At 39.0% G+C, this 121,896-nt stretch overlaps 7 protein-coding genes across 9 annotated transcripts; 3 read left to right on the plus strand and 4 right to left on the minus strand.

Moving 5' to 3' along the window:
* Positions 1-2,788: 2,788 nt before the first annotated feature.
* RFX6 (regulatory factor X6) lies at positions 2,789-37,383 on the minus strand. Its single transcript, XM_059469071.1, has 19 exons — positions 37,215-37,383; positions 36,893-37,049; positions 35,226-35,349; positions 33,914-33,975; positions 27,089-27,166; positions 24,477-24,504; positions 20,871-20,978; positions 18,486-18,563; positions 18,279-18,392; positions 16,217-16,266; positions 15,608-15,767; positions 13,979-14,123; positions 12,628-12,737; positions 8,610-8,727; positions 7,423-7,545; positions 5,978-6,187; positions 4,900-5,409; positions 3,692-3,910; positions 2,789-2,955 (listed from the first exon to the last, which is right to left on the minus strand). The coding sequence occupies exons 1-19, from the start codon at positions 37,381-37,383 to the stop codon at positions 2,789-2,791; spliced, it is 2,730 nt and encodes a 909-aa protein (XP_059325054.1).
* Positions 37,384-54,086: 16,703 nt separating this feature from the next.
* GPRC6A (G protein-coupled receptor class C group 6 member A) lies at positions 54,087-65,370 on the plus strand. The gene is made up of 6 exons (XM_059469334.1): positions 54,087-54,280; positions 55,909-56,212; positions 58,077-58,904; positions 61,190-61,402; positions 62,801-62,924; positions 64,250-65,370. The coding sequence occupies exons 1-6, from the start codon at positions 54,087-54,089 to the stop codon at positions 65,368-65,370; spliced, it is 2,784 nt and encodes a 927-aa protein (XP_059325317.1).
* A 4,623-nt stretch (positions 65,371-69,993) lies between these two features.
* Positions 69,994-77,496, plus strand: FAM162B (family with sequence similarity 162 member B). Of its 2 annotated transcripts, none has more exons than XM_059468998.1 (4): positions 69,994-70,174; positions 70,593-70,704; positions 73,667-73,775; positions 73,969-77,496. In XM_059468998.1, exons 1-4 carry the CDS (start codon positions 70,057-70,059, stop codon positions 74,065-74,067), a joined length of 438 nt encoding a protein of 145 aa, XP_059324981.1. In that variant the 5' UTR covers positions 69,994-70,056; the 3' UTR covers positions 74,068-77,496. The 2 variants fall into 2 exon arrangements, with proteins under 2 accessions (XP_059324981.1, XP_059324982.1); XM_059468999.1 differs by lacking the exon at positions 69,994-70,174 and adding an exon at positions 70,420-70,500.
* On the minus strand, positions 74,523-94,761 carry KPNA5 (karyopherin subunit alpha 5). Its single transcript, XM_059468997.1, has 14 exons — positions 94,656-94,761; positions 92,459-92,592; positions 90,099-90,200; positions 89,916-90,015; positions 89,054-89,148; positions 88,132-88,263; positions 87,774-87,862; positions 86,538-86,637; positions 84,772-84,935; positions 83,623-83,701; positions 82,537-82,662; positions 81,551-81,678; positions 79,741-79,919; positions 74,523-78,167 (listed from the first exon to the last, which is right to left on the minus strand). Exons 1-14 carry the CDS (start codon positions 94,657-94,659, stop codon positions 77,980-77,982), a joined length of 1,620 nt encoding a protein of 539 aa, XP_059324980.1. The 5' UTR covers positions 94,660-94,761; the 3' UTR covers positions 74,523-77,979.
* Positions 94,762-94,951: 190 nt separating this feature from the next.
* On the plus strand, positions 94,952-104,047 carry ZUP1 (zinc finger containing ubiquitin peptidase 1). Its single transcript, XM_059467879.1, has 9 exons — positions 94,952-95,246; positions 96,773-96,889; positions 97,821-97,930; positions 98,678-98,846; positions 100,328-100,516; positions 100,829-100,997; positions 101,628-101,779; positions 102,117-102,337; positions 103,339-104,047. Exons 1-9 carry the CDS (start codon positions 94,952-94,954, stop codon positions 103,384-103,386), a joined length of 1,470 nt encoding a protein of 489 aa, XP_059323862.1. The 3' UTR covers positions 103,387-104,047.
* Positions 104,048-105,209: 1,162 nt separating this feature from the next.
* On the minus strand, positions 105,210-115,949 carry RWDD1 (RWD domain containing 1). Of its 2 annotated transcripts, none has more exons than XM_059467880.1 (7): positions 115,809-115,949; positions 114,075-114,140; positions 112,740-112,870; positions 111,646-111,789; positions 110,519-110,651; positions 109,351-109,413; positions 105,210-107,626 (listed from the first exon to the last, which is right to left on the minus strand). In XM_059467880.1, exons 1-7 carry the CDS (start codon positions 115,879-115,881, stop codon positions 107,514-107,516), a joined length of 723 nt encoding a protein of 240 aa, XP_059323863.1. In that variant the 5' UTR covers positions 115,882-115,949; the 3' UTR covers positions 105,210-107,513. The 2 variants fall into 2 exon arrangements, with proteins under 2 accessions (XP_059323863.1, XP_059323864.1); XM_059467881.1 differs by lacking the exon at positions 115,809-115,949 and adding an exon at positions 115,001-115,123.
* A 2,853-nt stretch (positions 115,950-118,802) lies between these two features.
* On the minus strand, positions 118,803-121,598 carry CALHM4 (calcium homeostasis modulator family member 4). Its single transcript, XM_059468478.1, has 2 exons — positions 120,874-121,598; positions 118,803-120,116 (listed from the first exon to the last, which is right to left on the minus strand). Exons 1-2 carry the CDS (start codon positions 121,429-121,431, stop codon positions 119,712-119,714), a joined length of 963 nt encoding a protein of 320 aa, XP_059324461.1. The 5' UTR covers positions 121,432-121,598; the 3' UTR covers positions 118,803-119,711.
* Between the last annotated feature and the right edge of the window lie 298 nt (positions 121,599-121,896).

Here is a 121,896-nt window from a genome sequence, read left to right on the forward strand (position 1 = left end):
TTTTACTTTAGAAGTGGAAGCAAAATTGACTTGCTTACCCACCTCTTTTGCCTTTCCTAGCACTAGTTCAGAGTAATTGCTACTGACAAATAGATCAAAAGGATTTAATTTTTCATGTTTCTTTCTCAAAAAAAAAAAAAAAAAAAAAAAAGGGCTTTGTTTTTTCCTTTAGGCAAGATTCATTTGACACTGATTGTGCTCAATAAGTACAATCTTTAACAGAGATTTCCAGGCATGTATATATTAAAACCAATGTATTAATCCATCCACAGAAATGCAACTAACTTACTAATACAAAACCACCAAACAGTGACTCCATTAATTCTTCATATAATTTACTGTAATGCTGTTACAACACAAAAGATAATAATCTTCCCATGGGCTATTCACAAAAGCTATGAGTTATTTCATTTTATACAGACAAAATGTACTGAATTCATCAAATAATTTATTTGATTGAACTAATGGGTCATAAAATGGAAATTTCTCATTTGGTTTTGCTAGTTACAATTGTGATGGGTTTGTTTTGTTCTGCAGCACAATGAGACAATTCTCTCAACTGGCTCTTTGAATATTACAATATTCTTATTGCTCTTTGCTCTTGACAATGAACTGCAATTTCCAACAGTGTGATACTTTATGCAACTTTGTGTTCTGCAGACTTCTGGAGAATCTGTACATTTAATGACATACGATCATATCTTATCTCAGGTGATGCGCAGACACAGTAATTTATGGGTGGTGGGGGGGGGAACCCAAAAAAATCCAACAAACCCCAGTGCAAAAGGGTTCACATAACAAGAAAATTACTGGAAATGGTGCATATAAATACCATATCCCATTTGAGAAATTATGTACACAGAGTTCTTTTTATGTAGAGCCTAATGGACTAAGACCCTGTCTGCTAGCGATTGCCTACTTTCTCTAAATTCTACATATTCCCCTCACGTACATTCAACAACCTGGAAGTTTTGACCTTAAATCAATTATTTGTGCCATGTCCCTGGTTAGCTGAGGGAGCCAAGGATCTCAGGATAGTGGCATATCCCTAGTGGCTATCCCTTACCTTTGTATCCCCTTGCCATCTTAACTCCTTGGAACAGGAGGTATCTCCTCGCCTGTCACTGACCATGGAAGTGACCTGCATACATAGGGAGGGAACCTGACTTTTATAGGACTAATTTTAGGACAAAATACATCCTGAACAGTCATGAAGAAAGAACTCTTTTGCAGTACTTACTTAATTTGCTGCAAAGCTTTGTCCAGTAAATATTGAACAATCTGTGTTACCACTACGTCTCATTGTGAATTTGTATAGAAACCAAAGCTTTCTTGCACCATTATGGTACTTTTGGTCACAGCCTAAGTCTTCATCCTGAATTAGGAAGCAATTGAGCTGAAGTCTTCCACTTCTCAATTACTGAACTATGGTGTCTTTTTTCTACATAAAGTGTTTCATATCCAAAGTTATCCACAACCTAGTCCAGTCAATGTTTTTGATTGCTTTTTTGCAGATTTCTCGTGATAGAAAGATACTGAAGGAAGTTTTACAGAATTAGAAAGAAAAGCTGCATCCTGATATCATCCATTTTCCTCCACCAAAAATGCACTTTTCTTCAATTCCATAATATTCCAGCATATATTTAATGGACTGAATGGGAGTGGATTTAAATCCAAACCTGAATCTGGTGTTGGGATAATCTGAGCATAAAATAACACCTGCTATTTCATTAATGAATAGCAATAAATTTGTTTTGTGTGTTCTCTGTCCTCTCTAACTCCACCAGCGAATATTCTTGGCTTGTCCAGAAACATGAACAAATGTGTGTTTCTGCACAGATTATCATGGCATCTATAAAACACTTTTAAAAATTAAAATATCTATTGAAGGGTTGAAAAATTTTATAATAATCTTTATTACTTTCAGTTTCAGTTTACATAGTTTTCCTAAATCAGTGAAAGCTGATGAACCCATTTTTATGGATTTCCATCAGAAAAAAATTTGGGCTCATACCAGAGGTAATTCTGAAATCTCATGACATTTAGTGGCATAGTTTCATTTCCTTCAGTTATCCAGCTGCAGTAGCAGGCTACTGCAGTTACTCAGCTTATGATATTTGCATATTTTGTTGGTTTTATTATAAGAGGAAAAGAAAAAAAATTTCCATAATATGTTTTATTTATTTCCTGAGGACTTTCACTTACACAAGTAGGCACTAAACATTTGAAATTGACTTTCCAAAGCACAACAGTAAAAAAACTTTAGAGTTTGGCTTAGTTTCATTTAAAACAGTAAAAACTGACCTTGTAAACATTTCCATAGGAGGTAGGATACATACATTTGACAATCTGTCAAATATGAGAAAGTAAACAGTTACTCTGTGGTCCTAATAAATAATGAGCAACACAGGCATTAAATAAACATTTTATATATATAAAAAAGATAAAAGTGAAAGACTAAAATAGCATTTTTAATAAATTAGGAATAGATGTAATAATTTCTTTACAACTTATTCTTGCATGCAAGAATCGCTGTCTCTTTCTGCTTACCCTGAATTTCTGACTGAAAAGCTGTTATGGTGAGAACAATCCTGAGAGATTCATAAGCAGGACTCAATCTAAATATAGTTATTTTCTGTGTGTGGAGGGTTGATAACATTGCTAAAATGGCTTCTTTAACACTATATGTACTACTTTTATCTTCCACCAACTTGGGAGGGGATTATCATCATAGCCTTAATGTCTGGCATTGGAAAGTAAGCTTAGGGCACAGACATGTCTCTCTCAGTCAGGTTCCTCCAGCAGCTGCTCCCATGAAGACAGTGTTGATTGGTGGTAAAGATGGTACCATATCTCTATTTGGTGGGGCACGGACCTCCAGAGTTTCCTGGGAAGGGAACTGACCAGATGTCCCATACATACACTGCGAGGAAGATGTGGTATGCAAGTTTGAAGCTGTGGGGAAAAAAGGTCACCATCACTGCAAGTTTTCAATTTATTCGATTTAACAGAAATCACAATCCAGTTTCATTTGATGGAAACTCCTATCTACTAGGCACAACATCTGAAGGACAGAAATGTCTGATGTTCTGTGCAGGATTAACAGGTAAGCAGTAGGAAGATGTAATCTTGTGTAGAAATAAAGTGCTCTAGTTCATATCATCCATGCAACCCTTTTTGGAATGTGAGACCAAACTTGGCTGCTATTTGTTTAAAGCATATACTAAAAAACCCCCTTTGGGATTAGATATTTCTGCCTAAAATTCACTGTCAGTGGGAGCTTTGCCTATTACACAGTTGTTGAAGCATAGAATGGAGGACCAGAGCACAGGCAGTATATACTGAGACACCCCTGACCCAGGATTCAATTGATCTGTTTGACAGTGAGCATCTCCAAGAGACCCTAGAAAAGCCCAGTCTATTTTTAGTTTACTAAACAATCAGAAAGCGCTTCCTAATACAAGTTTTTGTGCAACCCAGGCCAATCATTCCACTGCTCCTGGACAATGGATTATAAACCTCAAAGCAAATTTATTAAACTCAGTTTTAAGGAAAACACATCCTAAGTACCAAGCTGCTTCATCTCTATGTTGCATTTCATATATTGTGTATGTGAGCTGCAATTAAACACTCAGCATTTGATAGGATACTGAAAGTTCACAGCTGCTCCTCAGTTGTTGGCTGTACTTACGCATAGGGGTCCGGCAGGCAATAGAAGGTGAGGACTCTGAGTAGTAGGAGCCTGTTTGTTTTCTTCTGCTGTCATCCAAGATATTCAGTGGATCATGTACATCACTGTAGGATGGCAGAGGCCGAATGCTGCTGACACTGCTGATTACAGAAACGTGTTGGTCCACCATTGTTCCAAGTCTGTGAGATTCTGAATAGTTTATGCTGTTTCCATAATATCCTAATTGAAGATTAAAAAAAAAAGAAAATGAATGAAACTAATGGGTAATGTATGAGCCTGTGATAACCTTGGAAAAACAGTACTTGTTACTGGATGAAGCTCTTCACAATAAGATTATTTATATACACACATATATGCATATATACAGATATATACACACACAGCTCAGGAAAATAAGCAGCATATGTAAAGATGACCCAAAAGAGAGGTGGTAACAAGGAAACCAAAATATTATAAGGGTTCAGTCATGCCTTCAGTTTCTTTCCTTCTAAGTTCAGAATCTAACATAGTCTGCAATCTTTGGCTTTAAGAGACACCACGGGGAGTCATAAGCACAGTTCAGTGCTTCCTTCTGAAGCTTACGATGAAGGAAAGCATACATGGAAAGAAAATCTGCAGGGTAATATGTACTCCCTGCATAGACAAATCCATATGAAAGTGACATTTCCACTGTGCCTTTCCTCCAGAAGAGGGAGGTGTTTTGCCGACTATACCTCTGAAGGAGTAATTTTACATTTGAAGTATGAGAAATGAGAGGGACAAAGTCCCAAACTATTGCTAGTGCACATTTTTATACTTCTTTCCACCCTGCAACTCAAATGATCCATTATGCTGATCCCTGAGGTAAGCTATCTTGCGTCTGCTCTGTTTCACAGCAAATGTTTTGGGGGCTTTTCAAGGGATTGTTAAACAATAAGATCATCCTGGTTTTGCTTCCTTTGTGCAAGATTTGGTGATGATACCAAAGGAAGATTGCATAGGGCAGTAGATGCATTTGAGGTCAACTGAGGATTCACCAGAGGAAAATAAACCCTTAAGTAGCTTATTAAGATGCTTTACAATCTCTGTGTGTTATCAGAGAAGTGGAAAACAGGAATGTAAAAATAAAAGCCAAAATACATCTTCCACAGAAAAAAAAGGCAGAGAAAAAGTGTTTTACTCCAGCAATGAAAGAGAAACAAAAGGAAAAAGAAAATATGTATTAATACCATTGGAAGCGTTAGCAGGATAATCTGCTCCTGGACATGTAGACACTGAGTTGTTCAAGAAATTGAAACTCCCGCTATTCAGAAACTGCATATTGTGTGTGTCCTGAGACATGTTGGAGGGACCATAGCTGGAAGGGGATCTGGCATTGTAGGGAGACACAGCACAACTGTTGCTGAAGTAGTCTCTGGAGAACTGCTGTTCACTCAAGGCATTGAATCGGCTGGGCTCTGCTCTGTGGTCATAAACTCCTGAAGTGGAATGGGCCTGTGTCCTGAACATAGCCTGGTAATTGGAATTGTTTCCATAGTAATTCTGATTGGTCTGTGACAGAGTCTGATAAAGGGGTTCTGAGTAGGAAGAGCACTGTGAATGTGTCGATAGCATGGGGCCTACACTGGGAGGTCTCACAGCCATTGGCCCCTGGTTGATCACACTTCCTCGGCTGGCCATGGCTGGTGAAATGGGGGGAGTCATGAGGTGACCAGCGCTCTGAGACAGCTCCATTTGATCTGGAATAAATAAACATTAACTGTGATTAGTGTCCATTCCTCAGTACTGCTGTTAAAACACAAACCATCTAATGAAGTGCAGATTATAATTTGAAACCTTTACAGAAAATATGCACTGCCCCTCACCTATATAATTCATAACTTTTATTTAATGGCTTCAGGATATAAAACTTCTCCCTTTCATTCTCCAGCTTCGAGATCAGCTGGAGAATATATGTATAATATATGTATAATGAAGGCATAATTTATACATTCAGTGGGAATTCCCAACATTATGTGCTCCTTATGTGCTCCAGGTTTACTGCTCATTCTCTATTCACAAGAACCTCACCAAGCCAAGAGTTCTAAGATAGTTTTACCATTTTTCCAAGAGGAACTATTACTGGCAGGGTAATTACAGTTGCTGACTTCTGTAAATCACCACACAAGGTCAGTTCATGAAATGCTGTTTACTGGAGGTTTTCATAAATGCATGTGGTCACTGTTCCTCCTACAGCAACATGTTATCACTGACTGATAGACTAACAATCAAATTAGGGAAGGAGAAGCTGGAAGAGTTGATACACACCTGTCAGCTGCATACTCTCCCCATCTCCTGTGGTGAAGGGGTTGAGGCCAGAAGGTGCACTGCTGGGCTGGCCAGCTGACAAGGACACGTAGGTTTGCTCTCCTAGGCACTCGTTTTTGACTGAGGTGTCACTGGGCAGAGGAGTGGCTTTGTTGCGATTTGCTAGGAAGCAGGAGCTTGGTGATGCAGTGAAGGTGGCTTTGCTTGCATCTGGAAGGGTAAATGAAAACCCTCGTTGGTTGTTACATATCCTCACTCCACACAAGTTCTGTTTGTATCATTTTCCCTGACCACAGATCTACATCACACAGTTTCAGCTCCTTACTGAAGCCATCGTATCGAAAGTATGAATCAGATTTACTCCCTTGAAGTAAATGTTAACAACGAGGTCAAATAAAATGCATTAGGAGTGAATCAGGATGGACATTTCATCCTGAAGAACTAACAATGGCAACTTTAGAATGCCTGAACTCTCTTTTCATATTGATATCTAGAGAAAAGCAATTGTTATACTCAAGAGTTCTTCAGCTTTTTGCAGACTATTGATAAAGTCAGTTTTACTGTTCTTCAGAGGAAACCATGATTCTACCTTATGGTTTCAAGTACTTCACCTAAACACACAAGGATAAGGCAACTGTCACACAGGCCAAGTTTTTCTTCTGGAGGCTGAATTGAAAGAAGTACAGCACTTACTGTCAGACAAATTCTATGCATGTTTGCTGTAGCAAAGTGCAGATTTAGAGTAGCAACAACCAAAAAGTTAAGGATTGACTGCCAGTGCTAATGCCAATAAAAAACAATTCTGCAAGTTTCTGAAGTTTCAATGGATTTTTAATGATTAACTTGGACCAAAACTTGATTCAAATCAATCATCATTCTTTTTATAGCAAAGGACCTGGAACATATAATTTCAAACTGCCTAACTTTGAAGAAGCCTGGTAGATGGAAAATGTTAAGTATACTGTTTTCAAATAATTTTATTTCTCTTCCATGTAGTAATACTTCAATTACATGGTAAATAAGGCTTCAAACTTGTGTTTCAACGTTGAAAGGATATTTGCACTCTGGTAACATTTAATAGATCCCTGGTTCAAGTTGTAATTACATATTTAAGCTTTGGGGAAAAACTGAACTAGGAATTCCTGTCCTTTCTGCTACTTATCCTTCTTTTCACACTTCAGTTCATGGTCCTTTGGATGTAAGTCTTTGCTGTATCCAAGATAACTTCAGTGATCATTAGTATTGACATTCCAATTGAAAGTGAATTGTGGTAGGAAGGTGGGAATGAATTGCTGAGTGAATGATCACAAAATTTTCAGGTGAATTTGACAATGTTGCACATAACCACACCTTCAGGAGAACACAGTAAACTTGCTTCTGCTTAAACAAATACATCAGTTTCTAAACATACCAGAGTACATGCAGAAGAAGCAAGCTCTAGTTACCTAAATTCTTCATGTATTTGTCCAGTAGATTCTGGAGCTCTTGTTCTTTGTCATTATTGAACTGTGTCTCCATGGCAAGCAGGATGTACTCATCTAGTAACATGCGGATCAAATGAAAAGAACCTTTTGGAGGAGAAAGAGAGAGAGTAGCTGAGTTATCTTTGTGACCATCTCTCACCACTCCACAAGAAGCCAGTGAAACAAACAAATAATTGTGGACTTTAAATGACCTGGCAAGACCAACAAGGAATAGTGCCTAACTTCTAGCTCTAATCTCTCTTTGCACTGGCCCACCTAGCTCAATTGTTTACTGTCCTGTAGGCTATTTGATCACTAATTACATCAAAGAAAAATACTGATGAAAGTGAGACATGCTTTATACTTGAAGAGAGCACACAGTGGAACTAGATAAGGCTGAAGTCTGCTAGAATGCCTCTGCTCTATTTCTGTTTGCCTTGTGTTAAATAACCAGACAATAACTGGTAAAGTCTTTGACCTTATTTCAAGGATATATCACATTTTAAAAATGTATGTGGCCATCCAGTAATTTCAAATACTCTCTGAATTTTAGATAACAATGTACCTATGACTAAACATACTAGAGTTTGTTTCACTTGCTCTGCCATCTTCTCTCTTATATAAGGTTCTTTCTGAGTGTTTCCAAAAATTCCTAAAGATGCATGTGTGACCCTTAATTTTTAAAAGCCACAAATTCTTAAATCGATCATCTGGTGATTCCAGATTAAGTGTGTGGTGACTTTCCAAATTTCTTTCACTTTTATTAAAACATATCATGCACAAGAACTTACATACAACAGAATTTTTTTTTACCAAACTGATCTACAGGTGAAAACAATAATTTAAATCTTTTGTCTCTTATACTGAGATATGCAGTCATTGCCATATTAAAACAAAGCTTCTAGCACTTAACTATCAAGGAGTATCAAAACAGCAAGTCAAAAGAAAAGTACAATTTATAAACAACCTCATGACACAGGTTACCAGCAAAAAATATTGCTAGCATTACTGTGAAATATTAGTTTGAAAAATACATCAAACAGTATTTGTGGCTTTGATCAAAGAATTTTTAGATTAGGATGTGTTCCTCAGAATAGGAAACAGTGGAAAGCTGGTAAGTGCTTAAAATATATGTACAAAATATGAGTGTTTTTATAAAGCTCAGGTACCAAAACTTGATGCATTGTTTAGAGTTAGGTTATGCATGACTCGAGCACCGAAAAAGCTCCATTTCAGAAGGAAGTCCTGAGCTCTCTTCTTGAGAGACCTCCCATTTTGCTTGCTTGCCTGAAAGAGAACAGTAAAATACTGTTAGGTATGCTTACTGGCTTTCTGCCAAGAGGAGAGAAGAATTGAACATCCTCAAGGACTCCTTAACTCAGGGTGATGTGGCAGAGTGAATCAAGCTGCCTGATTCAAACTCTCTCCCTGCTCTGTGACCTAACTTGGTAAAACAGCAGCCTTCTCTCCTTCCAGGGCAATCACAGAGTGGTGCCTGTCAATGTCAGATGAAGCAAACTGCTTACTGCTTGGGCCCTGATGGGACATAAATTACTCCATAGTCTAGTACTAAAGGTGCCAAGTTGTTCTGTAACTACACAGGGAGGGAGGGAGGGAGGGAGGGAGGGAGGGAGGGAGGGAGGGAGGGAGGGAGGGAGGGAGGGAGGGAGGGAGGGAGGGAGGGAGAGGAAGTGTCGGAAGGAAGGAAGTGTCGGAAGGAAGTGTCGGAAGGAAGTGTCGGAAGGAAGTGTCGGAAGGAAGGAAGGAAGGAAGGAAGGAAGGAAGGAAGGAAGGAAGGAAGGAAGGAAGGAAGGAAGGAAGGAAGGAAGGAAGGAAGGAAGGAAGGAAGGAAGGAAGGAAGGAAGGAAGGAAGGAAGGAAGGAAGGAAGGAAGGAAGTGTCGGAAGGAAGTGTCGGAAGGAAGTGTCGGAAGGAAGTGTCGGAAGGAAGTGTCGGAAGGAAGGAAGGAAGGAAGGAAGGAAGGAAGGAAGGAAGGAAGGAAGGAAGGAAGGAAGGAAGGAAGGAAGGAAGGAAGGAAGGAAGGAAGTGTCGGAAGGAAGGAAGGAAGGAAGTGTCGGAAGGAAGTGTCGGAAGGAAGTGTCGGAAGGAAGGAAGGAAGGAAGGAAGGAAGGAAGGAAGGAAGGAAGGAAGGAAGGAAGGAAGGAAGGAAGGAAGGAAGGAAGGAAGTGTCGGAAGGAAGTGTCGGAAGGAAGTGTCGGAAGGAAGTGTCGGAAGGAAGTGTCGGAAGGAAGGAAGGAAGGAAGGAAGGAAGGAAGGAAGGAAGGAAGGAAGGAAGGAAGGAAGGAAGGAAGTGTCGGAAGGAAGGAAGGAAGGAAGGAAGGAAGGAAGTGTCGGAAGGAAGGAAGGAAGGAAGGAAGTGTCGGAAGGAAGGAAGTGTCGGAAGGAAGGAAGTGTCGGAAGGAAGGAAGTGTCGGAAGGAAGGAAGGAAGGAAGGAAGGAAGGAAGGAAGGAAGGAAGGAAGGAAGGAAGGAAGGAAGGAAGGAAGTATCGGAAGGAAGTGTCGGAAGGAAGTGTCGGAAGGAAGGAAGGAAGTGTCGGAAGGAAGTGTCGGAAGGAAGTGTCGGAAGGAAGGAAGGAAGGAAGGAAGGAAGGAAGGAAGGAAGGAAGGAAGGAAGGAAGGAAGTGTCGGAAGGAAGGAAGGAAGTATCGGAAGGAAGTGTCGGAAGGAAGTGTCGGAAGGAAGGAAGTGTCGGAAGGAAGGAAGGAAGGAAGTGTCGGAAGGAAGTGTCGGAAGGAAGGAAGTGTCGGAAGTGTCGGAAGGAAGGAAGGAAGGAAGTGTCGGAAGGAAGGAAGGAAGGAAGGAAGTGTCGGAAGGAAGGAAGTGTCGGAAGGAAGGAAGTGTCGGAAGGAAGGAAGTGTCGGAAGGAAGTGTCGGAAGGAAGTGTCGGAAGGAAGGAAGGAAGGAAGGAAGGAAGGAAGGAAGGAAGGAAGTGTCGGAAGGAAGGAAGGAAGGAAGGAAGGAAGGAAGGAAGGAAGGAAGGAAGGAAGTGTCGGAAGGAAGTGTCGGAAGGAAGGAAGGAAGTGTCGGAAGGAAGTGTCGGAAGGAAGTGTCGGAAGGAAGTGTCGGAAGGAAGGAAGGAAGTGTCGGAAGGAAGGAAGGAAGGAAGGAAGGAAGGAAGGAAGGAAGGAAGGAAGGAAGGAAGGAAGGAAGGAAGTATCGGAAGGAAGTGTCGGAAGGAAGTGTCGGAAGGAAGGAAGGAAGTGTCGGAAGGAAGGAAGTGTCGGAAGGAAGGAAGTGTCGGAAGGAAGGAAGGAAGGAAGTGTCGGAAGGAAGGAAGGAAGGAAGGAAGGAAGGAAGGAAGGAAGGAAGGAAGGAAGGAAGGAAGTGTCGGAAGGAAGTGTCGGAAGGAAGGAAGGAAGTGTCGGAAGGAAGGAAGGAAGGAAGTGTCGGAAGGAAGGAAGTGTCGGAAGGAAGTGTCGGAAGGAAGTGTCGGAAGGAAGTGTCGGAAGGAAGTGTCGGAAGGAAGGAAGGAAGGAAGGAAGGAAGGAAGGAAGGAAGGAAGGAAGGAAGGAAGGAAGGAAGGAAGGAAGGAAGGTTCGTTCCACCCTCTAGCACTGCTATTCCATAAAAAAAGGGAATGGAAATTAGTCTTTGTACTTTAATTTAATCTGTGTAATACTGGTCAGAATTTCTCTTACAGAATGGTATGATACCATCATGATGATCAAAGTGGTGCTTTTAATGCTGCTTGTTTCATACAGTCACTTTGCTCTGACAGTGATTTGTTCATGTGGCAACATGAATGCCCTGTTACTTTCTCAAACAGCAAGCAGAAAGAAGCTGTTGTGTGAGTTTGACAGTAGCCACACTTTAGCATGAACAGAAGGCAAACAGCAGTGGAAGGATTATGTTTTCTGTAAATTATTAGCTTCTGCTCAAGTTGACCTAGCTTCATATCAAAACTTGTTGGTACTTCTTCCCTTAAGTACATGAAAACAATGCTAGGAAGCATGCCCATTACCTTTAATAATATGGTATCACATAGTAGATGCTGAATGGAAAATTGCTTCACCTTTTCTGCCTGATTTGTTTATCAGAAATTGTATTCTACATTGTGGAATGAAATTTAGACTCCAGTCTAAAATTAATTGAGATTACTCAGCTTCAATGGGATTTCTTTTGCCTAGGGAGATTTCTCTGTGTGTGAAGACTTTGGATCTGCTGCCCTGAGTAATCCAAAGCTCCTCACTGTGCTGCTCAAGTGTCAGCAATTGTTAGGAAACTCAGAGTACTGTAAAAAGAAAGAAATTATCACTGCCTCCCCTGAAATCTGGGAAAACAGGCAAAGAAAGGAAAAAGGGCATGCCTATGGTTTTCCTATAAGTGGCAGTCTCTCTTCTGCCAGCCAGTTGATGCTAACTGCACTGTCTCATCCTTTTGCACCCATCCATATCAAGATCCTACCTTAAACAATGAATGAGTGATTGCATTTTCTGTTTAAAAAAGTCTGATGAGAAGACCAGTGTTCAGCTATTAGCCAACAATATGTAACGTTATATTCTACTAGATTACAGTAATTAGAGTCACAAATTGGGTAAATATATTTTACTTAACTGTAAGAAAAAATCCTTTCTCTTGTTCTGAGCTGCAGTTTATTAATCCCTACATAACTACATGCATATAAAATACTTGTGGTGAAAATGCATCTTGGTAATTGGAGATGGGAAGGGGAATCCCATCAAAACCATCAATTACTGAGTTAAGCACCTTACAAAGCTACAAAACTGTATCTTCCATCCTGAAATGTAGAAATCCTTCAGGAGGCTAGCAGTAACTTATACCACACACAGTACCACCCAAATGCCATGGGAGAGAGAATTGCTTCTCTAAGGAACAACTTTTGCTCACCTTACTCAGAGCAATCCCCCTGCGATTCTGCAGGCACACATAAGGTCACAGGATTTCTGTCACATACAGTTTGTGAAAGTGCTGACTTTAGTGTCTTAGCTACAATGCCTCCTAGTTTGTCACACATGTAACACTGCTCAGCATGATTAATTTGGACTAATATCACAGGAACCTCTGACACCAAATTACAAACTTCCCTGTCACAGTAAAGGAGATAGGAGAAAAGATGAAAAATCCTTGTGGAAAGTCAGTGGGACTGCATAAGGAGTTAGGGGAGTAGGATTTGGTCTGGAGTCAGGCAGAACATTTGAAAGGTACCTTGATAACCCTTTGCTCAACCACAGTATCCAACCATTCAATAAATGATTCCACAGTGGCATTCTTCTTTAGGAGGTCCTTCAGTTCTTGGAACACTGTAATAGAGTCATCTACCATGTAAAAAGGAGAACATATCATTGCACTCTATTCTGAACATGAGAAAAAGCCACTCACCAGCCATATGACAATATTGTAGCATGGAAAGGAAAATCAAAGAATTAGAGCAGTGAAGAGATAAGTAAAGTAACTCCCCAGCAAAGCAAGCACACACACATCCACCACACACATGCATTTTAATTACTTAAGCATTACAATGACACAGGTTGTAAGACAATAAAGTTTCATAAGAAAATAAAAGCAAAAAAAGATTATTGTATTTTCCATTCCTTCGAGGATTCAATCTTGCAAACCTTTCTAGTACTACATTTGTTAATAAAGTTTTCTCTGCAATATTACAGATCTGCAGTTTCCTTCATATTTTACAAGTTTCTCACTGTAGGATATAAATTTATTTTCCTCAATTCCCATTTTCACAAAAGTGCGTGAAGGACCAGCTATTTCTCTTATTTTCTTTTTTAACCAATGTGAAAGAAGACAAAGAGTAAAATATAAAAATAACTACACAAAACTTGGTAAAGGGGCAACTCAAATGAAAATGTGAATAGGATTGTGAATTATTAAAGAGAACAAACTTTCATAATCAAAGTAATAATAGTTACAGGACAACACATTGCTATTCCTTTCAGCTCTTGAAACTCTGATCAACATGACTCATATGACAAAGTTCTCTTTTTAACAGAGAAAATTACTATATTTATTTTTCAAAAATGTATATGAAAATTAACTACCTCAGAATTTATGCTTCTCTCTATAATGTGTATGAAAATAGCTGCTACACTAAATAGAAGATTACATATATTTTTAAAGCTCAACTTTCAGAAGAAAATATGATTAATTTTAAAAAATTAACTAGCTCAATTATTCATTATGCTAGGCCATAATGAAATGGAATTTCAGACAAAACTTTCAAGAACTGATTTGTTCAATATTCCCACATAGGATAGGGCCAAGTTTCAAAAGAGGTTTGCAACTGACATGTAAATGAATTTTTCAGCAACCATTTAGAGTCATCTAGCTGTGACTTGAAAACTTTCCAGCACAAGCTTCTGTTCTTGTAGGACATGTCAGGGCAATCAATTGGTTTTCTTAACCTACTGTTAAGTTTATGGTGAACTAGATTAGAGAAAGCAGAGTCTATGAGTGCCCTGTCTCAGTCAGTCCAAGTAGACTGGTGTGGCATGGAATGAAAGAATTTACTTTTAATGGTAAAAATATATCACCATAGACTTACATTCACTGTAAACTTCCCCATCAGAGTCTGTGCTCCCTGACACTGCAAGGAGGGCCTGAGAACCAATACTATTCAAATCAACTTTTTCAATATCCGACACCATGGAATTCACCACGTGCTGATCAAAAAGAGCTGGCCGAGCAATCTGCAAGAGAAAGCAAGGTAAAATGCTGAGACCTTGTTGTGGTTCTGCCCCAGCTGGCAGCTAGGCACCACACAGCCACTCACTCACTCACTCACTCCCTAACCTGCCAAGGGATGGGGAAGAGAATTAAAGAATAAAAGTAAGAAAATTTGTTGGTTATGTTAAAAACAGTTTGATATTTTTAAAAAGCAATCATGAAAATAACAACAATAATAATTTAAAAGTTTAAAAGAAACACCAAAGAATAACAATTAAAACAATTTCTCACCACCAACTGACCAATGCCCAGTCAGGTCCCTGAGTAGAGGTTCCCTGCCAAACTTCCCCCCAGTTTTATTGCTGATTTGTGGTAAGGAATATCCCTGTAATCAGCTGGGGCCAGCTGTCCCAACTGTGTCCCCTGCTAAATTTTTGTGCACCTCCAAATTACTTGCTTACTTGCAACTTACTTGAGGGCAGTGTGGTGTAAGAAGCAGAAAAGACCTTGGCTGCGTGTAAACACTGCTCAGTAGTAACTAAAATAGCCCTGAATTGTCAATAGTTTCCTGTACAAATCCAAAATATGGACCCATACCATGATGAACAAAATTAGTTCTATTGCAGCCCAAACCAGTATAGACCCACACCTGGGGAGCACCCAAAAACTGCTCAGAGAAGAATCTTATTATGTTTAGTTTTATTGTCATGGCTGGGTTTTATTCCCATGGCTGGGCATGATCATCACATATCACAAGATGTTTCCCTTTCATTAGACTCCTGATGCTCTTCTAATGTGCCTTCCTATCAGATTATCTTCACAAGGTCACCTATATACTCTTTTTGTATTTATGAAAGACAAAACCAGGTCAAGATGAATCTCTGGTGTGCCTACAGTTATTCATGAGGACTACCACCTCGAAGCCCAAGATGCCAGCACAGAAGGAAGTTTCTTGAAAGGCATTGCATCCTTTTGGATAATCTACAAAACCATCACATGGAGGTGACTCTTAATTGCAGATACCTGTATCCTGACAACAAAGCCTTGGAGTCTCCAACTACCTGTCATTCCCATTTCTTCTTTCCACTCAAAACTCAAATAGAAATAGAAATAGAAATAGAAATAGAAATAGAAATAGAAATAGAAATAGAAATAGAAATAGAACACCATGGACAAGGCAGCGAATGTTTGCTAGGCAAGAAGGATCATCCGGTATTTTTCCAATTTGGTACTAAACAAAATACACAAATATTCCACTTGATCGTTTTATTGAAAATAGTTCCTGTGGTGGCAGTTCATTATAACCATGCTCCTTGCTCTCTTTTCTGGTACAAAACTTTGAAGTTCTGGTCAGATCTATTTATGGTCACTTTCTAATTTCATGGTTAAAACTACAAGATTTAAGTCTTCCATGGCCTTGAAAAAATAATGCATTGTATCTCATAGCCAGAAAGGTACAATGACTACAACTGACACATTTTTGAATGTATAATCTTATTCTGTTTACCTGTGCTAGGTGTAGGAATGATGTCTGTCGTTTCAGGGAGGAAACAAATCTTCGTGCAATAGGCAATTTCTTATCTATCAGGCTTTCTGGTAGATTTTCCAAAGAGGAAGCAACCCACTGTTCCCAGTTTTTTGCAAAACTTCTTATATCTGCCAGTAAACTATAAGGGAAACAAAAAGTGATTTAGAGAATCACCAATAAAAATTGTGTGGCATTAGTTTAAATAATTGGGTTTCAATCTAGGGCTAACAGACTTCTGAACATACCTGGAAATTCCTCCTCAGGTGTTACCAAAAGAAACAGGAAATGACCAATCCCTGATCTATATATTGACTACATATTGATACATACCTCCTCTGGGAAAAAACTGTGGGCCAATTGGGACAATAAAATGCTATACAATATTTGAAGCTGCTCTAGAGCTGCCCTCAGAGCTGACACTATTTTGCCATACATGCTCTAGTGTTCTAAAAATGAGCAGTGTTGCCATACATACTCTAGTGTTCTAAAAATAGAGTGAGAAAATTTCTCTAGAATATAGAATTACTGGTATTTATCTGGAATATGCCTAAAAATCAGAATGTACTGTGATTATTTTCAAATACCTACCTTTCTGGCATTTCTTGCATTGTTGCAGGGATGAGTACATCTGTAAGAACCTTCAAAAAGTTAACAGAAAATGACATCATGCTTCCACTGGCCATTCATTTATTCATTCATTCATTCATTCATGTCTGTCTTGTCTACTTAGATTGCAGAAAATTTACACAGAATAAAGCCATTCAACCTACTGTCTAGATATTTATATGCCTGGATTTTTCCAATCACTATTAGACAGGAACATATGAGACATTCATATACTTATTGTGTATCTTCATAGCAGTAAAATGAGAAAGAAATCAAACAAGACATGCTATCCCCCATGTCTTAAAGAAGGGAAACCAGCAGAAGTGAGATCATAAACACTTTGTCTTTTCTAGCATGACCATGTCTCTATAAAGCAGATACTCAAAAATCTCCCAAGTCTTTGACTGCTGTTGACTCTTCCTTCTACCAAACTGGACATGGCACTGCAGGCATTCAGAGTTCAGCCATAGAGTTCTCTGCAGCCAAGTGTTCTGTAGAACAGTTTTGGCAAAAAACTGTGCCATCTGGCATACCCCCTAGGAAATCTTACTGTGGAGGACAAAGTTGTTAGACAATATTCAAGAAATCTCCTTTCTCTGTTAATGTAAATAGTTTGATAACAATCCAATGTAATTCCTTATTCCTTCTGTCAGATGCAAAGAATATCTAACATGATTATAGATAAGAAATAGTGAGGGACAAAGAAGAGGCAAATAGCAAATGTATGAACATCTGAGAAATTTGGTCTTATTCAATTTATAATTTAATGATCCTCTAGTATTTCTTCTTCTGTCATGTTAAATCTATCATAAATAAAGTTAATATTGAATCTATTGAGACAACACATTTAGAGCAGGAAAAACCTCATAAACTCGAGGTACATTATAACCTCTACAAGTAAATGAGGCTTAATGACCCATCTCCTGGGTAGTAATTATGATTCTTGATGTGAATTACCTTTACTTTACTATGCTAACTAAAACACTTCTTACTTTACAGCTTTTTATGCTTCTAGGAAATATATATTTTCATCTTTTCTGAATCTTCCCCCATATTTTTGTGCAGTAAAGAAAGACATTACAATAAGGTATCAGAGCTAAAAAACTTCAAGTCTTTTGCTTTGACTGGTTGGTGTTTACTATTAAACCAATACTTATTTCTTCTCATCAATATGTGATATGAAATCTGCTAGAGACACACTTACATGAGAATCCTTCCCTATTTCTATGGCATGTCCTATCAAAGAAATGTAAAGTACTTTGCATCAACTAAATAATCATCTGATCTGACTTTCCAAATGGGAAACTCAAGAAACTTTGGTGGCATCATTTTCTTTTTTCCCCAGCACTCTATAATTTATTCCTGACCTTGCAACACTCCTGAGGGTCACTTAGTTTGAACTTTTTATGTGGTCATGCCATGAGTTAGATCAAAGAACTCATATGGTACAAAAGCTCCACGAAACAAGTATTCCTTGATTTTTTTTTATTTAAACCCAGAGCAGTTTAGAGTGTAGCAGTTTTGCTGGTACATGTAGCAGCAAGAGAACAGAAATGAAAGGTAGCTGGCAGGAGGGGCAAGAATGTCTTTACCAAGTATTGTTCTAGCTTGGTAGCATGAAACCTTGGCCTGATATAACCTGTGAGCAGCAGACTGGCATGTGGAATCACCCTATGGATCTGCCACAGACTCTCTTTTCTGGTAGAAATTGCAATAATATTTTCAGTGAAAACAAGGCTTCAGTTTTCATCCAGGATTACCTTAGCCTTGTCAGTGAGCACATGAGCATTTCTTTTAGCTATACTCAAGCAAGTAGGTCAAGGTTTCACTGTTGTTGTGCTGTCCTTGGTCAAACACCAGGTGTTCAGCTGAGCTGAGACTGGAGTTCAGCTCTTACAGGTGCCCATTTTATTCCTTGATTTCAATTATTTCCTTGCTGATTTACAGCAGAAAGCAGTCAGGTCACCCTGTCATTCTATCTTTTTACAGATGCAGAAGCTGTGCTGTGGGTGAGATTATTCATGTAACTAAATGCTTAACTTACCTTATACAGTATTGAGTCACAGACACAGAAAATGTCAATGATGATGGGATTTTCAAGCAGAGGAAGAAGATGGTCAGGCATTCCTTGCCAAAAATGTAATAGGAAATGCTGGATCTAAAGGAATAGGAACCATATTCATAGACATAAATCATGCTTTCTTGGCTTCCCATGCATATGTATCAAGAGTGTGTGTTCAAACAACCTTACCTCTTCAAAGTTCCCATTAATTGCATTGTCAAGGACACACTGACAGTGTGTTTTGTACATCATGATAAGAGTATCTACCTGTTTTGGAAGAAAGAAATATTAAACAGAGAGTTTCTTTAAGAGAGTTTCTTAAATCTTTACTGCTACGGTGATCTAAGTTTCTGCTTTGTGTAGCTAGTATTTAAACACATAATATAAACTGTATTGCAATGCATATTTACAAATAGACAGCCTCTATATCCAGAAGTGATGAGAACATCACTCATCTATAGCTTTATCAACAGCTTTATATCATTATTATTCAAGCACTGTTTAGGTTGTTATTTAAGTTAAGCACTGATGCTGTGGTCAGACATGTAGCATCTGAACCTGCATAGACTGTGAAAATGTGGATAATAAAGTAAGGCAATAGCCAGATTAGTCAGTCAGATGGTAAAGTAAATTCACCTTTCTGAAGCTAAGATTAATCCCAAAGAGCAGTGCAAGTTAATCATTAGGCTACTATAGGCGTCTATGAGTGTTCTGAAACATCATCTAGCTGGACAAATGAGAAAATAGCTGCCAGTCATTTGGTCAAAGTTTAATCACTGCCTCACATGAACTCAACTTTTAAAAGCAGAACTCCCTTTCATCTCATCAAGCTACTTTATCTGAATGGAGTGTTTCCATATTAAAAAAAAAAAAAAAGTAGTAATTTTTTTAAATTGTAGCAAATTATAAGAAATATGCAAACTCATTTAAGGAAGGAAAAGGGCTAGCGAAACCATTCTTTGGTCCTGAGTCACAGAAGGTTTGTTACAGTTTATGAACTTCTCCAGCAAACCACTATCAGATTTCAAATGAACCTGGTTGCATCATATTGCAATAGGTTCAGGATGCAGATTTTTTTGAAACCAGACCTTTCTGACTTTCAGAGCTGCTTCCTTAACTATGTATCTTTGAAAAGCAATAGCAAAGTGCGAGACTCAAGAGCATTTTAAAGAATTGTTTTTGAAAGGAGTTGATGGAAGTATAACGGTTGGGTAAGTTCTCTCCAGAAATATTAAATGCAGGAATTATCCATCTATTTTAGTGCAGACTGCTGTATTTATGGGCTCTCCAGGCATCTGAGTTGCAAGAAACTCCTTAAGAGTTTAATGCAGGAGTCAAACTTCATGGATGGGCTGTCTTCAACAGAGTAGCCAAATATCTTAGTTTCAATAACCTTTGGTCAGATAAGCTGAAGGAGGCAAAAGGCAGTATGAAAAGAAAACAGGAAATAAGAAAACAAGAAATGAGAAAAGAGCAGCAAGGAAAGAGAATGCAGGATACACAGAAATTCATCTTTCCCACAGTCTCCTCATAACTCGGCAAGTCTGCCCCTAGACATTCATGCACAATGCTGCTGAGCCAAAAATGAAGAGAGAATGAATTGCCAGTTTTTCTCCATTGTTGGAGCAGTAAAAATCAGTTTGTTTATACTGCTGTGTTGGGTCTCTAAGGAACCTCAAACATTTGTCAGATTTAAATTCAATGAGAATGCTGTCTATATGAGAGATGTCACTTCACTGATGGAGACTATAGCAGCAGATGGTGCACACTGCTAAGTATACCAGTTCTTGGGCTTTCTTTATGAATTATAAGATTTCCAACTAAGATGGAAATCCTTTTGTTTAGCTTCTCCCTACAGGAATGCTAGGCTTCACTACTTTCTCAGAACAAGCTTAGGAGGAGAGGCTCTCAAAATAACGTCTCACCAGTCACCATTATCACCAGCACTGAAGACTAAATTGAAAAGTTCAAAATGTCTGTCAAAGGATTTCTAGCACAACATAAACTTCTAGGGGGACAAGAAACAGCACAGATGTAACACACAGTAAAAAAGTCAAAGACATAAAACATAGAGGTATTTCCAACTGAGGAGTTATCCTTAGGGTAAGTAATACCTAGTATTGATCGAATTATTTAAATAATTTAAAAACAAACACAAACATGTTCAGGTTTTCAGCTGCTTTTCAAATAATTAATGAAAGACAGTAAAATTCATCTATTTGTTGTGAATTATTTGTTCTGTTCTAATCAGACGAAAATTTACCTTAAATCCAAAGGCATTTGTAAAGAATACAACTCTCAGTTATTTGTTTGTTTTGCTCTCCCCGTCTTACATACCATCAGTTTGTAAAATACTGGGTCAGTTAATAGGTAAATAATTCAACCACCTTTCCATTGGAAAGCCAGTTAATCGGTGTTAGTAAAGGTTTGCCCCCTCTATAAATCAGTCACCTCTGTTTGATTATGGACATTTCTGGCTCTTTCATGTCAATACCTCAAAGGCTAAGATATGAAGAAACATTCTGTGGCAAATTTTTGATCTCTTAGACAGAGGAGAAGGAGCTCACTTTTTACCTTGTCTTTAGAAATGCACCCTTGAAGCAAAAGATGTTGAGCACTTGGAAACTCTGGGAGGAGTGTTCCAGTTTTGGAACTCAGAGAATATTTACGAGTAAAACCACCCTGAAAAGGAAGGGAAAAAGCAGGAACATTGAAATAGCTAATACTGTTACATCTGAAACCAAAAATTCATGCTAAACTTGCATATTATTTAATGAGTCTCTCAAGGTTCCACAATACTTGCATTCAGATAATCCTTCAAAAATATTGATGCTTATCCAGATCTGGACCCCAACTCAGGAAGGTTATTAAATATATGTCTATATATAACCTCCACAGAACATTCTTCAGGTCTCAAATGCTATGATTAAGGTGAAACCCTCATCCTCAAGAGAAGAAAATACAATCTGTGCTGCAGTTCTGCTCTTACTGGCTGAACTGTAGTTATGCTCATAGGACTGCATTCAAATCTAAAGACCATTTGGCTTAAACCCTTCATTCTATTTTAGCCTAACCAGTCCTTATGTAAAGTTAGTGTGCAGAGCTACAAGCTGGCCTTCTATGTATTCCTGTGGAAAATCTTACTGCTTCTATACAGACTCCTTCTGTACTAATGCATGAAATTTATCATCTTGCATAAGGCATTTGAATGGAACTGGAAGTGACCTTTTCCTGCCCCTTTACCTACAGGCAAATTTCACTGAAGTGGGAATGGTATATAGTGCAACATATAGTGTAAAAGTGTGCAAATGTGACTATTTTTCTGTAAATGTTGACTTATAAATTGGAGGCTAGTTTCAAGTGAAATTCTCTCAAATACTAAATTCAGAAAACCATACCTGTAACTGTCTTATGCAACATAAATATAGCCCTATTTTTATAGGGTGATATGTCTGACAAAACATGCAGTAAAAAACCAAAAGCATACATCATGTAAACTAATTTTGCCTGTGCTATCTACTATTCAAATACACATAAAGCTCTAAGTAAAAGAAATTGCATAAATTTAGAAACATTAGTACTTCTTCATGTCAATGCTTCTATAGTGTTATAATTGCCTATCACGCAATAAGGAGGGTATTTTTTTTTTTTTACAGGAGTAATTTTAATTATTTTATTACGCAATTACCCATGAAATATATTAAAAGCTCTGATTAAAAGGGATTTGTTCATTTAAAAAAAAGGCAGTGATTGTGGTGGGAGGTTTTAGAGAAGATAACCAGCAATGTTTTTTACCTTGCTAATGGACTTATTTAACTGTGCCTCAGTTCTAGGCTTAATATTTTAACCTGCTGCCACTTGCCCTTTCAATTTAATGCCATCTGTTTCTAATGGCCATTTAACATTAAGATAATGACAGTAATATTATCTGCCTAATTAACCATGCAGACTCTAATGGTGCACTAACTGGTTTAGATAAAAGAATTTGCTGATATCTCCCCCTACGGAGAGAATACTAGAAAATGTGATAAAACATACCAGAAGTAAACAGTGTCCCTGGCACTTAATAAGTGTTCATTCAAATGCCATTTACTCAGTATATTTAGACAATCAGTGCTTTAACATCTTTTCAATGTCTTTAAGTTCCCACTGAGAATTACACCTTATGCAATTGTTGTAAATCTTTTTGGAATACCTAATTGCATGTTCTTTCAAGCAAATGAAAAAGGACGTATCTATTGCCTGTTCACACTAATGAAAATATAATGCCAAAATTTCAGTACACTGAGATTATTATAATTCAGTTTTGACCATTAAAGACTTTTTTTCTCTTAAGACCTGCCTGAATAATTTCAGACAATATTGAGCTAGACAATCAAGAACTCACAATGATGCGCCCTTTCTCATTTATTTCCACCAACTTATCTGTGAACATTTTTTTCTGGGAGAACAGAGGAACTTTGGGTCAGAAACAAGACAGATTACAAGACAGATTTGTGGGATTGTCAATTCCAAGGCAGACTGCCAATGCCACATCAGAGATGGAAGAAAATATGCATCCATTTATGCCAAAGAAACCCAATATATTCCATCTCAAAACTCTGAACAAATGAATGCTTCAGTAGTGTTCATGAATATGTTGGGGCATAGCACTATCTTTTTTTTGATAAGATAGTCAATTATTTGAGCAGGAAAAACGCAACAGATCTAATCTATCTGAACCTCACTAAAATACTTGACATGGTGTCACCATGGGAAATGATCAGTTATGCTGGTGAGAGTGGGGATTAGTAAAAGAATGTGAAAATATTTAAGAAACTGACTCTGGCTGAAATGCTAACAAGTTCTGTTGACAAGGAAACTACTGGGTTGAAAAGGGATTGAAGTGAAAATTCCCAAAGATCAGACTTGGGGCTGATGTGACTGACCATTTCATAGATCAAATTGGTTGACATGAGCTGATGAAATCATCAACAGAGAAAGACCAAGAGGTCATGTAGAAAGACATAGATGGCTTTGAGATAATGGTAATAAGGGGGATGAAAATCAATAGAGCAAAACTACACTCTCAGGGGCAAATAAAGATGCCTGCTATCAGCTAGGAGTTGCTTATCTGGAAATTAAAAAGGTGAAAGGCTTGCTGTGTATCAGTTGATCACAGAAGGTATATTTAGTCTAGTAAATTAAATGGTGTCAGGAAACATTCCCAGGCAATACTGGAAGAGTATCACTCAGAATGGCTTCTGGCATTCTTTTGGCCTGTGCCAATTAGCAGTATCTCAAACACCTCCAGTCATATTTCAGCATGTACTGCACATTAGAGACATTTTTTTGTGGCAATGTAGCAGAGATGTCCCTATGTCCTTTTGCAAATTCAGGAGATAATAATATGGATGCAGGATATTCCATGCCAATTGAACTCAGCACCAAATAAAAATACTGTGAGCAACCCTTAACCTTTAATGTACAATAATCCATAATTTTCTACTATTAATATGACCAGAATGACAGAGACTATACCATAGTATACAGTAATAAAAATGTAGACTACTTGAGGGGGGCTGGAGAACCAAAACCAACAAAGCAGGGTTCATCAGAAGGGATATTTCCAATAGTAATTGGAAACATACCATTTACAACACTTTATGATTTATTTTGCTCTAAAGATAGTAAAATCAAAACAAGTACAGTGGAAGGCTATAAGGCTGATATGAAGTTACTCAAAGCTGCTGTTTGTCCCATCCAGCAAGCAAAAGGCATAAGAACAAAATGTCATGAAGAGCAAAAACTAGAAGAAGGCAATACTGACTAGGAGGCATAAATTTCAGTTTATTTAAAAAAAACATTCTTTTCAGCTTTCAGTCAGACATACGAGATTCTGAAAAAGGCCTCCTGCAAAAGTAACATGTAAAAACAATAAAGCTAGAGCTTGATCCTTTGCTTAAATACAGTTATGGGTAACTGGATTGCAATGGGAGCCCTAAAAGGTCTTTTCCAACCTTATTTTTCTTTGAATATTTAGAGGAAAAAATACTCAGTTTTGTTAAAAAAGGTTATGCAGTCTAAAATTTAATGAAAAGTAATGTTGCAATTTTCAAAGAAAGAAATGTGAAGGAAACCACAGGTCACATAATACTTGTATTATAACAGAAGTAAAAGGAAACAGATTGCAGCACTTACCTCATTCTTTAGCTTGCTTCCAGAGAACCTTTGAAAGTAAGCACATTTGATTATTTTTTCCTAGGCAGAACATTTGTAGAGATTATATAGATGTATGATCTATTAGAAAAATGATCACATTTTTCTAAATGTAATTACAGTTTTTTATGGGTTTTCTAATAGTTTTTTTTCCTTAACTTCTTCCACTGATTTTCAAATGCCTAGGGATAACAGGAAACCTACTAATGTCTTATAAAACATGAAGATTAAGACCACTGACTAAACACTAAAGTATAAAATCCAGTTTCATGGTTTTGTTTGTATCTTTGCCACTTCACAAACAGCTAAAAAGGTAGCATAGGTGCAAGTCCGTAGTGTCTTTATAAGGAAATACATGCAGTTTTTAATGGAGCTTAATAATTCAGAGTAGAAAAAGTATACATACACACACACACACACACATATATATATATAAATAAAAAATTTACATTTCTTGGAAAAATTAAGAAATCATAGTGATTTCCCATTCTTTTTCACTACAGTACTATTTTGATCTAATGACATACATTTCTGAGATAAAAGATTCCTTAACTGGCAAACATATGTTGCTGTATAGTGAACGTCCTATTAGGAGTCCAATTGAGAGATTGCCAATGAAGTCATTGGACTATCAGACAACCCTTTGTTGCAGAAACCAGAAAGAGCATTTTAAATTATAACTATGAAAGTAGAGAATGTGCAATAATAGTGATTCTGATGGATCAGTATAATGATAAATGTTGTTTGATTATTGCTATTTCCTGTACCACTAGCTGCCAACTGATAAGATACTGTGGGCAATATGAAGTCTCATAATTATTAGTGGCAATATCATTGTTTCCTGCTGTTGAGATGCTCCCTGGCTATTTCCTGCTCTCTGAGATGCTCTCAGAAATCCAGAGGCTGAGCAGTTGTGGAATTCCTCCTGCCCAGGCCTGGCACAGGTGCCTGACAGTTCCTACCACATGACAATCCAGCATATGTTACCTAGACAGTTCCCTTGCATGTTGAGAGTTAAGTATAAATGAAGGCATCACTCAGCTGATTACAATGTGAATCTAATTAACTTCAAGGACAGATGTATTTGTTTTGGGCCCTGGATTTCCACATGTTCAGCAAAATGTACTGCATGTATAGCAAAAATGAGAGTCAGCATCTGCTCGCACTGCTCTTCCAGAGCCTCAAGGACTAGAACAGATTCAAAGGAGAGATTTATGGATCACTATATGCAGCAGCCAGGAATTGGGGGTTTGAATCCCTACACTGCCTCATTCTTTCATTATTCAGAAGCTTGTTCTTAACCCCAAGCAACTGTAACATTCTCTTCACACAGAAAAACCCAGCTACTGTGGTGGGCCAGACTGTGAAAAATGAGAATCTGAGCTTCTGCTTTAATTCAGATAGGGAGGCACTTGAACTGCTGGACCCTGAAAATTCAACATCTCATACAGGTCCTAACACAAATAAAAGGTTCCTAATTAGTGAATCTAGTGAGTCCTGAAAATCTTAGAGAGTATCTATGCCATCTTCATGTGACTATATACCTTCAGAACTCCAGCCTTGGGGAATTTTGCAGAGCTCCACTTTCTTTGCACTCATTGCTACTAGACTGTACCTGCCTGACATAAAGCTGAGGAGTAAGAATTATTATATCCTTTTAAATTAAAATAGCTGTCTTTGAGTCAACAAAATGAACAATTTGTTCAAGATAATTTTGTATTATGAAAGAAAAATACACTGTGTACCAGCAACACCTCCACAGCTCTGCATACATATTGGACAAATAAATAGAATATTCTAATCTATTTCACCCTAAGTACTGCTGTGGAGAGAACCCTCCCCTTTAAAGCATTATTGGCAGTATTATCCTCAAATTGTACACTTGTCTTATTGCCTGGAAAAGGTCTCTTTGGATATGACCTAAATCTGCCACCAGTCGAATTTTCTATGTGTGATTATAAACTCATTTATTCCTTTCCTTTCTCAGAGCCCCACTTATCCCAGGTATACTGCCACAGACAATGAAAGCCGTCATTCAAGCCATATGTGAACAGAGACATTTGTTTTACGAACTATTAATCTTTGGCAAACCAACAGGCAGCTATCGTAACGTATTGATCCTGCTAGCTGTCCCTTGAATAAATATAATTAGAGCTTCCTGGGTTAGGTTTAAACTGATATTAGCCAGTCAAAGGACCTGTAAATATTAATCTACACTGACCCCTCCCTCCTGCCCCACAGGTGCCTGCTTCACACCATTCTCCAGACGTTTCATAATGGAAAGCTGTCCTGGGGAAAGAACTCACAGGGTGACACACAGGCAAACAAAATTAGGCAAGTGTTCTGGAAATGGGATTTTGCTCCCTCATATAAACTTGAACAAATGTTCTGCTGTTAAAAGGTGACAGCTCTACAAAGACTGTGGTGGGGTCAAACTGGAAGACTCTATCAAAATATAGAGATCAACCTTTTAAGCACTAAGATAACCAGCAATTCTAGTTCTGGTAGAAACAAAAACTAGAGTCCTACATATACCTTCCTAAGGGAAGATTACAGCTAGACCTTCACTGATTAAGTCTCAGAAATTATTTTACCTGGTTAAGCCCTTTCCAGAATACACAGAGTGGTAATATGCACTGCTTTCTTTAATGCCAATTCCATAATAGTGATATCTGCAGAAAAAAAAAAAAAAGAAAAAGAAAAAAAAAAGAAAAAAAAAAGAGAGAGCATTTATGAGTGACAAGTAAACCAATCTGCCAAATTGAAAGTAAAGGGAACTGTCAGACTGATTTTAAATGCTTTCTGAAAACTTTTCTAAACAGGGTCTAACAATTCCTTTCATAGACATGGAACAAAATCTAGTCATATAGAAAAGAGTACTGTCATGATTTGATCCAAATTCCATGGTTAAAATTAAAATATTTTCTCTCTTACTAGAAGAATGTAGCTAGAACAGAAAACCCAGATACATGTTACATTTTTTTTCCCTAACCTGCCTTCTGTTACACTTTACTTCATTTGTTTGAAAGGGTGCTGGGTTTGATCCATTAGGTTCATTTTATCTCGCTTGCCACCATTGCATTTAGACAGTCCCTCAGAGCCTTTCTCAATTGAAAATAGCTTGCAAGTGCACCTTACAACTTAGTGTTCAGTCACTTATGGCTAATAATGATAATATGTCATTCATCCATTCTTCTGTCAGGTTGTAGGCTAACTCTAAATTATTAAGCCATTTAGGTACTTCTCATCCACATTTGTCTCCCTTGTTGCTCTCCTGGAGATTGCTGCTCCCAAATAGAGACTGAGAAAGGAAACATGCCTATTGCTCAGGCTTTGCAGTGCTCACACCCAACACCTTAACCAAAGACATCAAAGAGGCAAAAAATGTTGGGTTGGTGCTAAGAAAACTGGCTGTGCAGTAGCTACTTACTGCTTTCCACTGATTTTGCTACAAAATAAGTGACCTCTGAGAAAAGGGCAGGAGAGCAAGCTGGGGGCAGCTCTTTCCTTAGCGGTCATAGCAAAGTTTGCTTGAGTTCATCTATCAAAGTTGATAGGCCTTGTCTTATAAATTCCACTCAATAGATTTAAAAACTGATTGTGTTAAACCAAATTTGTCTAAGAATGTTATGGATGGAATAGAAAGGTTCATTTGCTTTTTACTAATATTAGCTTGAAAGTACCATGGCAGCTGGTTTAGCTGAGCTGCTTCAAAGTACCACTTTGCAACACATTGCACCAATTTCACTCAAACTCCCCAAAAGCTTGAAGAAATACATTCTTAAGACACAAAGCCCCAGCAAACAGTTCATAGAACACATCAACAAAACAGTTAATCTCATCTCATCTCTGCTCCTCCTGGTGAAGACCATTAAAAAAAAAAAAAACCACAATATTTTGTTTGTTCCTGTATGGAACTGTCACAGGTAAGACCAAAACCCTCACGTGCTTTATATTTACAAAGCTGGTTAAAGGCATTAGATACAAATCATGCCTAAGAAAATGTTCATTAGGATGATATATTTGCCTAGCCTAGGTAGCTGCAACAATCTCAGCTGAAATAATTTTTCTGTTTCTGGACAGTCTGTTGTGTGCATTCGGGATTTTACAGCCAAGAAACATGACAGAATATGGCACCATTGCTTTTACTGCTTTCCTGAGCCTGGTGAGTCTACATAACACTACTAGATCACTGTGGCACCTGTTAACCCCTAGGAAAGCTAAAAGTGTCTCCCCTGTTTCCATACTGTGACAAGAGGTATTGAAAATATACAGGTATGGATTCTTTGAAATGACAGCATTTACGTACTCTTTATATGGCAAAGGGTGTCCATTGAACAGGACGAAAAACAGAATAGAGTTGTGACTGCTTCTTTAACAATGTTATCTGCCCATTTGTCACTGGCCATTTGAGCAAGCAGCTGCCCACGTCTCATTCCAACAGTTTAAATCTCCCAGCTTCAATCACATGCCATTTTTAAAATTCTAAAATAAAGACTTTCACACTTTCACCACAAATTTAGCATTCCCTCCAGTTGAGGCTGGAGTGGGCCAGAGGCAAGGAGAAGCATTACTTCTTTACAAATTTATGATTCAATACCTAGATTATTCCACATCTAATTTAATATTAATATATTTGGGCAAGGAACAGGAACTGTTGTATGAATTAGATTCTCAAGTATCCAATGGTAGGCAATATACTTGATATACTTGTTCCTGCTGCAATGTCCCAGGATATCAGAATTTTTCACTGAGACATCTTGCTATGTAGAGAATAGATATTTTCAGTACATATTCTGTGTGTATTAAAGGCACAGCAGGTATTATTCTGTTTTTCTTCGATAATGTGCAGCTGAATTTTTACTGCTAAAAACCAGAGCTTTCCATTCACAACAGAGAAACTATTAAAAATAATATCATTTTACTTTTCAAGCTCTGTCTGTCATCCTCCACAGAGTAATAGGGTATAAAGACTATTATTCTCTTACAAGCCATTAGTTGAATAGCTTATTTTGGGCACCCTGCTGAGAGTGGTATACCCATACCAGACACGTTGACAACATCTTGAACCTACATCTTCAAATGCCTTCCCTCTCTTTATGTGCATATTTTTATGTGTATGTTCAGTATATTTTTACTTTACTATTTATTATTTCTATTGTGTAATTAACAAAGGAATTTGTTAATTCTACAAGGAATTTACTCTCAATTTTTGAAACAAACATTTTATAAAACAAACTGAACTACTTTTCTCTTTTAATTTCAGTGGTTTGTTGTAACATATGTTCCTACCCAACTTGTAGCTCTGATTTTAGCATACACTGACACAAATGATAGCTGATAAGGAAATGATAGGCTTAAGCTGTTCAGGGACTTGCAATAACTTCTTATCACAGGGCCAGCTGCCATATCAGTTTTATTAACCCACTAAATCACTCTTAATAAATAAGATAATAGTTTTCAGACATGATGGATAAAAGTTAAGATTCATCATTGATCAAAGTCTACAAAGAAATTAAATTGTAACTTGAGCTCAAACAGTCTTCCCGTGTGTATGGACTGAGCAGTTTGTATGTTTTCCCAAATAGCTGCTTCAGGTGATTTGTGTACTGTGAAAGTCACAGCTGAGTTCTAGCATTGACCACGGTATGTTCAAAATTACCCATGCAAAAAGGTGGATTCAGAACAGAGAACTGTTGCTGATGAAACACTAATCTAAGAGAGCAGCTTGCAGTATTTATAGTGCTGCATCTTCTTTCACTCAGCAGAGTGAAAACAGAAAATTTCCCTTACTTTCAGCTATGTAGAGTGATTAGCATGGGCACGAGAGACTAACATATTTTGTTAACAAAATTGTGTCCAATGTGTTGGACCTTCTTGGCCAAACATTTAAATGAATTTAAGTACTGACACTTTTGCACAAATGGGTTGTTGGATGTAAACACAGAGAAAGAGATTCTGACTTGAATTCTAGGAATCACCAGACTCAGTTTTAAGTTTATCCTTTGCCCTGAATTAGAGATGACAAATGCTGTTTGGGAACAGAGGAAGAACTAATATTTGTGTATCTCGTGCCTTACAACAGCAACTGTATTCCATATGTTAGTGCAGGAGCTTTCCCTCAAATCCAATTCAAGCTCATGAGGATGTCAGAAACAGCTTGTTTCAGAGTGGGAGAAAAACCATTTCCACCACCTTGAAGATGATGGGAAAAGGAAATTATTTTCTTTGCTTTCTTCTGATCACAGATAGGCCCTAACAATAGATTGCTGTGTATGCTTGCAGCATCCAGGAAGGCACTTTTTTTCGCAGGGCATTAACTTTTCTCTAAATTTAAAAACAATTATTCTATTGGAGAAGAATTGTCTTCTTCCTTTTTATGCTTTTGCAGCATCTGGAGTCCTGGACAATGATCAGAGCTCCAGGGCAATATTGCTATATAAAACATCACTGCTGGGAATACTGAGTGCTAATAGTGCTCTTGCTAGCATTATATGGTAATAAAGATAGCAGTGCCAGAAATAATACCACGTCACTACACTACTGTGCTTTGAAAATATTACTTAATTGCTAATAACAACTCTCCTACTAGTCCCAGTGACTCAGAAACAGCTTGTAACATTTGGAGTCCATGCTAACATAAAAAGAGAAGAACTAGTAATTTATTGAAACTGATGAACAGTCTCTTAACTTTAATATTAATTTAATGGAAATACTTCTGTAAATAATATTTGTGTGACTAACTGCTACCTGGTGAAATCAGAATTTCATTTGCTCCTCAGCAAGTCTGTAGTTCTGAGAGGGACACAGCCCACAACACCACAGATAGAAAAATTGATTATCAGAGATCATTAAACTAAAAAGGGTAGGTTTGGATTAGATATTAGGAAAGAATTCTTTCCAGTGGGGGTGTTGAGGTGCTGGCAAAGTTTGCTCAGAGCAGCTGGGGATCTCTCATCCCTGGAAGTGTTCAAGGCTGGATTGGATGGGACTTTGAGCAACCTGGCTGAGTATAAAGTGGCACAGGGGTTACACTAGATGATCTTTAAGGCCCCTTCCAACCCCAACCATTCTATCGTTCTATGCCTCTATAATTCTAAGATTCATACTGACACTTCTATATGACTACTTGCTGCTATATTTGGTCTCTGAACTGGAAATATTGTCATTTGTGTCTTTTGTGAGGTCCTTTTTAGCACAGCAAGATCAAGATAAGTGCATCTTAGCAGAAATGAGAACTGAATAAGAAAAGCCTCTGAGGAAAACTGATGAAAAAATACAGAACAACAAGTGCCAGATGTTCAAACAAAACCTGATGATGCCTCAGTTCTTTGAGGAAATTGTTCAAGAACAGTTAATCCATATGAAAATATGGCACATAATACCTACAAGGTCAACAGGGATAGGGAATCTGCCAAAGAAATGTTGGGCATGTGTTATTTCTATATTAATATTGTTTCATGTCTTTGAGAAAAGAGGACTACAGTGACACATGTTCCAATACTATCAATTTTGTAGCTATATACACATTTGAAACATACTCATTTACTTAATAAATGTTGACTTATTGTGCTTAAACTATGCAGGCACAGGACATGTCTGGAAGTTTGGATCCTCATTGGATCCTGTCTGTCAATCTGTTAGTTATGTCAGAACAAGTATATAATGAGCATGTGGGAGACTTCTCCCTTGCATTATCTCATTCACTGTAACTAAGTAGTTCACCAAATATGTTGGGTTATGTACCTGACTAAGAATTCACCACAGCAATGATGAACTAGCACATTGTCAAATATTCCTGCACAGATTGTGAATGCCAGATCTCTTAAAATCTTAAGCAGAAAACCAGCAGCCAAGCTATGTCTACATCATCTTATGCCTGTAATCACAGCTTAAGTTCACCACAGCAGACATTACACAAAATCCCTCTTTTCCCTAATAAATAACCTTTCTAATAGCTGCTCTCCTAAAAACACCTCTACTCAGCATCTATAGGTCACCTACAAAAAGAGATATGAACCTCAGTTCCAGTTTTCCTCTATACATTGCAGGCTTTGTACTGTCTCCTAAAAGAGGTGAAATGATTACAAAGTTGTAAGACTGCGAGAGACACTACACAAGAACTATCCTCTGTTAAAACCAACAAAAGAAATCAAAAAAAGTAATAATGTTCTACAAAGACAGTATTTCCTTTAGATTTTATTTTTTATTAGTGGTTATTTAAAATAAATGCTTGAGGCATGCTCAAGAAACAGAATGTCTTTGCAAAAATTTTGAATTTAAATTCTTCCCCGCCTTCATTTTTTCTGCAACAAAACCTAAAGTTCACAAATGGCATCTCATTTATTCTTCAGCTAAACTAAGGTGGAATAACTAGCTATTTCTTGTATTTCTAAGGCAGGAAGAAAACCAAGTATAACAACATTTAATAACTACCCAAAACTATGACCATAAAAAAATTATCTTTCAGACATTTCTAGAATATTGCAAAGCACTTAGGAAAACGAGTCTTGTAGATGTTTTACTTTTCAGTCTCCTTTTGTTTTGAGTTTTGCTTATAAACTACTGAAAGACAAGAGTAACTTTGTCTTTCAAGGCTAAGTAGATCAAAATAAAGAGTTTTCCCAAACAAACAGAATGTTTTGAGTTTCTCCTATTTCTATCATTACTCTGGTTTTCTATCTTATTCATTAGCAAAATGGATGTGATGGAATATGTTATTACCACTCTTCACAACAGTTTTACACTAAATTATTCATGGCCAAAAGCATAATTTCAGAACCAGAACTAATAAAAATTTTAGCACCAGGTGATATAGAGTTGTCTATGATCTATTGCTACAACCTAATGTTTTACAGATCAAATATACAAATTAATAGGATACATTATTTATGAAACGACTGCACTATAGATGGTGTATTTTTCAGAGTTTTATAAAATACCCACAACAAAAAGCAGAAGTATACTTTAACTTCAATTTAAAACAACTCTTTTTCTGGTGGTGTATTTAGGTGAACCCATATTGTTACATAGAGAACACAATGAAAGTTGTTAGGCTTGCAAAGGAGAAATAAAATCACTATTTATGGAAAGATGAGAAGCTATAAAAAAACATGTATTATAAATGATTTTTATATCTAATATTTTGACATATATTTGCAACATATGCATGGGTCTATAAATGCAATGACAAGACTTAGAATCTTAATAATTTTAATTTTAAAAATTATGCAGCAGTGTTTTCAAACTTTAATGCTTGAGTTTGAGCATCAGTTTCAACATGTACATGAAAGTTATCACGTGCAGTGTACCATCTGAATAAACTCCCCTGCCAATTAGCACATATTAAGGAGACATGGAAACACAGATGATCCCTAAAATGTGTTCTATAAGCAGATACACAGGTAATGGTGCCTTACTTTGAATGGCCCCTTGTTCCGAGCCGCCTTGTGGTAAGGAGAGGGAATTTCTGGCGAATGGTCTGAAGAGAAAATAACGGCATTAATTTCTAACACTGGCAAACTTTCTTAGCAATCTGTTTATAGAAAAATCGTAGTGTAAATATATGGTCTAAGGTCGCTAATGAATTGTCATTTTTCAATTTGAGTTGTGGCACAACATAAATGATTAGGCCGTGTTTCACACTGTAGGCTTTCTTCCATCCTTGTCCACCTTGTTGCCTATCTCCAGCCTTCCCACCTGTTTTCCCTTTCTGATTTCACTTTTACATTTTAAAATCTAGTTTTCTTCACCAGAATCCTATTATGTTCAAGTTCCTTAAGTACAACTGTATTTTTTCTTCAGAGATTCAAACAAAACCAGGGGAAACTCTGCCCTCTAGCTATTCTGTTTTCAAAGACAAACAACAAGAATGAAAATTATTTTTTTTATGTGAAAGTGTGATCTGAAAAATTAACTCCGTAATAGAGGTAGATCTAATAGATATATCCAATAGACTGATCACTGTCAAAATAATGTTTAAATGAAACCTATTGTCTTTCTCATTTATACTGAAACTGTATATGAAAATTAGATATCCACTTTTTTCATATATCCAGTTCAAGAGAAATAAAATAGGAAATTAACATTTTATGAACCAGAAAATCCATTAAATCCATTTTTTAATTAAATTAATGCATTTTGCTATGTATAAACCATTACTAGATCAGTACTGCTTTAAAAAGATGAACCTTGCAGCATTTTTGGTTTCCTGTTTCACTAAACACTCAGGATTTAATTTGGAGAGTTCACATCTCTCTTACATTAAATCACTTCAGGATTAATTGTAGAGAAGGGTAGAAAAGAGAACGAATCAACAATTTTTCATTTGGAAGCTCTTTGTGTTATTAACTTCTTTTCCCCCTTCTACTAGTATTGCCTGTGTCACATCTCACCTTACACTGCCTTTAGTATAATTATAAGTGTTCTCCATGTCACATCTGGTGGAAAGAACGTGAACAAAAAGGGAAAGAAAAGAAGCACTCAGAAAGAATGCCTTTTTTTTTTTTTTTTTAAAACAATAATAAATCAAAGGGAATTTCAGCTTCAATCTCCTAAAGGTGATGTTAAGAAATGCCTTCACAGGAGACAGTGTAGTTATGGTTAGTCTGATTCCATGTACATTAGCAGTAGAAAACATGTTACTTTCAGAAGAATTCTTACACAGGTGTACTGAACTGTGACTCTTCCAAACAACAGATCTAACAAATTATTAAGGCATTTGCTTATTACCTTCCCAAAAGTTGCAGCACAGGCAGGTTCCAGCTTCTCTTTTCTGCAGAAGTCTAAATAATGTGCATAAAGGATGCATCTTGGTAAACAAACTCCTTCACATACAATGTAGTTTTCTTCCAGCCTGTGTAGAGAAAGAAACTGCCGGAGTAAGAAGCAACATGCCATTTCTCCTGATTGCTCTTTTTTTTTTTTTTTTTTTTTTTTTTTTTTTTTTTTTTTTTGCTTGTACCTCTTTTTTTAATTTTACTGAAGAGTTCCTTCAGAGCACACAGGTGAGTTTCTCCTGAGCATGACAGGCACTACAGACAGACTCCACACTTGGTACTTAGGCTAGCTGCAGAATATGGAAAATCTGGAGCCAGACGCCTGTTGTTAATGAGTCTTTTTCAATGTCTGGACTTTTTTCCTTTATTATCATCACCTAAGAGCCAGCCTTAGTTTGAAAATAAGACATGAAAGATCGCAGTTTAAGTCAGTCCTTTGAAAGGATTTAAGACCAGTGACCTGGACTTGCATCTTCTGTCCCACAGTATCCTCAACACCTGAGCTAATGTCTCTTTTCTTCATTGTATTGCTTTTTAATTTCCGCTCTGGACCTGGAAATGCTTCAAACCACAGTGGGAAAAACAAAGAACAGTATTTTTTAAAGAAGGTGAATTTCTATGTAGCTTCCCAATCAGTTTGCAGAATACAAGTGCTGAGTGATGGTCATTAAAGTAAAATTTTTAAAACCGAAGCAAAAACCAGACTGTTTTCACTTGAAGAGAACCCTTGGTAGCAGCTGGGTATTTCTCTGTCCTGTTGTTTTTGTTTTTTTTCTTTATCATTTTACATTTTTCACTACTCCTGGGATGATGTGCAATAAATTTGTTTCTCCAATTACACAAATTTGTAAGAAAATACTGTGTAGTAAGAGCTGCATATTGAATAATTTTGCAGTGACTCACCAGACTTAAATCCTTAACTATTTACACTCAGAAGTAAACTAGAATAAGAAACGGAATAATTTGGATTAGTCTAATTTTTCATCTAGAAGGAAAAAATATTGACAGTGTGCATTTTGTAATTAAGTTCCCATTTAATTCAACAGAATTTCTCCCTAATTTCAAGTGTATTTTAATATAAACATTTATCAATTAATGTCTGCAGAATTTGACCTCTTATTTGTTTAACTTTTTTCCCCAGACAAAACAAACCAAAGTTACGGCCTCAGTGGATGGGAGAACATAATGAAAAAGAAATGCATTATAAGACTGTGAAAATCTAACTGTCACTGCCTTAAAGGATAATTAAAGCAGTCGTTCACAAATGCAATTCTTAAATAATGTTTCCCTTCTACATTTTGATGATACATTTCATTGATAGCCACACAGCGTGAGAATCTGACCAAGACTTCTATTAAGTGACAAACCTCCGATAATTTCAAAACTCAGAAATTTGGGGATGGGTGTCCTTATTTGTAGATGAGGCTCATTCAAAAGAAACCCGCAAAAGAAAAACAGAAAACAAAAACCAACAAACGAAACACCCCAAAAATACAAATTCTCTCTAAAAGAGATGTCGCCCTCCTCGCCGGCTCAGCTGTTAGAGAAGGGTCCCTCCGAATGTGGCGGCTCGGTCCCGGAGCCCCCAGGGCGGGCAGCGGGGTCTCTCTGGAGCCCTACCATTGCAGGGTGAGCTGCGTCTGCTTCTTCTTGTCCTTCATGATCTGCGTGATGCTCCTCTGCGAGCACGGGCTTTGGTCGGCGGCTGTCAGCGCGCCGTCGCGGGCACCCGCATCCTCTTCTTCCGAGGAGAGGGTTTCGCTGCCGAGCCGTGTTTCTGGGCGCCGCGGGGACAAGAAGAGAGGCCCGAGGGCATCGTTACGGTCCCGCCACAAGCCGCCCCTCCCGCCCGCCGCCCTGCCCGCCGCGGGCTGAGGGACGGACCGACAGCCGCGTCCCCGCGGAGCCCGAGCAGGACACCGTGCCGGCCCCCCGCCTTTACCTGCCTTGACGCCGGCGGGCAGCGGCGGCTCGGGCAGCGCCTCCCGGGCGCAGGGCAGCAAGCTCGGCCCCAGCAGCCCCGCGTAGCGCTCCTCCTGCGCCTCGGCGGGCGCCGCCTGCGCGGCCGGGAGGTGCAGGAAGGCGTCCCCCTGCTCGGGTCCCTTGGCCATGCTCTCAGAGGCGCCGGCTCTGCCCCGGCGCGGCGCGGGCGGCGCCCATGGGCGGCGGGAGAGGACGGGAGCGGCCGGGCGGGGGCTGAGGTGTGGGCCGGGGCTCTGCGCCGCGGCCGGAGACCGTGTCGGCCAAGCGCCGCCGTGAAGGGCAGGAGAGGCGATGCGGGAGCGGCAGGTGTGCCCTAGGGCGCCGTCCAGGGAGGCGACGCGGCTCCGAGCGGGCACGGACGGCCCGCCCGCCCCGGGGCTCCGCCTGCACCGGGCCCGCAGGCGGCGGCGGCGGCAGGGAGGTGTCTCCGTCCCTGCCTTCGCTTCCCCTCCCTGCCTTCTCTTCCCCTGCCGCCGCCGTGCTCGGTCAGGCCAGAAGGGGACAGGGCACGGCTGAAAGCCGAGGAGGTTCGGGGGAGCGGGCCGGGAGCGGATCTGCCGGGATTTAATGATTAACTCCCGGCGGCGGTGGCCGCGGCCGGTGTGGGAGCAGCTCCCGGCCCGCCGAGGCCGAGGCAGGGGGCCGCCGCAGCGTCCCCTCGTCCCACCAGGGCAGAAGGCTCTCCCTGTTCTCCCTCCGACGGGCGCTCTGCGCTTCGCAGCTGCCTCTGACAGCCGCAGGGTGGGACCCTTCTGGGCACTATCTGTCACTATTTGTATTTCCTTAATTCTCGGAGTAATTTTGTAGGTGATGGAGCAAAACATCTTCATTTGATACATTCATCTGGCAGACGTGGCTTTGCTTTGCTCTGTTTCAGCATGCTGACTGACAGATGGCAGGAGAGAATCACAGAAAGTGGTCTTTGGTTTTTCCAGAGAACAAAATTGTCAGTAGGATGGAAATCCAGTCTGATCATTGCAACATCTACTGTTTTAATAAATTCTCATTAAAACAAAATGTTCGGTGTTGTGCTGTTCCAGATAAGGACTGGGAAATTGTACTATGACTTGTGGTAGCAAGCAGCCCTGAAATGTTATATTGGATGAATTGTGAAGCATTCTTTGAGCCAACAAGTACTGCCGGGCTGTCACAAACACAAAGCTTGTGAACAGCTGTTTCCTTTCTACTCCCTTCCAGTCTTCTGTTGCACCTCAAGTCATTGACACCACCAGCACTACAAAGCAGCAGAATATGACCACTCCCACTCCTGCAGAGATGCATTGTCAGACCAGCTATCATCTATCAAATCCATATTTAACAAATATGGTGTGCCCATATCTGCTGAAAGGTCAAAAACCTCATCATAAGAATAAATGATGGACGTCAGACCCAAGGCAGACCTGTGAGGGGTCCCACGATCAAAAATGGCATTTAGCCCAAACTTTCTGCTGTTCTGCTTACACCTCTTCCCTCCACTGTGTAAAATTTATTTCTTTCATTACTGGTTGCTCCAGTCAACATTTCTTCATTGTTTCCATGTTCCCTTTTCCCTTCATTAAGCAATGCTATGTATGGCTTTGACCACACGTGCCTGTGACAATTCTTACTGTAACTCACTGGGACAGTTCAGCATCTGGTTCCAATGGCTTTGTTTGAGACTGCAGTAAAATCTCATTTGACCCTCTGACTTTTGGCTGGCCTGAGCACTGGCACAAGTGATGACAATTTGGTCCACCATGACCAGGATTTCCATTGTATGATAAAACTTCTCAGCTGCATATTGTTGTGTTGAATCTTTAGTGATCAAAATCCAGCGTGACATTGAACAAGGATACTTTGGAATTATGGAGCTATATGTAGTTATTTGTTCTTAAAGGGCAGGATTCCTCTGGTGGCAGAATATTCTCAGTGACACTAATGAATTCTATCCATCATCATCAACACAGGGATTAACTGAGTTAGGGGTCCAGACTAGGGACCAGCTAGTTTCCACCCTGCAGCAAGCATTTGTAATCCTGCTGAAGCAAAGCACAGACCCCAAAAGCTATGGCAGGTGGAGAATCCTTCCCCACTTCCTCTTGTGGGAGTCAGCAATCCACCTGAATGTATGATTTAAGCCTTTGGGAGACAGAAAGGATGGGGCAGGTATAGAACTGGGCTAGCTGAAACCACAAGTACCAAGGATGTTACAGCATTGCTTGTGCCTAGAAATTTTTAATGTTGTTCTGGGTTATATCTGTTGAGAATCATGGTCCTAACCATATTGCTTATTACTGAATAAAATCTGATTATGAAGTAGAACTGTTAAAACATATATCCCTGTATATTTGGCTTTTTAGAATTTTTAGAATTTTCCACACACAGACACACACACACACACAGACACACACACACACATATATATATAATCCCTGGAAGCATTCAAAGTGAGGCTGGATGGGATAGGGCTCTGAGCAGCCTGATGCAGTTAGAGATGCCCCTGCACATTGCAGGAGGATTGACCTACATGAGTTTCAAAGGTCCCTTCCAACCCAAACTAATCCATGGTTCTATAACTTGTACTTGAAGCGTGCAGCACCTCTTGCCTAACTTTGTCTCAGAGTTAGTGTTCTTAGTCTAATCTGTTCACCTCAGTCTCCCTTTAGAGCCAGTGGAGAAGAAAAGGTGTCTCTCAGAGCTAATTCGTACCAGGCACATTACCCAGTGAACAGATAATCTTCTCATAAATCTGTTTCCCTTCTAGGTCTCTACTGAGAGCCTAGGGAGCCTTGCTTAGTTTTAGGTAAATTTTGTAATGCTGTAATCCCACCAAAATTCAACAGTCTGTTGTATAGCCTGGAGTAAATGATCAGATAGATACATGTGTTCTGTAGGACAACAGAATTATTTGTTTCTATAACTTACATGTAAAATATCTTTTCTATCAGCACTCAGGTATTGCACCATTTCATCTTGCTGCAGTGTTTTCTTTTCCTTGTTGCCAACACAGCACATGAAAACAAAACATTTTTCAACTTTATTCATATCAGCGTGACTTGCCATTAACAGCAATCTGCCTGAGGGGTTCTCTGTTTTGAACTGCAAAATGTTTGGAAGATAACTGCAGCAATAGAAATACAATTTGTTATTGATCTGTTCCTGTGTAATCCTGCATGATGTTTACTTAAGTGTTGGAAACTGTTTCACCTCATATCCTCCCCAGACAAATAAATTACACAGGAGCCCTGATACGGTGTTGATGCCAGGACTCTTTGGTAGACTCTAACACCTCTTTCTTTCCAAATATGCTGATAGTACCATAAAAGTAAAGTATGGCACCTACCAGTATTCCACAAGGATATAATAAATTAGTTTGTCATAATTGTCAGTGTTTGTCATTCTCTTTGCTTTCACATAGCATGAATCTATATAGCTCTTCCTGAAACTCCATTTCTGGTTTTCTGTGAGTCCTTGCAAAAAACAGTTTTAATCAGCATCAATTCAAACAAGATAGATGTCCCATTTATTTTGGTCCTTTCCACATCTCAGTGTTTACTTTTTGAGAGTTATTTTCATCTTGAAAATTAAAAAAAAAAAATTAAAAATCGATGCATTAAGCTAAGAGCTCCTGCATTTGATGCTGTCACTGGCAACACCTTTTGAAAGCATATATCCAAGAATAGATTTTTATCATAAAAATTTCTTTAGCTAAGACTCTATATTAATTAAAGGGTCAAATTTGAAACAAATTGAAACATCCTCCAAAATCTTAGCTTTATTGTTTCCAATAATTATTGAATCATTTCTTTTGATAAATTAACTGTAATGATGGCTTGAGAACATCATTCAGTGATAAGGGAATTTTTTTTTTGTCTGAGCCCTTCTCAAGGTTGTTAAATGTCAGCAATAAGTGATTTCTCTAAAGAATTTGCTTCTTTCTGGTATCTTGGGTCACCAGTTTTATGCATGCAACAAGAAAAAGCAAAGGGAAAGAAAGAGGAGGGTCCTCAAAGCACTTTTCCATTCAGTCTCTCTTCTGCCGCAGAGGAGGATACTTGTATCACCCACTGCTGCCACTTTATGCTGTGGCTTCTCTGGTGCTTGTAGAGGAAGGTGGACAAAGATGTGGAAGTGAAAGGAGGGCACCAGGCAAGGGAAGTGGCATCCTTCAGTGTGGGGCTGGAGACTTCTGCTCTCAGTGGGGAGGGAAGGAGGATCTTTCATTGCCCACCTAGTCCAGCTCAACAGCTTGAGCAGAGCTGCACTGGTGCCTTTTGACCTCAGCAAGCTCTGTGAACTGCCAGTCCTGGTGCTGTAAAATCACACAAATATGGTTGAACTTTATCTGTGCAGCCAACAGAGTGAAAAGTTAATATGGAACTGCAATAAGCACAAACTACCCAGGAGGAGAATCATTCAACTCCATCAGGAACGTGTGTGTGTGTGTGTATCTACACAAAATTCCACAAGAAGATAAATGAATGACCCAAAGGATGCTATTGCCTCCATGCCTGATTATTCCCACCTTCTTTTTGTAGGTGCTCATTCTGCCTTATTAGCCATTTCATAGCTTTTGTTATATCACCCTAAACTTTCTGAGTTTCTGTAATTTTGAAAATCTTTTCCCAGCTTGGTATGGAAAAGATGCACAAACTTTACAAAGTTGATGCTTTCACAGAGCCAGGTCTGTGAAAGCATCAACTTGTCTGACAAGTTAATTCAGCATACAAGCTTACAGTTTCCTTTAAAAGGCATCCAGTAGATGGTGATGTTTAATAAGGTATTTCCTGGTCTGTCTCCAGCTGATAAAGCCAGCCCTGTCTCTCTGTCTCTTTATGTTTGGATATTTTACTCACTGCCTCTTCCTATGATCTTCAAATGAAAACCCATTCTGTCTTATATAGAAGTGGGCCCTTCTATTTTTCTTCCCAAAGAACAAACTTCAAAATAAATAAACCATACCTTACGCTAACCCCTTTCACAGTTCACGTGTCCTCTACAAATCCGGGGAGACTCTATGCTCTGTAGGTTAGTTGAGGTGAACTGTATAGTTCTGACCTTATGTGCCTACATGTAAGCAAAAAATCTCAATGCCTACCTCTCTCTTAATCTCTCTTCAGATAATGTTAAACAGTTGTCTCAGGTTAGTTATCTTGATTTTGAAAAGCCATTTTTGCCAAGTATGTATTCTTTTTTCCTGTGCCAAATTGGGAGAAAATGTTTGTATTCATATAAGTACATGCTCCTACAAGCTTACAGACTGAACAGCCACTTCACCATTCATGTATTTGCACTGTGCTTTAGTGGGCACATTCAGGAAAAAAAATACTAAGGAGGCCAGCAGAGTTTTTCACTCAGCAGCTATTCAAACATCTTGTGTTCTTCTATGAATGATCCAAGAATAGAGCTGAGCTTAGAGGATATGTTCACCCTTAAAGAAATGATTCTGAGAGTTTCTGCAGATACTCCAAAGAGGTCTATGAGCAGCACTTCTTGTATAACTAGCCTATCTGCAAACAACTTCTAAATAGGTGTTAACAGAAGCAAACCACTAAAGTCAAGGCACCATTCTCTCTATGCAAAGCTGAGTCCTGAAGGTTCTACCACCAGCTGGGTGCAGCTCACTAAACTGCTACATTCACAGAGAGCTCACCACTTCTCAAAACAAGTTTTGTGTCCCCCTCTGTGTCTGCCTGTCCTTCCTGATCCTAGCCACACACTCCTTCTGCTAGCATTCAGCACTTGTCAATGCTGCTGTATCCGTTTAATTTACTGAAGCAGCAGGAAACAGAGCCAAGAGAAAACAATGAAGGGGTTTCTGATATTTCAAATTGTTAGATGAGCCCAGAAGTGGGATCAGAGCCAGAATGTGGGTGGGATAGTACCACTAGGACTGAGGGAAAGGGAAGGAGGGTGGTCACGATAGAGGATATATAAGAATGGAGGGGAGAAAGATTTCCTCACTTTTGCAGCAATAAAACCTGCTGAACTGCCTGTGAAACCACAGACCTATTAATGGGTGATGTGCAAATTGTGCTTTTTAGATTAATGAAGCTACCTTTGAACAAATAATCTCACATAGTTTCTGTGCAACTTAACAATTCTTTCATCTCTTCCTTTTTCCTTTCCTTCTTTCCTTTCCTTGCCTTGCTTTGCCTTTCTATTTTTAAGGAATATTATCAATGCTTTTCCAGCTAGGCATGAACAGAAACATGCTGCACTAGGAATCTACTAAGTGCTATGTATCTGAATGTAGTGTTCTATTACTCTGAATAATTCTGGTTTTCACTCCAGAATTTTTTTTCTTGAGATCTATTAGCCATACTACACAAAGGCACAGGGACAAACAGTGCCTTCACCTGGAAGTTGCTCAGGCCCTCAATTAATCTGGAAACAAAAGCTGCTCTTTTGCATATTCCCATTTCTAGCATATGCTGTGCTTTGAAATGGAGGAATGAGGCTTTGAATGATGAGGAGGAGAGGCTGTTTCCTGGATGAAGAGACACTCGTGCACTGATAGCCTCTGACTTACTTCAGGCAAGTGTTTTCTAAGGTCAGAAACCAAGTGTTTGATGTTACTATCCCCTGTTTTTCACTGATGAAATGGTGTTTCCCAGTAATAAAGAAGTTATAGCCAATTATTTTAAAATTTGGGACAGAAGAAAAAATTATTTTTCCCTTCATTATATATTTGGACAATATTTTAAAAAGCATTTAATATATACATTATATTTAATGACAATGTGAGAGCAATTCCATGCCTGATGCAAAAGCAATAGTATCCTTCCCACTGACTTCAATGGGCTCTTGATTATGTTCTTATTTGCTAAGCAAACACTTGATGAAAGTTCACATAGTCACATGTACACAGTCAGAGGTATTGTGCTCTAAGAAAAATCACAACTTCTTGCTGTAACAGATTCTGGAATCTGATCTGGAGGAAAATTAACTCAAATATCTGCCTAAGTGGAGTTCTGTTGCTTGCTGTCAAAGATCTAACTTCAATCACAAAGCAGTCATACTGTTTTCAGCAGTCCTGAGCATAAATCCTGGCCAAGGACAAGATCCCTGGGTAGCTGGGATAGTGGACAGAAAGCCAGGCATGCCCTGGGGAGGGCACAGTATGAAACCTTGCATGATGCAGAGGATCTAAATTGATAAGGATTTTCTGATAAAGGGATACTGGATGTGCTCAGTAGCAGCCAGGTTCCTGGTGGTCAGGGTGCCTCCCAAATCCCTGACATTAAATGAGCCACCTTGCCTGTTTCCTGCTCTGTTTAACACACCAAGCTGAAGGAGGCTGAGTATCTCCTCAGCTCCAGCCAGCCTGAGCTAGTCCTTTCCTTCACCCAGAACACCTTCAACACCACCTGTTCCACCTGCTACATGTTTTGAAAACACCAGAAAGGTCTTTGCTGTGTCTCTTATCAACAGATGGACTCTGTGATTAAGGCCAGAGAGCATTTGTGCAGGATTTAGCAGTACATCCCACTGCAATCTGAACTAACTCGAGTTAAGGGCATCCTGAAGTGATGCCTGGGTTACTGTGATGGTAGTAAAGGGTGCTCCAAGAAACAGGTTTATTCCATGCTTTTACCAGGTTGAATTCACCCTTCTCCAGTTCTGTTGCCCTTGTTTGAATTATAGGATCATTTTTGTGGAATTATAGAATCATTAAGGTTGAAAAAGTCCTCCAAGATTATCAAGTCCAACCTTTGACTGAATACCACCATGGCCACTGTACCGTATCACATTATTTCAACAGCCAGGGGAATTCCACAGAGAAACTTTGTAGATATCATAATTCATTCTATTTTGGGGTGAAAAATGGTAATAATGGCAACAGAGACCAGCCCTTGGTCTTTATCTAGCTACATTTTATTTTTTCTTATATTTGCATATAAGCTTGCAGAATTATGCATGGATATATGTGCACATTTATCAAAATTCCAATCAAATACTACTGCTACACGCCATTAAAAACAAGGCACTTGGAAATGCTCAGTTTAGGAATCGGAAATAACATAAATAAACCAGACTGAATAAGGGTTAGACCTTTGGAGAAAGAGAAAGCTCTCATGGGAATTAAATTCCTGATGAGAAATTCTGGTGACTATTGGTTTTTTTTCAAAATATTTGTGTGGGATATATGGGATAAGAGACACAGCAAATTCTGACCCTAAAATTCACTTTCCATTTCTTTTCTTTCATGTTTCCATTAACATTTATCTCCTAATAATGCAATGCACATGCTACATTGCCACATATTAAAACTTGTGTCTTCAAAGACCTTGGTAGTTTATAGATCACGTTGTGATCTGTTATTGTGATCTTTGAATTGGAAGGCTTATTGGAGCATTTCTGAACATGATAGTCTCACACCTTATCTGGAGAGCTATCATGTTTCAGTCCTGGGGGGTACAGATGAGTGTAGCTTAAACACCTCTGCAGAATTAGGCTGTAAATTACTCTGGTGTAATGCAGAAAATAATTTAGTTTTCTGTTTTCTAATTTCTCACTAATGAGATAGGACTAAATGTGACACCTGTGCAGAGATCTTTTTTCACTGCCTCACTTCTTATAATCATGATATTATGAATAATTTTTCATTAACCTACAGATATACTCACAGACTCTAATGAGAACTACCATCATCATCATCATTATTATTATCATCATCAGGTTTTGATTGTGCCTTGTTGATGATTTGTGAATGCATTTGTGTGGAAATAATGGCATTACCTTTTTTAACCAAGATATTATCTCAGGAACAATAAGAAAATATTTGCAGTCTTTCAGTACGTAAAAGTGTCTTACAAGAAAGATGAAGAAAGACTTTTAAGCAAGTCCTGTAGTGACAGGACAGGTGGCAATGACTTAAAAGTGATAGAGGATGGATTTACACTGTTTATAAGGAAGACATTTTTACAGTGAGGGTGGAGAGGCACTGGAACAGGTTGCCCAGGAAGTTGTGGATGCCCCATATCTGCAAGTGTTCAAGGCCAGGTTGGATGGGGCCAGTTTGGTCTAGTGCAAAGTGTCCCTGCCCATGGCAGGAGGTTTGGAACTAGATGATCTTTAATGGTCCTTTTCAGTTCAAACCATTTTATATGTCTCGAGACTCTGCTGCCCTTATTAATCTGCTTAGACATATGAATGTCAAAGGATTCTGCATCCACATAAGCAAATTTATTCTACAGATTTAGAAGAAGCAGTATCTGCATTTCAGCGTATTAAAGATTTTAAAAATTTAGACATTAGATGCCACACAAATATTATTTTTATTGTCACTAGGAGTGACATTAAAACAGAGCTCCCCCAGTTGGTGGTGGAAATTTACATAAAAAAAATTGATGTGTGAAAAGAAGGAAACCATTCTAATTTAAAATCAAACCAAACCAAACCAAAAAAAAACCCCAAAACAACAGATGGAAAAACACTTCATGAATTGACCTCAAACTCCTTAAGTTCTTTTTCTTGCTGCCCCTCTGGATTATTTCTAAATGATAGAAACCCCTTTTTCTATTGAAAGAAGGGGAATCCTTAGAACAACCTGCTTTTTACTTATCTTTTCAAACTTTGGAGTGGCCCCATCTAACAGAAAAGACTGGTAAATATTTCTATCTTTTAAACATAGAAATATTTAAGTATCCCTCTAGGAAAATACTAATTTTTTTTTCTTTTTTTTTTTTTTCCAGATGAAACTTCCTTACTTTTCTATGAAATCATGAAATTTCTGTCTGGCAGTATGACAATAGCCATTTCATTTGTGTAGGCCATGGTGGAAGTACCTGAAAATTGCAGAAAATTGAATGCCTGAAAATCTACTGGAGAAAATATCAACAAATCTCTGGCAACAAGTAAAAGAAAAATTCACATAGCTAATGTAACTTTGCTCTGTTATTGGTTGATCCTAATAATTTTTTTCTCTCTTTTGGATAGCTGCTGACATAACTTGTTTCTTCTTCCAGTTAATAGAGGTCATGGTAATTGTTCTATCACCCTCAGCTTTAAAAGCTGCATGATTGCAAAGAGATTTAATACCAAACTTAAGATCAAATTCATTTGTGTGCTGGTAGCCATTTCATATTGTATTTCTAAAATAATGTGTATAGGCAGAATGCTTGTGAGAATAAGTGCAGATTAATGGGTTTATTCATCCTTGAGGTATTTCTTCGAAGATAATTTCTTGTCAGGGAACAGAAATTACAGCAAAATCTTTTTGCTCTTTTCTTGTTAGTCAAAGTCGGCAATGCAGTATTTTTGTATATGTAAGTTGTCCTTAAACAATAGTGCACAATATTCTGTAGGAAATGTGTAGAATGTTAAATTACTCTACAATATTGTAACTGTGAACTTTTTGGAAATAAACATTCCCAATGGTGTTAATGTGTGACACTTTTTTTCTTTTTTCCTCAGTCTTTCAATATGAAGGTTGAAGTCAACCTCCAGAGTGATTCATGGATTTACTATTTTGGGTTCTTTTCCTTATCTGAAAGGAATTTTTATGAGCGTCACCTGTTCTGCCTGCACTCTCTTTGCAGGTGTATGTTTACTTTTGTAACACAATCAGTTAAATCTTGTAAGGTGAACGGAAATCTTTTAAGACCTCAAAAGATCTTAGCCGAAGTAAATTAAAAATCCAGAATAAGGGTGGCAATGACAACCTTGAATCAATAAGCATCAAGCCTGGACTAAGGCATAAAACCTCTCTGCTTTCGGGAATCTTGTTCCTTGCCTCCAGAGCTCCTCACAGCTGGGAAAGGACCTCTTAACAGCTTATCTCCTGTACAAACAGAAGGAGATATAAACTCTCAGAAACAGAGTTCCCCAAGACCTGCTGGCTGAGCTCAGGACTCCCTACAGTAGTTTGTCCTGAGAGGAGCCTCAAGTCCCATTTGCATCTTCTACAATTTGGCATCTATTCCCAGATGCTGTTGAGTGTGGCATTATCACAGAGCTACACAATAGATGATGTTGGAAGGGACATCTGGAAATTCTCCAACCCAATCCCAAAGCATCTTTCTCTGTGTCAGATAACTAAGTATTCAGGGAAAAGACACATGGTTTTGAGACAGTGACAAGATAAACGTTTATGGAATGGAAAAGGGAAGACCTTCTCTTTTCCTGGTGTGCCATTCTGGGTCCTGTCAGCCAGCACATTTGGGAGACATGGACTTCATTCTCTTTTCTATCTGAAGAGTTTTAAATCCTTGTTTTCCAAATGTGTTCATGTTAAAGTATACTGAGGGACAGAAGCAAATTAATTCTCTCTTCTTATTATTGCTGATATTTGCATAGATATCTGCTGACAAATTTGAATAGACTTGAACATTTGGGTGAGTATTTTCGTGATACATTTTAGTAATTAAGGCATTCCCTTGAAATTAGGGTCCACCTGACTTTCAGTCCCTGCTTCCAAAACCTATTTTCATTTCTCTTATTCAAGTTACTGTTTAATATTAGCAGTTCTCTTTTATCTCCAAAATGCCTGAAGAAAAATGTGAATATTTTTAAGGAACTTAGGTGGGACAAGAAGTGCCAGAGTTAAAAAATCACTAAATGCTCTTTGCAAAGTGATTTAATGAGAATAAGTACAAGGTCACCAAGATGACTATATGGATTTATGTGGTTACCTGTCCCTTTGGCAGAATGTATTCAAAACCACTCTCTCAGATCCTCCACAATCAATACCCTTGGAGATGTCTAAAATGTGTAACCATTTACATTTTAAAACTCCTATAAGCCTAATTTTATTTTGAACTCTATTCCTTATTAATAATACTGAGAGTTGCTTGGCACAAACTTCATACTTTCTTGCCATTGGCATTTCTGTGTGACGTGATCTCCAGCCCAACTTTCCTACTGACAGGCATTTCCAAAACATGCTAGATATACTAGGCAATACAACCCCAGGCTTTTCTGCATTTGCTGAGTCTCTTAGGGAGGTACTTACTGCTCTGGCAAGAAGGGCTTTCTCAAACAAATTTTCAATGACATTCTAGTAAGTATGGGACACCGGAAGAAGAAAGATGTGAGTCCCCTCCTTTTAGGTAGCAAAGATGTTACTCTAGGATTGAGAGCAGTCACTGGCAGAAGGACCCTTGGCTTCCAGCCTCTCAGGAGAAAGCCCAAATTCCTAAGTTAGAGGTTTTCTTTCCCTGTAGTGACCCTTTCACTACAGGCTGGAACCAAATATTTGCATTGTCAACAGATGAATGACATTTTTGCTCTCTTGTGTTTCAATTAAAAGAGGGGGAGATGGAACAAAGGAGAGACATAAAACCTGAAAAATTCTGAAAATGTCATCTCGATAAGTTGGGTCATGCCTACCATGCTGGCTTTTATGAAAAATTGTCCTGCATCCAACCTATGTCGCTGACTATCTTGGGTGGGTGGGATAGGATTAGGTTTGCTGGATTATTTTAAAAGAACAACCAGGTCCTTTACAAGTAAATTCAATTTTGTAATGGCTAAAAATATATTCTGTCAACATCAGAAAATTCAAATCCCCTTGATTTTTTCACAATAAAATTGTGTTTGACTTGAAATTTAATCTAAGTATATTAAAATATCAGAGAAAAGCTAAGTGAAACAAACATATCTGACCAGAACTAAAAAAACCAAATGTAGGCTTTAGTTCAAATGTAGGCCCTTTCACAACTCTGTTTTAATTTCTTGTACCCTTTTCCTAGCATAAACAGCAGAAGGTGCACTGAATGTGTACAACATGGACTCATTACTAAAACACTCTGTAAAAGAAATTGTGAGACTGCCCAGGATGTCCCTGACAGTCCAGGGAGGAGGTTGAAGGCAGTTCCATGCCCCAGCATCTCAGTTTTCAACCAGAAAGGTAATTTGCATCAGGGGAAATTCAACTTTCAAGGAACATCAGGAGACACGTTACAACATTGTGACCTGATAAAGAAAAACAGGATTTGTCCTTCCCACCATGCAGCTCAGCTGACATCCTCTAGAGGACAAACTCAATGAACTTGAAAATTGAGTTCGTTTGTTTCTCAGGAATTAATGTGAGCTGTTGGCTTCCATCCAAATTCCGTTTCACTTCATGCATTTTTTTATTTTTATCTTTGTTTTTTATAACAGACCACAAATCAGAATAATGAGTATTTATCTTCCCATTTTTAATTTTCATATTTAATATTAATCTATATAGGTCCAAATAAATTGGAGAATTTTTTTAATGCACTTGAAATTAAATCATTAAATGCCTCCTTCTTTTTTTCCTCTCATTATTTGAACTTCCTTAAAAGAAATTTAGTAAATCAAAATCACTGTGTTAAACACTATGGTTCTCTTGATCAAGAAAGCTGGCAATCCTAACCAATATTTAATCTTTTTAGTGCAAATGATGGGATTTTATTTGGATGTTGCTGGCTTCTTCAAAAAGGACAATTGCCGCTGGGTCAGTGTAAGTTGTGGCTGAGTGAGGGGGGCTACCCTACTCAAATGAAATTCAAATGTTATTCAAATGAATAACAGTGAGAATATCCAATTTTTTTCTTTCTTCCGTTAGCTATAGTGGACGTCTGGCTGAGGATTTTGCTATCTGATGTATGTTTGGAAACACCACAATTAAAACCAGTTTAAAATAGAAAGTCATGAAAAAATGTCTTTCTCCTTTAACAGTACCTGACTGGATGGGCTTCAGATAAAAGATATTCCTGTTGGAATCTAAGCCATTATCATCTCCATGAGAAACAACAGCTAGGACAAAGAAGTTCAGCCAAAATGTTGGTCTTTGTTTCATGTAACAGTGTAGAGCCCCTCTTTGCTGGACAAAGCAACTGAGAGTTGCAAAACTTCCTTCTGCACAAAAGCAGAGAGACGTGTCTGGCCAGGTCTAGAGGCTGCAAAGACAGGAGGAGCAGGTGATCCATTCCCAGGTGTCCACTGATGTGAGGCTACACCCTGTTGGTCTCACACTCAAGTCATACCCAGCTTCTCTTGTACATTGTTAATTGTGGGTCTTTTCAACACTTCGCCAAAAAATTTACTAGGCATAAATTTACAAGAGGTCACCTGAAGGATTAATGCTGAGGGCTTGCAAGAGCCATCCTCCAAACCCCACCAATTCTGGTCTTTCTCAAAGTCCAGGTGGGAGTAACCACTTTGTCATGGCAACAGGTAACTCTGGGGCACACAGAGACACTGACAGGACCTCTTTGTCTCCTGCAAGATCCTCTAAAGCCTCTTAGAATTCACCCATGGTTCTCACAGTAGCTTTGGGATTGTTGGGTCCTGTTTTCCATCTTTGCACAGTCCATTAGAGGCAGATTTTGAGAGATGATGGTACTTCACCAAATTTCCCCAACCCTTATGCTTCAATCTACCTGACAGGAAATACTCCTGTGCTGACAACTGTGAAAGTCTGGTGTTGTGTCCATGATATGTCACTACATTTGAAACAAGGAACACTTTGTACTGTACAATTATTTCTATTGCACCCAAGTGCTAAAGAAAGGATATTTGCAAATGGTTCAAGTCAATTCTGCAATACTAGATTAGGCTGAGGTATATAAGTAAAACTATTACATACCTCTTATTGCTAGTAGTAATTATGAGATATAAATATTGAAAATAAACAAAACCAATAAACCCTCTTTCTTTTGAAAATAACACTGTGACCTAAAATCCGCGAAGTTGACTTGAAAGCACATCTCTTTTTACGGTGTTTTTATAAATAACATGAAATTATGCATCAATTATATGTGATGTTTATTCTGTCAACTTCCACTTTCCAAAGTGATCAAGTAAGGATTTTCTATTTGTAGGTAAAATCCTCTTCTATAGAAATTAATATGCTTTTAGAGACTGGCCAGAGTAAAGTTCCTTTTTTGCTTCTAATCATAAACCATAACAAATTTGAAGTTTAAAATTATCAGTACTGTGTTTCCATTGAGTCCTTATAATAATATTTAGTGGTAAGCCCTTAAAAGCTACATTTTATACTGATATTTCTTATGACTTGTTTAAGGAAATGGCTAGCTCCAGTCTTATGCCTTACTTACATCTAAGTACACACAAGTTTTATATACAGAATCATATGCAAGGTACAGGAAATACTAGAGTATGTGGAACCAGGCTTTAGGTTGCATTACATGGCTGGAAAGCAGCAAGCACATGAATATTTGCAGGTGAATGTCTCATAACTCAGGGCCAGCATCTGACTACAGTTAATGCTGTTATAAGTCAAGAGGAAAACCTTTGGAATAGCTGGAATTTTTGTGAGTCAGAGCAGAAGCAGAATAAACTGGTATCAACATCTGCCCATAAATAAGTGTGGTCATATATATTAAAGAAAAGGCAGGCAGCTTTTTACTATCTGCACTGACCCAGCAGTGAGAATCCCACATGGAAAGAAAGAAGGCAGATGAAAGAAATACAAACTGTTTCATTAAAATGAAAAGACCAAATGTTAACTTAACTAGAGATTAACATTTGCGCTGGCAAGTATTTTGTCTATTGCATTTGCATTTACAAGAAGTATCTTGGTTGTAAATGGATATTTTACTACAAAGAGACTATTGAGAAAATAAGAAAAATATAGTAATTTGAATAATTTATACAATATGCTTATCAAAAATAATGCATAACAAACAACACATTTCTAATTTTCTTTGCCGGTAAATAAACCTTGGTTGAAATTTTCTGTGTAAACCTAGATTTAATACAATCACAGACAATATATGCTATGACTGAACCCATTCTTTTGGGAGAGTTTTGGCATACTGCCAAAAGAAGCAAAATCTGAAGAAGCCATTAAAAGAAAACAGGAAATAAACCAATGTCAGAAGCAGAGATCAGATCAGACCGGAGATCAGATTTGTGTCCCTCGCACAAATGGACTTATTAGCATAAGTCACGTTTCTGTCCTAAGGAGGTTCACTTTGATGTTTAAGATTGGGGTTTATGAAAACTGAGAGTCCAGTTTCTGCTTCTCTTTTCCCTGGGTTTCCTTCTGGCACAGCATCTGATTCCTGCGGATCTGAGGGGAGCAGTGTTGGTGAGAACAGCCACTTCCCATCCCTCCCACAGCACAGGAGCTGCTGTTCCTGCCCTGGTGTGCTCAGTCAGAAGGGGAGGAAAGCAAAAACTGGGACTAATGTTATTGATTCCCACTGTTCTGTGTTTATCACATTAACCAGCAGCAGACTTGGCCTGGTTTGTTAATATGGAACCTGATCCAAAACCCACTGAAGTCCTTAAGACATGTACCTCAGAACCATTAAGGAAAAGATTAGCTAATCCAAATGATTTTTGTACAAGGATTTTAAAACATATAAGGGTTTGAGAGAAAAGCAGTCTTTTGGTAGTTTGGGGTTGGGATTTTTGAACCAGAGTCTGATATAAAGCACACTGTGACAGGGGTGTTTTTTTATATATTTTAGCATTTTCAGACCAGGCTCTTAAAACATGGTCACAGCAGTATCACTACTACCATATTATATAATTACTTCTTTGCACACTGCACTCAGCTGGAAGGAATTCAAAACAAGCCCAAATTTATACCAAAATATTTGCCACGTGTTTTAGATAAGGTATCAGAAACTTTGAACACAACATGAGAGATTTAATGTCCAGCATTTCCTTTTAAACTCATTTATCTTTCTCCCTCCCTCTGCACTCTCACACCACCGCACCCTCACATTTTATTTGACAGCACTGCTTTAGTGCCTTCAATAAAAAAGCCTTGTCCAGTGAGGCAAATACAAGCACCTTATGAGGTGTCACCAGCTTTTGAGTGCAGCCTTTGTCCTTTGCTGCTCTTTACAGATGACACAGGAGCCCTTGTTGTTGCTGCAGCTTGATTGACTCAAAGCTGGGACACATGGCATTTGTTATCTTTTTGATCCCCTGCTTCATGGTCGGAAGCGACGTCGCTCTCTCCTGCCAGAATGCTGACGACTTTGTGGGTGCCAGTGCTCCGGGGGACATCGTTATTGGAGGCTTGTTTTCAGTTCACAGCGAAATGCTGCATCCAGAAGAAGATCCCATCAAGCCAGTAATTCAGAATTGTGCTGGGTGAGTAATACTGGAAATTAAACATACAGCAAAGAAGAGAGCGCTGACAACTGGGCATGTAACTCTTACGTTAAGGTCAACAAATTCTGGGGGTTTTTTTCGCTTAGACTTAAAAATTCCTTGGACATCACATAAATTTCACGTAAATTAACAGATAAATTTCACGTAAATTAACAGAGGATGACAAAATATGGGCAAGTTACAATAAAAAATACTGCAGTTTACTGAGGAAGGGAATGAGCATTTGATCCTATTTCAATCTTCACAGATAATCAAATAGCCGTGGATGTTTGTGTTATCATCTGATTTCCATGTATACATTTCATATTGCTAATTTGCCATAGATCTGAAGGACTCAGCTGGGCATCTATTCATTATTTGTTATGAAGCTGAACCTACATGATCTGGACACAGGCAGACTATTCAATTTTTCCCAAGCCCATAGTAAAATCTGCCTCCCATCTCTTGGGCAGCTCAGTTATAATCTATGATAGTACCTTGATGGTGACACTGTAGTTATTTTTTAAATTACCATCATTATTACACTTGGAAGTATAATTGTGGCTTTATGTTATATGATAGCCTACATATAAACACCTTGCCATGCATGCATTCTTTGCATCAGAATATTTATTCTGTTGGCTCCAAGTCCTACTGTGCTTGAAATGTCCATTTTTCTGGAATACCTGAAAAGGAAACCTGGTGAAGAATTTTATTTTAATTACAAAATAAATATTTCCTAAGACCAGGAATTCCAAACATGTATTTTTTAAAATTTAAATATAGGTGCAAATCCACAATTTTATTTCAATTTTACAACTTAATCCCACATCTGAATCTAATAATTAGCTAGGTATGCAGGTATCCATCTGGATTTATGTCAAAATGTTGAGTAGGTTGATAATTCTGTCTGTCTTCCATTATTTTTCTATGGAGACATAAATTATCTCCAGTCCATCTGAAATTTAATTTAGATCACAAGATTTGTAATCTTTAGAGAAATTTGCCCAAGAGGAGAGTTTGTTGTATTGTACACATTTTGTGCTATCTCAGTTTTGATTAATCACCTGTTACAGCATCCACTGGAGATGAGAGGAAATATCTGCGCTAACTTCATCAGGTCAGAAGAGTATTTTAGAAACATCAATGCAACCTCCAAAGACTTTGACCTCTGAAATATTTTCTTCTATTCTGAAACATTTAGTACTTCCTTTTCTTTGCTTCATGCCTTTGGTGAAAATAAATACATTTTTTAAAAACTTAGTGGGCAGGTGTAGTAAACTAGAATATCTTCACTGACTTTGACAGATGCTTCGAAGATATCACTTGCAAATGTTTCATGTATCATGAAAATTAAACTTTTAGTACATTTTTCTTTTTCAGAAAAACACTTTTATTCAAGTATATTTTTGACTCTGTGTTTATTTTACTTAGTCTCCTGTTAAATGAGAAAAAAATGGCTTTTAATCTTTTGTACACTAAACCCAAGAAAAGCACAAAAAACTTACTACCCATCAGTTCTTTTCAGCAGTTGTAAAATTCTAAGGGATATGCTCAAAACAGACTTTGCTTCACCCTTGCTTCCAGCGAAGTTTTTCTAAAAAACACCACCTATATTTCTCTGACAGCTTTGAAATTCAAGTTTTTCTTCAGACACTTGCAATGATACATGCTATTGAAACCATCAACAACTCAACGCTGTTGTCTGGAGTTACCCTGGGCTATGAAATCTACGACACGTGTGCAGAAGTTACAAAAGCCATGGCGTCTGCCCTGAGATTTCTGTCTAAATTCAACTCTTCTGAGGATGCTGTGGAGTTCAAGTGCAACTACTCAGACTACATCCCGAGAGTCAAGGCAGTCATTGGAGCCAGCTACTCAGAGGTGTCCATGGCAGTGTCAAGGCTGTTGGCTTTGCAATTAATCCCACAGGTAGGCTTGAGGCAACTATATTATTTTGGACAGAGGGTCAGATTTACCATGCTAACAATTAAGGCTCTAATCACAGGACTTGCAAAAGCCACGTATTTACTACAGGGCAGGATTTGGTTTATCCTAAGGACATCAGGACGGGTGGGTTTCAGCTCCAAGTGGAGGCCTTGATTCATTTACGCAAACAAAGGCAGTAAGGGATTCTTTATATACCCAAGGCACATTTATCCAAGTGTTTTTCCAGGCTCATGCTGGGCTCTTGTCAGCCTGGTAGTGCCTTTGGTCAGTCCTGGCTACTCCAGTGTACCTTGGACGACACTCAAGGACTTTGTTCAGGCAGCAAAGTTACAGCTGACATGAACACTTTGCCTGGTGGTGAATATGACAATACTCAATCTCAAGCTAAAAAAAAAAAAAAAAATAGAGACCAGATCAGATCTGATCTATCCAGAAATTCAGGAATTCTCTCCAGCCCAAGAGAAATTAAATGTTGGAATCAGTAAAAATTATGGACAGGGAAGTGAGGAAGATTGCTCTAAAACAAATATTTTCTCCTAGTACTCTTCAAACAATTGTAGAAATGAAAGAGTACAACAGTTTAGATCCACACTAGTCCTTCCCAAAACATTCTTTTCTATTTCTGACCTCTCTAGGACTAGTACAGTCCCACATTTGTGCTTAGGCTGTGCTAAGCTTCCTGCTGTCACCTTTGTGAAAGAATTGGGGTCAAGGCCAGGACTAAGAAGGATGAAAGAGATCCACTTCCATACCATCCTGTCTTGCACTTTGGTTTTGGCAATAGATATAAATTAACCAAATAAGTGGAAAAGACATAAAATCTGAACTAAAGATAACTTCTAACTGAATCTTCTCCTCTGCAATGGTAGGAAGTAATTCTGACCTCCAACGCCACCACAGGAACTGTAGTAAGTATGAAAACCAAAGTGCCACACTTGAACATAATCAAAAGGCAAGTGACTAAAAAAATCTGCAGTAGGGTGTAGATGGAAAATGGGAATCAACAGATTTTTCTTATCAATAGCATCTGCAGTGTTCTGACCCAGTAAGATTTTGGTATCCCCTCCAGACGGGCGACTCTTGTTTTGGAAAGCTTAAATTTACTTTTTAAGAACTGTCAAGAAATATAGGGGAAAAAAAAGTTCCAACAAAAAAATAAGAAAGGATTAAAACTGGAGAGATTTAAATAGCAATGTTCTTTTTATGCTTTTCCAGCTACATTTGCAAGAAAAAGATAATAAATCTTTTGTATGAAAAAAGTATAACACTTTGTATTATTGGATACTGTTTGTTTGTCTGTGAAGTTCTTCCAACCAATTTAATGATGCTTTTGAAATATAATAATTAAATATATGTTGGGGAGAAAATATGTGTGTGTGTGTGTGTGTGTGTGTGTGTGTGTGTGTGTGTGTGTGTGTTGAACCACACTAAAGCACTCAGTGATAGGAAAATACTACAAAATATAAGAGTACTAGCCATTTGAATAGAGACTCAAAAATAGCCAATATTTTAATTATTGTTTTGAAGAGCATATTGATGGTATCTGAACAGAGTAAAACAAAATCTTTATATCATCATTACTGTCGTATCTATTTTGAAAGATTTTGCTCTCAGCCTTCACTGAATTATGTGGAAGGGAAAAAGTGTAACTGGCACTGGGCACAAGTCTGCATCCTAAGAGCAGGGAGAGAGAACCTGCCCCATTTAGCTGCAGCTTGTGGATGCTCATTCACAGGAGGAGGGAATCTGGGTCAGGTGGGAAGAAAGAGCAATCATGGCAGCTTTGGAACTCTTGGCATCCTTTGGTGGAGAACACATCTGTAACTGAATTGTTCATTCTTCCTAGGTCAGTCCTGCATCATCAGCTGAAATCCTCAGTGACAAAATCAGGTTTCCTTCTTTCTTCAGGACTATCCCCAGTGATTTTCACCAGACAAGAGCAATGACTCGCTTGATCTGTGAATCTGGGTGGAACTGGATTGGAGTAATAGCCACTGATGATGACAATGGGCGGTTCGCTCTGGAGAGCTTTGGCGTCCAGGCCATGGCAAACAACGTTTGCATAGCCTTTAAAGAGATGCTGCCAGCCTATCTCTCTGACAGCACCTTTCACACCAAAGTTGATCAAGCAATTGAGAATATTGTCAAAGAAAAAAGAGTAAACGTTATTGTTGTCTTTATGAGACAATTTCATGTGCTCAAACTATTCAAGAAGGCAATTGAGAGGAACGTTAATAAAATCTGGATTGCGAGTGATAACTGGTCAGCTGCAGTCAAGATCAGTACAATGCCCAATATCAGACAGCTGGGAACAGTTGTGGGATTTGGATTTAAAAATGGAGACATCTCCTCATTCCAAGAGTTTTTGAGAAACCTTCATAAAAAGCCGACTGAAAACAACAAGTTTTTACGGGAATATATTATGCTTTTGTCAGTCTGTGCACACCTGGAATATCATGACTTTCAAAGGTGCATTGCAAACCAGTCCCAGGATAATCTATTGGAAAATGATGGGAGTAAGCCTCATATCTGGAGAGATGATTTTTTGAATGCTAATGTTGAACCAGGATTTATCCATAGTACTATGCTTGCAGTCTATGCTATAGCTCAGGCCATTAAAGGGCTGTGCAAAGACAGAGACTGCAAGGATCCATCTGCCTTCACTCCCTGGGAGGTATGATGCTAATTCTTACAGGTCTCATTCTGCCTAACTTTCATTGCATTTTTGCCACCCTATTCCTGGAGATAAAAGCTTGGTCCTTTTACCAAATTACTCCTTATCAGCTACTTGACTATAGTGGTCGGTCCCATTGCTGCAAACCACTGTAATGCACATCGTGAGTGCTCTTGAGTGTTGGGGACACTGCAGGACAGGAGCATTCACCAAAGAGTTACAATTTTCCTCTCTCCTTTCTCTCACCATTGTATCTGTTTTGTCTTAATTCAAGTATTATCCTCCATAATGAGCCTCTACCTGAAACTGAAAAGGCAATACATTGTACCTGTGTCTGATCTTGACTTATAAAGACATAATCTTTAAGATGGGTGAGGCACTTGTTATCACACTACTGGGTGGGAAAAGAAAAGGAAAAATCAGACAAGTAAACCTGACCTGACCTTTTACCCAAGAACATACTCAGGACTATTCACTTTTACACACTTTTACTCAGAAGATTAAACAAATATTCACTTAAAAGTCAAACAACCTCTGAAGCACTCTGATTTGCTCTGACCTCTTATCCTAGGTCAGGGCAGGTCAAACCAAGATATGGGATTTGAAATAAAAAACAACTAATCAATAACTCAGTAACAATCAGACTAATTACATGAATTAGTAAACACTAATGGCACAAATTCAGGACTGTTTAGCAGGAATGCAGCTTTATGGAGCTATATTTACACCATAAATTGATAAATGCCAAGCCATGCAAATTAACTCCTTTTAAGATGTTAAGCACTCATGGAGAGAACTGAGAGATAATTATTTTCCCTATGATGTTTTCATAACATGTTTCTCCTACATGAAAATTCAACCCTCTAGGAAGGAAGATATATATGTACAGAAAACTCTTAGGATCTAAGTAATCCATATCATATATCTCCAAATACAGGGAAACAATAGAGTGATTGTTGTTACAGACTTTGCAAAAAATGCCAAAAACCAGTTGCACTGAGGGGTTGCTAAATATTAGCCCCTTCTGTCTGAAGCTCAACACGCATTCAAAAAGCTCTCGTGTTCTCATATTGTTAGACAAATTGAAAAAGTGGAGAACAGAAAAATTAAATTACTAATCTGAGTATATACAATGAAAAAACCCTATTCATTCCACACAACTATGCAGCATCCAAATAAAATGCACCAATCAATTTGGTTAGAAACACACCAATTCTTCATAAACTGTATAAATGCCCAAAAAAATTACATTATACATGACAAGTTGGCATATTATATATACTAGATGTGTATGTGTTACTAGATGTGTTACATACATTTGACAAAGCCTATTGAGGTAGTATACACCTCAGTATGTTTGTTAAATGCTATGAATATCACAAATGGACCCATGTAACAGCATGATTTTCAAATGCAGTTGAGTTCAGCCTTTCAGCAAACATTGAATTTTTTTCTTGTCAGTTAATTATTGATGCCAAAAAAATCATTAGGCCTGCAAAATAATAAAGCTTTTTCTTCAATTAAGAGCCATGGCAGCTAAATGGGAGTACTTCAGTGATCTCCTCATGCACTGGGAGTGGGGATATATAATGTGCCTTAACCTGTCCTTTTCTAGATTCACACAGACCTGTTTCATCTGTCTGCTTGTGATGAGGGAGGCAGAAGTTTTTCCCTCTTGAACAGAATGGATTGCAATACGGAGCTGGACAGTTGCCTTGACAAAGCATATATATTGTTCATTGATTATTAACAGTTCTGAGTCTCACCTTGCCATACAAAATTTCAGGCTGAGTTGCAGCTGGGAACAGTACTAGTTACTCCCAGACGTGCTGGGAGAATTTACTCTGGAAGCAAATGTTGCCTAGATTGATTCTGCTGACAGTAAAGTAACAGGAGCGCTGCTCACCACCAGTCTTTACAAGAAGGAGAGGGCCAAAAGATTCTTAGAGGGCCAAAAGGTTCTTAGCTTATGCCATCAAAAATATTTGCTCTGAATATCACACCAAAATTTTCAAGGCTGGAAAATATACTATGATTATGATTTTATGAAATTATGATTCTTTTTAGTGATAGATTTTTACGGCCAGCATGATTGTCTGTATAATGTAATTCCGTAAACAAAATGAATTAGAATTTTAATATTTTTCTTTGTCCTAAAAGCATTTCTTTTTAACTTTATACTATCATACATATGTTAAACTACTCAGGTTGTCACACTGACATGATACTGGTGTATGTTATCTTAAACTTAAAACCTTAAACTTAAACCTTAAACTTATGTGCAGCTCCTTGAAGAACTTAAAAGAGTTGTAGTCATTGATGGTGATAAGGAAGTCAAATTTGACTCCCATGGCGATATGAGCACCAGTTATGATGTTCTTCTTTGGAAAGAAATTGATGGCCACATGGAAATCACCACTATGGCAGAATATGATGCTGAGAAAGGTGGCTTTATCTTTGAGGATGAAGAGAAAAAAAAAGACTTTCTGGCTCTAAAGGTAACTTTTAATTTGTTGACATAATGTGTGAAGTTTATTTTAAGACAGTTTTTTTCTACCTGCAGCACTTGGTACTGGAACATGTGCCAGCTAGAAATCTCTTGTGTGATTTAATGTTCTCCTCTTAGAGCAAAGAATCTTTTCTGAATTTATCCAACCCCTTTCATGCACCCTGAGATCCATGTTAGCCTATGAGCAGGCTCAGTGATACAAAATCTATTTATTTCTCCAGAATGCCCCTAGAATGTTATGTCTGTCCTAAGGATACTATTACAGAATCTTACAAAGGCATTTTAAAAGAAAAAATTATGGTGTATAAAAAAGCCCTCACTTATGTACCACATTTTTTAACATGAAGATTCAGATGTGATGATTTCATTGTTAAAAAAAAAAAAAAAAAAAAAAAGTTTTGTTGTTTATTTGCCCCTGTTAGAGCTGGGGTCAGCAGCATGAGTAGGTGGTGCCACCAGGAGCCCCAGCACCGGTGTAGACAGGACTAGTGGGTGGCCCTGGCCAGCTCCAGCTGGACAATCTGTCCTCTGTGCATGGGTGGATGTCTGAGTTCATGGCACAGCTCTGTGCTGCAAGGCATTCCCCACTAACGGGGCAGGGAGAGGCTGCTTGCTAGGTGGGCTGAATCCTGGTCCCCACATGTGAACTTAGCTGAGTAGAGAAGGAAACCTCAAACCTTGTCCCTCTTTGTGGTGCAAGGAATGTCTCCACCTCCTTATAAACACCAACTTGGAAGGAGATGAGGTTGCAGTGTGCCTCAGGACAGGTGATTTGACAAAAAAAATGTCTTTGGAAGGAGGACATGAAGGGAGACCTCAAGAGAAGGCCCTGATCACACACCCAGAGTGGAGCTTCATGACTCAGGGACAAGCTGGTGAGGGTCAGGAGTTTCAGAGCTGCAGTACAGAGCATCCCCAAAGCATCTCCTTCTGGCCAAGGTGAACCCCCTGGGCTCTGAGCAGCTGAGCAGAGCTTCAGGATCTCATTTTTGAAGCAGTTCACTCAAATTCCCCTTCAGATGCTTCTGTGCATTTTTTGAAGGTGATCCTCTGTAGCATAAATGCAAGTTCAAAGCTGAAAGAAAGACTTTGATCTTGATTTTAAAGGTGTACACAAATCCAGAAATTAGCATTCAGGGCCCAAAAATAAAATTATCAGGTAAATAATGCCCCATTCTATTACTCATTGACTGTGTGGAGAAAATACAACAAACATGGACCCTACAATGTCTGTTTTTCAACATAATTTTCAGATTTTCAGATTTCCTTAAAATATGTATGATTTAAAAAAATTGCAAAAATCCTGGAGGTTTCTATTAATGTTCCCTTATAATTAGCTGTACCTAAGATGATGATCTCTTTTTTTTTTGCCCTCTGCACACTGCAGAAGGTTCAGTCAACATGCTCCCAGCCCTGCAGTCCAGGCCAGGTGAAAAAGGTTACAGAAAGTCCACACACATGCTGCTATGAGTGTATTTACTGCCCAGAAAACCATTACAGCAACCAAACAGGTAAAAAATTAGTGTCCAAATAAAGGTTTATTTCTACATCAATGTAATTGTTTTCCTTGGATATAATGTGCCTTGAGAACCTTGGGTTAAATTTTTGAATGGGATTTAAATATTTATTTATAATCACTTTCCTGTAAAACTTGGTATAAATGCTTTTTAAAAGGCCAAGTTTAAAGTAAACAGATTGTCCAGCTGACTAGCATTATCCTTTGCTAGGATGGAAATTCTGTCTGATTTATCAGTGAGATTTACTCTCATTAAATAGAGCCTTTCCTCCCTGTCTTTCCTTAGTACCTTCAGTCCAGTCAGGAGCAATTTCTTGTCTTTGAGGGTGGTGAGGCACTGGTTGCCCAGAGAAGTTGTGGTGGTTGCCCCATTCTTGGAAGTGTTCAAGGCCAGGTTGGACAGAGCTCTGAGCAACCTGGTGTGGTGGAAGGTGTCCCTGCCCCCGGTGCAGGAATTGGAACTAGATGGTCTTTGAAAGTCCCTTCCAACCAAGAGGATTGGAAGCCTATGAATCTATGAAGTTCAAGGGTTATGTAATTTACTTAGCAGCACATTTTGTGTCTTACCACAGAGTACTGTGTTATTTGATATAACAGTATATTTTTGTATAATATATTTTGGTATCAAATCTTTTAAAGGTGAAAATATACTGTACAGTATATTTTTGTATCAGATCTAATGTATACTTTACCACTGGTTTAAGCAAAATCTTTTAAAGGTGAAAATTAAATATGGGGAAGCAAGATGGAATCAAGAAAATTAAGGTAGCATGTACTTTTTAATACCCTGAGAGCAGAAGAAAAGTAAATTTTATCTGCTTATTCAATTAATTGTGAAATTTCTCCATATCAGAAAATAGGAATTGCACAGCAAAAGTACCTTTCAAATCCTTATCTAAAGCAATGTTTGTTCTTGCTGTTGTGTTTTAAAAGCTATCTGTAAAGAGAATATTATGGTGTTTTGTTGTTAAAATAGACAAATGAAAGAAAAGCAATTCAAATTTTTGCTAGAGAACTGGTTTCAATTAAAGCTTCACTGGTCACATTTCACTGGTCGTTTTCCCTGCTCGCCCCTGGCTGCAGGCAGGGCTTGCCCCAGCTGGCAGGGAGCTGCGGGCACTTGTCCTCAGCTCTTTGTGCCACCGCAGCCCTGCAGCTCCTCCCCCTGGGCAGCGACAGCCGGACTCGGAGCCAGCCAGACCCATCCTTTCCCTTCAGCATCCTTTCCCACATTGCTCCTGTGTCTCAAATCCCTACAATCCGCTTTGCAGCTCATTAACTTTAGGGTTCTGAGGTATCTTCCCTTTTTTATGCTTCCAGATATGGATTACTGCTACCGATGCAACAACAAAACCTACTGGGCTCCCATCAACAGCAGCACGTGCTACAGGAAGACAATCTATTTCCTTGCCTGGACTGACTGGTTTGCTATCTTCCTCCTCCTCCTCTCTGCTTTTGGGGTTGTGTTGGTCTTGTCCATTTGTGTAATATTTACCAAAAACTTGGACACACCAGTAGTAAAGGCATCTGGTGGTCTGACTGTCTGCTACATTATTCTCTTCAGCCACTTCTTAATTTTTTTAAGCACTGTCTTCTTCATAGATATACCCACAGAATTCAAATGTAAAACTAGGCAAACACTCTTTGGTATAAGTTTTACACTCTGCATTTCATGTATTTTAATAAAGTCACTAAAAATTTTACTAGCTTTCAGCTTTGATCCCAAGCTTCAAAATTTCCTGAAATGCATGTATAAACCTATTCCAACTGTGGTCACTTGCACTGGAATTCAAGTTATCATTTGCACCTTCTGGCTTATATTTAGAACACCTTTTGTAAATCAAAATTTCTCAATCCCAAGAGCAATAATTCTAGAATGCAATGAGGGATCTATTGTAGCTTTTGGGATTATGTTAGGCTACATCGCTGCCCTAGCATTTATTTGCTTCATATTTGCCTTCAAAGGTAGGAAATTGCCAGAGAATTACAATGAAGCTAAATTCATCACTTTTGGCATGCTAATTTACTTTATAGCATGGATTGTATTTATCCCTGTCTACGCAACCACATTTGGCAAATACTTGCCAGCAGTGGAAATCATTGTTGTTTTAATATCTAATTATGGAATCCTCTGCTGCACTTTTCTACCAAAATGCTATATCATCATTTACAAGCAAGAAACAAACACAAAATCTGCCTTTCTCAAAATGGTTTACACGTACTCCTCTAAGAGTGCAGGCAGCGTTGCTGTTAGTCAGGCTTCTCTAGATTCAAAATCTTCCAGCTTCCGAGCCATTGTCACAGACTCGTGTAAAACTGAGAATGACTCTGTGAATGGAAACTGCCATTTCCAAGTGCCTGGGCAGTCGCTAATAAAAGGAAAAGTTCTTCCTCAAAATGCTGCAAGGACTATGGTCAGGAAGAGAGTCTCCAGCATATGACTGGCCAATGTTAAAATACCAGAAGTTAAAAAGCCATTTTAGGGAGCCATTTGTCTTTCAGATCTCTTTCCTTTTGCTGTCTGCAAGGAGGGCAGGCCATGTTAAACACCTTTTCCTGTACTTAGGCAGTTATCCATTACCAGATTTGAAAGGCTTTCCTGACTCACAGAGTCCATCCCTTGCTCCTGCAAACTCGCTGATGTGCAGTCCCTTTCAGCAGCTCCCTTCCTTCCCCACCCAGCCTGCTTAGACCTGTGGGAACCTATTCTGCAACCTCCCTTCCTCAAGTGAGGCAGAAGCATCACAAAAATATTATTTCTCACAGTCATGTAAGTGGGACCACATGAGTTTCCCCACTTCTTTCGCCTCTTTGATGCTCAGTTGTTTAAGGAGCTCTTCTTCTCATCTTGGCCCCATTTTACAGATCAAAGAGAACCTTGTCCCCAGCCTTTGTTTGCCGAGATAAACAAGTCCAGTCCTTTAGTCTCCACTTTTAAGATAGGCTTTCAAGTCTTCTGAACTTCCAAAAGTAACTCTTTTCATCTGGTATAAATGAATCTTTTTTTTTCCTCCCCAAAATTGCACGACTTATTCCAGATGAGTGCTGTAGTAACATTTAAGTTTTCTTGTGTTTACCTTCATGGTAATGAACTAGAGACAGAGCTATAAAGAAATTAGAGAGTTCTGCTGGAGCTCTGTAGTTATACATATGTTCATCTGCCTTTTTTCCCCATACTCAGGAGAGACACATTGATTCACCTCATGCACATCCTCTGATGCACGAGGAGAGTGAGCCCCAGGTGTCCTTTTATTTGAGAGTGTAAAGTCAATGTGTAATGTCAGAACTTAAAACCACCAATTGATTCCTCTCATTAGCATAAATAATGTAATGACCAGTATCAGCATGAGGGCATCCTGGAAAATTTATGGGAGTTGACATATATTTTAATAAATGTGATTTTCAATAAGAACATGACAATGCACTGTTAGGATACACAGCAATACCACAAGGATGACCTGGCATGATCTGCACTGAATGAGACTCTGCTCTGTAGCTCCTTGAGCACAGTTGTGCTGTGCCTTCTGTATGACAGGGAAAGGGCACACTCAGAGGAGGAAGAATTTTTCTGTCAGGATAATGGTACCACAGAGCTTTTTCAGACAGAGCTTAAACAGCAGAACTACATTGTTGATACAGGAACAGGAAAATACTTTTCCATATTCATAAAGCCCAGAACATAGAAACTTTGCTACTTAAGCTCTGTGCCATGTTGCTATAAAATAATACTAAATCCTTTTTATTGTGTATCTATTAAGGTATTTTAAAGACATTTGAAAGGCAAGAGTGCAATTCACATACGGACTTGTGTAAATACCTATGTTCTGTTGCTAATTGTAGGAATGAAGGTTTATGTGTATATATTTGTATGCTGAATGCTATTTATACTTCAGTTGTTGCAAATACTTTTCTGCATATGAGGTTATGTATGATAAGGTTAAAATGCCTGCAGTGTGAAGTCTTCCCCTAAAAGAGAGAAGCAAAGCTTACAGTGCACAACTGTCAGCAAATAGCTGGTTAGAAAAGTTAATTTGGCTGGAATGTTGTACCTGTATTTACTGTTTTCAAAAGTGTTGAGTGTAGCATGCCTTGAAGCTGTATGAAAGGGAATGATTAAAGCCATATTGATGTTTAAAATTGAGTTTGCTTACTTAATTTCCTTACCTCACCCCATGAGCTTCTGTTTGGCCTTGAACAACAGCAAAACACACATTTGTAAGGTTGTTTCCACTGTTGACCTCAGCCTGCTTAGAAATATCCTTTAGATTGAATGCTGTGTGTGGTCAGGGGTTCCTCCTGCAGGACGAGGAGAATGTGTTGATGAACAGGGCCTGGTGACAGCAGTGTGAAGGTCTCTACCAAGGTGTCTCTAAGAAAGGACATTGCATATGGCAGAATTTCAAGGGGCCTTACATGCTCCTTCTAATTCTCCAGGTCTTCTGTACAAAGCACTGTCCATGGTGGAGCAGAGAGGATGTAACAGGTTTGGGAGCTTGGCTTGACAGCAAAAAAGAGACTTTATACCAAGATGTGCTACATGGTTTTAAATGCCTTGCAAGTGATCATAAATGTAGCTAGAACATAAAGGGATTGTGCTACCCTACACAGAGGATATGAAAAAGCTTAAAATAGGAGTTTATTATGCCAAAGTAGCCTTTGTGCACATTCTCCTGCCCAGGGCAGTAAGTATTCCAGCAATCTAACTATTCCTCTTGTCAGTCATGGGGACATTAAATGAGCCTGAAACAGATTTTCATCCCCAGAGCCCAGAACAGGAATCACCTTCCAGAGTCATAGCCAAGTCTTACCGTGGTGCTCCCAGAGCCATAGCCCATAGGTCAGGCCAAGTGAGGCCAAAGGGACCAGCTCTTTTTTTCTGGCCCCAAGAGCACTCTGCTTGCTTACTTTGGAAAGATTTGAAACCTTTGAGAGGTTTCAGGGTCTTTCCAAAAACTTCTCAAAGCACTAACATCCCACAGGCACATTTCCCATCTCTGAGAGCAATAGAGAGAACAAATGTCTCCAAACACAGTGCTGTTCACAAAGAAATCAAATGGGAAAATCCAGTTTGTTAAGGTCAGCAGGAGGCTGCTCTGGATGAAAACATTATTTAACCTTTCTAGGGCTTATGTCATCCATTGTTAATAATGCTAAATGCGGCATTCTGAAGCCACTATCATACAATGTAGAATATCTTCAGGGAGAATGAAGACCATGAAGGCCACCAAGCGTTGGATGTCCGCTTCTCCAGAGCATAATTCCCTCAAGATTTCAGTAGCTCTGGCTGTGTAGATGCCTTTCATCTGCCCACATTCTTTAGAGCATTCTTTGATGATTGCTGGAAACTATATGAGCTCCAGGCTCTCTCCCAGCAGCTCTGCTGATGGCCATTGGAACTCTAAATGTGTAGGTGACTGTCAGGAGGGTCTGATAGCTGTGTCTGGGATGCTGCTCGTAATGAATGACACTGAGCCCAGCCCAGATGTGCTGACTCTTCCTACCCTTCCCAGCTGTGTCTTCAGGGACAAGGAGCACTGCTTGACATAGTCACACTATGCCATACTCCTTGAGCAAAGGTAAAGTATCATCCTCTAGGTCATTTCTGTTGATGCATCTTCATCTCCTTGACAACATTCTGAAAGAGGGCACAGCTGCTCAAGGAGTGTGTGTGCATGTAAAGAGGTGCATCTCCTCCTTTTTCTTTTTTTTTTTTTTTTCTTCTTTCTTGCTCCTGAAGAAAAGATAGCTGGAGGTTTTGGCTACAAATAGCTCAAAACTCTTCTTTTGGGCCGTAACACTGAGCACAGAACTTAGCAGTTGCCAGACAGTGATCTCTCCCTGGGGAGTGGGACTTCCTCTGTTCATCTGCAGCTATTCTGGCTTTGGCTGATGCATGTAAAATTTTCCGCTGCTTGGTGCATCAGACACAACTGTGTTGAGACAGTCCTAACCTGTCATGAATATCACGCTGACACAGGCTGTTACTTAGTAAATGTCTATTCTGTGCTGGTTTGTCTGAATTTTTTTTTATGGCTTGTTTCTTTGTTTTATTTTGGAGGGGTTTTTTGGTTTTTTTTGTTTTTGTTTTTGTTTTGTTTTGTTTTTTAATCAAACTCTGTCTAGGATGTGAAAAGAAAACCAACAATTTTTATTTTTTTCAGTTGAAGTAGATGGAAAAGCCTGTGATGAGAATCAGTATATTTAAGCGTGAAAGCAGTAAAATGACAGAAACACAGATGTGAGCAGGTTTGTGTTGCAGAACTTATACTCTACCTAGTATCATAAAATGGCTTGTGTTGGAAGGGACCTTAAAGATCATCTAGTTGCCATGGGCAGAAACACCTTCCACTAGACCAGGTTGCTCAAAGCCCCATCAAACCCTCCAGGGATGCGGCATCCACAACCTCTCTGAGCAACCTGTGCCAGTGTCTCATCAACCTCACAGGAAAGAATTCCTTCCTATTCTAAACCCATTCTGACTCAGTTTAAAGCCATTACTCCTTGTAATGGGAATATAGGAATCACTACATGCCCTCGTAAAACGCCCTTCTCCATCTTTCTTGTGGGACACTGCTCTGGAAGGTGTTTTAAGGTCTCCCTGGAATCTTCTCTTCTTCAGGCTGAACAACCCCAGCTCTCCCAGCCTGTCTTCCCGGAAGAGGTGCTCCTGGTCTCTTGTTCTTGTGGCCCTCCTCAGGACTCGCTCCTGCAGGTGAACGTCCTAACACGAAGCTGAACTACCGCGTCTGTTTCCTTAGCTGAGTTTTGTCTCGAACGGTGACTTTCTTCACTTGAGCTGCAATCCGTGGGTGTAGTAAGTGAACACGATGCCTTTTCGGGAGGACCGATCTCGCCGGGTGTCGGCGGTCAAGGAAGGGTTGGCTGGAAGGGTTCGCGGGGCGGGGTGGGGCGGGGCGGGGGCCGGGCGGGGCTGGGGTTGCTCCCGCCGCGGCAGGGTCCGGCTGCAGCAGAGGCTCCTGCCGCAGCAGAGGCTCCTGCCGAGGCAGAGGGTCCGGCTGCAGCACAGGGTCCGGCCGAGGCAGAGGGTCCGGCCGAGGCAGAGGGTACGGCCGAGGCAGAGGGTCCCGCTGAGGCAGAGGGTGCCGCCGCTCCTCGCCACCCTGGCCATGCTGCCGGCGCGCCTCCGCCCCGGGCGGCTGCTGTCCGCCGCGCCGCTCCGCCCGCCCGCGCCGCGGGGAGCCGCGACCGCCGGGGATCCCGCCCGGAGCCCGGGCACCACGCGCGGTAAGGGGCTGCCCGCCGGGCCGGGGGAAGAGGCTGCGTCCCGGGGCTGACGGGGAGATGCGCGGGCGGGCGGCTCGGGACCGGGACCGGGAGGGAGCAGGGCTGTGCTGCCCGGTGGGGCGGCCCTATGGTGGCAGCACAGCTCGGGTAGTCCCGAGCGCTCTCCTGCTCCTTTGGGTGGCCACAGCTGCGGGCGGAGGGGAGGCCGAATCAGACCCGCAGAAATGCTGCGTGCGGGGATATTCCAGAGACGGCGCGGAGGTGACTCTGCGTAGCCGAAAGGCGGAGATCTAATCCCTAAATTACTCTTACAACAACCAAAATGGGTAGGTTTTTTCCCTTCTACACCTTACTGTCAGTCACAATTCTCTCTTAGTGCACGGTTTACAAAGTGGGGGTTTTTTTCTTACTCTTTAAGCTGAGCAGGCTCACAGGGTGGTTGCAAGTTGCAAACCTTCGAAGTTTGACAAGAAAATCCTCCTCTGGACTGGACGTTTCAAGACAGAAGAAGAGATTCCTCAGAGGATCCCGTAAGTGTGCTGGCCTTGTCCAAGGGTAACATGGAGCTGAGGGGAAAGCAGTGCTGTGATCCTGATTCTGTGGAAAATTTAAGGCTTTTCCACAGAGCTTAAAACGATCGGTTTTACAACACTGAGACTTGGAAACAAATTAGAGGGCAAGAGAATTTCCTGTCCTGGTTAGAGGTTAAGATGAGAAAATGTTCCTTGCTAGAGTCCCTAGAGCCTGGGATTAAGAATGGATCCATCTGAGTAGACAGCCTTGGTTACATTTATGTACTGGCTTGTTTGTTTTGCTTAGTCCTAATGTGCAATCAGAGAAGGATGTTATTGGTAAACAATATTTTTGTTTATATTTCGCATAAACTGTTCTAAGGGAGCTGTCACTGAATGACTACATACAATAAATAATTTTTTATTGTAGAATTTGAGGAAAAATAGGGAAGGAGGTAATGAGAGAAGAAGCCCTCATCAAGGAAAACTGAGCACTTGACATGGCCTCAGTCTCCTATTCTTGCTGACCCACTGGACTAGCTGATCCTAGATGATGAAGGTCCCTTCCCACCCAAACCACACAGACTCTACAGTTCTCTGACTTGCTGAAAATTAGCAACCCCTAAGGGAGTCAGGCACTAAACACCTGAAACCCCTCTAATGTTTAAGGCTCCCTTTTCATAGGTTAGCATGTTAGACATCCCTCCAGGATGTTACTTTTTATCATCACAGTATGTCTGTGCCTTGGGTGATATGTGGAGAATAAACAGTGTGCAGAGCTGTGTAAAGCAACAGGTACATCCTCTGCCTATTCTTGCTGGTTCCTGACAGTTTCACTGGAGTTTGCTGAGCTGGACAGTGGCTTTCTGGACAGTTTAGCCTATCTATCTTGTGCAGTTAGTTTCACCATCTTCCTCTAGAGGAAGGTTCAGACATGTCTCAGGAGCTGTAAACGCTATTCAAGTTGTCAGGAGATGTTTATAAAGACATGGCATTTGTCAGTCATACAGACACATGCACAAAAATCACTCCTTTCTGGCCTGGCGGGTGAGTGTTACCACTGTGCTTTCTGGGTAAGCAAAGTATTTTTAGAACTGTAAGACTATACTACACTATACAATACTGTAAATAGTAATATACTAGAAGTAGTTGATTGTTAGTAATTGAGGCTCAACTGTGGCACTGTTTTAACTCGTCAAACAAAGAATTTCAAGGTGTGAACACAACCTAACTGCTGAAGATTGTTTGTACAATGAAACAAATCTGCAGGCTTTTTTCAAGGCTGTTGTGGTTTCTTTGGGATTTTTTTTTAAAGCCCCAGCTGTTGCTCACTTCAGCAGAGGTTTGCCTGGAGTCTCGATTAAGGACTGAATAGCAAAGACCCTAATATGCAATTAGGGAAGAACATTGTCTGTTTTCCTTAAAGTAGATGCAGAAAGCAGGGAGAAAGTGAAAATCTGCCTCAGAGGAGTTTCAATTAGTGCACTGTGAAATATAATTAGGCTAATACATCAGACTAATAACATTTACGGTTTTGCTTTTGTTGCCACAAATGGATTATTGGATTAACGATCCTACGTGCCAGTCTGATGTGCAGTTTGTTTAGAAGATGATTTTTATCATTGTACAAACCAGAAGCAGCTCCTTAGAACTGCAGGCATTGTTAGTCACCTGCAAGAAACAGAGTGTGCTCAACGTGCCCCTCGGGTGTGCACGGGCAAGGAGGGGCTGGTTCAGCACTGCCACCCATGGGACCCGTCCTCTTCCACCACACCGACCCTTAGAGCAAAGCACTGCAGCACCCAGCCTTGCTCCAGGCTCTCACAGGCACTGTCAAATCCCCAGCTCTGCCCCATGTTACTCTTTAAAGTAAATCTAAAGATTTTTTGAAGGAAAGAGAGCATTACAACATGTTTACTTAGAATACAAAATCAATTCTTTATGCAACTACTCTTTTTACACACATAGTTCTGGGTTTATACATACGTATAAAACATGTACTTATATCTTACAAATATATCTATTTATCTATATATAAAGCATTCCCATGACAAATTATGAAAGGAAAATGGTGCACAGCCAGTATTATTATGAATATCTTAAAAACTGTACTCCAAAGTATAATGTTTGACTGGGAAAAACTTAGCTGAAGGTTTTGGGACAATTTTCATTATTTCCTCTACTGCTGGTTCCCCAGGGCCACGCTGCTGGCTCAGAAGAGAGGAGGGTGGAAATGGGAGCTGTACCAAAGCAGATTGCTGGGATGTAAAATGCCTCCTTTGCACTGACTACTGCCAAACAGAGGACAGCAGTTTTCACTATTTTTGCCTTTGATGACCAGAAAAAACAATCCTGTAGATTGTTCTTGTTTAGGTGTGCGTTCCTGAAATAGCGAGGTGGCTGACATCAGCTGCCCACTTTCTGTCAAGCTGCTGCTTTAATAAAGAACTAAAACCTTTAACTTGTAGTACAAATGCTGCTTTAATCAACAATCCAAGGATGTAAAGTCCTTAGCCTACAGAACACCATCTGAACAGGTTAGATATAGCAGTAATTGATTTCTAAAGCTAACTTTGAATAAAGGGAACTTACTTTTACTTCATCCAACACCACATATACATAGTAAACTCCCATCTGTTTTAAACAGATAACCCCACTCAATTTTCACTATGTTTATAGAGTTTAGGGTGTGATTTCTGGTGTATTTATCCCAAGCATTAAAAGCAAACATTTATTGCCTGAGCAATTTTTTCCCAGCTTAAAAAAACCCCAAAAACAGTCTAAATCCACTAAATGTTGCTTTGCCATGGGAAACGGATTAGGATCCAAAAATGGCTGATACATAACTAACCGCAGCAAGCTGAAGATGCTTGTTTCAGAAGCTAATTCTGTATTTTTTAAATTGTGATGCTATGTCTGCAATGCTTTGAAGAGATACTTTGCCTTTTTTAATGACTCAATTCAACTACTTTAATTGCAGGCCAGAGATGCTAGACAAGGCAAGAAACAAAGCCCGAGTGAAAGCCTGTTACATCATGATTGGGCTCTCAATTATTGCCTGCTTTGCGGTGATTGTCTCAGCTAAGAAGGTGAGGTATGACCATGTAGCATACTTTAAAATAATGGAATTCTGTGAAAACCAAGAGCAGGAGCTGAGAGCTGCTCAAGCTTTAGCTAATGTAGTCTCTGTCACCCCCAGCACTCTAAGTGGCTGTTGCCCATTCCTGAGGCTGGGCAGCTTTCCCTGGGTGCACCCTTACTCCTACGCTGTTACTTCCTCAGGCTGCCGCACGCCATGAGTCCTTAACGAGCCTGAACCTGGCAAAGAAGGCCAAGTGGCGGGAGGAGGCTGCGCTGGCCGCAGAGGCGAAGACCAAGTAACTTCACCTGAAATCTGAATGTCCTTGGAAGAGCAAAATTAACTGCTGCTGAGAGCTATTAGTGAGTTTTACCCCTAAATGGACAACTGTAGTATGCACACCCTAGAGCCAGTAAGGGCAGCTACAGCATCACAAAAAGAAAGCGAATGGCTCTTTCATTAGGAAGATATTCAGGATATTTGTTGCATATAATTAAAAATATTTAGAATGTTTTGCATATGATTAAAAGCAGTAATTAGTTTTAAAGGGGATGAGGTAGTTTCCTAAGAATGTCAGATACCTTTGGTTAGATAACCACAAAATATTTACACCCAAGAAGTTTTCTGTCGCAGTTTTTCAGTGCACAAATTGCCACTTGGAACTCATTGGCATCAATGCTGTATTCAAAATGGTATTTGCATTTTTTAGCTTTAAGAAGCAACACTTACTGAAATCACTAAATAAATACAGTAAACATCTGTAAAATAGGTTTTATTGGTTTCTGTATGGTATTTGGAGATTTAACATTCCATAATATTGCATACTACTTATATGTGTTCTGTTACAGTAATGGGCCTTTGGCCTGGACTTAAAGATGCACTATTACTGTCTGAAGTTAATACAGGTAATTTAGATTTCTGACATTATATATGTAAGACATTGTGCCATAAGTATCTAGAATTTCTCATTCCAGATTTCAGTGAAATCTTGAGGTCACAGTTTAAGTCCACATATCAATTTGCAGACTTATAACAAAAATCCTCAGCTGTACAATTTAATAAATTCAAACCTACTGAGATTAACCATGGAGGAAAGACAATAGTGCATCTTTACTATTTTTTTAAAGACAGGCCCAACAATAAATAGTTTCCAGTTGCAAACTTGTTCTACAGCAAACATTTCTGTTCCAACATTATTACTATTTTCTGATTGCTGCTATGAACAGTGTGTAAAGCAAATACTAGAAAATTAAAAAGCTGTATGAACCAATCCTCAGACGAAAGTGCAATGATGAAAAAATTAGATATGATTCAGTGTAACAAGAGTAGGGAACTAATAAAAAAAAATCTTATGTTCTGCATAATTGCATAGATTAGCTAGTTAGTATTCACATTTAAGCAGAACAAATGGTACCCTTTTAATTAAACCCAAACCCCTGTATTTTTAAAAACTTTGTAACTGATGGGGCACTTCAGATTGCATATAAAATGCCAAACTTAGAGATTTTCATATCACAGTTTTGTTTCCCTCTCCATACTAGTTTCATCTCTTTAGGTATCATCATAATCATGCCCCTACCTGCAAATAAGTACACCGGAGCTGACCTTAAGTCATAATCTCTGGTTTTATTTTGCTCATTTATGTGCTTCTAACAAAGCATGATATAAACCCAGCGATAAAATAGGACAGACCATCCTTTAAACAATTTTCATTATTATTTTTTAACAATATCAGGGTAAACCAAATGTTGAGTTTAAATAAAGATTTTCATCATCCTAAGTCCATCAATTTTAGTCCCCTTTCAAACTATTCCATTTAAATCTATCAGAGGCATGAAATATAGTTTGTCTAAATGTGTAAAGTGCAGTCACTAACCGTCCACAAGATAGAATATATATCCACACAACTGAAAACATTCTTTCAAAACAAATGTAACACTTTAAATCTCCTCTCTTTTCTTAATTTTCAAGTCTTTCAATTAAGATTTTCATAGTTGATATTTGGTTTAAATAAGAGAGGTTTATAAATCTAGTTTTACAGGGTTCTCCAAATAAAAAGCAGGCACAGCTGGCTGTTATCAAAACAAGGTTCTTAGAAACAAAGGAATACCCTGTTACCTGAATATTTCTCTTACACTAGAACACTGAAATTCAGCATTTGCTAGTAACCTTGGTAGATTTCCATGATTGTTACCCTGTTCTGTGATAGATGTGCAGTTGGGAGATCATGAGAAAGAATGAGGGTTGGTGTATGAAAACCTAAAACTATGAGAGTAAAAAGGGCGTAAGTACAATCACCTAACATTATATGAAAATTTGGCAGCTGTACTCAATATTATCACACTATTCAAAACTGTTGTATGCTGTACAAATCTAGGTTTAAAGTGTCATTTGCTAAAATATCTCATTATTCAGAGTTCATAAAGTAACAGCACTCCTATATACACTTCTTACACTTCTATCTTCCACTAAAAAGACCTCAAAGGGAGGTTGCTTCCCTCCCATTTCTATCTTAGTCAAAACTGACCATTAATTTAGAAAATCCACTTCAAGTCCCACATTCAATTACAATATAGAATATATTGCTGTAACATCAAAGTGAAACATCTTAGAATCTTAACTTGCATGTAAAAAAAATTCTAAATATAAAATGGTACTGTAAATGATACCACCTTTAACCTGTATTTTTCAGTGCATTAAAATATTATTTAGTGACAAGCACAGTGCCATGGGTAAGTGACTTGAAGTTAGAATTGCAGCCTTTTATGAAGCATGAAATGCTCTCATATGTCACAGATTTCACTTAGCCCAGGAGTTTGATGTTAATACATTAATTACAGGTAATAAAAAATAGCAATACTTCAGAGTTAACCCAAAGTATTAATTTCTCCAAATGAGATATACTACTAATACACCAGAAACACTACCTATATGCAAGTCAAAGCAGAGCATACATTTTTCTGTACTCAAAACTGTTAACGTAAATATTAGAATTCTGTATCTTTTAGTGTTTAACAGCAAACACTGTATATTGTAGAACCTAAATATTTAATGACAGTAACTTCTAGTTAGTTTTGGTGTCCAAATACTTAATGCTATTTACAGTACAACAAACTTTTCCTTCAACTGGTGTGATTCACTATTCATTTTTCACTGCAGTATTTCCATTGTCTTACCAAAAGCAAACCAAATTCATTAACCTAAGGAACAATTCAAGTGGCAGTAGCATACTTGGTCAAAAAACAACACCTACTGTCTAAACTTTTAAGAAGCTATTGTACTAAAAGGCAAACATTGCAATGTTTCTCAAACTAAAGTGGTGTTACCACATCTTGACAGAAGACAGCTCTAAAACATCAGCTTGGTGATTGGTGCACATCACCCTTCTGTCAGTCCTAATTGCAGCTTTCTTGTGGTAACTGCTTCCACTGCAAAGTACTGCAGTTGTGGCTGACTTGTAATGCCATTTAGCAGCTTTCACTACAGAGCCAACATCTAATACCAGCAAGGTCTCTGCTGATTCCAATTTGAAAACCTCTGAAATAGTCCTCTTCCCACGTAACTCAGAAAGTACTTTTTCATATATTCAATATTATATTAGGTAATTAGTATTATATATGTATATCTATTATGTCTTTAAATACATTTTATAAATAAATTCCAACAGTGTGTTGTAAAGTAAGTAATGCATAAAAGTTTCACAATTTAAATAAATATTTTTCACATTCCAATTCAGCTTCTTACAAGCTCATCTTTATTTCATGCCTTAGTTCTGAAGCAATGTTTCTGCTTCAATACAAGAGGTAGATTTGATAGAAACTGGGCAAGTCAAGCCTACTGCCAAAAATTCAACTGTCAGTAACTGTATTGCTGATATGAAGTTTGAGACTACATGAAAAATTCAGAACTACTACCTAAAATCCTACCAAGTCTTACCTACACAGTTCTTGTGAAATCACATTTAATGCTCTTAGACATGATTACTCACAGTTTTTTTCTGTACATAAGAGATAATGAAGAAAACAAATACAAAACAGAGAACAGTTGTCTCTAACACAATATATAAAAGTGCATGAGCTGTTTCTTCATCTATTTCTGTAAAACATATTCTGCTTTTCCTCTAACTTTGGCCATAAAGAAAAGACCTCTGAGAAAAAAAAAAAACCCAAACCATACAAGTGTTTAAATTTTATGCTTATATTCACTTCAGTAGTTTAGAGCTGAAACCCCTCCATTGGAGCCTCCTGCTGTTGAAACACAAACTGCTGCTGACTTTCATCCACCTGAGGTGCAATACTGGAGTCCTCTTCTTCGACACCAAAATAATGTTCTATGAGTTCAAAAGCCTTTTGGTAGATCTCTTGGTTTTCATGCCTCTGAAGAAATTCGATTTTATCAAGTCCTAAATTCAAAATAGAAAATTTTCAAAAATATAGTTGCTTAAATGAATGATGAATTCAAATGGAAAAAGCTTATAGTATAACAGTACTTCTTAAAACAAAAGATGCAATCCCAAGTCACCTCAATTAATTTGATATCACTGGTTCTTAATTTCCTAACTGATGTATTTCTAGTCTTCATTTTCTGCTGTCCAAACTCATTTTAAAACTAAGCTAGAAGCATTTCAATTAAACAAATATCCCAATTTCTGTTCTTCTACTTTTAAATCTCCCCCAACTCTAAATTCTATCTCCACTCATGGAGCAATCACTAGGCACAGTCTGGTATCTTTTTTTGAATTAATTGTAAGATTTAAAGATACTACCTTTTGGAAAGCTTATAATTTTGCAAGTAGAGGACATAATTCAGCCAAAGGAGTAGAGGTTAAGTGCTAGTGCTTAGGCAGTTAGTTAGATTAATATAAAATTTCTGTTTGGGTTTTTAAGGTAATGTAGTTTCCACTTAGGTTGGATTAGAAAGAGCTCAAATGAACCCTTCTAGTGACTGCAGAGGCCAAAGCAATGATGGTGATATAATCAGCTGATTTCCTTACTTGAACTTATACTCTACAGCTTCAGCAGCCTATGCTTAAGTGCTAAAGAAAAGAAGAGAGCCTAGAGAGTCAATACTTAAAATTATGAATGGACAGAAAATCTGTAATACAATAAATTCCATTAAAGTCTTCAGTACTTACTCCTCTTATACGTTTAATTGTTAAGTTCTTCAAGCATGCATTTGATTTAAAAAAGTGAACTCAGTAACAGGGAATTCAGATGTAAAGACAACTTTACTGTAAAGTTAGTACCACCTAAACAGATGCAATGTGGTCAAGTAGGACTACAGTTCTATTAGTTACTAGCAGTTTCTGAAATACAAATGTCTGACAATTTTGTTTTGTCAGAGCTACAAAAAAGGCAATTCTCCAAAAAGAATGCCAGTTTCATTATAAGCCAATTGTGAAAGAATCCAGTCATGAGATTCCACAAATTAGAATGCCTTTATATAGAGGTTTAATTCAAGAACTTGTATAAGAGACTAAACAAAATACTTGCAAAAGTAAAAACTTATTTTGTTTTATGACCTGAAGTTGATTTTGCTGTTACTATATTTACTATATTAAAAAGTAATCCAACTTTAGTATCAATTAAATAAACCCTGATCTTACATCCCTGCTGGTAATGAAACTGTAGCAGACAGGACTATGTATCAAAAACTGCATTTAGGAATGGGTGATAAATGTATGCAAAGCATGGTTCCAATAGACTGGGACACCTGTGTCAAACCCTTCTGAGAATGTTTCTCTAGAGGGACATTTCCACTGTCTGCAGACAAACACCCAGATGTTTTCTGCATTTAACTGCTTTCCCCTAAATGTAACATTACTTACTTTGTGATATTTTATGTCTACTTCTGCTTGGAGTAATTCTTGTATTAAAACTTACCTGCAAATTTCAAAATGACTCACAGTGGTCTTGATTTTACAGCCTGGAATAAGGAAGTTCAGGTATGCAGTTTTACAAGAAGTGTGTTCTTACCATAGGCTTCCTCTATGAGGGCACAGTAAGGATTAACGCCGATTCCATTTTGCTTTGACTCTTGCTCTCCAAGACGCAGAATATTTTCAAGTCCATTTAAAGCCACCTGTACTATTTTTGAATCCATCACAGTCAGGAGGTCACAAAGAGGCTTGGTACAACCTAGTGCTACCAAATACCTTTATAACAGAAACGAAACAGAGGAAGGGGAAAAGAACTGATAATCCAGAACATCTATTCTGACATACCAGTCTACTGCTATAAACACTTACTTTTGCTAAAAAAAGTGGCTGAAACAACAGAATTTCTAAAACATGCAAGAATACAAAGAGAAGCTTAGCTTCTCTTTGAAATAAATATTACAACTTATCTTAATAAAACAACATGAATGTGTGTATTCCTAATCGAAGTGTGAAATCTGTACTCTTTTAAAATTCTTTTTACTACAATCTTCAGGTGGGTTTAATTTAATATAAAAGAAAAAAACTTATCATGAATTTCTTTTCTCAGGCAGTTGAGATTTTCTAGTGCTAAAAATATCAGGTAAACACATTAAGATACATGTAAGAACACTGGGCATTGTTCTGTGCTAACACAGACCACACTAGCAATCCATTAAGATTTTGGCATCACCTACTATAAAGAGAAGGATGCAACTGTAAATACAAAGACAAAAATATTTGGATTCTGAGTATCCCACTCCTTTTCACAATTTTGAAAAAAAATTGTGTATGAACTTCCACAAGTCATAACCTGTGTCCCTGCTTCTCTAGCATGTAAGTAAAATGATGATAGCAATGTTTGCCTAAAATACAGTTTAATCCAGAGGTTTAAAACTGTCCTGCAGTTAGGCAGTAGTATCCTGAGAAATTAGGAGGACTAAAACTTCATGACACTAGTAATATAAACGCATTTTTGATGAAGAGCCATTGCTATGGTATTATATGCATATCTACCATTTGCAGATCCTGAATTAAAATTTATTTTTAAAATGTTAGATTTTGAAATGTTACATTATAAGCAAATGTTACATAACAAGAAATTAAAAGAGATTCAAAAAAAACAAGACACTCTGTTATCCCAGTTATCCCTCTGATAACACTTAGTGGTTATAAGAAAATCAGGATTAGTTACATTATAAATAAGAACATACTCCTTGCAACAGATGTCCCAAATATGCTGGAAAAGTTGTCACATCACTTTCAGTTCTGGCTTTCATATAATACAGTAACTTTTAAATCAAATTATCAGCTACTGATTCAAAGTGATCATTATTCCACAGTATTCAGAGAAACCAGAGAGTATTTTATTCTATCTTTGCAGCACATAAATAGCTACTGACAAAAAAAGTTTAATCAAACTCAGTTCTGAGCACGTTTAGATACCTGCTTTAAAATAATGGTGATAGTGAAGTTAAAATACATGAAGAAACTACTAAAATCCCTGAAGTCTGTCCCCAAATATACAATCCCACTGCACAAGTTTTCTAAAGAACCCCCCCAGTTTTCCATTTTCAAACACTGAAACTGTTCATTAGCTATTCCAATTGTGTTTGACAATGTAATACCAGCTGTAGAAGATAAGCCTGTTGCACCCTTAGGTGCAACACTCCTGAAAAAAAGTAGTATTAATGATGAAGTTTGTTGCATGGACTTCGATTTTTCTGAATTTCTACATTTTCAAGTTGGAGTTTCAAGGAAATGAGGCTATGTTTACAATTTTGTTGCTATGATTGTCAAGATTCAAATGCAGAAATCCATATGCCCTATAGATCCTTAAGCAGAAAAACTAGTAACACACACAAACTCACCTGATTTGTTCAGGGGTTCCTCCTGACGTTGCATTAGTTATGGCCCACGCTGCCTCTTTTCTGGTGCGAAATTCAGCTTTTTGGAGAATTTCAATCAATATTGGAAAAATATTTGCATCTATAACAGCCTAAGAGATGAAATTGTAACATTTTACAACCATTAATAAAGATTTCAGAACACTTACAAGCCTCAAGTACAAGAATTAGTGATGCCTGCTGATATTAAAGCAAAGATTATTTTGTTTAGATGATGCCATACAAACTATAAATGCTAAAGTGAAGTTCAGAACTATTCCAACATTGCACAGCAGTGGCCATCAGAAAACCTTGGGTTTTTTATTTCTCTGTTTCTGGTGGGCAGAGCCCAGCTTACTGGATTGGCCCATTTTAAAATCATACAATGCATCCTGAGTTTTTGAACTGAAGATCAAGCCTCAGAACAAAATTTTCCATTTTACTGAGGTCCTGTGTACTCCATTGAGAGACTATGTCTGTAATTGGAGATTTTATTACATGTTTTAAGTTACATCAGGAAGTAACATTTTCATTTCTGATTGAAGCAGAAGGGGAAAAAATCATTTTGGAATATGTATTCTGATTCAGGATTCTCATTTTTATTGATCAGAACCTTCTGTCAGATAGCTCCAGTCACCTGGAACAATACTCAGGATGCAGTAGTTTCCACAACAATACAATTCAGTGCTGGTGACATCATGTCGGGCTTTTATCCAAGCAAAATATTCACCATTTATAAACTAATTCACTTTTCACTGGACAAATTCGTAGTAGAAATTGTGACAGCTATTTCTATTTAAAATAATATCTCAAAGTTTAGAAGAAACCATTTAGGTTAGGTAAAATTATAAACAGTTAGGACTAAAACAAATAATACAGAGTCAGTGCACTATCCATTTACATCTTGTGCAGGAAAATCAAGTAGTAAAATGAAAACAAAGCCAACCAAGTAACAAATTCCCAGGCTTTACCTGAATCTGAGCTCTGTTTCCTGCAGTTATATTAGAAACAGTCCAGCATGCTTCTTTTCTGATAGATTCCTTGGGACTACTAAGCAAGTGCAAGAGACACGGTAATGCAGAGCAGTTTAGAATCACCTAAAATAATTTAAAAATTGAAAACTGGGTTGTACTATATATAGCCTTGTGCAATATACATATATAAATATAAAAACATTTTACAGAGGACTTCAAAAGACCTTGCAACACATTTATATTATACAAAGTGCCATATCCTGCAAAATTAAAGTGTTCAATGCTGTAGTGTGTGATCAGACAACCCAGCAATTTGAAAGAATCTGCCTTCATTAAATTCAGACCCAAAGACTGACAATAGCAAAACTAAGTAAGGCTGCTTAATGCTAAAATATGAGTAAGTGAAAATGACTGACAAATGCACATTTAATTTGTATAGCTATTTGTTAATTTTTTAAGAGATAAGGTTTTTCATTTAATTACTTAGCAAAATCCTTTTCTCTAGGGCTCACAAATCATGCAGGTTACATTTTTCCTTATGGTCTGTTTACACTAGTACTGCCAGCCTCTTAGAGACAATTATCTTTAAAGTAGGACCTATCTTCCTATTTCCTCCATTACTTCAAAATCAATGCCATTGTCTAAAGTTAATAAAATAGATCTTTAGAATAAATTACATCAGTATACTATCACGTACAAATTCATGGACAATTAAGTATAAGCACAGCTTAGAAGTGAAAACCTTGACTGCTTAAAGACTTGAAAAAGGGGAACCATAATAAGTAACTGAACCCCCTGAAAGGAAGGGGAAAAATTCAAAAAACGCAACAGTCAAAGTACCATACAGAAACTAGGCAATCCTTTATACACAATGCTGTAAAAAAAAAAAAAAAAAAGAGGTGTTCATTCTTGTATTAACTTGATGCTTAAAACAGGAGCTTAAACTATCAAATCAACAACACAGATTTCTAGAAAGCCTCTTTCAGTGACATATGCAGATACCTGTACTGGACATGTATTTTGTTAAAGTTTTCACAAAATTCTGTCTTGCCAAATAACTTTTCTTAAATCAACTAGTCTTACCTGTGTTTGGATATCATCCCCAGTAACAATATTTCCAACTGCTCTTAATGCAGGGGATACCACCTTGTAATCATTATGCCTGGAGACAAATATTATATTGCTTGATATTACCAAGTGTTAAAACAATAATTTTGCATTTTCAGCAAACAAGGGTTTACTTCAGATGCTAAGTATTTAGTTATCAAAAACACTGTATTACTAATTGCACTTTCCCTGTTTAGCCAAATTTGACTACTACAACCCCACAACTGAATTGCTGATTCAAAGACTGAGCACCTCTATGGAACAACACAACTTAGAGCAATCTGCTCAGCAGATCCATTTCACCCAGCTCAAGTATTATTAAATATGATACTGGAACATGTGTCGTTAAATAGGCACAGAAATAGAGGGGGTGTTATGAGGTGTATACCGAAGTTTACTGTGTTTTGTAAGCAAAATTACCCCTTTTGTGAGTCAATAATCCTAGAAGCCAGCACATGAAGTCCATATTCAACTGCCTGATGTGTGGGGGAAGGAAATGACACAGTTGTCCTAGAGCTTCTATGGAAGAGAAAGCAATCTTCCCTGTACTGACAGCTACTAAAGCGAGCTTTTCACGGGGAAGTGTGCTGAGCTGTCTGTGCTGGGAACTACTATCCCAGACCTACTCTGCAGTCCCATGTGAACACAGGGATTTAGTCTCCCTTTCCAGGAAAATAATGAACCAAAACCCAAATATACTGGAACAGTTTAAAAATGGCTCCAGCCAGCCTCTGGACTTCACTGAGTCCAAGAACTGTCTGTAAAGCAATTATACATCCTAGAGAGGAAAGTACAACAGTGAAATAAATATAAAAAAAAAGATAAATTAATTTACAATTCAACATTGGTCTTCAGTCTTTGCCCTTGTATTCCTTCATGTATATGAATTCCCACATTAAATTTTAAGGAATATAAGGAAATACTTTGGAGAAAACTTTTTTCACTGTCAATGTCAGGAATAATTGCAGGAGCCAAGCAAGCTAGCAAGCAGCTTAAAAGATTTCAGACTGAATTCATGTTCATCACTTTCCATAAAAGTAAATTAAGACATCAGGTGAGAAAACACAGCTTAATTTTAACATTAACAGTACTATAAGACATTTATTTGGTGAGAAGAAGACTTACATAAGCAGCTCTACCAATCTTCGACACACTCCAGAATCAATAACAGCCTGAATTTTATCATTGGGACCATCTGAAAGGTAAGAGAGGGCCCAGCAAGCATCTGCTAATACATCCGGGTCACTGCTAAACAACAGTCTTGACAAAACATTTAAGCAAGGAGCAACCTAGGTTAAAGAAAAATATTGCATAAAATTAGGTGTTCCATACTTTTCAAGTTTCAGAGAACACTCTGCAAAGACATAAATGTGCAAAACCATTTGCTGCTCAGGTACACAAGGTCATTAATGAATGAGGACCCAAGTGGAACACTTTCTAATTAAACCAGATATCCAATTCAAACCAGCAAATTGGATAAATTCTGAATCACAGCCTATTTATTGAGAGGTACTGTATTAAGTAAATAATTGTTCAGCTTAAATAAAAAATCATCTGCTTTTACAGGAATCGCTGATGCTTTTTAATCATTCAGGGAGCAGAAAAGTTTGGGTTGTTGGGGTTTTTTTGGTTGGTTTTTTTTTCTTTTTCTTTTTTTTTTTTTTTTTGCTGGCTTTGCAGAAGTAGTGGCAGTTATTTGTAATAACCAACCTAGAGTAACTCACACAGCACCCAACATTCACTGTACTGGTGAAACAAACAATGTCTCATTTCAGTTCTCACTGCCACTGTACCCTCTAGCCTTCATCTCTGTAACTTTTACGCAGAGCCGAGTGAATTAGACTATCTTAGCACCATTTGGAACCTGACAGATGTCTGCTGCACAGCCTGGGAATTTCATATTCTTTGTAGAAATTGATTCTTTACCCTACATGCGTTATGCAAATTCAGTCTCTATTATGTGTCCAACTGCTGCTATTGCAAAGGGCAAAAAGCAGAAGACTTGGTCTTATTAACAGCTGCCTACAGGGCATCCTTTTCCTGTGAGGTTTTGTATTCAGGCAGCAAAAAATCTTGGTTTTTCACTACCAGAACAAAACACTAGTAAAGGATATAGGTTAGGCAGAGTCATTGTGAGGTGAACAATTAAGAAACATAAGAAATCCCCCCTTTTTGTTAATATTTTTTTAAGAATTAATAAGTAGCAATAAATACTAGTTAGTAATTACTAACTCATGAGGTAAAACTCTCTCTAGATTAACTTTAATGATCATTTAAACTCAGTCTCTTCTACTAGATTATCCAGTGTTAATCTTTTTTAAAGTCATTAACCTTACCGAAATTAATTTCATACTGAAAAAAACCTAGAAGTCCTACTAGTCTCTAGAGTCTTTATAGCCACATAACTAGAGAAAAGAAAAAAAAGGGGAGAGCATATAGGCTCTCTCTGTCATCATAGTCTGATTTAACTGCATCTGACAGAGCAGGAAACGCAACATTTTATTCATGCAGCATGCACTCACAATCATAGAACAACAAAAAAAAATTGAGGAAGCTTCAACTATAACTCACATTCTCTACAACAGTTCTGGAGAAAATACAGTCCCACATGGTTTAGTGCTGAATGTATAATTTGTCCATCACTTCACACCAGTGTATGACTATTTGCACCAGATTACAGTCTCAAGTTTCTAAGTGATATGATTTTATTGCTGATCAGTGCCAAAGTAGATGATTTTTCACAGATACAACAGATGGGCAAGACTGTGTGATGACATTAAAAACATAAAAAGTATGTCTATATTCAGATTCAAAGATTCTGTTTTATAAAATATTACAAACATAAATATTCTTTAGCTTTCTGATTTCTCAAAATTACTACTTTATTATACCTTACTGAAGTCTGGAGGTGGGTTCTTTCCTCTACAAAGATTTGAGAGTGCCCAGACTGCATTTCTAGTCGTTGTAAGACGATTCGAATTTGTTAACAATCTGTGTGAAACAACAAGCAAAAAAGTAATGTCTTATTAAAAAATAGTTAATTTTCTGGGTATTGTTACCAAAAGAACATCACATAAAGAAGTGAAATTCTATTATTGATCACTAGTTTAAATTTATTTATCTTCATATCTTACATGCTGCAACTATTTTCTTAAAATCAACTGAACCTGAGATTATTTTGCATAATTTTGGGAGGTCTCATTCCCAAATCACATACATGCATATAAAGTAAGCAATTGCTTATATCAAAGATCATTCAACCAAACCTTTCTGAGGGTCTTTAGAAGGGGCTAGGAGATGCAACCCTGCATGAAATGAACTTTGATGTTTTCATTCAGAAAATGCAATTAATAATAATAAAAATACTTCCATTAAAAGCTGAAACTTGGAAGTTCTTGTAAAAAAATTAACACATTACTTCTAGAACATGAAAGATTCAGCACCTGAAAAATCAGGTACATAACAAAATGTCTAAAATGTTATTCTTTAAGCCCTTGGTGAAGGTAATCATATTCTCCCCTGCTATTTTAAGCTATTTTACAAATGTTTCATTTTATTACTTTAGGTGGTAACAAACTGAGTAACATTTGTCTTGTGCAAACTTTTCCCTGTGATAAAAATACAATGGTAAGCACATAGTAAATGCTGGAATGATATTCCTAGTGAAGATAAATCTTGTGGAATACAGCTCATGTAACAACTATTCTGTCAGCTCATCTCAGCAAGCAAATAGATAAATAGGAAGACTAGAGGTTGGAACTACTGAACAATAGTGGAGAAAACAGCCCATTCCTAGGCAGATGGAAACCTACAAGAGGGAATCAAATTATGTCTCGCACCCCATACATTCAGAAATCTGACAACACCGAGTTGGCACAATACAGAAATTTCATACCTGTGAAGTAACACTTCCCTCCTTTTGAAAACATAGAAAAGCTTCCAGTCATGAACTAATTAAACATATGCATGAAGCTCGTGTAATCCAAAACATCAAATTGCTTCTTATTATATTGTTATGATTCCCAAATTAGACAAAAACTTATATTCTTTGCAAGTAAATTCTAAGCTGAAGTTTTCATTTATCGATACACATACAATAAATTATAGTATTAGTTTACAATACTTACTCTAAGAGAGGTGGCAATATTCCACAGTTCAAAACAAAGTCTCTGCATTCTGCATTATCACCAGCAATGTTCCCAAGAGCCCACACTGCCTTAAAAAGCAAAGCATCCAAGTGAATTTATACATACTTGCAAATCAACTTTTACAAATATTCTATACCTTTTACAGCAAATATTACAGAACAGAAAAAAAATCCATGATGGGAAAAAATAGTGACAGTAAATTTTTATCTTCTTGCAAGCAGATCAACTAGCTAGTAGGCAAATGGGGGTCAAAGCCTCTGTAATCCCACACATCCCAAAAGAGATATTCATAACTGAATTTTAAATAGTTAGAAAAACCCCTCAAGAAGACAGTTACCTGCTCCTGTACATCTTCATGTTCTGAACTAAGCAACTTAATAAAAATGGGAACAGCTCCAGTTTCAATTACAACTTTGGTGTGTAAGAAAGTTCCAGATGCTATGTTTGTCAAAGCCCAAGCTGCTTCAAACTGTTGAGGAACACAAACAATCATGTTGAACCACTCAACAGTAAAACTCAAAATCATGACACGAAGTTTGACATAAGAGTTTCAGAGGTTCATTTTCCAAGTTTTTTTCCTTTCCATTGACATGCAGTTATTTTTATAGTACTCTACACAATAAAAAACCTGGCATTGACAACATCTCGATTTAGTAAGAACTTTCATTAACTACATTGTTTTTAGGTTTTGGCTTACAGAACTAAGAAAGATTTTGAGTCACTATTAACTTTTATTTATTCAATACTAATTTAATTCTTCTAGAACAAATGTCCACAAGGCCTAAGTGCTACTCCCACAGAGGAGCAGACAGAACTAGTTACTCCTACCATTAATTAGATATTTTCTCAAAGATTTTCTAAAAGAATTTCAAACAAGCCTGTCAGTTTCCTGTATTTTTTCCTAAGATTTTAGCTGAAAAGTACTACAATATATTCAACACTTTGTCAGACAGATTCTGCTCACACATCATTGCTGATAATCTTAATATACCATTCTGTAAATCCTCTTGAACACCTTTTGTTTCAACACCCAAGTTTTTGTCCAGTTGAATATATGACCCTAAAGACTACTATGAAATTCACAAAATCAAATCACATTTTTAGCAGCAATAAGGAAAACATATGGCTTCAGTGGTGAAAAATAATTATATTTGGTTATTCAAAACCCCCACCAAACAAAACAACATGTGCCTTCCAAAGCTCTTTTGGAGCGTTTCTAATCCCATTCAAAACCCCCAATCAGTACAAGCTGAACTCACTTGTAGAGTGTAATTTTCACTCCTCTCTAGAAATTTCACAAATCTCTGTACTACTCCCGGTTTTTGAATGACTTCATCTATAGGTGGATTAGGCTCTAGGGAATAAAAATAAACATATTTGTGTTAAAAGACCAAATAAATTCCTTTTTCAGTATGACAAGGACCATGAATATGATTTGTAGATCTCATCGAAATTTCATTCAATCCTTTCCTTTCCAGAAGGAGTTACAAACTTTTCACTTGCAGGATCTTATCTATGAAGTGGTACAATGTAGTAAACACCCTGTTACATATAATAACAGTAACACATACTATTACCATTTGCATGTTAGTAACATCACAAAACACTCTTCCTTCACACTGAACAACAGTTCAGGTTGGTGGAAGAGCAATTATGGCTACTGGATGCCATTTTAAAAAGACCAAGCACACCCTTACCCATCATGCTGTAAACATACCAGCATCACCTTAAGACTGCATGTTTTACAGCCCCAACAAAAACAAGTTACAACTCTTCTTTGCCAGCCATGTAATTTTTTTTTTTCCCATGAGGAGAGAATGGGAGGAGAAGCTGAATCACTGCAACAATTATTCTAAGTATGTTAGTGTGCAGTGAGTTACTGTCCTGGACACCTTAATCAAAAACATTTGTTTTTTACTTTGAAAGACTTAACATTGACATAATGAAGATTTCTGTATTTAGCCATTAGGTCAGAAGAGAATTGGCAGTTTATAAACAGAACTACAAATTTCTGCAAAATTTATTTCAAAATAAAACATAACAAAATATTAACTGACACTAAGTATAATTCATAACAACACAGAAGGAAACAACTAGAAAAAACAGGCAATGTTTACCTACCTTTAGAGAGCAATTTTCTGAATTTCTGAGTTGCTGTGAGTTGCTGATCAGGGTCATCTGAAAAAATCATCTGTACCATATCTACAGTAATAACTTCTTCCTAAAAATGCAAGGAAGATTTCTTAAAGTGTAGTACTATGCACACTAATAGATAACATTCTAAACACACTCTGAAGTATTTACCTCTGGAATAGGAACAGTAGAGCTGACATCAGGATCCTGAATTGGGCTTTCTACCATGGATTCTTCATTTCCCGGGAGAGACACGTTTCTGCGTTTAAACAGCTGAACAAAGGGGACATTTTTGGGAGATGTTAAGGGTAACCAAAGTGTGGGTACAGATGACATACACGCCAAGAAATGCTTTCACCAATACCAGTCAAAGAATTTTACCTATTCACCTTCCTATTCACCCACGCAAGGGAAATTTTATACAAAAATTTAGATAACATAAAGGAGAAAAACTATCATATCTGTATCTTGAGAAACTGCACAGCAACACTTCAAAATAGACATTCAGAATAGATTCTTACTAGTTATAAAGATCCATAATATTTTCACAAGAAAAGAAGATACAGATCTTTTTGCTTTTAGTCTTTTATCCCTTATAATTACCATCCATTTTAAACAAGAACTAGTATTCTACAAGCTACTTTCCCCTCCCTTAGTCCATAGGCTAAAATCACCAACACAGAGGCAATGTTTGTGTTTCAGCACACTGCATTCCACCCTTCTACAGAAGACTACTAAGCAGCACCTGTATTTTATACCCAGCTGAGGAAAGATTAAACTAGAAAGATAATTTTCATATAGAAGAGAAAAAAATAGTGTAGCTACAAGGTGAACTTCTGAACCATGCACCATTAAACATTCACTATGTCCAAAAATTGCTCTACAATTAGCTGCACACACTGTCTATGCTCAGAATACATACCAGCACTGTAGTATTTAATAAAATATATTAAATGAGTGCCTCTTCATTTTCTGGCATATAAGCAAAACATTCACATTGACCTGTTCTCTTCTAGAAACCAAACCTAAATTTTTATCTTTATTCCAGTACTACACTTACAACAAGTGTAACCACCAAATTTAAGAATATTTACATTTCTACCTTTAGAAAGAAATTATAGGCTCTCAGTCCATTGACTAAGATTTTACCTGTAAGCATAATAATGAAACAACCTATAAATCCTGATGTTCTGTCCCTCTAGGCATCTACAGACCTAGGCTTCTGTTGTTCTACACGTCCAAAACTGCAGAACAACTCCATGTTTACATCCAGCTCTATTTCAACAGGAACCTAAACCTGTTTGATGAAATTATGGGTTGGGTGTAATTCTGGACACAAAGCAACTACAGAATACTGAGTGCAAATGAGGCTTAATTCCATTTAAACCCACAAAGGAACAAGAAACAATACTGCACATTTGGAAGACGAGCCATTCTTTCTCAACGCTCAAAGAACACAGAAGTTCTTGGTTGAAAAGTATAAACTTGCTTGGTCTTTCTACCAGTCACAATTTCTTCTGGAGCACAAGCAGTCTCATCTCCCTGCATACTCATTCTCAGGTCAGAAAAAGCTGAAAACCACCAGTCTAACAAACTAAGATCAAGCAGACCATAACAGTAGTCTCATAGTTACAATAGTCAGCATGGGAGAGGAAACACCCATTATTTTCACTATTTATCTAGGGAGCATTTACTACAAAATGTGTAAATAAAACTTTCAGCAGGAACTGCAATGCATTACCCATTCAGAGATAAGTGCTCTAGTACCACACCACTTCTGACTCTTATCCCTCTGGCCCAAATAATTGAAATTCTTTTTCCATGCACCACTTTCCCAGTAGAAGGGTAAGCATTCCACCTCATAGGAGACTGCAGACCAGAGCCTGGGACACTCTCGAGGTTGTGGGAGACAAAGTCATCCACTTTAGACCAAACAGAAAAACAAACTACCTTCCTTACCTTCCTGGCAAGAAACTACTAAACATTCTGTGAAGAGGAATTATGACAAACTATTAAACAATACAATGTTCAACACACTTGGTCACTAAAAATTCAATGAGAACAGAAGTTTGTATAATAGTTCAGAGACACTAACTGGTAGCCACTTTTTTAAGCTGGTGTAGAAGAGCTCTTAGGCAATTTGAAGCATGATATCAAAGATGAAAATAATCTTCTCCCTTCACACACCAAATTTGACCCCAGCTCTAGCAGAGAATGCAAGGTTTCAAATTCTTACTGGAAATATGCGTGTTCTTCTGGTCTAGTCCCACATGTATAAACCTAGACTATGGACTGATGTTAAAAGTCACAGCTCTCTCTGTGTGCCCTAGTAACTTAAAAGGGCTTCTATTCATCTTTTTATTATTCTATTGAGAACTGTGCCTGGTGCTTCCCACAAATGCAAAGAAAACAGACATTAAACCTGGCACTCCTGGATTCCACTCTAGAGGATGAGTCTGTTCAAGTCCTTTCAGGCCCCTGAATATAGTTTCACAGGCACTGAACAGTGAACAGCTCCCCAGGATGCTTACCTGCTCTTCTCTTTTCTGTTTCCGAAGCTGGATTCCTTCCTCCTCTCTTCTCCTGCGCATTTCTTGGGGATTAAGGGCATTATTCTTGTAGCTTTTCATTCTGAAGTTATCTTTACCTGGGCTTGCCATGTTGTCTATTGAAAAAATACAAAATTACTCCAAAAGGTCACACCTGTCATCTCTTGTACAATGAAAATACCCACAGCACTTGCTATATATTCCTGCATCTGTTTGCAATATCGAGTTCATCAACAAAAATCTTTAATGCGGAAACCACAGAAAACCTATGCCTAGACAGGCATGTCCAAACTGCAGATTAAACTACAGCTCAAGTCAAAAAGCAGATACAGCATTATAGGACATAAGCTACTGTAAAAAGAAACTATGCATCTTACAAGCCAACTGAAAAACAAAAAGCTGCTAAAAAGACATTATGCTGCTAAATTTTGATTCTGTCAGCAAGCAAGCAAAAAAAATTCCTTCCTCCTCTCATAAAGATGACATTTGAATGTATTACAAATAAACACAAACCCAAGAAGAAAACCTGCAGCAGTTACTGCTTCATTTAATACCTTATGGCATTGTTTCTTTACTTTCACTATCTCACAAACATAACAGGATCTAAGGGCTGTGCTTTTCCTTCTAAACTGTGTGCAGGAAAGTAATTTAAGGGTCAGTAACACACAGACAAGCATACTCTTTTTCATTTTAAATTAACAAGATTATTGTCTCACTCCAATTACCAGTTGTTTTAATGGATTTAGAAGATTAGAATCTAACTGTCATTTCAGGTGTATCAGCTGGGGAAAGATCAGTGATAGTTCACCATTCTGTCACCAGCACGATCAAACGGAGTGGAAAAGGTTGCTAATAGCACAGTGCCTTTTTATAAAGCTAGAACTGAAGCCTTCATCTGAGAAACAACTGTTAAAAACAACACTCTACACAAACTATCACTCCTCTGGAATTCTACAAGGAGAAAACATGTAAACTACATACAGCTCCTGAGCTATGCACAATTCTCTGGCAACTTCCATGCTGAGACAATTTGTTTTGAGGTTTTTGTTTGGCTTTTTTTTTTTTTTTTTTACCATGACTACCAAGGACCACTAAGCTATGAGAGGACAAGCTATGAGAGGAAATCAGACTGCACACTTAGGCTGATATTAAGGCACCATCGCAAGGACTCGGCAGCCTGTTTCACCCAAGTATCTGCTTCACAAGAACCTAAGTAAACTACTGACATCTCTGCACAACAAGGCTAAATGTGCCACTGTCTAAGGCAAATTTCTAACAACAGCCATGTAGCTTTATTTTCCCAACAATGCCACTGGATTATCTAGTCCTAGAACACCATCCCTTTCTTAATCATTCAAGCCTTGCTAGTTTAGTTGTGCCAGTGAAACTGTCGGGCCGAGAAATGGACTGAACAAGAGAAACGCACGTTCAAAGTAACCCAGTCACCACCTCTCTGAAAAGTTACAGAAGGTCAACTAGAAGGAACGTCCCATCGAAATTGTTTTTAAAAAGAAAAACTGGGACATTTATGGCTTCCATCCTACCACAAGGCTTTGAATATAGACATCATAAGGGCAAGAAGACTGGCAGTCCTTGGTTTCACATCGTCTGCGTCTAGATCCACGCGAGCCTTCACTTCTGTGCCACAAAACTACACCCGCTTTAACACTGAATCCCTCCACCCACCACACCCTGCACTGCACCCACTTGTTGTGCATAGTCTAACACCTATCATACTACTTTTTCTTTTCCCCCTCCTTCTTGTCTACCTGGGGCTCACTAAACACGGCGGCTCGCTGTCCCTCCGACCCCTCTCCGGCCGAACGCTGCCCACAGGCTTCGCACCGGCCCGGCCGGGACCGCCTGACCTGTCAGCCCGACAGGCCGGACACCCGCCTGCCCGCCCGGGCTACACACAGCGACGAGAGGCGCTCTTCATCCGTCCCCAGCAGAAAGGGTGAAAAGCCCCCTCCACCAGCAGCAAGGCAGGGAAGGGGGAGGACGGCAGAGCCCTCCTGCCTGAGGAAGAGGATACCCCGTCCCAGCCCCGACCGAGCTGCCATGCGGGCAGTGCCGCCGGAGCCAGCGGCAGACCGGCCTGCACTGGGCACCCCGTCCCCCAAGCGGTGCAGCCTCTGCTACCCCTACCCGCCGGCTCTCAGCGCCTTTCCTTCCTTACCCATCGCGGCGGACACGCCCGGCGCCCGGCGCCGTGCAAACGCGAGCTCGCCGCTCCGGAGCGCTCCGCACCGGCAGCACACCCCGATGCAAGATGGCGGACGCCGCCCCGCCGCGCGCCGCACTGGTCGGGGGGCGGGGCCCGCCGCTCCCAGCAGCCTCCGCGCGGCTCGCGCCCGCCCCGGGCCGGGGAACGGCGCTTCCCAGCGGGAGGCGCGCGCGCGGGAAGGAAGGCGGTGAGGCAGGGCGGTGACGGGGCCCGGTGCCCGCGGCGCCGCCGCCGCCGCTGCCGCCGCCATGGTGCTGTGCGACGTGTGCGGCCGGGCCGTGCCCTCCGAGGCGGCGGCCGGGCGGCACCCGCGGCGCCCGTCCCTGTGCCGCCGCCAGCCCCGCTGCCCGCTCTGCGCCGCCGCCGTGGGCTGCGAGGAGCTCCGGCGGCACATGGACACGGCCCACCCGGAGCCGGGCCCGCCGGGCTCCCGCCGCCCCGGGGCGCCGGCCCAGTGCCCGTTCTGCGGGGAGGCGGCGGGGCGGGAGCTGGAAGAGCACGTCAGGGCGCGGCACGGGCACCTGCTGGGCGCCCCCGGCGCGGGTGAGCGGCGCTGGGCAGGGACGGGACTCTCCGGGGGATCGGGGACGGGGAACCGGCCGGGGGATAAAGCTGGAGCAAAGGAAGTAGTTATGTGTTTAGGTAGTGTAGTTTAATGGACTAATTTAATTAGTTCGTTCTGGGCGTGATCAGAATTTTATTTTGACTACCTGGCCGAATGCTGGTAGTTAATTCAGAAACTTAAAGGTGGCATCTCTGCAGGTGGGTAATACCCTTAGAAGACTAACATTTGTGATGTAACAAGCTACATATACTGACTAGATAAATGATGGTTAGGATGCAAAATGTGCCTGTACAGTCAAGCACACTGCATCATCTGTGATTAAAGTGTTTTTCGTAACAACCCCCCCCCCCCCCGCCAAGAACACACCCACCCCACCCCCAGGTCTTAGCATTGAACAACATTTTACTTCCATGTGTGCAAATAATGCAGAGCTTGAGTAATTTACTTGCCTGCATGCCAGTTTCTGCTTTAAAAATAGTTGTATTAAGGTGTTTTGGTTTTTTATGTATTTAACAGGTCTCAGAAAACTATTTTGCAGGGTTACATTAAGTGCTTCTGGTGAATTTAGATGATTATACCACCAAGTTTCCTCCAGCCAATCATAAACATTTAGCTTGGACAAATGCCTTCCAGAAACTGCTAACACAGGTTATCAATTCTTGTGTTTTGTGAACCGAGGAAGGTGCGGATAAATCCTAGGGACTCGAGGAGAGCTGTAAAAATGGAGTCAGGCACTTGTCTGTGGTTCCCAGTGACAGAGCAACAGGCAGTGGGAACAAGTCAAAATATGAAGAATGCTATTTAAATGCAAGAACACTTCTTTCTACTGTGAAAGTGGTTAAACACTAGAATATGTTCCTGTGGGGAGTTTGTGAAGAGTCTATAGTTGGAATTATTAAAAAAATGACTGGGAAAAGCTGTGTGTAACTTAACCTATTTAATGTGACCATTCTACCAGGTACTATATAATCTCCAGAAATCTTTTTGAATTTTACCTACACTACGTGGTACCCTCAATAATAGTCCTAAAACTGCAGAAAGAACATTTATTTGAGGAGATGTGTGAAGACCAACAAAATAAGAATGACAGCATGTTTTATTCTTTCAGGCCAACAACTGCTGTGTTATTACGTGAATGTTAAATTTTTCTGTTAGCAGAATTCTGTTAGCAGAACACATCTTCTTACTAATGGTTTGATATTTCAGACTAAGCATTTCTTGATACAAATGTTGTCATAGGAAATTGTGATCTATTAGTTAAATGAGGGAAAACTTAATCAAAAGAAGAAAAATATGTCTTAAAATTTTCATGTATTTAGATACAAATTCTTAAGTGGTGAAGAGTAACAGCTGTTTAGAATTTGCTTCCTTTCACTGAGGAATTTCAGTGGCAACACAAACTTCATTACTGTGTATTTGTTTTAGATTGTATATCAGTTAGGAGATGATTCTAGCAGAGAACCACAGGAATTGCATTAATCAAGAAACTGAATTTCTTTTTCAGACACAGGAAATGGTGAACAGCTGTATGAATGTCCTATGTGTAGTCTTACCTGTACAAACATTCAGATTCTTGAAGAACATGTGGATTTACACTTAGAGGAACATAACTTTTCAGAAGGTATGTGAAAGGGCACAGGCTTGATAATACTTGAAAGCATTTGCAAGTATTTGCATGTTGTGAAGAAGAATGTAGAATCTCACATGAAATGTAAAAAAATTATTTCTGTATTTAAAGGGAATTTGGATGAATGTATAGTGAAGTTAACATAGCTCAGGTCCCCTCACTTGCCCAAGTGCTCTACTTTATTACCAGGCTAATAAGGAAGTCTGTGCATGGTTGCATGCATGCTAGCCAAAGGGAAAACTTGGGGCAAAAAATGTTTAAAAGACAACAGTAATATATATCTTTTTTCCTAGCTCTATGGAAGGTTTACATAAGTGGAGTTTACAGTGGCACGTTCCACTGTGATGAGTTGAGAATTTATAGCTTATGAAAGCTTCATTTTTTTCTCAATTTATTTCTGCAAATACTTTGCCGATTCATTAATCATAGCATTAAAGTAAAACATCTAAATTAATTTTATTTTATAACATGGCTAAGAGAATCTTAGGGATTCCCTATTCAGTTCTCCAGTTGTAAAGTTTTGTCACTTCCTTGTGAGACTGCTAGCAATGGTCCTAGATGCTAATAAGTGGTATTAAAGGAGCTGAGACTTCTTGCTAATAGTGAAGTGAAACACAGTAAACAAAAACTGTCTTCTCAGTGCTGCAGGTTTGTGCATTATTTGCCAAGAAATTCCTCCAGTAACTGCATGAGCTTTGTCCAAATCAAGAGTCTGAGTCTTGGTAGACTGAATGCTGTCAGTCCTGTTCAGCATTCATTGCTAATAGCTCAAAATAACGTGGGGTGCATCTCCTAAAATTAATGCCCAATTGCGTTTACATGTGTCTGCTTAGAAAGGAATCTCTAAAAATTAAACAGATGATCCCTCAAAGCATTACTGCCCTCCTGACCAAGTCCCCTCACTTTGAAATGTTTCCTGGGTTAGGTGGAGACATGGGAGATCTAGAACTGGCTCAGCAGCTCCAAACTGAAGAAGATGAACGACAGAGATCAGAAGAAGAGAAGCGAGAGAGAGAAGAATTTGAAAAGCTGCAGGTACACTCTTGTTTCTAAACTGTAAACTTGAAACCAGTTGTGCCTTTAGAAGCTGAGTGTCTTGGAATTGTAATGTCTGGAATGGCCTTGCCAGGTCAGACTGTGCAAGCCACACAGTCTGTGCTGAGGTAATGATAAAGAGATGGGTTGGAAGCGAATTCAGTCTCTTGGCAATGCTGATCCTGGCAGAGTGCTGGACATGACAACCTTGAGCTATTTGGCTTTACAGCTTTGAGTGGTGCTGGCTCAGGATGGGGCCGGCTGCTCCCTGTGCTTGCTGTTCTGCTCTCCCAGAGCACCTGCTGCCTCTGCTCCAGCCAGCTCTTGTGCTCTGCCTTGCAGTGCAGCCTGGAGCATAGTCCTTGCCAGAGTGCCAAAGGCTCTGAGCATCCTGGCTGTCCTTTACTGGAATACCATCACCTACTCCAGGTCCTGCTTCCCTCTGTCTCCCATCTCACAGCCCTGGTAACTCACTTCCCACTCACACTAACTCCTTGCTAGACTGCCTCTGCCAATGGCTCTGACAAGAGGGAGCAGAGGGATGTGTCTGCTCTTCCAGGTGTGGCTTTCCTAGTCCCATATTCATGTTCAGGAATGAAGCTTGGTCTTCTCTAAAATAATTGTAATTCTGAAGTTTTTATGTCTCACATTTTTTCAAAGTTACTGATAGTGTTTTTGAGAAACTGCATGGACAAAAGATGAATTTTAAAAATGTGATTTAAATCATGTACATTCCATCCCTAACAGAGACAGTATGGCTTGGATAATTCTGGTGGATTCAAGCAGCAATTTCTAAAGAATATGGAAAGAGAAGTTGATAGAGGAAGGATGCAGCCCTTTGAGTATCATAAGAGAAAAGCTGACATGATGGAAAGTTTGGCTTCTGGTATAGATGATGGGAGAACCAAGACATCAGGTAAAGATGCTGAAATTATACAACTATAACTGTACTTTCTAGACCTTAGATTGTATTGACCAAACCAGTCTTTAACAAAACATGTAATTCATTGCTTAATATTGGCTGTGTCCTAGTTCTAAGCATAATTTTCTAGATCAATCTAAATTGTTACAGTCCTAAAATCCTAAATAAGGAAATGAAATCATATCTTGGTATATGTTTCATCTGTGTTCTAACTTGCAGGCTGTTTTTCTTTTTTTTTTTTTTCTGTGGAACTTGGAACCAAGTGGTCTGGTTAAGGGCACAAATAGATGTATTATATGGATGAGAAGATGCACATCTTATCACAAGCTGGTTGCCCTTGACTCTGTGCTTGATTAGTGCTTAGTACTCATTGGTAGCTTTTCAAATTTGCAGCAACTTTTTGTCTTGTGTTTCTGTTAATTGCTACATTGTGTAAGCTGGTTGCAGGTAAGCACAGTGTTCACCTGGTTACAAAGCCCAAGAGAGGACTGGGAGGAGTTGACATCTACTTGGTGCATCTTCTCTTAAATGTTTTATTGGTGGTGCAGAAAAACAGGGCAGATGGGTCTCTGTGTCCCTTTCAAAGGCTGCCTTGTCTTTCCAAGACCACAATTCCATGGTCTTTGAGGCTATTGCTGGTGGTTCTGGCTTACAAAATATCCACTTGGTTCTTGACAGGTAAAATAAAATTTCTTCTGTGAAATGGATTACGTGGAAATAACACATTTAAAGTTTTCATTCTTGGTAACAATTTAGATTTCTTAGAAAATAATTTGTGGAGACTATGGAATAATTCTCTTCCCAACAGCATGGCTATGAAAGGGCTTTGAGGATTTACATATATGAATTGGAGAGAGCATTCCCAAGCATATTTTTTCATGTAACAAAGGAGAAACTCAGAATATCCTATAAGAGTATTATTTCAAAATATTTGCAATGATTCTCAAGTTCTGTGCCATTTCTGCCATTCCTTTTTTTTTTTGGCTTTTTCCCCCTTTTACTTTCTCCAGGAAAAATATTGGAGAATAAAAGGTTATTGGAGGGAATAAAAGGTTTACATAGTATGCATAAGTATTGCCATGTTTTAAGATGATGTTTTACTGGACGTGGCAGGGACATAGGAATGCTTTATTGGTAACATAAAGCATATATAGACTTTTTCTATATCATTGTAATAGCTCCTTTGACTATCACAGTTCATAATTTAGTCCAAGATGTTTAATTTAAAATAACCATTGTGTAGCAACAGTGAAAAATTATATCTAGTTTTGAAAGCTTCATAGTACATAAACTCATTAAAGACCACTGAAATTAAATAGGGGCAATTTCCACTGCTTTTGTGATCTGGGCTTTAAATGTAATGAAGTTTTAAAATAAATTGTGTTAATCTGTATCTGTTCCAAGTTGGGGGAGGAATCTTCTGGTAAATTTAGTAGTACATTTTACAGATAAACTTCATATTTTGTCTTCTTTAGGAGTCATTGAAGCATTGTGCAAGTACTATCAGAGTGAGAACAAAGATGTGAGGCGTGTGTGGCTTTCAGCAGGAGTAGATCACTTCCACTCATCTTTGGGTGACAGAGGCTGGGGTTGTGGTTACAGGAATTTCCAAATGCTCCTTTCCTCATTGTTGCAAAACAGCTTCTACAATGACTGCCTGAGAGGTATTAAACAAAATGCTACTTGTTCCACGTACCTTGGATGACAGCCTGCTGACTGATGTTTTGCCTTTTCATTTACACAGCAAGCCTTACAAGGTCAATGATACCTATTAAATGGTGGTTATACCACTGGAAGTTACTGTGGAAGAGTCAGAGGTGAATACTGGCAAGAAATGATGTGGTTTAAGCTTTGCCTTTAGTTTATTTAGTGCATCTTTGTAACATCGACTGCCTGTTATGAAAGAAGCTGAGTAGTTTTAATTAATAGACTGTTTCAGTCACTGTAACAACAATTCAAAAGCTTTTCTGTTCCAGATACTACACTAATTCCTAGTATCCCAAAGATACAGTCCATGATTGAAGATGCCTGGAGAGAAGGTTTTGATCCTCAGGGGGCATCTCACTTCAACAACAGATTACATGGTTCCAAAGCATGGATAGGAGCATGTGAAATTTATTCACTGTTAACCAGTCTCAGGATAAAGTAAATATTGCTTTTTGTTGTGATTGTTATTATTAACTGCTGATTTAAGTCCTATAACTTTAAAGGTTAGAATTCCCAACTGTGTGATGATGAAGCCGCCTTAGTGACTAAATTTAACCATATATAAACAAACCTGATTTAATGCAGCATGAAGCTGTATAACTACTTACAGGTATATATAGCTATTTACAGGAGGTACATAAACTGAGTAACTGCTTAGATCATTGAGACTTGCTGCTGAATTATGCCACATATGCATAAATTAAAGCATTGATTAAAAACTTCATTTCTCTGAAAGTTTCTTCTCATAAAGAATCTGAATTTCAACTATTTTCTATGGCTTTTAATTGGATTCTATAGCTTACATGTATAACATACAAAAAAATGTAACATTAAGTTTTGCAAGTTTCCCAAGTTCTTGTTAGACTGAACAGAGTAGAGCACTTCTTTCTTATGTAATAAATTTTCCAGTTTGTGACAGTATATGTTTCATTGCTTTGCAATTATGTCCCCTACTCCTGTATCAAAAATAAGAAAGTAAGGACCACTGGGTGCAGGAGGCAGGGATTCAGAGGTGAAAAGAAGCAGCCTGCTTGAAATTTTGTTGTTTTCATTCCCAATGTTTTGTAGGTGCCAAATCATTGACTTTCACAAACCCACTGGCCCTATGGGTACACACCCTCGCTTGTTTGAGTGGATTTTGCATTACTATTCTGCAGATAATGAAGGTGGTGCAAAGGTGGTGTGTACTTCCAAACCACCTATCTACTTGCAGCATCAAGGTCAGTGTCACAATGTGCTGCTTTCTTACTATTCTCTATCTCTTTATATGTACTGCAGTTCAGAGCAGCATTTTTTAGTCCTTCTTTGTTGAATTGAAGGCTTGGTTTTATTTCCAGTAATTTTCCTATTTCATAAGAGCAACATTAAAGCTTGTATTTTTATTGGGTGGAAGAGCTAAATGTGATTGGGATTTCAGCCTTTTGACATGTACTCTTATAACTGTCTTCTTAAATTCTGAGTAATGTCTCCCTTGATCTGAAAATCAGTCATAAGTTACAAGGTTGTAAATGGGATTTATGTGTTTCTAAACTACTGAAACTCTTGTTTTGATAATAGGTCACAGTCGTACTGTTGTTGGAATAGAGGAGAAGAAGAACAGAAGCTTATGTTTGCTACTGTTTGACCCTGGATGTTCTTCCCAACAAATGCAGAAACTGCTGAAACAAAACAGTGATGGAACTGGTCTCAGACTACTTCGGAAATTTGTGGGTAGCCTGAAAGAAAAGCAATATCAGATAGTGGCTGTAGATGGGGTGCTCTCTTTGGAAGAGAAAGCTGTAAGTATCTCAGAAAACAGTTTCTGTTTGTGAAAATTTAAGACCATCTGCATCTCTTCTTTGAATGCATATGCATATATAGTTGCATGGTGAATTTTTTGCATCTTTTCACTTTCCTTGATCTTTTTCTCTCCTGCTTTCTGTTTATATAATCCCAGGATATCAAAACCAATAACATTTTACACATAAATGAATGCCACCTTGATGCAACTTCTAGGTCTTATATGAAGCTTTTAGCTGTTTGCAGATTTAAATTGGGCTTTTTAAAATTTTCACTTTTCTTACAATGTTTTCTCCTAAATAACTGACTGTGAGCATGTAAGTTACTTACAAACACTCACAGTGCAAAATTATGTTCAGAGGTTTGAGCTGTTGAAATTATTATGAATCCTATCCATGTGTTTTACTTTGGGGCATTTTACCTTTTTTAAGACCTTAGAAGTTTTCAGCAGATTGTCAAATGTACTTTTTGTTTCTTAAGCTTTTTCTTTCCTACACTAACAAATTGATTCTGAGGTGTTCCAATTCTGTGGTGTCGTATCAATTCTGTTCAGCATGTTCAAGCTTCAGGACACACTTTTATTTAAACAATGAAATAACTGGCAACTGAATCACTTGCTCAGCTATATTTAATGTGTATGTTGAAATGAGGTATTGTCTTAAGTGTTTTCTGGCCCTGAACATGTCAGAAGTAAGAGTGAAAAATGACCATCTCTCCTCATACTGGAAAAAAAGCCTTAAAATTCAGGACACAGTGTAAAAAAGGTGTTGTTTGGGATTTGGTGAGGGTGGTGGTGTTCATTTGGTTTTGGTTTGCCACTTTTTTCTTCTTCAAAAATTTGTTTTATATTAAAAAATATCAGTTGTTTAGTGTTGTCTTGGAAGCTCCTATTTAAGTAAGATGGAATATAACCCTTAACACTCGTTAAGAAGAAGTACTTTAAAGTGCTGGTTTTGTTCATTAAAGTATTTTCTTTTCCTCTCTCCCCACCTATTTTTAGGCTCGCTGCCGTGCTTCTCAGGTCTTAACATCAGAGAAGATTCCTTAAAGGATACCTTTATAACCTGCTTCTGGAACTTGCTGGGTGCAAAACATTAAACTTCTGGACTGTGACCTTAACCCAACAATTTTTAGACTTAAAATGTGTCTCCATAAATGCGCCGGAGCTCTGGGAAAGCACAACACTGGAGTAAACCTGTAGTTTTTGTGTTCAGTCAAAACTCTGGCATCCTGATACAAATGTAACTGTGAAATATACTGGTCTTTGTCTCACCAGAAAATGTGTAATGCCTAGAATTAGCAACACCTGCTGTCTTGTAGCAAATTATGCACTGTTGGTAATCAGCAGTGGATAAAGATACTATGGAACTACTTCATTAGAGTCCCTGTCATGGTTTACCTCTGTAAATGTGTTTATGCTGCCACTGTGACCAGTCCTCTGTTTCTTTACAATTCAGTCTGTTGCACCAGGGATTAATTTACCAGTAAACTTCTTTTCAATTAGTTGGCTTCTCTAGATGTATCACTTGAATACATGTGCTTAGGAGGTGGATCAGTGTTGGCATTGGCTAAGAGGTCTAACAAAGCAGTGTCAGTGTCCAAAAGAGTGTGTATGTGCTTTAGGTGCTGTGCAAGACAATTCTTTGGGGTAGAGGAACAAAATATTCCTTTTCTACCATGAATTAATAAAATTAATATATTTTTTAAAAGTGTTTATTCTATTTTCACTTCATCCCTTTTTTTTAAATTTCTAATTTTTCTGTGTTTTATAACGTATATGCCAAAAGGACACTGCCTTTTGACCAGTGCCTCTGTTGATGCCATTTAAGAGACTGGAGCTGTCTGCTGAAACAAGTGTCTTGGGTGTTTGAGGCACTTGACTGTACTTAGGATGTGCTGCTCTGGTTGAATGTGAGAGCCCTGCCCCTCCAGGAGGGAGCTGAGGGCTGGGAGGGATGGTGGAATGTGTTGCAGAGGTAGTACAGGGTGCTTTTGCTTTCCCAGCTGTATCATGTATCCACCTATTGTAATTGGAGTTTAGATACATCCCTTTCATTTAGACTGTCTTCTATGCTGACACCCAAATACAGGTGTAAGAGCCTTAACTGCTTTCTCTCATGTTCCATGTACTTTGGCAATAAGAACTTGTCGATTTTGGAAGCAGTGAAAAGTGAACATGGACATATATTACAATCCATAAATCATTGATTTTTCTGAAATATGTGTAAAATTTTAAAAAATATTTATGAAAATGCATTCATTCAGTAGGTATGTAGAAGTGGCCTTTAAGCTGTGAAAGGTTTAAATGCTTAGGACACTAGAGGGGCTCAGACTAGGGAAGAGAGTTCCTGGGAATTGAGGGACTATCAGCGCAAGTTAGCCCTGGTCTGTGATGCAGATGTCAAACAAATGGAAGGACGGAAAGAAAAGGAGAGATGCCAATAACGCAATCATAATTTGGATGCAAAATCCTAGGCTTTGCAGCATGCTTGAGATTTTACCCATGGCATTTTGATGTGGTAGGCACCATCCTCTGAATTTTAACAGCTCTGGCACCAACTATTCAAAACACTCAGCCTGTTCAAAACTAAATTGACTCTGGTGAAGGTGCAGTGTTGCAACTCACTGTTGCCTCCATGCATTACAGTGCATGCTTTGGACTGAGGCAGGTAAAAACAATATACAAGAAAGGCTGTCAGCACCAGGATTTTAAATTACTGTAATTCTGTCGAAGTTCATAAATGGGGTTTTATTCAGTTAATAATAATTAGTTTTCAGTTTAATCCAAAGTAGATAAGCAAATTCAAATATTCCGGCTAAAAAGCCCTTCTCTCTGTTCACTTTAGCAAACTAACACACACAGAGCCAAGCTTATTCTCAGTAAAATTCCCTTTTTATTTCAGATGTTAATTGCTAACAAAGCTAAACAAATCTGCAGTTCAGACTGAGTCGCTACAACTTCTTCCAAGGACCTGGAGGAGCAGATTTTATGCTATTTCTTTGTCACTTCAACCCTTATTTCCTCTGCTTTGAAATATAACAGCAAAAACACATTTTCACATTTTAACTTGTTTTACATAATTTTAACATTTTTTAACCTATACATTCTCTGCATGAAAACCAATAAATATGTTAGTGTGAAAACAGACTAGAAAATTTCATTCTTCTAGAAATATAATTCATGAGAAACTTTCTTTCATATGTAAATGACTTATCAGTGATCCACTTGGAAAATTTTCTGATTATCACATTTGCACAGACTACACAGGATTCTTGGATTTGGTCCAAATTTAGAGAGCTCCAATTCACTTCTTTTATGAAAAAAGAGCAGTTTTAAACATACATAGCTAGAAATGGAAAGCAGCCTTAGGAATTAAATGGGGTTTTATGCAGCTGACTTGAGACATACCAGAAATAATAAGTTCAGTGCTGAAGAGCATTTTAAAGCATCCTAGCAATTACCCAGGAAGTTGGATGTAGTAACTATGAAACTTTCAATCCAACTGTTTCTTTGGAAAAGACAAGATTTAATATCACATTAGCTCACAACTTTTTAATGTATCTGGTAACTCTGCTGGAGCACAGATCCTGCTTATTGCTTTGAAACATAAAACATCATTGAGACCTAGATGCTTATCTAGAGTTCTTAGTAGCCAAAATTAAAAAGATCAAAGGGACGACAGTAGGAACAAAGGCACATGGTTAATTTATAAAAGTATTTACAGGGTACTTGAACACTTATTTCTATCTACTAGAAATTCATTTACCTTGAATGAAAAAAAGGAAAAAAAAAAGCTTAAAGGAGGTCATCCTAAACAGATGTTCTCGAGCGATATGAGCAGAGAATCTTATAACCATTAAATTAATTCCATAATTAAACTTCTCATCTTGACTATGGAATTTTCAAATACTAAAATTCATAAATTTATTATTCCTCTAAGCAATGTGATACTTTAGTGCAACCCTCTTCAAAGATTGAAGCTGGCACAGTTAAGGCAGTCTACTAACAGTGTTTAAAATTCAGCACACAGTGTTTAATCATTGAGGTGCCTGTCTCTCTGTTTGGAAAGCTGTCTTGACACCATCATCCTTCTAGCACTGCAGTTTCAAACACAGCATGTTTAAACACTGCAGTTCTTGCAGTTTGGGCTTTTTGGAGGTGGTAAGGGAGGAGTCCAACAGCTGTCAGCTCCAGAAACAACTCTGAAGGATGGGCAACATCCCCAAGTTGATGCGTAGCTTTACTGCATTCTGTGCTAGCCTTCACAGGCTGCCAACACAGTGCTTCCAAAACTACACCAGTTACATTCAAACCTGTAGAGCACTCTGTAAACCCTGCTGCTGTAATGTGCACTCCACTCATAGTGTTTCAATACAGTCTGCTGCCAAAAGCAAACTCATTTTCCTAAGGTGGGTTTTGATTTTTCATAAAAATTAATTGAGGCACACATTCAAAAAACCCCAAACCATCTCTGAATAAATCAACCAAACTTCAAGAGGCTTCACATTCTGATTTTTTTCCCCTACTGACTTCAACTCACAATTTTGAAAATATTACTCATGACTATAGCAAAAAATTTCATTCTAATTGTATGGAAATTGTTTCCACTAGACTTTAATAAGGCTATAACAACAAAGGTGACTAGTGCTGTCTACCTACAGCTGATAAATTGGGGCACCAGAACTGACTTGAATTATTAAAAAATTCCACAGGAGGAACAAAAAATAAATAACTGCATAGTATGTGATCCCTTTTATTCACCAAAGCTGCCCATGTTTACCCCAGGTGGAAGACAGCAAAAAAGCTCCTCAGCATTCAGATGCAGGTGTGTTTAGTGCTTGCTGTAACATCTTTCCATCTTGCATGTTGCCACATCTCTTCAAATGACAATTACAGAAGTAGGGAGAAAAAAATTAGAGAAAATAGAAAAGCGTTTTCAGACAGATCAATATTTCTCAAATTTTTCATTTCAAATATTAAAGTAAATTTATTTATAGTGAAAGTCATCAGAAGACCATTCTCCTGGATTTAAAATGTTGGTTCTTTCTTTGGAAAAAAATTAGGAAAAAAGAAAAACAATACACATTACTAAAACCACAGATGCTGTGGCTTTCCTGCCTGCCCCTCTCTCCTTACATATGTCCATACTGATGACAGAATCAGTTCAAATAAGTCTAATCACTATCTAAATTAACAGGGTTGTAGTCAGGGTCATCCTCTTCATCTTCCAACTCTAAATCATCCATTTCTTGGAATAAAGATTCATCAACCTCCACATTGTTTCCAGCTGTAAGGAACAGACAGATACTTTAATTTCATGCAACAAGGAAAACATTAACAACAAAACATACAAGATTTTTTTCATATTACTTCTTCAATGTAGGTAGCTGCTAACTTACTTGGCTTTTATACATCAAATAGATGTAGAAAAGTAAATGCCACATTTTATCTTTCTACAGCTGAGGTTTTTTTTCTTTGTATCAAAACTCAGTCAAGAGAAATGTCACACAGAACTTCAGAATTCATTGGGAGCAGGAAATTAACATTTACAGGTGCCAGAAGCAGAGATTCTTTCTCCCCAGGACAACCAAAGCAGGAGCTCAGGACCTCACAGCTGGAATAATTACTACCATCCTAGTGAGATAAATGCATAGGGTTCATAAAAAATTCCTTACACACCATATACTGACATGCATTCCTCTGCTTTCAGATTCAAATTTTAGAAGCAAGATGAAGCTTTAGCTACTTTCACGTTTTCTTCTGAAAGAGATGCTGCTGACCTAAGGATAAAACTCGAGGACTGCTATTTTATTTTTATGTATCAACAGTGACATCTTCTGGTCACCAAATAAAGTTTCCATTATTTCACTGGGCTTGAAGGCACCTATACAAGATAATGCCATTATCCTCTGAAAATTAGTAGTACATGCTACTGTAATATTAAAACAAACTTAGCAACCTGTTGCATCTATGACAGAATGCAAGCAGCAATAAGAATGAGAGTTTTAATCACCAGTAGCAACAGGATTACAAATTAATACATTAATCTCAAATCATCTGGGCACAGAGCCCAGGCAGAGTCTGTTCCTCCCTTGAGGCAGCCAAATGTGCCATCAACAAACTATCTTCAATTTAGGTATTTTGTAGGAAGACAAGATTAAATTATTCCCTGTTAAAGAAACTAAACTTCCCCATAACTACCATTTCAAGTTTATACTCATTGACATTCATAAACTTGTTTTAAATTGTTACTTGCAGAGAGGAATCTTGACCCTCTTCTGCCTGTGTTTTGTGATACCAGTAGATAATGCAGCTGCATTAAAGAACTGTCTTACCTCAAAACTCAGGTATTTTAAACTAGGATAGTAAAAAACAGTACAGCAAATTAAACAGGTATGTTACTGTGAGTATGTATGCTTCTATGTGCTTTATCTCCAACTGGTTTTCCAAATTTAATATTTTTCTGGCCCAGGCTTACAGAATTTTCATCTGGCACCAGGTCAGTATTTTAGGTAAGAGGCCCATCTGCAGAAACCATGAAAAAGAACTGGGTTGCACAGGAGCCAGTAACATTTATTTTGACCTGCAAGATGTTTACTATTGGTGTTGAGGTTCAGAGAAAAGATGACAGAAGTTCAAGACCTATGCTTGAAGCCAGGGAAGGCTGGCTAGTAGAAAAAAAAAAATCAGGGCTGAGTTGGAGTTTTTTTTATTTTGTTGTTGCTTTGCTTTTTTTTGGGTTTTTTTTCTTTTTGCTCCCAGTCCAATCATTTAAATAGAAGTAATATAAGTAAGATCACCCCAAGCACAAGGCTGCAAATAAATACACTTTATCATCTTGAAAAGGTTTTGGTTTTGGGAAAAGTTAAAATTCTGTTCACTCTGCAAAGCAGTACTTCTCAGGGATTCTGATATAAGATGTTAAGTCAGAAATACAACACAGATTTTGCTTAGGAATTTTGACCTTTTTAAGCCACTGGCTTTCAGTAGTGGAATCAAACAGGAATTTACCTTCCTCCAAGAACTGGATGTCAGAGGTGTCGAGGTTGTGATCCATTTCAAACAGCTGTTTACCTAGAAATAAAATAAAAAACAATATATAAGCAAGTACAGCTCTGAAGCAACTCTCAACCCAAGGCAACAATTAGTCAGCATGTGTATTTTAGCCTTTCCAAATCAACCAATTCTAGCAACCTTTTCTGCTTTTAACTGCTCATTTCTGTAAGCTCCCAATTCTTTTTTTTTTTTAATTCACCCAGGATTCACCCACACCAGCAAGTGAAATGGGTCACTATAATGTTATTAAGAGTTTAATAATGGGGGGGCAGCAAAAATTTACACTCCACAGCCTGTGTTCAGTCCTCATTCCTTTAGTCTTCATCTTGCATTCCACAAGAAATCCTCTATGGGAACTAGGAAGGAAATCAGCTGACTCCTCCACCTTTTTTTCATAAATTCTCCCATTCAAAAAGCAATTTGGGTCTACACAAATCACCAGCTCCTACACACACACACACAGCTGTGAAGGCAACATCACAGAAGAGTGAAGTTTTTCTGAATAGGAGGGACAGGAAAAAAAGCTCAGGACTCTTTCCACATAAATCATCTGTCTTCCATTTACATTGCTCATGCAAGCTTCCACAAGCAAGACTTGGTGTCCATGGCAATACTGGAATCACACTAATGACATCCAAGAATAAGTTTGATTTTGGTTCTCTAAAGGGAAGCTTTTACAAACTACATTTGTATAGAGAAAAACAGACACCAATACTAACAATACTTTAAAGAACAGGAAAACTAGAAGCCTGATTTCTGTTATCTCATCTTTGCAGATTCCCAAATGCATACCCTTCAGAGAGAAATCAAGCATGTCCCCTGTCCTGTACTGCTTTTTATGAAACTTAATACCATTAAAATTTCCACCTGTCAAATTTCATCAAAACTAGCCAGAAGTGAGGAGAAAACAGAACAGTGATACAGCATGACCACACTGGTTATGTTTTTTCAGTTAATCAGGTCAAAAGTAGATCCAGCATCACAAGAGAACCAGTTCAAAGCTAAGCCGTGCAGACTATGGAGCAGGATGCTAAGACCTATCATCAGTGTAAAAATTACTTTTAGACTTGTCATTATAGGCTGATAGCATTGCAAAAATTTCACAATCAGTATTAAAACATACCACTTAGCTTATTTTTGCCCGCTTGTTCTTCTTCTTTCATCTTTTTCCTTTTTATTTCTAGAAGCTCTGCATCAAACTTGGCTTTCCAATTAAGGAAATTCTCAATGGTAACAGGAGTGCCATGAAAACGTTGCTGGAAGAATAGAAAACAAGGCTGCAAACACAACTTGCAAAGCTACAGGTGAAGATAAGCATTCTCTTAATTATTTGAATTACAACACTCCAGAAACACTGCTTGCTGGAAAGTATTCTGAGAAATTAATCCTAATCCTGAGAGTATATAATGAACACATTCTTGTGGGTTTTGTCATGGGAGTCTCTCCATAGAGAACTATACCGAGGCGAAAACTCTCATGGAAGAACCCTGCATACTCCTTTTGGACCTAGAGTGCAATAGTTCACAACTCCCCCCTAATGTAGTGTATTTATAAGTACGCAGCACTTCTTATCAACCCTTAAGTGCAATCTACACTGAATTATTGCCTATTAAAATGCATTAATCATTTTATATTGCTGCAACACAAAAAAAAAAAAAGGTTCTTTTTTCTCAGAAATTTCTTTGCCAATTTTCAGAAATATAGAGCCTTCCAAGTCCCATCACTCTCCAGCTATTTCTCAGAAAGAGAGTAAAGACTCATCAGTTGGATTTATCACAGCACAATCCACAAATGGTGAAACTATTCTACAGGAGGGCAAACCAGTACTGAAGATTGGTCCCATTGCTTCCACCCTACCCACTCAGTCTACTAAGGCAGACAGCCTTCCTCAAATCACAGAGCCTGTGTGCAGCATGACATATTCTAGTCTTTTTTGCTCCCCATTCCCTCTTGCTTCCCCTTCTTCCAGCAAAAAAACTGTCTACAGCAAATCTGATTTCATTTGGGAAAAATCCCTTAGGAAGTAATGCTAAGAAGGGACTGTGAACATGCAGTTAGACTCTAAAAAGACTGCTTAAGAAAAAGGGGGAAAACAGATCACTTAAATTCATTAAACAGTCTACATTTCAATTAAATAATCTTTAGAATAGCTGTTCCTTTCCCACTGCAACTGAGAACTGCTCCTGCATCAAACCAATGCATTTTAAAGAAGCTGGAAGTCTTTTTCATTGAAGACTTTATTTTACATACCTTCTCTTCTTCCTCTGCTTCTCTTTCTTTCTGTTTCTTCTCTTCTTCTCTTCGCGTTTTTATTTGATCCACTATTTCATTTAATTTCTCCTGTACTGCTGAGACTAGAGTGAAGATCATTACCATTCCTAAATTTTCTTCTGCCTACAACACAAAGAAGAAAACTTCAAACAGAAGAACCTGAATGCATAAATATGTTTATAGAAAGCAGAATGTCATGCAAATGCAGAGGGCGCAGCTGACACATTCTGCACCAGTCTCAAAAGCTTGCTGTAAAATCCAAATTCAACCAGCCAGTTAATCCAGTCAGTTATCCCCAAATGGGTGGGCAGCAAAACACAAAGACTAATGTCTGTGATTGGGTTATTAAACATTATACATATCTTCTGAAAGGCTTTTTCATGAATAAACTAAAACCTACAGTAGAAACACAACTCTAAAATTTGAATATCATAAATCATAAGAGACAAGTCACTCAGAACCTTTCTTCTATTGGAACAGTTTACTCCTTAATTCTATTACATGCTTCTTTGAAGTGAGACACCTCATATTATGCCATATAACATATTATGGCAATTTTAAGGCAGTGAGGACTTGCCAGAAATCCCTGAAACTAAAAAAGTGATTCCTTTTTTTTTTTACTTCACAATGCACTCTCACTGATCCTAAAGGTTGATGAGATCCACCCTCCGAACAGTTATGCTATCAAAAAGAATCAAGAATCAATGTGGCATTTTTTAATATTTCCAAATGAAATTGAGATGGCTTATTTTCACAATTTTTATACACACACACACACACACACACACACAGAGAGAGTTAAACAAATTCACCTTAAGCTGGGAGTGGAAAAGAGGGGAAGCCCTAGTGCACTTCCATTTCATTGTTCTACATTATTGCACACACTGAATTAGCCCTATATCTTACCTCAATGATGTCATTCACCAAACTCAAACCACAAAGTAAGTCTCTATAGTATGGAACAGGTTTCAGATCAGTAGCAGATACCTCTGAAAACAACTGATTTGAGAGAGAAAATCTAGCCCATGTGTGAAGTGGTATCAAGCTGTAGCAAGATATTCTGTCTTTCTTACCTGCTGCTCTAGCAGTTTTATTATGTCCATGACATCATTATCATCAAGATTCTCCTGTGAGACAATTTCATATAGTGGAGTTTCATCGGGGTATTTTTCTCTATAGGTAAATTTAAGGGTAGTTTGGACAGCTACAAGATAAAGAAAAACATATTATGGTGATAACTCTGTGTAACTTTAATGGTGTCTTCCTACTGCATCAACAGCCTAAAGATTATAGAATATAAAATATTCTTGCCTCTAAGAAGCAGTCTTCTTACACAGATGTTAAAACAATATGAACAGATTTAAATATAACCCGAGAGTTCAAAGAAATTAAGATGATAAAGTTTACACTTGCACCAACTATTAACACCTACTCATGTCTGAAAGGTCTTTAGGAAGACTGAAAAACCTTCTGTAGTATGACAGGTACTACAGCAGTAATCTCCCTCAGAATCTACCTGAAGCTGGAAGAGTTGTAATAACAGAACTAGAGAAAATCTCAGCATATTAACACCTCAGGTTCTGTGTGCCTGGGTGAAGTATCAACCTCTGTGTTGGGTTCCAGGGCTCCACACTGTGGACGAACACACTATGCCCAGTGGAAGTTATTAAGCACAGAACTGCCTAAGAAAAATGCATTCAATCTGAAGCTGCTCAGAGCCAGGCTAACATGGAAACAAGGCAAAAGAGAATGAAGTTCCTTTTACACATCCTCCCAGAACACCATGCAGAAGCTTTCCCTTAGTTCCAGACTCACAGTTCTTGGCAGCACAGCAGTCTGTGCAACAGAGACTCTAAGCAGGGTTTGTCCTTTCAAACGAAGTAAGGCAGCACCAGTTTATTCCTTCTATTATAGCATCCAGAATAGCAGCTTTCAAACTTGCTTGGAGTAAGGCTTGCTTACAATATGCCCACGCAATTGTTGGCACTCAAAAAATACACAGGGACTTGGGACCCACAGCCTTCTGCTCTGGAACTGCTCCTTAAGGGCTGCACATTCACAGCACACAGACTCAACTCTCCCACGTAGCTGGCACACACACAGTTGCCAGAAAACAAATCCCCTCACTACATGTCTGTAAGCCACTGGAAGGATGGTGACAACCCATGCTTTTTGAAGTTACACTACAAAGCCTTTGAGATTCGGCAAAAAGCAGTCCTACAGTGACAGCATAACATTTCTGCAAACTGAACAAGGATCACCCAAATCCTTGAACTATATTTGTGAGGGAATGTTCGCTGTACCAGGCCCCTACAAGGATCTAAGTGGAGGTATACACAGCTGTTGGTGATAGAATTAGATTTAAACATGTACAGGAGAAGTTTCTGAGTAAGACATGATCAACTTACTTTCATCATTTTCTCCAGCTTCAGATGTCACAGTGATTGTGAAAGTTGTTGGCTTTTCTGACAGTACTGTTCAAAGAAAAAAAGCAAGAGTCAGGGAGAGTCCTTAAATCAATTACTCCTTCACATCAGTGAAACTGAACTTCTTAAAAGACTTATAAAGAAAGTAAGGTCTTGATACAGTGTTAAGGGACTTTTAAACTCAATAAGGTAATACTTTTCAATTAACAGCTATTTTCCATATGATGTGATGCCTGGAGTCTCTCTGAATGAGACCATACATCATCAAACAACACCAAAGGGTTTCATTTTTGGAAAACTCTCTCTTCTGGAGGTTTCACTGTTCCAAAAAGTGCAAATCAAATCAAACAACTTCTGGTAGTACACTGACTGCATGCAGAAAGCTACCAAAGCTGATTTGCTTTACTGCACTAAATGTGCCTGATGAGCATCCAGTGCACTCTTGACCGTGGACTATTTTTACAGTATGTCTGCACCTACATTTAAAACAGCTTAATGCAAGAAATGCTACTGACCAAGCAATGTACTAGAATGAAAGTGTGTGAATCAGGCAGCTAGAAGACAGACAACACAACATAGTAAGAGCTGTGACCTGCATTTCTCCCAGGCTAAAAACCTCATTGCACAACTGTGGATTGCAGACCACATACTCATGTAAGAGGTGCTCTGCATCTCTGTTACAAGCTATGCCCAAATTAGTGTACATGCTCTCAAAGTATCAACTGAGATTTGCCTAATTAATAATGTACTACTACAATTTTTATTCCCCTCTCCTCTCTTGGGCATAAAAGCATGAGTGAACAATAATTCTGAGTAAGCATCAGAGTAAAGGCTGTATAAAAGAATATGACTTGCATATCATTATCAGATATCCAGCATCCCCCACTATCACAGATCAATTTATATACCTTTACATAATCTTTAAAATAAAACCAAAGACTTGAACAGATTTTCAGATTGAAGCAATAGGCAATTGTACCGGGCAAACGTTTGTGTGATGAAGTTACTGCCAACTAGGATGCTGTGGAACTCTAGGCAAAGTAGACACTGTGCAGGAAGGAAACAGAAAATTCCCAGATTTTTCTACTGTTAATATTCTTTGGATACAGAATGCCAAAAATCATGTTGGATTAGGCAGCATCTGCCTACTCCTGATTGCTTGATGGTAAATTGAAAATCCTGAAAAACTGATGAACCAATGTACCCACAACATGAAAGTTCCAGCAGTAAAACATGCTGCACCAGGGAATTAAAGCCTGCCTTTTTTTCACCTGCAGCGAGGTAAGGCAGGTACCGGCAATACATTTACGGAAGAAACAGCACCTTTAAGCACCCCAAAACATCCCATGCCTCACGACCGCAACAAGCTTGCTAGCGGACAGGAAAGCCGCTCGGCACACAAACCAATTCCCATGGCTGCATCCTTTGAAAGGCTTCTCCGAAGAGCATCCTTCCAGCGCCGGGGACCGGCTTGCCCACGCCGGGCTGGCTGCTGTGCCAGGGCGCTGAACGCGGCAGGGGCAGCGCCCACGGCCCGGGCCACAGGGGCCATCGAGGGCTTTGCTCTTCCCGGCCGGGGAAAGCGAGCCAACATCCCGAGCGCCCACCCGAGCCGCGCCGCTCGGGACCCCCGCGGGACGCGCGGCAGCCCCGCCGCGGCCTCCCGCTCCTCCCCCGCACGCCGGCTGCCGGCGCGGCCCCGGCGCGGCCCCGCACCCGTGAACGAGTCCGGGTAGATGGACTCCAGCGCCTCCAGCTCGTTGCGCTGCTCCTCGCTGTAGTCGGTCATCGTGGCCCGCCGCCCACGGCCATGGGCCGCCCGCACCGCGACGCCGCCGCCTCCCCCGCCCGCGCCTGCGTTGTCCCGGCCCCGTCCCGGCCCTTCCTAGCATGCCTCGCGCTCGCGGTAGGCGGGAATGCCGCCTCTGGGCTGGGCCGGGCTGGGCCGCACCGACGGAGGGAGGGAGGCGGCGCGGCTGCCGTGGCGGGAGGCCGCGCACGGGGAGCCGGCCCGGCCGGTCCCCGGTGCCCTCAGCTCCAGCGCTCAGTTGCGGGCAGGACGGAGCGTACCTGGCGTGCGGGAGGGATCCAGCGCTGCTCCCCCGCCCCTCCCGGCAGCGGCGGCCTTGGCAGAGCAGTCCCTGTGTTGCACAAGCTAGTGATGGTACGGTTCGCTCTTGGACGTTCTTGCCTTGAAAATTTACAGGGATCAGCAAACTGAAGGGGATTCAAACCCGATGCTCTAGGTAGTGCGAAAGGGTGCCGTGAAGGCAGCTGAATGCCATTTCTGCCAGAAATTGGAAGTTTATTAGATGCAGATGTTGATTTGCGCCTTGAAGTTAAACAGCGCCTGCAAACTTCCCAGGAAACGTTCTCCGTGATTTCAGGAGTCCCGTCACATCGGCGGCATTGCCATGATGTGTGTGCAGAACAGGAGTCACCAAGGTTATCGATACTGGGAGCTGCTATGCTTTGGGGTTACCTGCCAGCATGGATTTAAGACTGACAAACCTTAAACAACAGCAGACCCTGATGGGTACGTGGTACACAGAGTAGATGTAAGGTGCATCCCGTTCCTGGCCCCATGGCTGGCAATTATCCAACAGACACATTTTATAAGCCCAGGGTTTCCAGAAGAATAATTTTCAAGTGAGCAAACTGGAATTCTAAGTGGGTTCTTGGGTAAGATGACTCCTTTTAGTAGGCACAGTTTGACTGTTCAACTGTACCAACCCATAGATTTGTCTGTAATCATGAATTCATTTGAAAGCTGTTCCTTCACTACCAATCCATGACACACATTTCAAAGAGCAGAGGAGTAAAGGGAAATACCCCAAAACTTAAAATACTACAGCTGTAGTACTATGGATTAATATATGCCAACAAGGTGATAGTCTGTAAGTAGATTGGCAGGCTGACTTCACAGTGACAGATGGTATTTCAGTATTTTTAGTTACATATTATTATGAAAAATACATGGCAAATAGTAATCAGGACAAAATCAGAAAGCGTGAAGCCTAATTTGAAAATCAGGTGAGCAATATATAAAAATAATTTTACAAGTTACTCTTAACTGCATATATTGCATCACTTTATAGTAGTGCTGTAAAATAATAGAAGTGAAAAGAATTCACATGGACTAAAGACTGCAGGTTTTTTCTTTTGGATCCAGACATCAGCATAGAGGTTTTCTGTCAAAAGCTTCAGATACACAAATCAGTTGCATGTATTCCAGATTATAATGTTCCATCTTAAATAAAAAAAAAAAAACACAAATATTTTTAAAATTAAACCAGAAGTTGTGTTTACTACCAGAGGTACTTTGTTTCCTAAGGAGTTCACATAAACAATGCAGCCCCTCTACCTTTTATTAGGTTTGCGTGGCCAGATTTTGGTAGCAGGGGCACTAAAGGGGTGCTTCTATGAGAAGCTGCCAGAAGCTTCCCCTGTGTCCTGCAGAGCCAATGCCAGCTGGCTCCAAGACCTGCTGCTGACCAAGGCTGGGCACCATCAGCAATGGCGGCAGAACCTCTGAGATAACAGGTTTAAGAAATGAGGGAAAAGACCCTGAGCAACAGAAATTGCAGCCAGAGAGAGGAGTGAGCAGAGCAGCTCTGCAGGCACCAAGCTCAGCAAGGAAAGAGTGAGGCAGGTGCTGCAGGCTAGAGCAGAGGTTCCCCTGCAGCCCCTGGTGCAGACCATGGGGAGGCAGCTTTGCCCCTGCAGGTCAGGGAGGGCCCTGGTGAAGCAGATCCACCTGCAGCCCCTGGAGGAGCCCACACCAGAGCAGGTGGGTGCCTGCAGGAGGGTCTGACCCCACCAGGGGCCTGTGCTGGAGCAGATTCCTGGCAAGACCTGTGGAGAGAGGGGCCCCCACTGCAACAGGTTTGCTGGCAGGATTTGTGACTCTGCAGGGAGCCCACACTGAAGTAGGTGGTTCCTGAAGGGCTGCACCTGGTCAAGGGACCCACACTGGAGCAATTAATGAAGATCTGCAGCTTCTGTGAAAGACCCACACTGGAGAAGTCGGGGGAAGACTGGGCCTGGGAGGAAGTACCCATGCTGGAGCAGGGGGAGAGTGTGAGGTGCCCTCCCTCCAAGGAGGAAGGAGCAGCAGAGACAATATGTGACAAACTGGCTGCAACCCGCATTCACTCACACCCCCTCCACCACTGGAGGGGAGGAGGTAGAAAACTTGTGAGTGGATGAGCCCAGAAGAAGGAAGGTGGTGGGGAAAGGCACTTTAAGATTTAGTTCTCATTATCCCACTCTGATTTCACTGGTAATAAAATAAACTAATTTTTCCAACTGGAGTCTGTTTTGCCCTTGACAGTAATTGCTGAGTGATCTCTCCTTGTCCTTATCTCAACCCATGATCCTTTCCTTATATTCTTTCCCCTATCCAAATGAGGAGAAGAGGGACAGAGCAGTACTGACTCCTGCATTTTCTAATAAAATGTACTAAATAATTAGATTTTTCCACTTAAAGCCCCTGGGGTAATTTACTAGTAGCAGATAGCATCCTATAGTGTAGCATAAGGCTTTGGAGCCCACATATATATGTGTACATGGCAAGGCAATGCAGGAAGCATTAAAAAAACACTATGGCATGGATTTCCCTCCCACTTAGAAACATCTGCACAGGTTAGAGAGGAGATGAGTAATATCACATCATACCAAACTGACTTAACACAAAAACATCATTAAACCTTCTTTCACAAAATTCAGTAGTTTTTAATCACAGTCATTTTCATGGGCCTAGTATATGTATAAATTACAAGTCTACAGAGGCAAAGCAAACCCTACTGTACAGACTGAGATTTTTCCCATCCTCATTTGCTATTTGTACAGTAGCCAAGAACACAAACACCTTGGAGATTTTGAAGTATTTCCAAATAGGAGACTGACCTTGATATTGCTTTCAGCCAGAATACATCTCAGCTCAGCTTGCCATATGTCAAATGTTTGTTCATACAGCTGCTATGTGTTACACACCTCCACCATGTGCCTCAGTGGGGATTTTCTCTCCTTATCAGAATTTAAAGTTCTCTCATCATTGTATCTAAACTCAGCCTTTGATGGTAAAATTTCCCCATATGTTTCCTGCATGCTACTGTAGCCCCAGACTTAACTAGTAGTTAGCTCAGTGTAGATTACTTATATAACACACAAAAAAAAAAAAAAATAGAGGAGGAGAAATAAGTAATTTCTGCTAGGTATCACTAAGGAAAAGCTGGATAGCTGCCCTTGCTCCATACAGAATGGACCAATTCATAGGATCCAGTCAAGGTCTACCTCTTAAAGATCCTTTTAATGGAAAAAGATTTAAAAGCATTTGTAAATAACTTTCTCAGTACATACTTATCCTTTCAGCACAACTATTAGAAAGCAGAGAGCTGAAGCTTGAAATAGCCCACCCTAATCTAGGGATAGATCACCACACCCCACAGGAGTAAAAACACCATCAGTAAAGGCATCTGTAAGCAGGTGCTGAAGGACTACATTAACAAGATGCTCACATAATTTATACTGTATTGGAAAGTTCCAGTGCAGCTCAGGTCTGACATAGAGCTAGACAGGTTCCTGCTTTTCTGCAAAGTATTGTGGGGTCTTGGATCTTCAGAGCTGTGTTATGATCCCAGGGTCTTCATCAATCCTCAGGTACTTTCCACTTGCACGCTCCTTGAGTGCCCAGTCATGGAGGAGGCTGTAATCATAGTGCTCCTTATCCACTCGCTTCAGAAAGGCCAGTCCAGAAATGGCCTGCCACTCCCTGAGAGATGGGATACGAATTTCCTTTACATTCTCACTTCCTGGGACAAAGCCAAAAAACTTCCTTACATTCTGCATGGCATAGAGCCTGGAGTGCTGCTCTGTTGCCTCATCAAAGAGCTCCTGCTCATTGTGGACATAGCTGTTCCAGTATCTGAAGTGCAGGAAGCTGAGCGGGGAGAAACAGCTTGCCAGGCAGTAAGAAAGGAACACAGTGATGACCACCACAGCAATCAAAAGCCAGCCAGCCACCTTACAAAAAGAATAAAAAAGAAAATACCTGTTAGACCTGAAAATACTCACAGTGGTAACTTTTGAGCACCAGAAAATCCGTAAGATTAACTTTACTTGCTTTTCCTAAATAATAGCATTAGCAAGGTATAAGCCTGGAAAGCATCTGTTACCACCAAACCCAGTCCATGCCTACTGGAGGCAGCTATGTAGTAAAATTACTTGTTCCTTTCAAGTTCAAGAAAATTCTGTTGAGTAGATTTAAGAATATTGCTTTCTCAGCTATTATTGTTATAAGATAGGCCAAGACTATATTAGCTTATAGCCTGTTTAAAACCAGTTTTCTCTGAAGTGACAGCTTTAATGCTTCTCCTATTATTTACCCAGTATGCAAACTTTTAGAATTGAGTCTGATCTAAACCCCAAGATTTTACGTGGGTTCACACAAAGCTCTCACAGCCTGGGCCTCTTAGTCACATTTCTTCTGCTCTAATGAAGAAACTTCATACCCTCCCTGGCTCTTGAACTTCCATTTGTTGTACTTGGTATTATTTTTCAGGATACTACACAAGGAAGATTATGTCCTCAGGCAGCAGGTAACAAATGGGACAAGCAGATATAGTAATTTATAAAGTTCAGTTCCACTTAAAAGAAAAAAACATGCTTCAAAACACACAGAGATTTAGCACTCAAGGCAGAGGACACTGATCTTGTTTTATACCTGCTGAATTAGCTTCATCTCTTACCATCAAGTTTACAGGCAACAGGAGCTACTCACTTGTGACTGGTATCGGAGGAGGAGAATCACTTCATCTCTGGCCCGGGCCAGCTCTGGAGGAACCAGCTGCCTGCAGGGAAACGTGGCCAATATCCTGCTGCGCTCCGCAGCGCTGACATTGGGAGCAGCTCCATAGTAATGCACAGGGACGTACTCGCTCACAGCACAGATATAATAGGAGCCATTTATCAGGGTGACTGCAAGCCATGTGACTGGAGCAACCAGTGCCCTCCCCGTGATGCTGCAGAGGACAAAGCAGAGCAGCTTGCATTTCAGCAACCAGTTTGATGCCATCTCCCTCTCAAAATGAGAACTTTTGCCCATAACGAGCCTCCAAGTCTGGTTGTTCAGGGCATAGCCAACAACCAGAAGGATCAGTGCAGGCACTCCTAGGAAAGCCAGCCCATAGATAAGATTCTGTCCAACATGACAGGGACAGCTGAACGTGAAAAAAGAGAAAAGTTGCTGCCCGCCAATTGTTAATATTGCAATTATTGCATTAGCAATAACAACCTCTTTGCCTTTTAGGAAAGTTAACCACTTTGGAAGGAAAGTCATTTTAGATCCTGTTCTTTACCAGATTCTTTTGATATAATTCAATACTAGCTTTTAGTTATATTTAACTAGTGTCAATGGCAGAGCAGAATAAACATCAACAGCTTGAAATGAATACCACCAAACAACACCCAAAACCCCCCTACTAGTCTTTCTCCTCCCACTGATTTTCAGTGGCTTGTAAGCTAGCTTTAAGTATGCTTGCAGACATTCACTGATGTGTTTTAATTGATTCAGTAATTTATCTCAGCTGTTCTGGAAAATTGAGCTTTCAGGCTGTTGTGAGCTCTGCCAGCCCATTGCTAATTGTCTGAAATTAACAATAAATTCCCCCTACCTTTTGGATGACATGCGGTGCTATCAAACTGATGGCTAACCTGTCAGGGTTAATTGCTAAGCTAATTGTTTTCTAATCAAGAGTAATTGGAAGAAACGTGGCATGAAACTAGGAAAAAAAAAAAAAAGGAG

Source organism: Ammospiza nelsoni, chromosome 3 (genome assembly GCF_027579445.1).
Source record: "Ammospiza nelsoni isolate bAmmNel1 chromosome 3, bAmmNel1.pri, whole genome shotgun sequence".
NCBI lineage: Eukaryota > Metazoa > Chordata > Aves > Passeriformes > Passerellidae > Ammospiza > Ammospiza nelsoni.

Excerpts from the sequence above, each read along its gene's own strand:
- FAM162B (XM_059468998.1), top strand. The coding sequence starts at position 70,057 with ATGCTGCCGGCGCGCCTCCGCCCCGGGCGGCTGCTGTCCGCCGCGCCG. Across the intron at positions 70,705-73,666 it reads GAGATTCCTCAGAGGATCCC|GCCAGAGATGCTAGACAAGG; the intron begins GTAAGTGTGCTG and ends CTTTAATTGCAG. Across the intron at positions 73,776-73,968 it reads TGATTGTCTCAGCTAAGAAG|GCTGCCGCACGCCATGAGTC; the intron begins GTGAGGTATGAC and ends TTACTTCCTCAG.
- RWDD1 (XM_059467880.1), bottom strand. The coding sequence starts at position 115,881 with ATGACCGACTACAGCGAGGAGCAGCGCAACGAGCTGGAGGCGCTGGAG. Across the intron at positions 110,652-111,645 it reads AAGCAGAGGAAGAAGAGAAG|CAACGTTTTCATGGCACTCC; the intron begins GTATGTAAAATA and ends CTATTCTTCCAG. Across the intron at positions 107,627-109,350 it reads CATCCAGTTCTTGGAGGAAG|CTGGAAACAATGTGGAGGTT; the intron begins GTAAATTCCTGT and ends TGTTCCTTACAG.
- CALHM4 (XM_059468478.1), bottom strand. The coding sequence starts at position 121,431 with ATGACTTTCCTTCCAAAGTGGTTAACTTTCCTAAAAGGCAAAGAGGTT. Across the intron at positions 120,117-120,873 it reads TCCTCCGATACCAGTCACAA|GTGGCTGGCTGGCTTTTGAT; the intron begins GTGAGTAGCTCC and ends TCTTTTTGTAAG.
- KPNA5 (XM_059468997.1), bottom strand. Across the intron at positions 86,638-87,773 it reads ATATTGCCACCTCTCTTAGA|ATTGTTAACAAATTCGAATC; the intron begins GTAAGTATTGTA and ends TGTTTCACACAG. Across the intron at positions 78,168-79,740 it reads CCTCATAGAGGAAGCCTATG|GACTTGATAAAATCGAATTT; the intron begins GTAAGAACACAC and ends TTTTGAATTTAG.
- GPRC6A (XM_059469334.1), top strand. The coding sequence starts at position 54,087 with ATGGCATTTGTTATCTTTTTGATCCCCTGCTTCATGGTCGGAAGCGAC. Across the intron at positions 56,213-58,076 it reads CTTTGCAATTAATCCCACAG|GTCAGTCCTGCATCATCAGC; the intron begins GTAGGCTTGAGG and ends CATTCTTCCTAG. Across the intron at positions 62,925-64,249 it reads CCATTACAGCAACCAAACAG|ATATGGATTACTGCTACCGA; the intron begins GTAAAAAATTAG and ends TTATGCTTCCAG.
- ZUP1 (XM_059467879.1), top strand. The coding sequence starts at position 94,952 with ATGGTGCTGTGCGACGTGTGCGGCCGGGCCGTGCCCTCCGAGGCGGCG. Across the intron at positions 96,890-97,820 it reads GGAACATAACTTTTCAGAAG|GTGGAGACATGGGAGATCTA; the intron begins GTATGTGAAAGG and ends TTCCTGGGTTAG. Across the intron at positions 100,517-100,828 it reads CTACAATGACTGCCTGAGAG|ATACTACACTAATTCCTAGT; the intron begins GTATTAAACAAA and ends TTTCTGTTCCAG.
- RFX6 (XM_059469071.1), bottom strand. The coding sequence starts at position 37,383 with ATGGCCAAGGGACCCGAGCAGGGGGACGCCTTCCTGCACCTCCCGGCC. Across the intron at positions 16,267-18,278 it reads GTGACTCAATACTGTATAAG|GTTCTTACAGATGTACTCAT; the intron begins GTAAGTTAAGCA and ends AACTTTTTGAAG. Across the intron at positions 12,738-13,978 it reads TGGGGAAGTTTACAGTGAAT|ATGACTCTATTACAGTGTTC; the intron begins GTAAGTCTATGG and ends TTTACATGGTAG.